This window comes from Eublepharis macularius, chromosome 4 (assembly GCF_028583425.1).
Source record: "Eublepharis macularius isolate TG4126 chromosome 4, MPM_Emac_v1.0, whole genome shotgun sequence".
NCBI classification, from domain to species: domain Eukaryota; kingdom Metazoa; phylum Chordata; class Lepidosauria; order Squamata; family Eublepharidae; genus Eublepharis; species Eublepharis macularius.
In genome coordinates this window covers 22,769,939-22,900,613 of record NC_072793.1, presented here as the reverse complement: position 1 = coordinate 22,900,613, position 130,675 = coordinate 22,769,939, and the positions used below count along the sequence as shown (strand labels likewise).

Sequence of the window (130,675 nt, the reverse complement as noted above, 5' to 3'; positions counted from 1 at the left end):
GGGACACCGTTGCACGTTAGAAAGGGTGAGAGCTAGGGAAGAGCAAGAGTCCAGTAGCGCCCCTAAGGCTAACAACATTTGTGGTAGGGGAAGAGTTTTCGTGAGCCACAGCTCACTTCTTCATGATGGGCAGCCGTGTTTGTCTAGCAGTAGAAAAGACCAAGAATGCAGTAGCACCCATAAAACTAACAACATTTGTGGTAGGGGATGAGCTTTCGTGAGCCACAGCTCACTTCTTTACTCCACTTCTTTACTCCCTTCTGAAGTGAGCTGTGGCTCAAGAAAGCTTATCCCCTACCACAAATGTTGTTAGTCTTGTGGGTGCTGCTGAACTCTTGCTCTTCTCTCACTTCTTCAGATCGGTGCGAAGGCTCAGGTGAATGCAGCAGGGAAAGAGCCCAGGGTGCTGCTGCCAGTGTCTATAGATGACAATGGACCTGTCTTTGTAGAAGTCAGTATCATAAGGAGATTGTTCAATTCAGTGGATAAGAAATGCATTAATGGGGTGAAGAATGAAGGGCTGGCCCAAATAGTTAGCAGTGGCTTAGGAAGGGAAGGTAGGGTTGGCTATAGGGAGTATGTTTGCCAACTCTGGGTTGGAAAATTCCTGGAGATTTGGGGGTGGAACCTGGAGTTGGCAGCGTTTTTTGGGGGGGGGGGACCTCAGCAGGGTATAATGTATAATGCCAGAGTTCACCCTCCAAAGCAGCCGTTTTCTCCAGGGAAATTGATATGTGTAGTCTGGAACTCAGTTGTAATTCTGAGAGATCGCTAGGCCCCTCCTGGAGGTTGGCAACCATGATTTAGGGAGCTTTCTCTTGGCACCTGGGGGGAAGAAAGCAGCCGGGAGATCATTACAAGCACCAGTTACTATGGAAAGCTGGAACCTACATGGCTAAAAGCACTTTACCTCTAAATTTCAGTTGCTGGAGACAAGCTGTAGCACAGGACCGATATCACCTGTATAAGCTGCCCTCCCCACAAGACATCTCTCGAATCTCTCTTGGAGATAAGGTACTGGACTCAGTAGACCTTTCAGCTGGATCACGTAACGCTTCAACCCTTTAATCGTTAGGGTAAATCTCCGTCATATTTTAATAGTGCCGTAAGCACAGTTCAAGCGGCATCAGGCTGTGTAGACAGGTGGCTTACAAAACGCACTGATTCTTTGTTGTGTGAAAAAGCAAAAGCAAAGGGTGTTATAATGCAGCAGAGCCAGTAGATGGCATCACTGCCAGCAGTAGCTCGGTGCTGTCCTCGGAGCTGGAGATAAAAGTGAAAGGGGAGAGAAAAACCGAGATGGATTTCATCCAAGTGGTTCTAATCAGAGGGAGAGGGGAAAACCAGCAGGTGGGGGCCCGGGAGGGAGCTGGGTTTCTCCGCTCAGATCATCTCCTATCACTGCAGGCCCCAGTCACTAGCTTCCCCCATCCTTTATCCACCGATGGGTCTCATTATTCCCGACACAACAAGCCCGTTTTTGTCTCAATAACAATGTTCGATCAAAAGAAGTAGAAAAGAGCAAGAGCCCAGTAGTAGCACCTGAAGAAGTATCTGAAGAAGTGAGCTGTGGCTCACGAAAGCTCCTACCCTACCACTAATTTTGGTAGTCCTTCTAGGTGCTACTGGACTCTTGCTCTTTTCCCCTGCTACAAACGAACACGGCTACCCATCTTGATCAAAAGCAGAAATTCAAAATATTCCTATTCTCTAACAGTACAGTTAAAATAATTTGCAGGTTATAATGCACGCAGTTGTGGAACTTGTAAACTGGATTTTTAAAAGGGAGAGTTGGTATGAGGAGAGAAAATATTCCCCGTTTTGCCATGGAAACTGGCTTAATGACCTTGGGCCAGTCACACTCATGCAGCCTAACCTACCACTCAGGGTTATTGTGAGGATAAAATGGAGACCAATGCAAACCACCTTGGGTCCCCATTGGAAAGGTGGGGTATAGATGAAGTAAATAATGGCTCGGTGCTGAGGACCACGGACTGCAAAGGTGCCAGGGATGCTGCCCACTGCCTGGGAACTACCTAGTCTCTGCAGTTGGCTTAGTACTCTACTTCTAAATAACAGATCAAAGATAGCTACTTCTCAGATCATGGAGAACGCTGCCCAGTTAACTACTACCAACTTTTCATTCTGGTTAAGTTTATTTACTTTGGGAGGGAGCAAGGCATTTGGGCCAGTGTAGTATAGCGGCTGGGTAAATGGAAGGGCTGTATTATAGGGATGGGGTCTCGGATGTTGTTAATGAGTTAGGGACCATAGACCTCACCACTATGTTGCCTTACGTATTATCTGTTCCTTTAAACATGTACTCCTATATACTACCTGTGCTTCATGTTGTCTAACGTCAGTCCTAGAATTGATTATGTTTTGTTTCAGCATTTCTTCAACTCTGTATTGGATCCTTGCTAATGCTATGTCTTTGTAAACTTGTATTTATTTACTCTATGGCATGGTTTATGGAAATGTCCTTGATACTATATGGAAATGTCCTTGATATTGATTGTACTAATCTCATACTGTGTAATCCACCTTGAGTCTCAGTGAGAAAGGTGGACTATAAACGACGTAACTAAAATAAAGGTAAAGGTAGTCCCCTGTGCAAACACCGAGTCATCATTGACGTATAGGAGGATGTCACATCATGATATTTTCTTGGCAGACTCTGTTATGGGGTGGTTTGCCATTGCCTTCCCCAGTCATCTACACTTTACCCCCAGGAAACTGGGTACTCATTTTACCGACCTCAAAAGGACAGAAGGCCGAGTCAACCTTGAGCTGGCTATTTGAACTTGACTTCCGCCGGGATCGAACTCAGGTCATGAGCAGAGCTTGGGCTGCAGTACTGCAGCTTACCACTCTGCACCACGGGGCTCTTAGTAGCTAGAATAATAATAATAATTGCACTTATATATCACTCATCTAGACAGATTAGTGCCTCACCCAGAGCGGTGAACAAGTTAGTGTTATTATTATTTCCACAATGCAGCTGGGGAGCTGGGGCTGAGGTGAGTGGCTTACCCAAGGCCACCTACTGAGCTCATGGCAGTAGTGGGATTCGAACCAGTAAAGTGCTGATTGGCAACCAAACCGCTTAACCACTGTGCTACAGTAGAGTGACAGACTAGGCTCTGAGCAACCCAGGTTTGATTCCTTGCTCTGCCATGAAAGTTCACTGGGTGACTTTGGGCTAGTCATATACCCATAGCCTAACCTACCTCACAGGCAGGGCCAGCGCCACCGGTGAGGCGGGGGCCGTGGGTGCTGCCGGGCTGGAGGGGGTGCTGGAGGGGGTGTCAGGGGTAGAGGCGCGCACCCTGCGCCGCCGCCAGCCAGCCCCATGCCGCCACTGCCTGCCCCCGGGCAGGCGCAGCAGCCGTGGGCCAGGGATGGCAGGCAGCCAGTGCTGCGTGCAGCGCACGGGCAGCCTCCTTGCGCTGCCCACTGGCGGCGCTGCATGACGACGTCATCACATGATGACGTCATCACGCAGACCGGGGGGTGTGCGCTGCACGTGCGCACAATTGGCCTCCAGCACCAGGAACCCTGGCACCGGGGCTGCTCACAGGGTTGTTGCGAGGAAAGAATAGTGGAGAGAAGAATGATGTAAATCGCTTCGGGTCCCCATTGGGGAGGAAGGCAGGGCATAAATGGAGTAAAATAAAAATAAAATTTGGCTCTATAAGAAGGGGCAGACTAAAATAAAAAGGACACACCAGCAAGAAGCCCCTTCTAGAGGTATGATGCTGTCCAGCACCCAGCTTCAAAAATGTGTCATGGCTACAGGTCAGAAGGGACCCTATTTGGGTCACAAGCATTAAATAATAAGTATTTAAAACACATTCCTTAGGTCACCCCCCGCCCCCACCTGCACACTGCAGAGATAGCCAAGAACAAACATTATTACAGTCCTGATCGGGGCAGAAAAGTGGGGTAATAAAATACACATTGCTAACACTGCTCTTAGAATCATTAAAAGACTCCATCTCCCCACATGCACACTCACCAGTCTGGATCTTCCACTCCTCCAAACAAAATGCAAAACCATACCATACAGGTAAGCACGGGAGGGAGATCCCCCTGCCTCAAGCTTTGAGTGCTGCAGATGTCTCCACTTCTGCAAAATGTGCCTTTTGTGTACTAGCTAAACAGTCCTCCCCTTACTTACTCAGCAGTTGCTAGCAGCATCTGCCTGACAGGGACCACAGGATGAGTATGCACAGTGCCAAAAGGGGTGGGTGGGCTTTGGACGTATGTTGGCAGTACCGGTCAGGGGTTTTGCTTTTGGGATATAAGCAGCTTGCAGGTCTAGACAAACTACTGGATTTTTTAAAATTAGGGACTGGAGTTCAGGGGTACAGCACCTGCTTTGCTTGCAGAAGGTACCTGGTTCAATCACCAGCATCTCTAGTTAAAAGGATAGTAAGTGATGTGAAAGATCTCTGCTTAAGACCCTGGAGACCCTCTGTTACTCAGAAGACAGGGCAATGGTCAGTATACCACTTCAGTGTTGCCACAATGTCATGCTGGTGTAACGCCGCATGTGAGTGGGAGAAAAGAGGCAACACAGCCACAACACTCAGCCGTTCCAATCATTGCTACTGCAGGCTAAACAGTCACGGTCCCTTTTGCCTTACAGGATCAAAGCCCCTTGAAGCAGCTGAAAGTGCAGTCTGTTCTAGTACAACTTAAGGACAGACAAGAATCTGTCAGTTATGGGTTCAGGTGGGTAGCTGTGTTGGTCTGTAATAGAAGAGCAAGATTCGAGTCCAGCAGCACCTTAAAGACCAACTAGGCTTCCAGGGTATGCGCTTTCAAGAGCAACTCTTGACTCTCAAAAGCTCATACCCTGGAAGTCGAGTTTGTCTTTACGGTGCTCCTTGACTACATGCCCCTCAACACGTAAATTGCAGTGTGGAAACCCCCAAGGGGAGGAAGGGCGTATAGGAACTCAAAGAGCATCTAAGTGGTACCACTCTCGGAAATCTGCTGCTCATATTATATGCAGAGCGCTTGATCCTTATATGCAGACTGCTGGTCCTTATGGGATGTTATGGCCGTTGTGTTTCTTTTGGCCGTTTGCCGGCACCCGTCCAGCAGAGGTAGAGACAAGAATGGAACCCATTCCACAGTGCAAGGCTACCGTGACCCAAATGCATCTAGCTGCAGTTCTGTGCAGTTACCACCTCTCTTGTTGTAGACTGGCTCCTGTACAGTTACAAGCTGCTTAACAGATAAGTTGGATCAGCACAGTGGAGCTCTACCCATGATTCTACAGTCTGTGGGTGCAGCTTTCAACAGCACAGAAGCCATGCTGGAACAAAAATGTTTGGAAAAACTGCCTTCTTTTTGACTTATAATAATAATAATATTAGATTTATATACTGCCCTTCAGGATGACTTAACACTCACTCAGAGTGGTTTACAAAGTATGTTATCATTACCCCCTCAACAAAACACCCTGTGAGGTGGGTGGGGCTGAGAGAGCTCCAGAGAACCGTGACTAGCCCAAGGTCACCCAGCTGGCTTCAAGTGGAGGAGTGGGGAATCAAACCCTGCTCTTCAGGTTAGAGTCCCGTGCTCTTAACCACTACACCAAACTGGATCTTCTGACTTGCCTTCATAACTCCATGCCTGGCGCTGTTCAGTACATCTTTGGACAGTTCACAGCTCTGACTGTTTTAATGGGGTGTGGGTAAACAGGATCTGTACCCTTGGCTGTCTTCAAGGAGGGAGCTGAGAAAATCCTCCAGTATAGGAACAGTTGTGCTCCAGCAAGAAGGGAAGAGGGGAAGCGGCTTCACATAAAGCTTTGACCCATTTTCTTAGATTTAAACTCGCTTGCCAATCAAAACACAGTTAATGTTGAATTAGTACTTTGCCTTGGTGTGGGATTCCAACAGCAAAAACCAGCAAGATAACTGCTACTTGAGCGGATCAGTCTGTTGACCTGTCTTTATTTTTTGTGCCACTGAAAAGATAACAAAATATGTTTTTTTTCCTGATTACAGCTAAAGGGATGTCATCTCAGATTACCAAAAGGTTCCTTGTAAGTGCAGCTAAAGGCAAATTGCGCATATATATTTTGTTTGCAGCCGCTGAATTTGAGTATTCATGAAAGCTGTACCTTCCCGCTAAGCAAGCCCTTCTTGCTAGTTGTCAAGAAGAGACGTATGCAGAATGTGAGACCTGATCCGCCAAGCCCTACTACAGCTGAGCTGTTGCCCAAGTGGCAGAAAACGATTTGCCACGTAGGCAAAAGACTGGCAATAAAAAAGTAAAGATCTTTGCAAAGTCGCAGTTCAATAAAAGTGAGAAATAGTTGTAGTCAGAGTTGGAGGACATACATTTCTAAAGAGCCCCTTGAAGTATCAAGTGTGCTTGGCACCCTACTAAACTTATCCTGATGTTAAGCAACAGCTAAATTTCTTACAGGTCGGTCTTTAGGTTTCAGGTTCCTATGAAGGTGCTTCCGGACTGTAGCTGAAGGTTAGGCAGTGTCTAGCAGAAAAATCACAAATAACATTCTAACGCTACTGCTCAAAATCCTTTTTCTTGTGATCCAGAGGAGTTAGCCATGTTAGTCTGTAGTAGCAAAATCGAAAAGAGTCCAGTAGCACCTTTAAGACTAACCAAGTTTACTGTAGCATAAGCTTTCGAGAATCACAGTTCTCTTTGCCAGATGTGTCTGACGAAGAGAACTGTGATTCTCGAAAGCTTATGCTAAAGTAAAGTTGGTTAGTCTTAAAGGTGCTACTGGACTCTTTTCGATTTTTCTTGTGATTACTTCATCCACCTCTGCTCCAGCTTAATACTCCAGCTACTACCTGGATAGACCTTTAGAAACTCTGCCATCTATGCTGATTGATTATCCAAACAGAGAAAAGCATGGTTAATAACCCTAGAAGCAAAAAAACCCCTCCGCTTAAACTTACTAACAATCCTATTATGCCAAATATAACACACCTCTATAGAATATTTTAATCACAATTCATCAATCCTTTTATATCACGGTAAGACCTTCAAGAATACAACAGACCCTACAGCATTCAATAAATATTAAACATAAAGTCCCCCACGAATGGGATACGTAGTGCTGATGACCCTTGTATATCATATTTAAAGGACTTACGTTTCTATGGTGCTAACTATGCACTTGCACTTTAGGATGAATGTGCAATAATACATATTTCTATAATAGCACTTTAGCACCAGCACTCTAATATTTATTAAATGCTGTAGGGTCGGTTGTATTGTAGCACTTGTATGAATTGCCATTCCGACTGTGATTTGGAGTACTTAGATTCTTTCAATGTATTCTTGAAGGTCTTGCTGTGCCTATAAAGGATGTATGAATTGTGATTAAAATATTCTATAGACGTGTGTTACATTTGGTATAATAGGTTTGTTAGTAACTTTACACGGGGGTGGGGGCGGTTTGCATCTATGGTGATCGGATATAACATCGGAATGCTATCCACTCTAGTTGCAGCCAGGTTGGAGTTTGCCATAGTTCTATGGCTTAAGGGCACGGGCCAGATTTACTTAGTGCATTTGACACAACAACTTTGTCCCTGAAATTAATTTAAAACTGCTAGGCCAATGGGAAAAATTGCAGCACTTCAGGTTTCCCCTCACTAAAAGGCTGGTGTTTTGGTCTTATGATAGGGGCTAGTAGCCAAGATTTACACACAACTATACAGAGTCTCAGGAAAGAGGAATGACTATTAACTCCCAGGGGATGGGAAGTATTATATAAAACCTCATTACTCATTAATTGGATCAAGCTCATCTGTGATACTTGGCGAAGTGGCACTTTGGCTTGACCTCTCCCAGTTCCAAGAAAGGGCCTTGGCTTGCATAGCCAAGTGTGTGGAAATAATGAAGATCCTTTCCCCTTGTAACTCGCTCTACTTGCTCGCTCATGATATGGGGGGAGGTGGGATTTTTTAAAAAAAAGTATTTCTAGACGCCAAGGCAAATTCGTCACCACATCGTAACCAAGGAAGTCAAAAGTAACAATTCAAGATGTGGAATTCCACTCTGGCATTGACTTACGTTTCCATCCAAGCTATCATTTAAATTCACAAGGGTTGAGATGAAGCTGTTTATATTTGGCATATACTTTCAGTTTACTCGTCATTCTAAGAAGCTTTTACCTATATAAAGTAGAATCTATGTTGGTTAAGTGTTCCAGGAAGCTTGAGATTCCTTTTTGTTTATCAAGGACAAAGGCAAAGAGACTGAGAAATCAATTCTGATTCTACTTTCATTGTTAACGGATTCTGCAGTACCTCTCTGGTCAATTCCATTACCATTTAGCTACTACCCTAGTTTGCTTCTGCTGGCATGTTGGACGGGGTAAAAGTATAGCGATAATTCTTCTCTCTGAGATAGCTAGCTTCAAGCGCATTACTTTTTTTAAGAGCCAGTATGTTTTAATAATTTAATGATGTTCTCTGTCATGATATCTAAGAGATGCATTGGCATACAGCTTGCATGTTGAGAATCTATACATTTCTACTTCCTACAGTAGAAATGTGCGGATTGTCCGGTGCCAGGAACAGATTCCCGTACATTTTGTTAGATACTTTTGCATTAATGCTTAAGTACAATATCTACATGACCTAGACAGTGTAGCCAGTACAATTGGCTTCTTGGCATGTTTGGAGAAACACTAGAATTTTGCAAAGAACAAGATGGTGGCCCACCTGATTCTGCTATTACTGAGGCCGTGTGCCTGATTCTCTGGAAGCAAACCTTCATTTCCACAAAGACCTCAAGCTGTGCAGGAGTATTTTAAGGAACAGGTCCTGTTAAGTCTAACTGCCCTCGTGCACTAATGATACTCTTAGCCAGGGCTCATTTCGAGGGGGAACGCGCAGGAACACAGTTCCAGCAGTTCCCCAAAGAGGTCACATGTCAGGTGGCCCCGCCCACCTGACTCGGCCATTTTGGGCCCGTTTTAGCCTGGATTGAGGCCAAAACAGCCTGGATCGGGCCTCTGACGGGTGATGGATCACTCTCCCACTCAGCAGCAGCCCAATCCTGACCATTTTGGGCCCCTTTTTGGCCATTTTGGGCCCAATTTTGGCCCTGAATGGCCAGGATTGGGTCCAAAACAGTCAGGATAGGTGATGTCAGGGGGTGTGGCACATGCAAATCAGTTATGCTAATGACACACTTCCGGTGATGGCAAGGGGCGTGGCATATGCGGATGAGTTATGCTAATGAGTTATGCTAACGAGTTCCTCTAGCTCTTTTTCTTCGAAATGTCCTCTGCTCTTAGCAATGCATCCATTTCAGTGGAACCATGCTGCCAAATTCCACAATCCCTGGAATCTATCTGAATTCATCCAGATGGCAGCTTTGCAACTAGTGTGGATTTCTTCCCCCATGGTAGCCACAGACTAAGGCAAAGCGATAGCTCCTATCTACGTCTTCTGCAGAGTCATCTTCTACGGGGGGGGGGGGGGGGCGTGGACTGCTATGCTCAGCTTCTAGAACAATTGGGAAGGCCTGCAGTGCACTTGAATTGACAGAGAGTACTCCTATTGCTTAGTCTAATTCCGCCAGAGGCTCCATCGGCTTCCTCCCATTCCGGATCAGGACTCTCCGCCGTTTGGCTGGCAAGGGAACAGCCTCTGGTTGGGTAAGCCTGACGGGAGTCTTCGCAGGAGTCTGGCCCCGGCCTTTATTCATCTCATCCACAAAAGACTCCACTCCCTCAAAACGCGTAGACAGTTCTCCAAGCCGTTCCTTGAGGGCATTGAATTCTTTGTAAAGGTCATCAAGGGCATCAGAGAGGGATTTGATCCTAAAAAGAGGCAGGATGACAAATCAGGGATCTAAAAAGAACCTTAAGGATTCCATAGCAGGCGTACACAGTCAGGCTTTGCTAACAGTATCATTTTATTTCAACCAATACTGACTAAGGGAGAAGAATTCTGGCCAACGTCTTCCCAGTCATCCGTAGAAGTCCAGTTAGGACCCAAACAATGCTTGCACAAACTTGTCGGTGGACCACCGAAAATTAGATACCCGGTTGTTCATTGGAAACAGGGCTTTAGACACAGTGCAGTGTGTGCTGATCAGGACAGCTTTCATCTGGCTTATGACTTTAAACTAGACCTGTACAACTTGTCTCTCTCAAGGCTGAACTCAGTCCACAAACCTTTGTACGGTGGCCAGTAACATGCTCAACCTTTTTTGCTTTTTGAGCCCCAACAGGCAACAGCAGACATGGGTTTATAAAGCCCCTGGTAGGCTCCCCTACATGAGCGGCAAGTCATAAATTTTGCCAGGCTTAGCAGGTTGTGTACAGTTAAGTTCCACTAACACAAAAAGTTTTTGTGCATCTGATGAAGTGGAATCCAACCGCACAAAAGCTGTTAGAAGGTGCTGCAAGATTCCTTTCTGGTTTTGCTGTTGCTTTAAATATGCACTCCTATGTACCATCTGTGCTTCATGTTATCAAATGTCAGCCCTAGAACTGTTTCAGCATTTCTTCAACTCTGTATTGGATCCTTGCGAATGCTATGTCTTTGTAAACTTGTATTTATTTACCCTATCGCATTGTTTATGGAAATGTCCTGGACACTGTATGGAAATGTCCTTGATACTGATTGTACTAATCTCAGAGTATGTAATCCACCTTGAGCCTCAGTGAGAAAGGCAGATTATAAATGACAAATAAAATCAGTCAATCAATCTAAAAACAGGTCACACCAGCAGACCACTAGCCACTAACTCACCTTCCATAGTCAGGCAACACAGTCTGGTGATCGTAAAGGAGGAGATTCTTGATTTGCGTCATGATAGCAAATTTCCAGTTATCCAGGACAACAGTCAGATTGGCACATCCCTTCATGCTGACCTTTTCAGCTGGAAAACATAGGATATAAAACCAAGGAGTGACATTAAACCGCAAGAACATCAGAACAGCCCAGCCAGATCAGACCAGTAGGTCCATCTAGTCCAGCCTCCTATCTCACACTGTGGCCAACCAGTTACTATGGAGGACTAACAAGGGGGCATCTGTTGCCTGTCAGCTTCATTGGATGTGCTCCAGTTCTAGTCTTTTGGGAGAGGAAGAAGAAGTTCTCTCCCCACTTGCTCCATCCCATGCATATTTTACACATTTCTATCATGTACTCACTCATCTCTCTTCTAAACTGAAAAGATCCAGACTTTTTAGCCTTTCCATCTACGAAAGATGTTCCAACTGCCTAATCATCTTGGTTGCCTGCATCTGTACTTTTTCCTTTTTGAGACACAATGTCCTTTTTGAGACACAGTGACCAGACCTTCACACAGTAGCCCAACTGAGGCTGCACCATAGATGTATAGAGTGGCATTATAATATTGGCTGGGTTTTTTTCAATCCTTTTCCTGATAGCATAGAATCTGCCCTTTTCATTCCAGTGACATATTGGGTTGATACTTCCATTGCGCTATCCACTATACCCCCAAGTTCTCTTTCCCTGTCAGTCTCAGCAATTTTTGGACCCCATTAGTATATACTTGAAGTTGGGGCGCTTTTTTTTGTTCCAGTGTGCATCACCTTACACTTACCTCGGGAACGCGGTGGAACGGAGTTCCGGCACCTCTTAAAAATGGTCACATGGCTGGTGACCCCGCCCCCTGATCTCCAGACAGAGGGGAGTTGAGATTGCCAAGCGGCGCAGAGGGAAATCTAAACACCCCTCTGTCTGGAGATCAGGGGGCGGGGTCACCAGCCATGTGACCATTTTCGCCAAGGGCAATTTAAACTTTAAAAAACTCCCCCCTTGTTCCAGCTGACCCAAAGTGACGTCATTGTGCAGTCTTGAGTTCCACCACTGAGTTCCGCCACCTCTTTCCCAGAAAAAAAAGCCCTGCTTACCTGCATTGACTTTCATTTGCCACATTGTTGTCCACTCACCTGATTTGTAGAGATCCTTCTGGAGCTCTTGACAGCCAGATTTTTCCCCTACTATCCTGATTATTTTCCAGATCATTTATGAACAAATTAAATAGCATTGGCCCCAATCAGGGATTTTTTTCTGGCACGGAGGGCAATCTAAACTCCCTTCTGTCTGGAGATCAGGGGGCGGGCCACTGGCCATGTGACCATTTTCAAGAGGTGCCGGAACTCCGTTCCATCGCGTTCCAGCTGAAAAAAAGCCCCGGCCCCAATACAGATCTTTGTGGGACTCCACTGCTTACTTCCCTCCATTGCAGGAACCATCCATTTGTTTCCAGCTGTTTAATCAATTTTCAGTCCATAAGAGGTCCTATCCTCTTATCCCATGATCACCAAGCTTACTCAGGAATCTTTGGTGAGGTACACCCCCTTTCCCTGAACTATAGATTCATTTCTAAACTTGGACTCTTTCCCACCATTTACATTAGATCAGAATTGGAATTGGAATGAATCAAGCAAGAGAGCACATTTATGAAATTCTTTTCTAAAGCAAATGAAATCAAAATAAACAAGGCTTATAAAGTAGATGTTGAAGATCTGTGGCCCATGCTAGTCAACTGGATGCAGGGTGAGTAAAAAGCTTATAAGAATAAAATTACAATGTTGTTCCAAATATATGCATTTGGAAAATTCAATAACAAAAGCATAGTTTTCATGGCAAAATTTTGTTTTGAAAAAGGGGGGGGGGCAATGAAGATTATTCAGATCAACCGTACTCTAAACATTTCTAAGTTATTATCCACAAAATGGGATGCTTGGCCTTCTGGAAATATATTGTGGAAACTTTGTTACACATCACAAGGATGGATAAATTCAGAGGCACACAGCTTTCTGTTCACAGTTATGTGAAGTTACTATTTTGGACGTGTGCAGTTAAGATGCCTGACGTCACCAGCCCTTGTAAAAAGTGGCCACTTGCTTAATGTGAAAGGTAAGCTTATCCTTTTGACGGGCAGATGCTGCAGAGTTAAGGATGGGTTTTACAGAGCTGCCTTAATTCTGCAGCTGCCTTACAGAGTCAGTCCATTAGTCTAGCAAGGTCAGTATTGTCTCCTATGACTAGCAGTGGCTCTCCAGTGTCTCAGGCTGAAGTTTTCCACCTCACCAACTACCAGAGCCTTTTAATTGGAGATGCAGGGGATTGAACCTGAGACCTTCCGGGGGCAAAAGCCATGCTCTGCCACTGAGCCACACGAATCCTGAGAGTTTAGCCAAGGTGAGAAGATCTGAACGATATGATCTAATCTGGCCAGCTGCCTTCTAGCACTCTGTTTTCTTCCCCCCCCCTCCCCTAAAAACTTCCTGCATTGCTTAGATCACTTTCTAGAGGGTCATAAGCAGTTTGTGGCAAAACGATGCGGCTCGACCGTTATCAGGAGCGAGCAGGAGCATCCCTGTCATGGACCAACCTGGCCCAGTGGAGCAGAGAGACTCAGAGGACTCTTCTGAGGAAGAGGCAGCTGGTGAACCTGACCCAGATCCACAGCCAGTGGCAGAGGCACTGCAGGAGGAGGCAGGCTCTGAAGGCTCAGATACTGATCCACAGCCAGGTCCCAGCACATCGGTTCCTCAGCTTCCCAGCCCTGGGCTGGCAACAGAAAGCCAGGGGCAGGCCAGCTCTCCCCCTTCATCACCAGAGCCTCGGGAGCGCTGCCAGAGGAGGGCTAGAAGAGCCCTCCAAGCCAGAAGGCGCAGTGCCAGGCTAGCAGCACAGCACCGGCCCAGCATCATTAGTGATGATGAGTGCTCGCAGGAGCAGGACTGAGATAGCTGGCAGGTGCTGAGCACTGTGAGGCTTAAAAGCAGCCGAAGAGGGAGTGGCTGCGTGGAAGCAATGAGTCCGCTCGCTACTGACCTTGCTGCTGTGTTTGGAATTGATTCTCTTGTCCCTGACCTTGGCCTGTTCCTGTGGATGTGTTTTTGGAATCCCCCTTTGGACTTGAAGCCGTGCCTGAACCTTGGAACTGGGTGCTGCCCTGCTCGGACAACTTGGGAGTTTTCCCTTGCATGCTGCCAGTGTGAGTCTGTATCGGGACAATCTCCTCCCATCCTGCAGTCACTCCATTGGATACTCATTAGTTACCATTGTTACTTTTTCTAGGGTAGACTTTGCCTTTAATCTTCCCCTTACACCCTCTGGGTAGATTGCTGCCTCCAGGCATATTATATTCCAAGATATTTTATTTAAGTTTTCCCTTTAGTAACGTGCCCAAGCGTCAGGCTCCTTCGTGGTTCTATGTGGCCCTGAGGATAGGAATGGGCAGGGCTTTTTTTTCAGCTGGAACGTGGTAGAACAGAGTTCCGGAACCTCTTGAAAATGGTCACATGGCTGGTGGCCCCGCCCCCTGATCTCCAGACAGAGGGGAGTTTAGATGGCCCTCTGCGCCGCTCAGCGGCGTGGAGGGCAATCTGAATGCCCCTCTGTCTGGAGATCAGGGGGCGGGGCCCCAGCCATGTGACCATTTTCTTCGAGGGCAACCCACTGAGTTCCACCACTTCTTTTCCCAGAAAAAAAGCCCTGGGAATGGGATATATCAATGACAGCTACTCTGGGATATAACAAAACAAAATAAACTTTTATTTTTTTCCAAGAAGCGTATTGGTTTCATAAAAGTAGTTCTCTGTTCTTAAAGTTACTTCATTTAAACTCATTCACACAGATCTCTTCTAAGGCTTCACACACAGCCTCTTTCTCTGACTCGATATTTCTCACAGACGTGCTTAAAGTTACTCAGGCTGCACACAGCTTGCCTGCTTTCTTCTGACTTTTTTCTCCACTCTCAGTCTCAACTGCATTCACTCTACCCACACTCTCAGTCATCAACCAATCGTATCACTCACTCATCCCTCTCTTCCACCCCACTCTTCACCTATATCACACCAAGCATTTAAAGATACATGCACACATGTACTTGAAATCATTACAACCATGCTCAGTTCAAAGTATTGGTTATCACTTACAAAGCTCTTCACGGCCTTGATCGGCATACCTACAGGACCACCTCCCTCCCTATGATCCTCCACTGCAGCTTCGTTCTTCCAAAGAGGGTCTTCTGCAGGTGCCACCCTGCACATGGGCGAAATCAACAGCAGCCCGTACATGGGCTTTCTCTGTGGTGGCCCCTGCCCTGTGGAATGACCTGCCTGAGGAGGTCAGGAGAGCCCCCACTCTCCTGCCTTTCCGCAAACGACGCAAAACTTAATGATTCACAAAAAGCTTTTAACTCAGGCAGGAGGGTTGCATTGTAGGGAGGGGATCTCAGATGCTCCGCTAATGAGTTAGGAACCATAGACTTCACCATTATTTTGTACTGGATTACTACTAATTCTGTGTCTTTGTGAACTTGTATCTATTTACCCTATGGCGTGGTTTATGGAAATGTTCCTGATACGGACTGTAGTAATCTCAGCCTGTATAATCTGCCTTGAGTTTCAGTGAGAAAGGTGGACGATAAATGACATAAATAAATAAAATACCTTCAGATCTGTAGTCCCATTCAGAGGTGGTCTGCTGCCGCTTTGGTTTGACAGAGCAGCTGAGTGCCACGAGGAACAGCAGGGAGAGGATCTGCCTCATGGTGCCTTTATGGGATGATAAGAAAGTTATTTAGAAGAGGCTTCCCTCTCCCAGGACACTCTCCGCAATGCAGCAGGAAGCACAGTCTCTGGTGTCTCCTAGCCCCCTCCCCTGACAGTGCCAAACGGCTGGGAAGGTCACAAGTGCTTCATATAAAGCCCTATGCGGACTGGGACCAGCGTATCTGCGGGACCGCCTCTCCCTACATGAGCCCCAGAGGACGTTCTGATCCAGCGACAAACAGCTGTTAATGGTCCCTGGCCCCAGGGAGGCCCGCCTAGCGTCAACCAGGGCCTTTTCAGTCCTGGCTGCAACCTGGTGGAACGTTCTGTCTAAAGAGACTAGGGCCCGGCTGGATTTGTTATCCTTCCACCAGGCCTGCAAAATGGAGCTGTTCCGCCAGGCGTATGGTTGACGCTGGTTGGGCCTCCCCACCGGCCGACTAGAGGAAAACATACCCCCCCCCACCCACCCACCCAGCCTGTTAAATACTTTGGAGATGGTTGGGTGGTGGTTATTGGAGAAGTTTGCTGCTGTGTGTTTTAAATATTTATGTGGTTTTAAAGTTATATGTATTTTAAATTACTATACCGATTGTAATCTGCCCTGAGCCTGCTGATGCGGGGAGGGCGGCATATAAATTGAATTAATAAATATCACAATGGAATAGAAAAAAGGCCTCTCGGGTTCTGGGCTACAGAATTCCAGCCACAGCCCTTAAAGTATCCCATTTCAAGGTGCCCCTGCTCAGGACAAATCCCAGCAAGTCTCTGCATAGCAGGAATTGTCTGAACGACCAACACAGGAACCTGGGTCCTGCTGCCTAATACAGGCTCCGCTTTAGATTAGCGCCTTGTCTCAATTAAAAAAAAAAATCAGTATGTAACCACAGAACGGTATTAAACCTTTTGATATAGTGGGGGGAGTGAAGCATTTACAGCTGAAACAGCTGCTGGGAAGGACTTGTAGCAGGCAGGAAACATGGGACATAACAATTCCTGTATCTATAAACAGGCAGTTACAATTTTTAAAAAATCAAAGGAGATTAGCCAGATGGGCAATCTGGATGTGCCAGAAACGGGCCGGTCTAACTTATGAGTTGTTGATTAGTCTACAGCAAACTTTCTTCATCTTTGGATTATGCACTGAAATCACTCGTGCATCGCGTATTCTGCTTGGACCTAGTACTTTAACCAGAGCATGGACCCATGCCTACCATTTCTTTTGGAGTTAAGTGTGACCCAGTATCACCCTCAAATAGAAACAGAATGTGCATTCCTTAGGATGGGAGATATGAATCTTCTCAACAGTCAGCTCTGTTCTTGCCCGTAATTTCATGGTATAGATGAGGGGATAAACAGCGCTAATTCAGCAGCTCCTTTCAAGCTCTTGTGGCTCGGGACCTGTGCAAAATGTTTCCATCCCTCGTCCCAGCTTTGTGCTCCTCTATTTGTTCTCTCTTGTAGATCCATTCCTCTCACTGAGGTATTTTTCCCTGGCTGGAGGAGACCTTACATTGATGCAGGAGTCTCTTCCACAGGTAGAAGAACCTCATGTGTCAGGGGAAACTTCCTTGAACCAGGAGAAAGCACCACTGCTAGGGGGGTGCCTCTGTGGGATCCAACACCTCAGAGCCCCAGGAAACAAGAAAATGGGGGCCCCAACAGCACCCAGAAGACACAGTTAAAGATGAGAACCCATTTTTGAAGAGGAGCTACAGATTTGTTAATAGAATCTCTGCAGAGCCTTGATTTCACAAACATTGCAACAACTTTGAAAATGAACTTTTCTGCACCCCAAACCTATTCTAGATTCAACGATGCTAAGAACAAGGCTCCGTGACTGCAAAGAAGAGGGTTTTCTTTAAAAGAAAGAAGCCAAAACCACAATTTTCCTACCTGCTGAGTAGAAATCCTGGGGTGGTGGCGGGATGCAACAGTTGTTCTTTCAAGTCTCGGCTTTTCCCCACTTTCTGGCCAGGATCGGCTTCTCTTCTTCGCCTTATAACATGCCGCCCTGGAACTCCGCCAAGCCACACGGCAGCTTTCTAATTGCAAACAGATCTCTTTGGCCTGCAGAGAGGTCTCCAGACGGTGGCTTATATGGCTCTTAAAGAACAACAGAAACACACTAAAAAACGGCTGCCTGCGGGACAGCAAGGCACCTCCCTGAGAAGGGAAAAGTACTGTTTGGGTCACAGGCACTTGGCCAAGAAAGAGGGTCCTCTTTCCCGGTTCAAACTGCTTTTGGCTGGTAAGAGAGCGTTGCGATCCAATCTAGCTTACATAACTTGGGTCTGGAGCCCCCAGTCATTGTTTACGTTAAGGGCTAGAAAAAGAAAAGTGCTTTCCTTTGGAGGGGACTAAGATTTATTAGTGGAGCAGAAGCTCTAACCTACCTCGGCTGTCTGCCTTGTTGGGGTGGGGAACCCACCCACTGGGGTGGGCCCTTCATGTTTCCATACAACGGGTTTTTCAAGACCTAGGAGTTGATTTGTACAGGGTCCTTTTTTGCCAACCCTTGCCCATTCAAGGACTAGCACGATCGACATGAATGGCACAAAACCCACATACTAGCCAGATTTTTTCTTGTAGCACCTGTCCTCCAGTGCTAAATCAGCTGTGGAGAAAACTGGAGACGACTTTTAAGCATGTGGAAAGTTTGCATTCAAGATAAAGCTCCCAAACAGGAAATTAGTGGCAAGAATGAACATGAATTTAACAGGAATCAGTAGATTGGTGTGTGGCTTGTTGGATCTTACATAGGCATGTGGGGGGGTAGGGGTAGAGAGAAGGCCACTGGTTTGGTTTAGATTTTGTGGGATGTGAAGAGATACGAACTACCATTATATGACTACTCAATAACACCACTATCCTGTTTCACCCTGCAACAAAAATAGATTTTCTCTAAAGTTTATCTTTTGTTGGGCGTTTCAGATCCCAAATGTATGCAGAGGTTAGAGCTAAGTTCCTTGCTAACTTGTTAGCGGGGCATAACTTTACCTCTGATATTGACAAATTAGTTTTTTTGTTATCTCATACCGATTCATCTGTCACTAGCAGAGTATCCCTGTTTGCCTTAGCTGCAAAAAAGGATCAGGGCCAAGATTGTTTCCTCAGAAACCTAACTTTTCTCATAACTATCTGGTATTTATTAAGGTCCCATTTTAATTGTCTTTTATTTTTATTATTTTAATAACTGTATTTTATGCTTGTAAGATAGATTTCTATTTTTACTGTTTTTTAACTTTGTATTGTGACGGCCTTTGGCCATATACAATTAAACCTACTACTATTAGATCCCAATTGCCACCTCGGTTGCTGGATTCCTCTTGTGATCTTGACAGAATTCTTACTGACTAGAGTAGGCCTAGTCACAAGTGTTCTTCGAAAGTGAGTTCTGCATACTGAAAAACGGCATGCCGGTGCTTTATTGAGGTAGGGGGAATGGATTATTACAGGAAAAGAAGCTCAAAGTAGAGATTTCCCTCAAAGCTAGTGGAGACAGCTACAGCAAGAAAAACAACTCTCAAATTCGTAAGGGCTTGGGATGAAGTCATCCATGTTATAAGGGCACTGACATTTTACAGAAATCCTAAAAATGTTTGGTTATGTAATTCTTTTCCACTTCAGTCATCTTAGTACGGTTTCCAGATCCATAACAACTGAGGTGGGGATGGAGTCAAACTGGATCTCAAACTCCACTTAATTACCATTGCAATTTTATGGAGTTTTTAGCAATCTTCTGCCTCACAATTCACACAAAAACTAGATTTACAAGAGGCAGAATCGGGACCTGGGGACAGCAGAAGTTTCTCAGCATTGACGAGTGTAAGCCCAGCACTCGCAATTCTTTATTGACTTGATTTAAAAATAACCACCAACATGGCTCACTGGCATTCGCTCTTTTAAATATAAGCTTTGTAAATCCACTCTGGCCCTTGTCATCGTTCTACTCTCAAAACGTAACACAAAGTCACAACCTGCTCATTTTGCCTTCCTGTCCAAATGACAGATTATAAACCCAGATCACATTTGCCTTTGCCCATTTCCATCATAGGGTTCTCTTTATATCTAAAGAACACCATAACCAGAAGCCACAGTGGCAACTGCCATTTAAAAAAAAAATCAAGTAGTGATAGTTTGGCTTTGATTGAAATCACTGGAACTAAAACGGTCCAAAAGCACGCAAGCGCTATCTTGTTTAGGAAACACAGTTTAGTCACTCAGCTTTCACAACTGTGCGAGTGTCAGTTCAGCAAAAGCTGTGATGCTTTTCTAGGCTGTACCCTTTCCGGTTGCCCACAAAGTGTTGCACATTTAAATTTTCATGAGAGCGTGTGTGTGCAGGGGTGGGGGGACACTCCCATCAGTGTGTCAGAAAGCTATACTGAACATTTCCCTGTTATGCCAGTTTTATATGTACAGGCAGAGTTGTTTTAAATGACAGATCGTTCAAACATGCAATTGTCTTCCACTTGTGACAAGAAGTGGTGCAGCTCGAGAGCTAAAACCTGATTCATAACGGCTGATTCCGCACACGCTGGATAATGCACTTCCAATGCACTTTATCAATCGTTTGAGGTGGCCTGTTTTGTTCCGCACACAAAAAAATCCGTTCCAAATGATCTATAAAGAGGATTGGAAGTGGATTATCCAACGTGTGCGGAATCAGCCAATGTTTTGTTTCCGCTTTGTGTGTGGGCAGTTAACCTAAAACTTACCTTGGTCACTATTTCATCCAAGACCTGTTAGGGTACTATTACAGTGAGCTCTCCAGCATCAGTTCATCTATTGCAGCTTCACACACAGACAGACATGGCCTGAGTAAAGCCGGTTTTCCCCACTTGGCAGAACTCCAAGGGGGAGATGGGATATCAAAACTTGGCCTGAGATGACCAGCTCTTTCTCTAGGCAAAGTTTCATCTTCTGCTAATGGTGCTGCTGGAGGGGGGGGGGGAGTATCACACAATTTGCTCCCTTCTGTACCTGCCAATAGACACAACAATCATTTCAAGAGTTCTGTATTGGTGTTTCAAGTGAATCAAGAGAATCTCACCAGATGCAGCGCTGTTAGTTGTAAGGCTACGAAAACTCTGTTCGCAAGTTCAAAATGGACGACACAAGGGTCAGGAGAAGGAAATAACAACCAAAAGAGTAGGTGGTTTCCATTTCAAATGATTTTAATAGTTTTTTTTTTATTTGCAGGGCTGTTATTCAGTTAACTCCAGTCCAAACCAAACATATACCTCTGCAACCCATAGAACGAAGAGGAATAGCGAGAGCAGCTATGGCCCAGAGAGCTCAAGAAATCTAGTCAAACGCAAACCCGGGAAAGGAGAGAGAGTCACATGCCCTGTCAGCACTAACAAGGGCCAGATGACCCATCACTTGATTGAAACGCTCGAAGGTCAAAGCCCCCAATATTTCTGCCACAGAAGGCAGAGACCACGTCAGTCACGGCAGCTGTCTGGGAGCCAGGCCTACATGCCCATAAAGGAAACAGGTAGCTGGGGTAGAGGCACATTTTTTTTTTTGCTGTGCTGAGAATCTAAAAAGGTAAAAATTTGGAAAGTGTGAAAAAGAATGCCTTCTGTCCACATAACCCAACAGATAAAAATGAACGTCTTCTTTCCCTGTGATGAAGTTGACTGATGTGCTGCAGTGACAACAGGCCGGTTGTGCAGGAAATATTGCTGCAGAAAGAACCAAACTGTGCCCGGATCTATAACGCTGTGGGCAGAGATGCTGGGAATTTCAGGATGGGGAAAACATCCACCTGCACAACTGGGAAAGGAAGAGGAACTTGGGAACTCTATGGTTATGGGAACAGCAGGCAGATTCATGTTCTTGAGACAAGAGAACCTCAGCTGTACCACGTCAAAGACATGTAACGAAGATTAAACAAAACTCCTTCCAATATGCCAATAGAGGCCCCATTTATACTTTGTCCTGCTAGGATGCTATTCAAGTTAATAACAGGCATGAGGAAGGAACTTAACACGTTTTCCTGCTCACAGCTACAAATACCAAGAAAGAGCTTTAAATGCAAAGGGACGCATGAACATCGAGGGCAAGTAACTGCTTGTGGACTGTAGCCTGCCCAACTCCGACACAGCCAGGACGGTGTTGCAAAGATGCTGTCTGCTTCCTGAGCAGGGAGCCAGCTGGCCCCTACTGCCAAAGTTGGCAAGGAAGAGTGCTCTCTGTTGCCGAGCCATAAGTGAGGAACAGCTGCCAACTGATCAACTGAACTCGCTGTCATCATGGCAGGAGGTGCACAAGAACCGGGTCAGCAGGCAAGTAGAGAGACCCTTATGAAGCTGAGAAGGCTGTTGTCTCCATTCTCCGATGCCAAGGGGCTTAGATGGGAGCTCTGAACTACAATATGTTCTGCCACCACAGGCCGCTAAATTTGGAAGCTATAATTAGAGGGCAGTCTGAAATGAGTCAGGCACCAGTGACCCAGCGACTCCGCGGCTGAATGCAAAGCATGTCAAGAGAGCGATGTTAGGCAAGCTAGCCCCGGGAGACCAAGCCATCCCTCTTCACACGGCTGCCTGGCCTTGCTCACTGGCTTAAGGCTGGGGAAAGCTCGTGGCATGCAAGCCAACAGGGTGGGCGTGGCCCCTCACTGCCATGCGCCTGCAGAGCTGATGAGCCATCCGTGCGAATGCAGCTCAAGGGGGAACGTGACCTCTGGCATTCTACAATACTGAGAGCAAAGAAAAGACAAGGCAGCAGCACAGGCAGAGGGGTCATATTTAGTTCCCCCACGGAGACATCCAGTTCCAACTGCAAGCTACAACCCTCTGAATGGCACCGGGTACCCATGATAAGGGTCAGGTTCCCCCCACCCTCGCCCGCTCTGCCCTGCCCCTCACGGTGCAACATCTCAGGAGGAAGTACAATCCTGCCTGGCTAAGGGTTTGCCTCTGTATTTCTGCCAGTTGGCCTGTAATGGCTGCCCTGAACGCCAAGCCAGATGAGGCTTAGCTACGTGGGAGGCTGCACATCTCGCAGTGATCCGTGCCTGGCTGGTTCATGAAGGTGCAATGCTGACAGGCCCACATGGAAGAGGTTGCGGCGTGGGTTGTGCCGCCCATGGCACCGTATTCTTGGAGTCCTGGCAGCTGGACGCCAACTGTGCCTGCAAAAACAACACACAACAAAGATGAGAGATTAAAAAGGAAGTCGCAGCTTTGACAAGTAGGGGATTCTGACTGAGAATCACTAGAGAATGTTTCCGCAGTTACTGCGGGGCCTTTTCTCCCTACCCACAACAATCCCCTTCCTTTGCAGAGTCTCTATGCCGCTGTGGGCAACCCCACAAATTTACTCACGGCCCTCATTTGTGCAGTACCTTCACTTTATTTTCTGCACTAGATCAGCCCACTTCGATGCCCCTCAATTAGTTCAACACGCTACTAGAGTGCTTCAGAAATGTTTTATTTTTATTTCACAGACTGCCGTTTCCAGGACCGTGTCCACTTAGAAAACCACGTTGGTCTGTTACAGCCTGAACAAAAAGGAGTCCCGTGTCACCTTAAAGCTTAACAGATATATTGCATCATAAGCTTTCATGGCCTAGAGCCCACTTCAGGAGGGTCAGGTCCCCCCCCCCACCCTTGCTTGCCTGCAAGCCCACAAGAGCACAGACCACAATAAATGTGTCAGACTTCAAGGTGCCACAGCTCTTTTTTGTTTTGGGAAAGTATGTATGTAATCCCAAGTATGTGAGGGAGGTTAGAAGCCAGATTATAACACCAGGCTAATCTCATGTAGACGAGTTAAAGCTCGCCATCTTTTCTGCAGCGTGACGGTAAAATCCCAGTATCAAAGAAGGGAGTGGGGAAACACACAAGACATACTGCAAAGCTGCTCAATGGTGGCCCACTGCTCAGATTTTTTCCAGGTCTGTGCAAGCTCTTCATTCCGGGTCCTCACGGCTTCGAGCAACAAGCTGATGCTATCCTGAAAGACAGAAGATGGGATTCATTATGGTGTGAGAGACAGCGGGGCCATATTCTAGAACAGTATCTTTTTTCCAAAACTGCTCCTACTTAATACTAAGTTGGTAATAATAAATGCCCAGCCTTTTCACCTGGCTCTGCCCTGCAACAAACACTATCCCAAGTTTTTTTTAAAAACCCACCAAAAATGGCCCCACAATCTCAAATTACAACACGGTGTCATGTCATATGCTCCCACGCTCTTAGCTTTCCGCAAACAATGCAAAACTGAATTATTCATAAAGGCTGTTTTACTCCGATAGGAGGGTGGTATTGTAGGGAGGGGTCCTCGGATGTTTCACTAATAGGAGGGCGGTATTGTAGGGAGGGGTCCTCGGATGTTTCACTAATAGGAGGGTGGTATTGTAGGGAGGGGTCCTCGGATGTTTCACTAATAGGAGGGTGGTATTGTAGGGAGGGGTCCTCGGATGTTTCACTAATAGGAGGGTGGTATTGTAGGGAGGGGTCCTCGGATGTTTCACTAATAGGAGGGCGGTATTGTAGGGAGGGGTCCTCGGATGTTTCACTAATAGGAGGGCGGTATTGTAGGGAGGGGTCCTCGGATGTTTCACTAATAGGAGGGCGGTATTGTAGGGAGGGGTCCTCGGATGTTTCACTAATAGGAGGGCGGTATTGTAGGGAGGGGTCCTCGGATGTTTCACTAATAGGAGGGCGGTATTGTAGGGAGGGGTCCTCGGATGTTTCACTAATAGGAGGGCGGTATTGTAGGGAGGGGTCCTCGGATGTTTCACTAATAGGAGGGTGGTATTGTAGGGAGGGGTCCTCGGATGTTTCACTAATAGGAGGGTGGTATTGTAGGGAGGGGTCCTCGGATGTTTCACTAATAGGAGGGCGGTATTGTAGGGAGGGGTCCTCGGATGTTTCACTAATAGGAGGGTGGTATTGTAGGGAGGGGTCCTCGGATGTTTCACTAATAGGAGGGTGGTATTGTAGGGAGGGGTCCTCGGATGTTTCACTAATAGGAGGGCGGTATTGTAGGGAGGGGTCCTCGGATGTTTCACTAATAGGAGGGCGGTATTGTAGGGAGGGGTCCTCGGATGTTTCACTAATAGGAGGGTGGTATTGTAGGGAGGGGTCCTCGGATGTTTCACTAATAGGAGGGCGGTATTGTAGGGAGGGGTCCTCGGATGTTTCACTAATAGGAGGGCGGTATTGTAGGGAGGAGGTCTCAGATGTTTCACTAATAGGAGGGCGGTATTGTAGGGAGGGGTCCTCGGATGTTTCACTAATAGGAGGGCGGTATTGTAGGGAGGGGTCTTGGATGTTTCACTAATAGGAGGGCGGTATTGTAGGGAGGAGGTCTCAGATGTTTCACTAATAGGAGGGCGGTATTGTAGGGAGGGGTCTTGGATGTTTCACTAATAGGAGGGCGGTATTGTAGGGAGGAGGTCTCAGATGTTTCACTAATAGGAGGGCGGTATTGTAGGGAGGAGGTCTCAGATGTTTCACTAATAGGAGGGCGGTATTGTAGGGAGGAGGTCTCAGATGTTTCACTAATAGGAGGGTGGTATTGTAGGGAGGAGGTCTCAGATGTTTCACTAATAGGAGGGTGGTATTGTAGGGAGGGGTCCTCGGATGTTTCACTAATAGGAGGGTGGTATTGTAGGGAGGGGTCCTCGGATGTTTCACTAATAGGAGGGCGGTATTGTAGGGAGGGGTCTTGGATGTTTCACTAATAGGAGGGCGGTATTGTAGGGAGGGGTCTTGGATGTTTCACTAATAGGAGGGCGGTATTGTAGGGAGGAGGTCTCAGATGTTTCACTAATAGGAGGGCGGTATTGTAGGGAGGAGGTCTCAGATGTTTCACTAATAGGAGGGCGGTATTGTAGGGAGGGGTCTTGGATGTTTCACTAATAGGAGGGCGGTATTGTAGGGAGGAGGTCTCAGATGTTTCACTAATAGGAGGGCGGTATTGTAGGGAGGAGGTCTCAGATGTTTCACTAATAGGAGGGCGGTATTGTAGGGAGGAGGTCTCAGATGTTTCACTAATAGGAGGGCGGTATTGTAGGGAGGGGTCCTCGGATGTTTCACTAATAGGAGGGTGGTATTGTAGGGAGGGGTCCTCGGATGTTTCACTAATAGGAGGGTGGTATTGTAGGGAGGGGTCCTCGGATGTTTCACTAATAGGAGGGCGGTATTGTAGGGAGGGGTCCTCGGATGTTTCACTAATAGGAGGGTGGTATTGTAGGGAGGGGTCCTCGGATGTTTCACTAATAGGAGGGCGGTATTGTAGGGAGGGGTCCTCGGATGTTTCACTAATAGGAGGGCGGTATTGTAGGGAGGGGTCCTCGGATGTTTCACTAATAGGAGGGTGGTATTGTAGGGAGGGGTCCTCGGATGTTTCACTAATAGGAGGGCGGTATTGTAGGGAGGGGTCCTCGGATGTTTCACTAATAGGAGGGTGGTATTGTAGGGAGGGGTCCTCGGATGTTTCACTAATAGGAGGGTGGTATTGTAGGGAGGGGTCCTCGGATGTTTCACTAATAGGAGGGCGGTATTGTAGGGAGGGGTCCTCGGATGTTTCACTAATAGGAGGGTGGTATTGTAGGGAGGGGTCCTCGGATGTTTCACTAATAGGAGGGTGGTATTGTAGGGAGGGGTCCTCGGATGTTTCACTAATAGGAGGGCGGTATTGTAGGGAGGGGTCCTCGGATGTTTCACTAATAGGAGGGCGGTATTGTAGGGAGGGGTCCTCGGATGTTTCACTAATAGGAGGGTGGTATTGTAGGGAGGGGTCCTCGGATGTTTCACTAATAGGAGGGCGGTATTGTAGGGAGGGGTCCTCGGATGTTTCACTAATAGGAGGGCGGTATTGTAGGGAGGGGTCCTCGGATGTTTCACTAATAGGAGGGTGGTATTGTAGGGAGGGGTCCTCGGATGTTTCACTAATAGGAGGGCGGTATTGTAGGGAGGGGTCTTGGATGTTTCACTAATAGGAGGGCGGTATTGTAGGGAGGAGGTCTCAGATGTTTCACTAATAGGAGGGCGGTATTGTAGGGAGGAGGTCTCAGATGTTTCACTAATAGGAGGGCGGTATTGTAGGGAGGGGTCTTGGATGTTTCACTAATAGGAGGGCGGTATTGTAGGGAGGAGGTCTCAGATGTTTCACTAATAGGAGGGCGGTATTGTAGGGAGGAGGTCTCAGATGTTTCACTAATAGGAGGGCGGTATTGTAGGGAGGAGGTCTCAGATGTTTCACTAATAGGAGGGTGGTATTGTAGGGAGGAGGTCTCAGATGTTTCACTAATAGGAGGGTGGTATTGTAGGGAGGGGTCCTCGGATGTTTCACTAATAGGAGGGTGGTATTGTAGGGAGGGGTCCTCGGATGTTTCACTAATAGGAGGGCGGTATTGTAGGGAGGGGTCTTGGATGTTTCACTAATAGGAGGGCGGTATTGTAGGGAGGGGTCTTGGATGTTTCACTAATAGGAGGGCGGTATTGTAGGGAGGAGGTCTCAGATGTTTCACTAATAGGAGGGCGGTATTGTAGGGAGGAGGTCTCAGATGTTTCACTAATAGGAGGGCGGTATTGTAGGGAGGGGTCTTGGATGTTTCACTAATAGGAGGGCGGTATTGTAGGGAGGAGGTCTCAGATGTTTCACTAATAGGAGGGCGGTATTGTAGGGAGGAGGTCTCAGATGTTTCACTAATAGGAGGGCGGTATTGTAGGGAGGAGGTCTCAGATGTTTCACTAATAGGAGGGCGGTATTGTAGGGAGGAGGTCTCAGATGTTTCACTAATAGGAGGGTGGTATTGTAGGGAGGGGTCCTCGGATGTTTCACTAATAGGAGGGTGGTATTGTAGGGAGGGGTCCTCGGATGTTTCACTAATAGGAGGGCGGTATTGTAGGGAGGGGTCCTCGGATGTTTCACTAATAGGAGGGCGGTATTGTAGGGAGGGGTCTTGGATGTTTCACTAATAGGAGGGCGGTATTGTAGGGAGGGGTCTTGGATGTTTCACTAATAGGAGGGCGGTATTGTAGGGAGGAGGTCTCAGATGTTTCACTAATAGGAGGGCGGTATTGTAGGGAGGAGGTCTCAGATGTTTCACTAATAGGAGGGCGGTATTGTAGGGAGGGGGTCTCAGATGTTTCACTAATAGGAGGGCGGTATTGTAGGGAGGGGGTCTCAGATGTTTCGCCAATGGGTTGGGAACCATGGGTTCCACCATTATGTTGCTTTACATGTTATCTGTTGCTTTGAATACATACTCATATATACTGCTTGTGCTTCATGTTGTCTATGTATGTTCTGTTTCAGCAATCCTTCAACCCTGTATTGGATCCTTGCTACGTCTCTATAAACTTGTATTCATCTACCCTGTGACATTGTTTATGGAAATGTCCTTGACCCTGTATGGAAATGCCTGCCCTTGTCCTTGCTACTGATTGTACTGATCTCACACTATGTAAACCGCCTTGAGTCTCAGTGAGAAAGGCGGACTATAAATGAATGAATGAATGAATGAATGAATTGCATTCTGTCTCCCTTCTGGCTTCAATGGCCAGTAACCCTACAAAACATGACAACATGCATCCAGCCACCGGACATAGCTATTTTCCAACAGTGAAATACTCTCTAGTGCTGTGATGGCTGCAAGTAAGACACTCTCTTGTCCCAGCTGCCTTAAGAGTCTAATGGCCAAAATCCCATGCCTACGATCAACATGTATTTCTGTGCAGGGAACGGGCAGCCTGAACGCCTTCAAATAGCCAGAACAAGCACTCACAACAGCTGTGGGATTAAGTGGCTAGCTGGCAGCTGATAGGAGGCTGCAACTGTACCCTCCCAGCCCATTGACTTATCTAAGCTCACTGGGAGGTAACACTTCCCAGAGATAAGTGGCAAATGGCATGGCTAGTAGCGGCTATCACTGAAACGGTTCTGCTGAAGGCAGAAACTTGTACTCCAAACAGCAGAGGGTGCTAGAGGCTAATTTTGCATTATACTGGATGGAAACTTGCATAAAGCTTGGGGCACATGTATGTATGTGTCCAATCATCTCTTACACTTCTGATTTAAAAAACTGCAAACTGACCTTTAAAAAAAAAACCCCAAAAGCACAATCATGGGAACTGCCTGACCTTTCACTCCATAACTGTTCCTTCTACTCTACCCTCCTTTTTTTGCAACAAACTTAAACTTGGGGGGAAGATGAATGGACAAAACAAGCAACAGAGCTGCATACAGCAAATCTGATTGGCCCTAACCTCCAGCTGCTCACTGGCCACCCAGCTGTTCAGCACATGCTTGACACGTGCAGTTTTTGAAAGCGTCTGGAAAACACATGGCCTGAGGTTCTTTTTCCCCCTTGCCCTTTTTTTTAAAAAATGGGAAAAATACAGATGTTATAATCAGAGTCTCGTGTACAGCCAAGCCAATAAAAAGGGGTGGGTGAAAGTGAGAGGGAAGATGCAAACACAGGAAGTCTTTGGCCCTAGCAAGACTGGGTGACTGATCTTGCAGTCATTTACAACAGGAATTTGTGATTCAGAGAATTTTAAAACCTTTCCAGTTGTTGATGCAGCATCCAAGTTGGCTCCAGCCAGTTTGGGAATAAACTGATGCAAATATTACTTCATTCACTGTTCCAAACTAAGCAAAAGCTGAGCTTGCCAACTCTCGACACCATTCAGCATCTTTACTATCAAACCTGAAGATGAACATCAAAGACAGGGCTGCCTCTGATGACGGAGACAAGGCTTTGGACGAAACTAACTGAAAGTGGGCGCAGGCTGGAACATGTACAGCCTTCCCCCAAGCAGGCAGGAGGCGCTGTTTCCAAGCCAGGGAACTCTGGCACCTTGCAAGCCCTCGTCTCTGCTCCAGAATAGCTTCCTTCTTATTACTTACCCTTAAAGGCATGACTTCATTGGTGACCAGGAAGAGGAGCAGGTGGAAATCAGAGATGACATCAAGGAACACAGAGGACGTGTTCTGGGTCAAATATGTAGCCAGACTGTGAAAATCCTGTAAAGGTTGTAAAGAGGAGACATTTTAAACATATCAAAGCAAATTCCATCACAAAATTCGTCATTCCAAGAACTATAGTAGTGAAAATTTTTCTAGAAATTTATCATAACCCATACAATCACTTCTATGAAACAGGATAGTTTTGATTATCTGGCTGTCATCCAGATACAAGTCAGCCAGAGATCAACAAGATGTCTTTCGATTTCCAGAGAGCAACTATGCACAGTCCATTTCTTTGTCTATAGGATCAACATTATCTTTAAAATAGCACAGAAAAATAAGTCTTAGGATCTTAAGGAATATTGTATCCTCTTAATTCCAAAACCTAACTCCAGAGTGACCTGTATCCAACGGCATGACCAGAAAATATACATCTGCCTGTTGAAAATTCCATCTCCAACATACATCTAAAACCACAGGATAAATACTTGCCAAGCTATCTGTTGCCAAGTACCAACAGGACACAATCTTGAAAACATTCTCCTTCAGATCAGATGGATTCAAGCTCAATGGAACATCTACTCAAATTCAGTTTCACACATTTAACAATATTTCTGCATTTACAATTGTTCAAGTTTTTAATGAAATTCAGACATAGTTTTTCTCTCTCTAAAAACTGAGCATAGAAATGGACCATGCTATCTTTCATAGTACCTTGCACAATAACATAAGTGTGTTTTACTACTGCACCCTTCCTATTTCTGAAATCAATTTAGATTAAAAGTGCTTGATCTGAAAATATTGAAAAGAGGATAATCTAAAACCATTCATTAGCTGAACATTGTTACTGCTCCGTATTCTTATGGTTTCTAGAAAGGCCACGACACTCACATTTGCCAAGCCCCAGCAACCGTTGACCTTTGTCCTCAACAGTATGACTAGATTGTAGTGACCTCAGGTCACTACAATCAATGAAGTTATCTCAGAAAACTATTCATCACTCTTTCCTTTATTGCATATGTTACATGGCCACATTTTCACTGCAAACAGCAATGCCAAGTATTCGGTTACAGTGAGCTCTGCTTTTCAGGGTGGGGTGGGGGGGAACAGAGTGTAACTGAAGGGATATGAAAAAACATCAGAATTGTTAGTGAGGCAATGATTTTGGAGATGGGGAAGAGTCGCACAGCGCCCCCTGGCGTCCCCTTGCCGCCTGGCTGGAGGAGCATTGTGGGTAAGGAGGAGGATCTCGACCTCCCCACGTGTGAACCGGACCGACACACCAACATGGCTGCTGGGTGAGATTCTGCCCCCATCTGGACCTGCCGGGCACGTTGCTGCGAGCCTGGGAGAGGTGAAGAATTGTTAGTGCAGAAGACTGTGCCGCCGAGTCATAACTGATCCATGGCGACTCCGTCCATGGAGCACCCCAGGCAAAAGACGAGCAGAGGTGTCTTCCTCACAGCAACCTCAGTCACCCTTTGTGGCCTCCAACTACTAACCATGGTGGACCTTGCTTAACTTCCAAGCTCTACAAGCTTTGGCTATGGAGGGCTATTTGGGTTTCTTTTTTTAGTGTAAGCAGAAAATAAATGATCAGCATTGTCGGACTTATGCTAGCCAGCAATATCAATTCAGGACAAGCTTACAGAGTTGGGAGGGGAAAGCACACTCACTTTCCCCATACTTCTACTACAGCCTCAGCGTAGCCAGGGCAGAGTTGTGTTTTCTTTTTGTAAACAGGCCATACTCTTTAGGTTTGATAGTGATCGGCAAAAGGGAAGTACAAAACACCTGAGAAAGTCTGCACCAGGCTTGCTTTTGTGGGTACTTAGCTCAGCATTCCAGCAACAGATGCTTTAGGAGAGGCGATAAGTACAATTATGGACAGAACTACCACTTATCACTTGCTTAGTTTCTGACCTGCAGTTTAAGGACACCCCAAGCACAAACTGTATCTCTAGGTGTTTTTTTTTCTGGCTTGCATGAGTTGCCGGGGTAACTAGAGTGAAAAGCAGAGCTGGGATAAATGGCTGCTAAACCAAGAAGCTCATCCAACCTCCCCTCAGGCACACAAAGCAGAAGCTCAAATCCAAGAGCAGGGAACAGAGAAGGAAACTAGACCTGGCGTTCACACTGCACGCTCTCCACCTTCGCAACCGTCCATATCATCTTCAGTCATATTTTAATTCGATATACCAGTGGTAACGCAAGTGTAAACTGAAGACACGTGCACGAACACGCGTAGGCATTGGGAAGGGATATTAGTGGGATACACACAGGCAGAAATCTAAATATTTTCCATTTAAATTCAAATAAGAGCATCTACACCAGTTCTACTTAGATGATTATGCACAGATTCTTTCTACTGAACCACTCCCAGCCAACAAATTCAGCAACAAAAAAACTCAAAAGGGGGGGGGGGGAGGGTCAAAGGTTAAGAGAGACTCTTAGCTTTTTGACTGTCTCTTTTTTGGGGTACAATTTCCTATATATCTGAAGGAAAAGTCAGTTCTATCGTTAGCTCCCTCCCTCCAATCTCTTACCTGTGTTTCTCCCAGCGCATCACGATTCCCAATCGGGAATGGATTTTGAGAAATAGAAAATGTATAAACTGGATCCTTGGGGAATGTGGTGGTGATCTTTAAAAAAAGAAGAAAGAAAGAATTGCCAGATGACTATTCAAAGCACAATCCATAAAGTGTTAAGAAACCAATGCCAGGTATATCGAAGACACAGACTTCAGTCAGGTGCCTTCAATCGCTGAGACCTAGAGACCCAGCTGGGAAGGTCAGGAGGAGACCAAAAAGTGATGCTTCTTAAAGTGTAGGGGTTAAGAGCGGCGGGTCTCTAATCTGGAGAACTGAGTTTGATTCCCCACTCCTGCGCTTGAAGCCAGCTGGGTGACCTGGGGTCAGTCACAGCTCTTCCAGAGCTCTCTCAGCCCCACCCACCTCACAGGGTGATTGCTGTGGGGATAATAATGACATACTTTGTAAACCGCTCTGAGTGTTAAGTTGTCCTGAAGGGTAGTATACAGATTGAATGTTATTATTATTATTTACACACATCTGATCCCCAATCTCTTTTCCCAAAGCGATGCTTCAGCATGCATTGGTTAAAAAATGGATTGTAACAGGGAATTCTATTTCACACAGCAAGGATTATTCAGGACCGTATAGGCTTCCACAGGACAGTCAAGAACAGGCCTCCCTTAGACAAATACTGCCATGATTACTGGAGGAGTTCAAACTCCAAGGCCCTTCCACCCCCCCAAATGATCCTGCAGGTTCTGAAAAAAACATGACTACAGATTGAAATTCAGGCACCCAGCCAGCTTTCTCCTGGGCAGTTAGAGTGCTCTGCTGACACGAGACAGCTACACATTTTGTACTCCTGCCCCTTCTCAATGGGGAGAACGCCACACTTGCTGATCCCACACAAGTCGTTCAAGGCAGACTAATATTATAGGCTGTTGCATTTTGCAGAGAAACGCTGTCATATACCAGATGCGATTCTATCAAGCTGGAAGCCTTGCTAACAAAGGGCTTTTCAACCAGGGATTGGCACAATTTGTAATGGACACCAAAGGTGCAGAAATAGCTCAAGTAATAATAGAATAATAAAAAAGGTGAAACATTGTAAAGAGAGGCCGCAGAAATTCAATTTTTAATCTCTTTTTCAACTCCTCCTAACTACACGCTCTGTCAATCTGTTTTCATCTTAATTATACCCCAGGTAGTCCAAAAACAGATGCCTATGCTACTTGAGTAATAAATATGTTTCAGGGCTGTCAACTGAAATAGAACGTCTGCAGGCTCCACACAATGGCCACCATCATTGCGAAAGGCAAAATATCTCACGGCATGAATCAGACATTAAATGCTTTCAGCCCAGAGCAACAATGCTTGCAATTTAAGTGAATACATGGATAAGGAGGCAGAACCAGAGGAAGTCTGTAGCCCGCATTACAGGCTGCTGCACTGGATCACTTTGAATTCAATTATTTTAGACGAGTGTAACTACTCTCGCTACCTGTTCTTCTGTGAGCAAAGCACCTCTGTTATTTTCTTACATCCTGGAACATTGCTTTGCTCCTTCACTAGCTTTTTAACAGACATGTTTATATTTACTAAGTTTTTATTAACAGAGGTAAAATTGTCAAAATTCGGAGAGGGACCATACTCCATCTTTCATGCTGGAAATGAGCCCGTTTCCCGGTGGAAGGGAGCCTGCCAATGTACTGCTGATGAGCTATTTCACCCAAGCTGTAGACTCTGCTAGCTGATGGCAGTGGAGATGCCAAAGATATTCAAGCCCCGTCTGGCTCGGTCACCATAAGAAGCAGGCTACTTAATCGCTCCTCTGAAAGGCACAGTAGACATTTACTAACAAGCTCCTGGTGATGTAATCGCCAGCCTCTCCGTGGGGGTGACAGTTTCTACTCATCTAATGGATGTCATTTCATAAAAGCTGCTGAGGGATGCTCCAAGCAGCGCCTAACAAGAAAGTTAAATGTTTCCCTTCAGGTTTCATACCGCCACTACCCCAAAGGAAAACTGCAAACAAGAAGTCAAGAGCTGCTTGCTAATGGAGGAAAGAGGGGCACGGTGAGGAGGACTAAGGTGAGAGTGCCACTTTTAGCTTTGGGATGAATTTTGCCCCATTTCTATTTTTCCTCTGCGAAAGAAACAGACGAGCACAGCACATACTTACGTCAATGATTAAGTACTCGACAGGGAGTGGACGGGCTAGCTGAGTGATCTCATTGCCAAACTTGTCTATATCCTGAAATGAACAGCAGGCTATTGGTTAGACAGAACATTAATGCACAACCACTAAGAAACAGCCGATCAGAGTGGGGAAAAGATAGACTGTGACCTGTCTACGGATGAAAAGTGTCAGTGGACCGCCTATTGCCCACCAGATGCTACTATTCTCACAAAGTACTAGGGTGAACCTGGACCTGATCCTGCAAGGCATGTTGGCTTTTCAACAAAAGGGCACACTCTGGTTTCCTTAAAACACATTAGTTATGCTTTAACTAATGAAAAGTCCCAAGAAGAGATGGTAACGAACCGGAAAAAAAACAAACTGTGCGGTTCGTGATTTGCCATATTTCACGAACCACGAACCTTCACGAACCTGCCCCAGTTTGCAAACCAGTTTGTTTGGTTTGTGAAAACATCACATCCAGGTCAGCAAATTGTCACTTCCGGGCCAGCAGACGGTCTGCAGGAAGTCCATCCCGTTGCCTAGGAAACTGATTGATCGGAGCCAGGCTGTCTGCAGTGATGAACCAAAAAAATGAACCAAACGAACCAGCCTATTCGGTTCGTGCCCATCTCTAGTTCCAAGTATTCATTCTTGCTTTGTAAATTTGATACACATCATTGGGATTTTCTTTTTTAAAAAAAAATAGATCAGGCAAAATTGAAGTCATCCCACCTGTGCAGTTTCAGAATTCTATTAAATTCTATGAAAAACTTTTTCCTATTTTAACTAAATATACTTTTTACCAACAACAAACCCTAACTCAAAAACAGGAGCAGTAAACCTGACCCCATACAGAGCCGCACAGTTGACTCATCTAGCATAGTAACCTGCTTGACGTTGGCTGGCCCAGAAGTCAGCAAATGGCATTAAGTATCAGCTTCCCTTAGGGGTATTTTCAGACATGCAAATAAAGTTTGGAGTTTTTTTTTTACTTTCCACCTAACACCTCCAGTGTACAAGACTGCATGGAAATTTTTCAGCATTAACAGGATTGTATAATTCTGCAACCATTTCCACTACTGCAGCAGTCCTAAACACTTGAATGTGCCCGATACTGATGGACTGAGCTTGTTTTATGAAGCTCAGCATTGTGTACTCTCACTCGCAGAAGCTCTCTTGGGTCTCACATCACCTGCTACGTGACCCTCAGTTAAAGGATGCCAGGGACCGAACCTGTGAACTTCTGCATGCAAAGTGGGTTACTCTGCCACTGAGCCACAGCCCCACCCCATTCTTGCACCCTCCCATATAAGGGAACGATTGCTTGGGGAGGAAGGGGAGAGAGAAAAGGCTACTGGTTCACATGCATGAACTGATCTTTAGGGATTCATTCTATATTACACATTCCAATTGACTGTAGTTACTATTGAATGTACATACTATTTTCATCCTGGAATTTATCCCCCTTCCCCAGTATTCTAGTCCCTACCTGCAACTTTAACTGCTACATGCTCCTTTACAGATCAAACTAGAAATACAGTGGTTATGTTTTTTGTTCATATGCCCCGTTCACAGTGAAATGTGTCTTAAAATGGAAAGGGGGGCTTTAAAGGGTGGAGGGATGTTTTAAAAAGCCATGCTGTCTTCACACCCTATTGCTTCAGGCTCTTCTATGCAGCTCAGCTCCAACACAAAGTCAGCTGGGCTAAGAGAAAAGAATGGGAGGTGCAGTTCCCTTCATGTACATGTCTCGTTTCCCGTAAAATAAAACATGGCTGCCCCTGCCACATCTAGTTTGAACCTAAACCAAAAGTCAGTCAGATACCGCCTGGAGGATGTTTACAAGGCCTTCTTATGAAGAATATGCGGGTTACTTAATCTTCTACAAGGCTTACAGCACTGGTACTCACTCCAAAGTTCATGGAGTGTCGCATTCACAATTCTCATTGACAAAAAGGGCCACATGACTAGTGCATGCCCTATGTGCCTCCCCAAACACACATACATTAATATAAGACAGAACTATTAGTAGTAAACACATAACCTTTTTCATTATTGCAGTCCCCTACGTGCTCGCATGTAAGGTTGTCTCTTCCCAGCACTGCTGAAACTTAGCCAGCTCTTGTGTAATGGGAGTGATGGGAAGAGAGCAAGAAGGCAGAGATAGAAGTAAGGGCTGCTTAGACTTCCCACTACAAGAGGAGGAAGTGGGCAGCCGCCCTGCCCTGCCAGGTGCTCGGATGTTAGGATGAGAGCACAGAGGCTGCAAAGAAGGGTAGGGGGATTGTTGGAAAGGGGAAGCACTTTACTTCCATCCCTGCCACGAAATTTGTACCTCAGGGAGGATTGCAGCTTACCTGTCCTCCAGTCCCTCTGATGGTGGCAGTTTTGAGGTGGGAATGAACTGCCCACCACAAGCCCACGTGGCTCAGTGTCCTGAAACATGGGGTGGGTGTTTGAATGGTTCTGAGAAGAATCTCAAGTGGCATGTCAAAGCACCACAGGTGGCTCCTGAGCCACTGAATATCACTGGTCTAGAAAAGCTAAGCAAGAAGCCCAAGGCCACGGATGGAGTAAGTAGCAAGGAGGAGACAATATCCAATATAAGTGTGTTGCTTTTGTATCAACACAGCTCAGCGATGCAGTCACTTTGAGAGTTTGCCACGTCTCCAGTCAGATCTAACTTTGTCTAGCTGCTGGCACAGTCAAAAAGGGAAAAACCAAAGTGATTCTGCTTTCTTTTCTAGGAGACACACAGAACCCGCCAAAGCCTAAACTTGTTTCACTTTGTCTGATGAATTGAATGCAAGTTCAATTATGGGGAAAAAATGGCTAGCATATGTTCATTAATCACAAAGTGACAATTAGACCTGATTTATGTCAAACATGCCAAGCTCAAACATTGCTTCAGAAATAAATTCATAAGAACAGACACTTTTCATTAAAGATTCTGCAAGTGGGGGCTGTATTTTCCACCTAAATCTCTACTTAACAGGATATAAATCATTCACTCATACCTATATAAATTATACTTTTGTAATTTCCAATCAGAGACCTTACATAAAAGTTTACATTCACTAAGCTTTCAAAAGCATATGTGGTTATGAGGCAGATCCCAAGGACAAGTACTTGGACACTGCTGTCAATCTCTGTGTTCGATTTACTGCTTGGAGAAGGGCGTGCACGCACACACTCCTCTGCATCACAAATTGTAGAAGGCAAAGACGGACACCTGATTAATCATGTCAATTAGCACTCTAAAGAGATATACCCATGCAATTCAGCCATGACTACAATCCTGAGGGCTGTAGGTTCAGAGCTGAAATTCGACTCTCATCTATGGCTGTTGCCATCTTTCACAGAAAAACGAGAAAAACGCAGGTCATGTTAATTCATTTCAATTTATTCACTGTCTCCAATGTAGAGAATGGTTCTGATGTTCTACAAGAGGTAAGGCCAAGAGCAACTTGCAACTATACAGGGACTCCAAACGCCATCTTCATTTCCTTCGGCTGCAAAAATGTGGCCAGGATCTTTACAGGCAGGACATTCTGATGGGATTGCTGCCCACAATCACTCATGCGTTGTCAGCAAAAGGCCACAATAATTGCAACGGGGCTGGGGCGGACAACTCACAACGGACTTTTATCACTGCCACCAAACTACACTCTCAAGATACCCTGGACTCTGAAAGCGTTTCAAGATCATTCCAAAATGCATATAATATGATAGCATCTTGAATTCCCACATCAGGGCTAGTTTTCTTTTTAGCATTTTTTTTTAAATAGAGGAAGAATTAACTTCAGATGTGGAAGAATCAAGCCCCCGGCAAATTAGTATTCTCTGGTGTTGAAAGGTGTCTTTCTCTCATGCAAATGTTGATGACATTTTGCCTGTGAGGGGAGACGGTAAGATCTCCAACTTCTAGATACCTTCTCAGATTCACTATTGATGGCCTTGATGTGAAACTTGGTGAAAGCCTGCTAAGACCAGCCAAGCTCCAAAACAGAGGAGGGCGTCGGCCTTTCTCAAAGATTCAAGGGTATTAGAACGTTTTATTCCATCTGCCAAAGAACTATAAATATGTCAAAAATCATTCTGGCTTGTATGGAAGATAACTAGTATATAATCCTTGCTCTCCATAAGTAAGCAGCAGCTATTGATAAATAACTGGAAGCAGACAACATAATAGTCTTAATGAAATTTCCCTTAGTCGGAAAAGCCATGGCATGTCCTTTCAGACACCTGGCCAAAACATGATACGCCCCCCAACCGTATCATTTTAAAGATGCCTCTAGGCAATCCTGTGCCTCTAGGATCAGGGTTTCCCAACCTGTGGGTCCAGACCAAAAGGTGGTTCATGAAGCCTGTAGAAGTGGGTCCCAAGCTTTTGCATTTGATTTGTGTGCTCTTTAAAAAAAAAAAAAGTACATCACCATACCAAATAAATTTGGACTTGTGAAACACCATACTAAAGGTTGGGAACCACTGTATGAAGACCTCTGAATTTTTCCTGCTCAGTAAGAGCAGTGAATGCCAGTAGAGATAGCCTGGCTTCTAAGGCACTAGATTCATATCTTGCGGTTTCCGCTGGAACCTAGGATGAACTATTTTATTAGGCAATTGTATGTTTACAGGCCTTAGCAAACATTAAAGTTGGGAGAATGCAAGGGCCTTCAATGCCAGTGATCACGATCTTTGCACGTGTGGCTGCGGTATTGTCGTTTTGGATTCTCACAAATAGGAAATGCCATCTGGTTTGCTGACTAGTGGCAGCTCCCTAAAGAGTTAAAATCGACATCTATCTGAATACTGCAGAACTACTCAAGCTGCAAAGACTGGCACTGAAACGCATTAAATCAGCACCCGCCATTCAATTAGTGTGTTCTTTAAAACACTGTCTGAACTGCAGGTAGAAGCCCTTGTGGCTCCAAGCTGGGGCGTGATTATCCCTCACACCAGAGCAAAGTCTGAATATGAGACTGCAGACGCTTTTGTTTGGTTGCTCAAGTCCACTGAATTTATATTGAGGCCAGATATTGTACTTCCTTAAAGCTGAGGTGAACTAAACTGTGCAACAGGTTGCCATGTCAAACCAGCAAGACTGTCATCTATTCCTCAGGCTAGGTTTTCTGTGTACTGACGGTCTGCTACATATAGTTGCACAGGGAGCCAGAGTAATCTACACAGCATCTTGCGATTCCTCTCAATTTGCTTCTCATTTTCTGCTCCCCCCCCCCTCCTATAAAGAGCCAGCACCAAATTAGATTTAAAAAAAACTTGTCTGCGATTCAGGTGGGCAGAAACCTTGTACTGAGTTTTTCCTGACTATTGTTCTGTTCTTCTTCCTCCCTCCGCTACTGCAGTCTTTAATTTATGGTGCATTTGTACCATTACATTCTTGCACCCAGCCTCCCCTTGGTCATTTCAGCAACAATTCAACCTGGTTACTTCACAATGCCATTGATGGCTCTCGTCCCCCCGTCCCCTCCCCCCGGAAAACTGGATCACACGTACTAGGAACAGGGTTCTACAAGTACGTCTCTATTAAATGCAGGCTTAATAAACTCAAAACTACCATTTTGGTAGGATGAAATGCTTGTGTGTTAGGAACATGCAAAAAAATTCATTCTGGGATATCAAGGGATTAGGCAACACAAATGAAGCGAGGTTAGAATATATGTCCCAAAATACCCTTGTTTTAAAAGGAAGCCAATTTTACTTTCTGAGACCATACCACCTATACGGGAGAACCTTCCATATAATCACATCCCCCCCCCCCTTGTTGTTTCTACACAGAGAAGGATCGTCTTTCGATCATGCATTAGTCTTTCCCAACCAACATCGTAATAGTTTTGCAAGACAAGAGTCTTGCCATTCTGGTATCAGAAAGACCTCTGGGATCACATTCAGTGGTTAGCCGTGGTTCACACTTCTGCCTCTTAAAAGGGGTTCCTAGCTTTGTCATGGGAATAAAACAAGTCTAATAATGAAGGAAATAGAGCAGGTAAGTAGAGAGGCCTTCTCCCAACCTTAGTTTGACACTAACGCAAGTACTTGAATCTGTTGCCTCCATTTAGGTAGAAGACTGTGGGGTGCACTAAACAAAGGCAAGCAAAGCTAGAAATGTGCTGTTTAAAACGTCTGTTTTCAGGAGTCTGCAAATGCACGGATTCTTTTGATCACACGTCCCCTTCTGATTATTTACCGGGAGCCAAACTATGTATGCAGAACTAGTCATTATTTTCAATATATAACAATTGCTACTATGCGGCTGCTGGCATATTTGAAAAAAAGGGGGGGGCGGTATACGACAACACTAGACTGCTGCTGCTGCAGAATATTCACCCAACAAAACAAAAAGTCTCTGTATAGTCAAGATGAATAGGCGTGTGAAACCTTTAGCAAACTGTAGAAATAGCTCTAATGGGGGGAAATCTCTTTGCAATGTAAGAGTTAGAGAGTAAATGGATGGCAACAGCTCTTTGAGTTATTTAACACTTTTCATCCCACGCTTCCTGCAGAAACCTCAAAGTACCATGCATCATTCCCCCTTGCCTGCTTATTTTCAGCCTAACCTTCATCAGAGGGTAGCTGTGACAGAAACAGATGGCCTATGGCGATCCCATGAGTTTAATGTCAGAATCTGACTTTAATCTGAATTAATGTCTCTCGGGTCCGGCTGATCCTAGGTGAACTACTACACCACACCAGCTCTAGATGGAAAGAAACCCTGCATTATGAAGCAGCCCAGTGGACCATCTACGGAAAACCAAAATCTCTCCATAAACTCACAAGCAGGGTTATGATGATGGCGAAAGCAGCCATTTGCCCTCAGCCTCTGAAAAAGGCTCAGCGATCCTTAACTTTGGATGGGAAGTCACATGCTACTGCCATCTTCTGGGCATGGAGTAAGGGTCACCGTGGCGGGGGGGGGGGGAGGTATTTGTGAATGTCCTGCATCGGGCAGGGGGTTGGACTAGATGACCCTAGAGGTCCCTTCCAACCCTGTGAGTCTATGATACTGCTCTTGGTACTTTCTTAGTAACGTTACATATTATTCTTTTACAAATGCTACATTTAAGAGCCCTTGGGAAAATACCTTCTGCATCCGGTCACCTGTTGATTCTGTCAACTAGACCCAGAATTTCATTTTGGCACCTCTCTGACTCCATTCTTCAGACACCCTCCAGAAAACATGGTCCTCGCATGGACGGATAACCACCTCGCGTCTTCCATCGCGAAGACTAACACAAAATTTGTTCAGCATCTCTGCAAACGCCGTGCCTTCCTTCAGCAGTCCTCTCTCTCTTTTGTTATTTAATTGCTGAAGCTACTTCCTAGCAGCTTTCACACTCCCAATATATTTAAAGAAATTGCCTTAGTGTTTTTAGCAGTATGCCGATTCCTGAAAACTTCATTTTGTTTGCCTTACTATCAACTTACATTTGTCTTATTGTACTTAAATAATTCTCTCTCGCACACACACACACACACAAAGAGACCAAACGGCCATGTTCTATCTGTCTAACCAGCAATAAGTATAAAGCCATTTTCAAGTTTCCTTATTTAAAAATACAGGAAAACTAGAACAGTAAAGATTTTACAACTTGGTCAGGAAAGAGAAGGAGAGGTGGAGAAGATGGCAAAGAGAAATAACCCTCTGGAGTCTGAAAGAAGTTAGCTGAAGCCAGAAAGTAGAAAATGTTTCAGAACCAATCGTGTCGATAGTCACCACTCAACATGGCAAAGAGTAATTGAGGGGAAACTCCAGGAGCATGGCCTTTCTCCCCACACCTTATTGCACATTTCAACGCTTTACCTTCAGCTGCCCTGGAAGGCAGATACCATTGTGTTCCACTTCCTCAACCGCTCTGCCCATTCCATACAGGGAAAGTAGAGTCTATCGAACACGTTCTACTCTACTACCCGTTCTACAATAACATCCAATCTCACGATATAGCCCCCGTCTTGTCAACTTTACCAGGAAGATCGGAACAACACTGTGTCTCCCTCTTCCTTGCAGACTCTTCCCAGGAGATAGCTAACAAAGCGGCTGACTGAGCCCCAATAACTTACTTCCTTGTCGGAGGAGCGTATCATCTCCCCGCCCCCCCACAACCTATGCCCACAGTTCTGTGCTTGTCACAATACATGTGCCCACCCTATTCTCATTTTTATTATCTTTTGTTCTATTCTATTCTATTCCTCTCCGGAGCTTATTCTGTATTGAAATAAATAAATTGATTTGATTGGTTTCAGAACCAAAAGGAAAAGTGGACACTGAAAAAGCCCCTGAGAAGTTTCAGAGAAGGCTTTATGAAAAAACCGAATACACATCTCTCAGTGACAGTTATGAGTGCCCGTGTTGCTGAGGGAAGGTGGTCGAGAAATCTTTTAAATAAACAAAATACTTATTTATGTCTTTTATAGCCGGCCTTTCTCACTTAAGACTCACAGCAGATTACACATTCTGAGTCAGTATAGTCAATTTCAAAGACATTTCAATAAACTATGCAATAAGACAAACTTGGAAAGGTTTAAAAGCAGCAGAAATCCAATAGAGAGTTGTAGAAATGTTGAAACAGGGCATAAGTAATTCTAAGACTGACACATTAAACAACACAGAAACCACCCAGTAAGATCATGCTTACAGCATACTAGTAAAGTCTATAGTCCCTATTTTCTTTGAGACCAGTTCCTTACACTACAGTACTTCAATCTGAGTAAAAAGCCCACTTGTATAAGTCATTTTTGCATCGTTTGTGGACAAACAGGAGAGTGGGAGCTTTCCTGACCTCTTCAGGTGGGCTGTTCCATAAGGCGGCGGTCACCAGAGAATGCACGTGTACATTCTACACATACAGCTGCTCATTTTGCCCATGTGCAGGGTGGCGCTTGCAGAAAGCCCTGTTCAGATGCGTGAAGTTGCCATGGTGGAACAGAGAGAGAGGGGCAGTCCTGGAAATATGATGGACCAAGGCCATGAAGAACTTTGTATGTGATAGCCAAAACCTTGAATTGAGCCTGGGAACTGACAGGTAGTCAATGGAGCGACTGCAGAATGGGAGTAATATCCATGCTCCTGCTAGCACCTGAACTGAGCTGCAGCATTCTGTACCAACTGGTGTCTCTGAGTTAACTTAATGGAGACATCTTTGTACAGTACATTACAGTAGTCAAGTTTCAATGTTACCACGGCCTGGATCCAGGTGGCCAGATCGGCCATGTCAAGGTAGAGGACCATCTTCTAGGATAGACTGAGTTTGTAGAAAGCATTTTTTTTGCAGCTGTATTAATTTGCAGGGCAGAGCTGGGCTTCTGTTACAGCATTTGCTGGACTATAATGATCTTAAGCGTTCAAAAATCCATGATCTTAGCAATGAGGAAACTTTCTATTTGGCATTTCACCTCCCTGCCCCTGGGAAAGATAATCAGGATCCTCATTTCCCAACCAAACTGAATAAAACAAGCTTACATATATTAAACACTTAACTTTTCAATGTCCATGAATATTATTAGTTCAGGAGAAGAGGATGTTAGTAATTCCAACTGTGCCAGCAACTGCATTGCCACTGGAATGACTTCACAGAATCGATCGATCGATCGATCGATCGATCGATCAATCAATCAATCAATCAATCAGACCTGGCGCTGAAACAGAGCAGATGGCAATTCTTCAAACCAACATAGCGTAGGAAGCTAAAGCAAGAGGCAAAATGCAAAAACCTTACCCAGTTACCCTCCTAGGCAAAGGGCAAAGGTCCTTTTGCAACACTAGTATCCTCAAGGAAGCCTTTAATCTTTTACCATCCCCAAGCAATTTCCTGGACATTAGAACATCAATAAAAATATAACTCGCTGCAAAAAGATGACATTTTCCATTGGTGCTAAGATCATAGGTATTTTTTCTACAGTCAACAAGGGAACAGAGTCCTGCAAAAGCACTAAACTTCAGCTATTTTGAATGCTTCAAAGGAGCCATAAAATCCATTCCCCCTTTGGATTCTTTTCTGGTGTGCTACATTTGATGGAATGTTGAGACGTCCATGAAATAAGTCTAGAGTCGGAGTCCCGCAGTGCAGCAACCAACTTCAAGTGCATACCGCAGCCTGGAGCTCACAGGGGTGCCCAGTAATATGACAGCTAGATAATGGAAAGTCAGACTTGGCAGACTAGCTAGATACGGCTTCAGGAAGAAGAGGAGGTGTTTTTAACACCTAAAAAATGCAAAACTGCAGAACCGTTCGCCATAAGCACAAGTGATAAATTTACACACAGGCCAAATATTACGAAAGTGCAGTACTTGTATGGTTTCTTTCAGTGATTTCATCTGACTACGGCACCTCAGCTACTGCCAATACATTGCTAGAAGGGATAGCTCGAATTCTTACCTGTCGCAGGGCTTTTCTTTTTTTCCATCTAGTCTAGGAGGCTAGATATGAACACAGGGCCTGATCAAGTATAGGAATTCTCTTTCAGAAACAATCAGCTTCAAAAGGGCAAAATACATTTCAGATTTAAAAGAAGGAATTCGCAAAAGCTGCTTGAAATGCAAAGGAAAGGTTTCTTAACGTGTCTCCCAAATTTCTTCATTCTAGAAACAAGGAAATTAATTGTCTCTCCGTTTTAAATGTTAACGATGTTGTTGAGTGTGGTGCTAGATGGAATCACATAACGTTTTGCTTGCACGCAGACATCTGAAAAGAGGGAGGCTGTCGTAAAATTTGCTTAGAGGTGGGTGTCAGCTGCATGAAACTGAGCCAGGCGGTAGTATTAATTTAATTTAATTTACTGGATTTATACTCCGCCCTCCCCACATCAGCGGGCTCAGGGCGGATTACAACCACCATCAGGCCTCTCCAACCAGGCAATGCATTCAGACTAGAGGTACTTCCCTGTTCAACTGGCTATGGTGAGAAGTAGTATAAAAGCAGAATACTTTGGTTCTGCATGCTCTTTTTTCACATGGATTGAGCAAACATGGATCGAGCATCCAGCTGGAGCTAGGAGCCTTGCTGCCAGCACTGACTTGCCCTTTAAAAGGCCAAGATAAAGAGAGTGGTAAAGACATAAAAGAACTGCAGTGCCAGAGGCCTCAGAAAAACGCCTGGCTACTGGAAGTCGGGGCAAACCAGACCTGTTGGTTTTCTTGTTTTTGTGATATTTAAGACATAGATGAGTCACACTTGCTCTCATGGGAACCAGCAATGTCAGAAACAGGCTGTTATGGGTACATCAGCCTCTGGTCCTGTCTCACAATACACAGTGATGCACACCACACAAAGATGGCTCAAGGGAGAAGAAGCCTTAAAAAAAAAAACTTTTAAGCACTTCTTCACTGACTGAGCCCATACAGCCAGCAACTGCTGTCAGCCATTTTTCACAGCTGAGCGGCTTTGCGCTCAATACCAAGCTTCTGTTTGCACAGCAATACTAATTCAGACAAACTTCTGAAACTGTTTTCCAAGAGTAAAAGGAACAACATATTAGGGGCCATGTACCTTATGCAACGAGCAGGCTTTTGTACAGACACTGATTCAAGCCCCTCTAATTTCACATACATCACCTTTTCTCTGTCTGCAGGAGCTTAAAGAGCATCTGTTCTCCTACTCAGCTAGACGACACAGGGGTTCAATAGCTTCTGCTGTATTTAAACTGCTGCTAACCTTGAGAGATGAATGTACTCCACATTACACAAACATTGGCTTTTGGGGGTCATAACCAACATTTCTAAAAGCCCTTTCATCCAAGCACTTACCAACATACAACTTTTCTCCAAACCCCTCCAATACAGATCATTTCTTATTTGGGAGTAAAGCAGCCAGGCTAGTTGTAGTAGCAAGTTGCCAAAAGGGCTATTAACATTTTAAGAGACCAAACTGTGAACGCCTTTGCTCCAATAAGTCATCTAATCTAAGTAATCCATTCTCTTTGGCCACTTCTGGACATAATAAGAATGCACCCTGCATGGCAACAGTTTCCCCTATCTAAAACTCTTACTTAGATTTCATAACCAGTTTCTAAAGCCAGGTGTTTCATATTTACTGAGGCACGAATGGTTGTTAAAACCACTGACTTTCTAAGGCCATAACAACAAAGGGAGGATTGGAAGAAAGCCTGAAATGCATAGGATGGATAAATGTGCCACAAAAAAAAAAAGACTATGACTGGCAAGCAGCACAATTGCAAGTACTGAGTTATAAACACATCTGAACTAGACTGAAACTTGACCTGGTCAAGTCACACTTTGCTGCTTATTCATAACGGGCCCCAAAACTGTTCAGAGAAATGGAAACATGGGTAACAGCAGTGATTCTCCACTGGGACCTAAGTCTTGGTGCATAGCATGATGGGATTTAGTGGTTTGCATGGGAAAGAAATTATTGCAGCTATTAAACTACCTGGCTCGATGGCATTCCACACCTTTTAGCAACGTGTCAAATGAGAAACATTGAGAAACAAAAGAGAACAGCAAAATGCTGCATTCCCATAATACATTCCACCCCCAACGCACCAGAAAAACTCTGTTAGAAGAATGTAGTAACTGCAAGGTTTACCCCTGTCACTCAGGATGAACCAAAGCAGTATTGCCTGGAAAGACAGCGACTGTAGCAAAAACAACATCAAGGGGGCCAGGTATAAGATGACTGGATGATCAATTCAAGTGGTGGCAAGTTACATTAGCAGGCTTTCCTTATATTCAAAAATGGAGGCCTTCTGAGAAACAATGTCATTTTGGGCTACAAGCCACAGCTGAAAACTCATATGGACAGTCACAAGAACGGAAAGCTGCAGAAACACGCAGTCACAATAAGACACATACCATGTGTAAACACGCTTCTATTATATTACTGCGTACACTCAGGATGGCTGCATCCCATACAAGTACATGCAAACGAGACTGACAGTCGAAACATCTGCTGATTCCCCTTCTGGAAGTTAACTCCCTCAGCTGTTGATAAGCGGCACTGAGTCTTAGCTATCCAAAGGCAGAGTAAGATGCCAGCAGCACGTACTAACTACTGCAGGTAAAACATCACTTTAACTATATATCTGAAATACCTGTTCCCTGGGCTCGCCGTTAAAATAACTGGAGTGAATTGTTGTGGAAGAAAAACAAATTTTGCCCGAGGAAAAGATAGCAGTGGCAACTGAGCAGCATAGGGCAGGGGACTGCACAATCTCCACCCCCCCTGCACCCCAATGCCAAAGACCAACCTACTCTTGGAACAGCCAAGTCCATCAAGAAATTGATACATGGATACCCATAGACCCAGAGACTCTCTCTCTTAAAAGGAAAAGATCTCAGCCTCCTACCCCCCCAAAAGGGTAGTAAAATTCCAATCAGACATACTTAATAGTCATTTTCCTCATTGTAGCCTGTTTATAATTCTAACTTTTCTGCATATAAGCCTCTGTATATATTCTAACAAATAGTGTTCTAGTTTACTAATTAAGGTTTGGGGGGGTGGGAAAAGTTAAAGCATTATGTTATTTCAGGTTCAGCTCCAGGAAGTATTACGGCTCTTCTACCTTGGTAAGTGATACCAAGTACCTGAGTGGGGTATATACCCACAAGGTATAGAGAGCTGTTTAAATAACATGATCAAGTGATTTAAGTTTAACTGTAATTCTTCTTTTTTTGTTTAGTGCATAACACTTGATTAGTGAATCTAGCAATTTGTATTTCTCTTTGTAGGGGTAGGGGGAGGTTAGGGAGGGAATGTTTGTTAAGGATGGAGGGAGGGGGTGGGCAATTTCAGCAGGAGGGAGGGTAGACGACTGTTTACGTAAACGTTAAGGCATGCTGGTAACATTTTCCAAATTATTATTTTTCATAGCTCTAACTATAATTGCTTTTAGATGTAGAATCCTTGTGATAATGTAACGCTAAAAAATTTTGTACAATATTTTATTTTGCTATTGAATATCTTCCCTTTTGTTGTTATTGAAAAAGTTAAAATTTTTTAAAAAATCTAAAAAATAAATTGATACACGGACTTGGAACTGCTACCTGTCCCTAAACTAGGTTTGGAAGTGACATCAGGGCCTGGAGAGGAATGGCCCCAGATGGGCTATAAGACCTGTCCCAGCAGCAGAGGCTGTTATAAGAAGAAATGCGTGTAGGGTTTTGGGGGAAGGAGACCCTCAGGCAAAAAGGTGAGGGTGGGCTGAAAGCTCATCAGAGCTCAATAGGAACCAACCTGGAGAAAAATTGGCTTGATCCGGCTGTATATGGTTTACTGGCCATGTCTTTGGTGTGCCTCGGGGAGTTTATTACGGTCTTTGAGATAGCATTATTCTTCTTCGAATTTGAATGGCTATATTTTTATTCCTGCTTTGGGCTAGATGTTTAATTGTAAGCTGCCTTAAAAGCATTCGTAGGAAAGATGGCATAGAACTCTCTCAAATAAGGGACGTTTTACTTTTGCTGTTTCAAAATGGCCTAGTTTAAGAAGCTTAAAAAGTTGAACATTGGAGATTTCACCCCTCCATTTTCATTTCCGCAAACCATAACGTACAAGGCATACAACCTGAAAGTTTTCAATAACAAGAAAAATGCTGATAGTAACAGAGAACTCACTCCTCACTGAAATCTGGATATATTGATGCCTTTTCTTGCATATTTTGCTCTTACAACCTCTCTTCTCCTTGCCAGCCCCCCCCCCCCCCGGGGGCTGACTTAATCCTTGATTTCCATTTTGTTGTTGCTTTATATTCTGTAGCAATTGACGCTGCTCACCAGGCATCTTTATAAGCATATTCCACACAACAAAAGCGATTCTCACTGGCTGTCAGAAACCTGCAGCTTTTATTACTGCATCATTTTGCTTCACTGAACATCTCACCTAAACATAATTGGGCCAAAGAAACATGAGACATTAGCTAGGGAGTAAAAGTCAACTGAGGGGTGGCAGCCACAGCCAAACACAAGTCGTATTGCTAATTTAGAAGGCTTGCTAGAAGGCGCAGAGCAGCACACCACAGATCTCACACTGTGGCTGAGCGAGGCCTGGAGACTGATAGGAGCATTTTGGGGAAAGGGGAAACGGAGTTTATGCAATAACTAATGAACATTTTGTTTGCATACATATTACTGTTGCTAGGATTGGTACCCAAGAATTCACACTCCAGGCAGCTTTCTCCTATGATCCTCTTATGACCCCCTTAATCTTGAGGTGCTTGGAGGGGTTTTTTTGGAATACCTGAGAGAAATGCCGGAAAAACTACAGAAGAGAGACTGCATCTGTGGGGAATCCCAGTTTGAGTGACACGCCATAACTAACTCAAAAGCAAACCTTCAAGAACAATGCAGACTAACTGCTTCGTTGTATACACAGGATATAGGTCAACGATGACCTATTACTCTTGTGCACTCTAAGTCACACCGATAACTTTCCAAAGCCAGCAAGAGGAGGGAAGTGGTCAGAGCTTACTGTGCTGAGATCAGAAAGGGGATAACGATAGTTGTAGTAGGAAACCTACTCTAGAGCTCCCCAAAATGACACCTTCCTCTATGGGAAAAGCAATTGTTAGTCCTTCAGAACTGGGTAAAGGCTACCCCCACGGCTTGCAACAGATGTATCATTCCCTGTGAGAAGTGGCCCATTTTCATATGACTGCCATTTCCAGAGAGGGATAAGGCCAGGTGCCAACACAGACAGGATTTATGAATACTTACCTTATAGAACACATCAGGCACATATTGCTCACTGCTGGATTCTTTTGCATAACCAAGCTCCGGGGCATCACGGCACGGCAGCAAGCACTCATCGCGTACTAGGGCCATGCACTGATTGGATACTTGGTAGCCCTCAAAGTGGACTTGGTTGTCAGGACCACCTGAAAAATAAGTTATCTTTCAGCGACCCAAAAGGGGGAAAGGCAGATGTATACAACTCGTAGGATGCTCCGAACAGCAATGATAATATGTCACGATGCTTACAAAGTAAGAACAGATCGTTTTACCAAGAATCTCGACATCAAACACAGGGCTTCTAGCTCAGATGCAGCAGACTCTTCACCAGACTGTGTCTTGGCTTTCAAAACTTCAAATGGTGGCAACAACAGTACTTTCCTAAGGGGATATTTAAGATAGGCTCTTTGTTTTAGCTTCATCAGTCCCAGGTTATATAATGCACTGGCCAGATGTAATTTCTCTCTTATGTGGTTTTAGAGCGGCTGATTGTGTTCCTCCATTCACGCATCACTGAGCAGTAGCTCTCAAACTGCTTCCTTGTTGATTTTTATATCGAGGTCTAGTACAAGCAATTAAAAACATACTTAGGACAGCCTAATAAGAGCATTTCTGTAGGTATGTAAAGTGCCGGGATTCTTTTAATAGACTGTTCATTTTTAAAAACAAAATGATATACCTTCTTAGTAAGGCTGAGTCTCAACTACATTTCAGCCGTCCTTGTCTTGCCTAATAAGGCCACTGAATAGTATGTTAAAAGATCTCGTCCACAGAGGCATTTGAAAAGTTTGGATCAAAAAACCTGCTTTGCTTAATTTTGTCTTTAAATCCAAGTACAGGGCTGGAAGACTGTGATCCATGGACAAAAAGGGATCACCGATCTATCCCGTGTTCCCCTCCCCCACAGAAGCCCTTGCCAACCCAGGGAAGCTTACCCCAGGGCCACAGGACCCGTGTAGTTTAATAGCCACACAAGTTGGGAGGCTGCAGTGGGATGGGGATGAAACCGCCTGCTTCTCCCTCTTCCGTCAGTGGGGCTGCACTGGTGGAAAGCACGGGCGATGGGGACGCGGGAAAGATATGCGACCATCAGCACATTCCACTGATGTGTACAAGTGGTTCAGCGGCAACACACACACAAGAAGAGTTCACAAACCCAACACCCATTTAAAATTCGCTGTGCATTTAACTCATTGCACCAAGCAGGAAGATCACGTTTACTATCCCAAATTTGTTTCATTTAAGCTAGTCTAGTAACAGGGTCAGCTACATGTAAATTATATAAAATCTCTGTCAGCAATGGATAGACAGGGACAAGCACGGCACCAATTATAAGTGACTATCGGCAGCTGGCTCTTTGCTTGGGTGACACAATCGCGGTGCTTTCAATTTGAGCAATTTAAGCATCGGCCAGTTAAACATGAGACGGAGACATGATGTCAAAGAAAACTGAGCATATGTAAATAGGAAAAGGGGGTGGCATTTTCAAAGACTGGAGCTGATGAGATACACGTATGAAAATTTAATACTACAAATCAGGCATATACATTTAGTTTACAGACATCGTGGAGCCCAAATGTTTGGTCCTGGTTTAAATGGGGGGGGGGCGTTATCTGTAACAGATGTTCCAAAAAGCAGCTTCCATTCTCAGCTACACACAACTCAACAAAAGCACACAAAATTTCACACACTCAATCAAACCACTATCTTCTCTGTGTGCTGAACAATTGAACAACTGTATCTTTTGGTCTAATTTTTAAGGTATTTAGGAGGAAACTATAGGGTGCCACCATTCACACAATTCATATATATATAATTATATATTTTAATACGTTTAAGAACGTGTCTGTATGTTGATGTTCCCAGGGTAAGAAAGCCATAAAACAGAGGGATTACAAATTTTATATAAAATACTACACATTCATATTTTATTCCTTGTTCTAATAGACCCCTAAACCAGAGAAAGCAGTTTCTCAGGAACACAGTTTGAGATTAAGGTATGCTTCCACAGCCTATATTTATGAGCTCATGTGTGTGCCATGTGTAGCAATATTCTACCTGATACTCTCAGCAATAGAAGCTCCCTGAAGAGGAGGAGAAAGAAAAGCTCTTTTGGTTACCCAAACTACTGATAAAGGGATGTATTTACTTGATCCTTTGCATTATTTCTTGGAGCAATTCACATGACATACTTTTAAGGGCAGAATGTGGGTGATACAATTAATGAAACCATAGCACAACGGTTGCCTGAGAAGCGGAGGGTTTTTTCCCTCTTAGTTACTGGCAGATCAGCAATCTAGTGACCCAATTTGGCACGGGTTCAGACAGTGCATTATGTAACCCTCATTTCCTCGTGAACAGGAGTCTGTGGATTGGATAGAACTGGAAAATGTGTGTTATGAGTGCTTTCTGCACAAGCAAGAACCCCTTTACAGTTCCCGCAGTCCACTGTGGACTGACTTCCAACACACAAAGCGAGGGGAACACTTACAGAGAAAAGGGAGCAGGGGAGGCTCCAGCAGGGATAAGCAGAAGGCAACAAGGAAGGAAGGGGAAAGGACACTTCCTTCCTCGGCCCTGCTCTTCCTTCTCCTTGAACTGTTACCAGATCTCTACTTTCTGTGCCATCTCTCTCATCCCCAACACACCCATTTAGGCAGACAGCGTGACCTAAGGTTGAGAGGTAGCAGTGGGGAAGGGAAAGGAGATGAAGTCTCCTTGTATTTTCAATCAGCAGAGCTCACTGGCAGAAGAGAGGACAATTTCACTCCCTTCGCACACACACTCCACTGCAGCCTCTTGACCTACATGACATTTAGACCACTTGGATCCTGCAACTCCAGGAATAAACTTTTCCCCTACTCGGGGGGAGACAGCTGTACAAGAGTCAGCGCCTTCCGTCAATGGACTGTGGAATTCAGCCTACTTATTACAGGGGGATGCTCAGTTTTTTGGTTTACTGTTCTGATTTTTTTTTCTCAACTATACTAATGATGGAATTTTACCTTCATTCAGGCTACACATTTTCTCTAGCTGCTGACCTGACACTAGCTGCAGAACCTTTGTAGCTTCTGATCACTGGTTATCACTTACAAGCACTGATAACAAACGTGCAACCATCTGGCACATCTAGTGAAACCAGACTGTAAGCAGTTGAAGACAGAGGCTGTTAAAGTTTCAGATATGTGTTTTCCACTTCTTTACCTTTTCTAGACTCAACTCAGTTATTGCATTACCAATCCTTCCATTCATTGTTTGTAGAAATGGGATTAGGCCATGGGCTCACATACCCTTCACCCTCCTCTGACATGTGGTGTCTTCCTTCCTGGTTGGGTTTGCATAACCATAATTTGCCATGACATCCAAATAAACCATGATTTACAAACCCACTTCAAACCAAGGTTTCCAATATGGTTTGGAGGCACTTCTTGGTTTACACATAGTTTACATGATTCATACATCACTGCAGATTATGGTAACTTAGAGTAGGAAAAAGACTGGAAGAATCACGCCCAAGGCACACTTCTGACTTCCAAACTATGGTTTGGAGGCTGGAGAACGCTAGGTCCGAAAGAAGGCATTGATTTTAGAGTGATATTTTTGATACATTCAAAAAGCAATCAGAACAGTCAGCAAAAGGTAACCTACTTTACTTGACTGATCTGAAAGGACCTGAAAAACCTTGCTGCTTTATTTCTAGATAAAATAACAGCTCTTCATGCAATTAAAAAATAGGTTGTACATTTTTTTTTACCTGTTGCCACAACAGTTACAAACTTGGATCCAAAGTGACCATCTGGAGACAGGCGGCATATGTTTGGGTGCTGGTTCTGAAAATGCCCAGCTGTGATACACTCCTCTGCACTAAGGAAATAAGCGTCCTTTAAAAAAAAGGGTGGGGGGAGAGATAAGAATAGAAGGCAAAATGATGGACTGTACCATGGGAGACCAGCACCACTAATTGGCTTCATTTCAGAAAGTAACTTCACAATTCACCACCACGCTGGGAAATCATCATAGCATAGAGGCACAGAAAATCTGTATGTCTCAATTACGTTTTCACAATCAGCTGGTGTGCGGCATCTTTGTCTTACGGAACAGTGGAAGCAACAGTTTCAGGGGGACTCTGGAGGCCTTTAGTGTCATGAGATGTACACCTGTGTTTTGTGTAGAGCTTTCGTTTCAGGAAGCAATGCCTTGCATGCCAGAAAAACATGGTTCAGAAATGAGATTTTAAGAGACAGAAACAAATCCAAGCTTCTCTATTCAGTTACTGAACTTTCAGGCTTATGATCTCTCTCCAAAGCCATGACAACTGGTAGTGTATTGATTTGAATTTTTATGAAAGCTTTGAATGCCTGGGATCTAGCAAGAATCTACCTTGGAGAGCGCTCAGATCAGTAGGAAAACTTCTGCTGGTGGTCCCTGGTCCCAGGGAGGCTTGGCTGGCCTTGACTAGAGCCAGGGCCTTTTCAGTCCTGGCCCCAACCTGGTGGAACTCTGAGCGGGACCACAAGTGACGCCTGACACAGGTTGGACACTTGCCAGCTTCCCTCAAGTTTTGATGGGAAATGTAGGCAGCTTGGCGGAATGTTGGACAAGTGACAGTTGAAAAGTCCATTGGACAGCAGTCAGAGAGTCAAGCTGCAAGACCAGGATGCCTACATTTCCCATCAAAACTTGAGGGAAGCTGACTAGTGTCCAACCTGTGTCAGGCGTCACTTGTGGTCCCGCTCTCTCTGTCAAAGGATACTCGGGCCCTCCAAGATCTTGTATCTTTTTGGCGGGCCTGTAAGACAGAGATGTTCCACCAGGTGTGTGGCTGAGGCCAGACTAAGCTTTCTTAGAAATCCCTCCCTACCAGTCTCCCGTCAAAGCGGGAGGGGCTCTATAGCCATATGCCCCCTCATATGTGAAGTCACAGTGGCAACACCAATTTGTACCCCTCTCCCCCCTTGTTTATATTCTGGTTGGGAAAGAGTAGAAGGGGCTGCCGTTTGGGATTTTGACTGTGTGTGTGTATATATAGATGATTCTAGTTTTAATGTATCTAAATGTCTATTTCTATATTATTATATTGTTGTAACCCACCCTGAGCCTGCTTGCAGGGCAGGCAGGCTATACATCAAATAAATAACAATGATAATAATTGGGGGAAAGGGTCTTGAATATTACATATGGTGCAGGGCTGCATGCTTGCTCATATCAGGCAGGTGTTAAGAATGGAAGATGCCAAAAAGAGCTGCAGAAGAACCCAACCAAATAACGACTTCCAAAGAAAAAGTTAATTTAACCAGTGGGTTTGTCATTGGTACATACATACAAGCTGATGCTTGGACATCACACACATAGTGCCTTTGGGGGTTTTTTTTGCTTGTTTGATGTTCAGGCAGGCTCTATTAATTTCATTACAATAGAAGTGGGCGAAGGAACAAATCAATTTATACTATTCATTTTTGGCAACAAAATAGTGACTACCTGGAGACCACAATAAAGCCATAGATGGCTATAGTGTAACAAATATAAGGCATGTGAGGAAAGGGGAAGGGGGGGGAGAAGCTAGATTAGAATATCCTCCAAAAGGCAGGGAGAAACATGGTGAGATGCTGCTACGTGTCACATGGAAACCAGCTGCATGCAGAATAACAGCCTAATTTCTGTGACCATAAGGGAAGACTAGGCTTCACCTGAAAGGGCAACATATGGAAGTGCTGTATGATATGTTCAGCTGGACAGTAAAACAAGTTACGAAGATGTAATAGTATTTCCACTGCTGGACACTTTAAAAAAGACCCCAGAAAGACATTAAGGACATTCTGTTTAAGGAAAGGGAAATTGATGTAAATGACTTTGTAATGCCCCTTTGCCATGCATCTAAATGTCTAGACTGATTTCAAACCATCCCACATTCCACTTATACACAAGTAAATCACAGTCCCTCTAAATTCCCCATGGACTCATTAATTATTTCAGTTACAATAATAGGACCCCATCGTCCACAATATGGCTTTGCTTCATTCACTATTCTCTCTAGAAAGTTTTTGTTTGGCAAAACCAGCATGTTTGATGGAATATAAATAAACTGAAAAAGGATCAAAACTGTTTGCTTCTCACCTTGTTCCGACTGTACCGGACAGTCCCCTTTCGTGTGTCCTCAGAGACCAGATCTGTAAATATCCAGCCCACCTTAAAGAGAGAGATTACTTTCTCAGTTTTGCTTAATTTTTTTTTAAAGGTACCCTTCCCCCACAAGTACAAAATGTTCTTGGCTAGCTGAATCTCTTTGAGACAGCCTGCTCAATAGCAGCCTGAAGGAAATTACTCTCCCAGCTGTGCACAGCTCATTTGAATACAATTTACACATTTGCAATGCCAGTTGGTAAGGCCTGCAGCTTTTATGTCTCCTCACGGAAAAATCTGGAGATTACAAGACTCCCTCCTTTGCCCCCTACCCACAAAAACGATGCTTGCTTTTTAAGCATGCACACTGCAGGAATAGTTTATAAAACTGCTCTCAAGATCGTATGTTTCTAAGCCAGTTAATCTAAAAGGGAACACACACCCCTTCACAAATCTCAACTTTCCTGAATCCCACTTGGCCCTACTGAAATCATTCTCCCAAGGCTTTCTGAAACGCAACTATGTACTCAACTATTCCTTCACAGCTCATCCTTCCAACATTCAGTACTTGTCCAAGGAATACTGCTGTTCAGGGCTTTTTTTCTGGGAAAAGAGGTGGTGGAACTCGATGGGTTGCCCTCAGAGAAAATGGTCACATGGCTGGTGGCCCCGCCCCCTGATCTCCAGACAGAGGGGAGTTTAGATTGCCCTCCACACCGCTGAGCAGCACGGAGGGCAATCTAAACTCCCCTCTGTCCGGAGATCAGGGGGCAGGGCCACCAGCCATGTGACCATTTTCGAGAGGTTCCGGAATTCCGTTCCCCCGCGTTCCCCCTGAAAAAAAGCCCTGCTGCTGTTATATGTGCAGCTAATGTTATGCGCTAAACCAGGCGGGCTTTGCAGATATGAAGTGCTCAGTGGTCATTATGGATAGCCAAACTTTCTCACAGTTTATATTTCACAGCAGTTCTAGTTCTGTTGTGCCACCTTGTATGTTGCTCTTACAAGGAGTGGAATCCTTCCTTAGTGCACATGGATGGTGTGCATTTTCCAAAAAAGTAACATGCAGCTAACTATTCACATTAGTTCAGAACTAAGAGCAATGTAGTTCAAATCTTTAAAAATTCCATGTGCAGGTTACTTTGAAACTAGTCTATTGTAATGCAATCTGTAGGGACCTGCCCTTAAAGGCAATGCAAAACATCCAGTTGGTACAGTTGGTCAGTAACTGCAGTCTGGTTACTATTGGGTTTTAGGGTAAAGCATGTTTGTCACACCCATTCTGCAGTCACTCTATTGGTTACCGTTCAGTTACTAGGTTCAATGTGAGGTACTGGTTATTACCTTCAAAGCCCTTAATGGCCTTGGACCTACATACTTGCAAGTCCACCTCTCCTGTGCTATACCACAACAGCTTTGCTCATTCGAGCAAAGCCTTCTGAAGGTGCCACCTTGCAAATGGGCAAAATCAGCAATTGCTGGTTATGTGGAGGTTCACACCTTGTGGAATGGCCCTGCCTGAGGAAGTTGAGAAGGCTCCCACTCTTCTATCATTCTGCAGAATGTGCAAACCGGAAATATTCAGAAGGGCCCTTTTATAAAGGGATTAGTACAGCAGTATAATGGAACAGCCCAGGAAGGCATCTTTATAATGAAAGAGGATTGTAGCCCAATGATTATTGTAGGCATCATCTTGCTTTTACTACATTTGTCTTCTACCTTTGTAATTCCATTTTCTGCATTGTTTATAGTATACCTCGCGTCAGCCAGTTTGTTGTTCACACTGTATTCTAATTAAGGGTGTGCCATTTGGTTCGGAATTCGGATTAAAATACCAAATTTTGGCTGATTCGGTAAAATCTGGGTATACCAAATCAAAAAACATATCCTGAATTTTTAACCAATTTTCAAAAAAAAAAAAATTGGTAAAATGTGGCCATTGTTTTCAATGGGAAAATCACTCTGGGAGATATCTGGTGGGCTGGAGGGGTCATTTTTCAAGCAAACATCACCAAATTTGGAGGGAAACTGCTTCTCTAAAGATGCTCCAAGTTTCATGAAGATTGGACCCCAGGGGCCAATTTTATGGGCCACGAAAGAAGGTGCCCACACCCATTCACCATTATTCCCTACAGGGAAAAATAGCTGGGAGCTATCTGGGAGGGTGGGGGTGGCATTTTCATGAAAACTCCACCAAATTTTCAGAGAACCTATTCCTGATTATCCTCTAATGACCCCACCCCCCAGGTTTCAGGAACATTGGACTCTGGGGAAGTTTGGTGAAAAATGACCTCTCCAGCCCACTGGATATCTCCCAGAGCAATTTCCCCAAAGAAAACAATGACTGAATTTTTCAGAAATACCCAAACCAAATTAGAGAATCAATTCAGAATTTGGGGAATCACAATTTTTTTCTCAGATTTGGTAAATAAATATCAGATTTACCTAATTTTTTTGGTGCACACCCTTAATTCTAATACTGTATTCCTATTGCATTGTCTACGGAATTTCTGACAGTACATTGTTTTATATTCTGTAATCTGCCCTGAGTCACAGTGAAAAATACCATATAAATGAAGTAAAATAAAATAAACACAAATTTATTTTGCCATCTGCACTAAGAACCTATTGATACACACATCTTTATTAATTTGATCAGGCTTCTCAGGTGTTTAGTGTAGGACTAAGTGAAACAAGATTCCACAACTTGTAGAGGTCTAGTGAGCACTTCAAATACAGCTTAGAGATGTTCTTTTCTGATATTATTGGGATGGCACTAGTTTCAACACTAAGGTCTTGTTTTTTCTTTGTCTGCAAACTGTCATTGATACTTATGCATGTCATGATCTACTGTTTCCCATTCAGCGTAGCTACATTAGTATGCCCGACATCATCATGACATGCATGATGCATGCAACAGATATAATCACAGGAATTGGAATTAACAAGCTACTCTTGTTAATTCCAATTCCTGTGACTGTATCTGTTGTTACAGTGTTGCAAGTGAAACATTCTAGTTTTATTCAGATGTGTTTCAGATCCATACTTGCCATCAATACAGGCAAAGTTGTTGCCTGCATTGCCAAAATGACGATTTAGCAAGACTCTTTTCCTTTTAAAGGCTGACTGTTTTCAAGCCAATGCTGTACTGGTTGGTGAAGCCCGTACAGAAAAAAAATATTCATTCATTTGGGGTTTCGTAGATGTCTTTGTGTATATTTTGTTTCTTTCTAAGAAATGGAACGCCTCGATTTTGTTGGAAACCCGTTCTCCTGTTAAATCTTGCTAGGCCTGAAAACAAGTTTTGCCTTCCATATTCTGAGGTGCTTCGAAGAAATTTAAAGACTTGCCCATTTTAGTCTATTAGTCTTCCAGGCAATGGTTACATAGCATAGAATGCCATCAAGTTCTCCACTGGTTTAGGATTAAGTAATACAACAACCAGAAAACTATACAGGCCACTTAACCTCCAGTCTCACATAAATGCCCTAAAGCCAGGCTACTATTTATTAGCTTCCAACAAACAGAACAGTGAACTCCTAAGTAGAGTGACAACCTTCTATTGAAGTCGATTGGTTTAGAAAAGTCTAAATATGTTTAGGACTAAGTTGTAGATTACAAACCGTGTTAACGGTTAAAGAACAATTGTGCCAAAGAAGAGATCTTCTAACCTAACATGTAAGATTCTCCCAAATACATCTACCCAAACATATTTTGTTACCTTTCTTAGGCCAAGCTTGGCAGCAATCTCATCCACAATCTCAGCCTTGGAGTCTTCCAGAAGCTCTAGACTGTTCTGCGTCCCAATCTGAAAAGAGGAACATATTAAATGGACCAATTCACAAAGAATATTTAGCATCCTAATAAAAAACAGAATATATCTTACTTTAAACACTGTAAGAACAGACAATATTAAAGAAATGGGGACTAATAAGCTGCTGTGCCCCATTCACTGTAGCTTCATTAGCATGTACAACACCAGAAAAAGGTGATTTACTATTTCTTGTAGGTAATGCTTATTGAGAACCAAAAATGAGCCAGAATCAGTTGCATCCCACCCACTACTTTCAAGGACTTATGCTTTGCTCTAGTAGTGGAACAAATGAGGCATCTTTAACAAAATCCATTACAAATTGAGTTCAGTATTTGAAACGTCAAATTAGAGTCACGGTTGCCAGGCACAGGGAACCCAGGAACGGTTTTATATGTGAACTTGGATCTACGGCAAGTTTAACAAAGTGACGCTCCAACCTACAGTTCTTTTGCCTGTAATTTACTGGCTTCCTAAGTTATTAAGAAACCAGCCACAGGTTTACAGAAAGAGGCCAAGGTGACAGAGAGCATGCGCACTTTGCATGCAGATCTTCCCAGATGCAACGCCCAGGGGCTGCAAGTTAAAAAAAAAAACAGCTAAGAAAAATGGCTGTCTTAGAACAAGCAGCCAGTCACATACTGAGATTGCAGCAATGCCCTGACTCTGGAAAGCATGGAAGAATGCTCAAAGCTGAATTCCAGGATTGCTCAGGCTTCTCTCTAGATCACAGTCAGTAAAGTAAGTGTACCAAAGAGGCAGAATTTCTCTCTGTGCATTCTAAGTGGAAAAAAAGAAGATCAATTGTCTCACTTGCTAGGCCTGATCTATAAATACACCAGAATGAGGTGATACAATCTGGAGGAGGAAGAAAGGACTGTGTTGCTACTAGTGGAGAATGGAAAAACTCCCTGAAAATAAAGAATTAGCTTATCAAGGAGAAAGGTAATAATGCAGCACACTCCTTGGTTGCTGGCTTTAAGCTTCCAGGGAATTTTTACAAAGGAAAATAACTGTATGATCCGCATCTGTAGTCTGATTTAGAACTGTTCATTCTACCACCTCAGAATTCCACCACTTGATTTAAGGCATTTCTATCCCACATTCTTAACTGAGGGATTAAAGAAGGCTAACACCAGGCTTTTGTGATCACCTGACTAAACAACTTCTGGTATTACACCACAACTAATGGGTCTCCACACGCCTTCCTTCAACTTCGTGGGGACCCTTCACTACTTTGCGGCTCCTGATCTTGATTCTCTACCAGTTTACCACTTGGAGCCAGAAGGCAGAGGGCAGCACCGTGGGCTTCTGTTCCCCATTGCCAGTCTCTCAACACCCCCTCCTGGCAAGCAAGTGGCCAGTGGAGGCAGGGATTGATGAAGGATGCCGGCAGCCGTCCAATAAGAAAGAGGCATTTCCTAGCCACTGTTCAGGATGGTGGGTGAGCAAGTAGCAGCAGGTGGTGCTGATGTCTGCCATAGTCTCCTGATCTCCTTCCTCCATGATCGGGGACAGAGGGTGGCGCTGGGAGAGAGGGTGTCATCTCATAGGCCACTGGTATGTGGTGTGCCGCAGGGAGCGATACTCTCCCCATTATTATTTAATGTTTATATGCGCCCCCTCGCCCAGCTGGTGCGGAGTTTCAGGCTGGGGTGTCACCAATATGTGGATGACACCCAGCTTTATCTGCTGTTGGACGGATGGCCTGGATCGTCCCCTTATGTCCTGGAGCGTGTTTTTGAGGCTGTGGCTGGTTGGCTGAGACAAAGTCGGCTGAAATTGAATCCCACGAAGACGGAGATCCTGTATGTGGGTCGTGGGGAGATGGCTTCGGGACCCCGGCTTCCTACACTTGATGGGGCAGCACTTACACTGGCCCCGAGAGTTAGGAGCCTGGGAGTGATTCTGGATTCCTCCTTGAAGATGGAGGACCAGATCGCTGCAGTTGCCAGGTCTTCCTTTTATTATCTTCGGCAGGCCAGGCAGCTTGCCCCTTATTTGTCCCCCCGCGACCTGACTACAGTGGTCCAAGCAATGGTCACCTCTAGGCTGGACTACTGTAATGCGCTCTACGCTGGGGTTCCCATGGGCCTGATCCGGTGGTTACAGCTGATACAGAATGCAGTGGCACGGGTTATTACTGGAGCACCGGTGTGGGAGCATATTATGCCGGTGTTATGCCAGCTGCATTGGTTACCAGTGGAATACCGAATCAGGTTCAAGGTTTGGTGTTAACCTATAAAGCCCTACGCGGACTGTGACCGACGTATCTGCAGGACTGTCTCTCACCGTATGAGCCCCGGAGGACTCTTCGATCAGGTGGAAAACATCTTTTAAGGGTCCCTGGCCCTAGGGAGGCCCGCCTGGCGTTGACCAGAGCCAGAGCCTTTTCGGTCCTGGCCCCAGACTGGTAGAATGCTCTCCATTACGAGATTAGGGCCCGTCAAGATTTTCTTGCATTTCGCCGGGCCTGTAAGACGGAGCTATTCCGCCAGGCATATGGCTGACGCTGGGCGGTGCATCCCACCCCCCATGGGGGGGTGGTTAATCCGTTGCCCCTATGTGAATTCAGATGCTGTTTCCCACACCTACTCTGCACTACTACATGTATTTGCTCTGGAAGAACCGCTGTGTGGAATATCAAATTTATATTATGTGTTGCTTTTAATTATTTATATGTAAATATATGATATTTTTATATTTGCACAGTTGTAAGTTAATTGATTAGATGTAGTGTTTTTAAATGTTTTAAATGGTATGCGATGTTTGTATTTCTGTTATCCGCCCTGAGCCTGCGAAAGCGGGGAGGGCGGAATACAAATGTAATAAATTAAATTAAATAGTGCGGGGAAGCTAAAGTGCGAAGTGGTGATCAACGACGACCTCACTGCCTGCCTTCCTGGGTTGCATCTGCTCATCTACTGCCCAGGGAAGATGGTGTGATCAACTGCAGCAGCCTCCACTGCAACCCTTGTTCACCCTGGGTGTTGCTTCTGCTGTGGGCAGTCACCTGCCCACTGTCCTCAATAATGATGCACCTTTGGCATGGAAGAGGATCAGATGCTGTTTGGGAGAATTGGCAGCTGATGGAAGGTCCAGATCTGTTTAACTCTGTCCTTGGGGGAGGCCACAGGCCCTGCTGTTGCCGGGGCGACAGTGAGGCAACCTCACCCCCCACTTCCCAATGCAGGAGGATTACTGGTCACCGCCTAAAGATCTTATGGTTCCAGTGACAGGGTTAGGATAAATAAAACCCGCTTTGCCATCTCAAAATCTTAAGGGCAGCTTTAGACATTACCAATCTATTTTAGATCAAGCTTCAGAGTAGCTCTGATAGATCACGTAACAGCAAAGAAACCTGGGGACGGCCCCTCACCCCATCCCAGTATGGCTGCAGGGCCATTTCTATGTACCACGTCATGATGTAATACCAACACACACTGAAACTGACAAAAGATCAAAGGCCTCCACACTTAACTTCCTGCTGTGCACAGGGCTTACGGGGGCTGATGTAAGTTTACTTTGCAACTTAACAGAAAGTCATGAATTTCACCACTGAACAGATCCCCAGTGTGTGTTATAATGAAATATTTCTGCCTATATATCTCAAATTGCCCGACGTGCATACATTATATATAAAGCAAGCAGCGGCTAACTAGTGGCTAAACATATTGGGCAAAACCTACAAGAATCTGTCTCCCATGTCTGTCAGCAGGAGCTGCCCATCAACACTGTAAAAGGCCACAGGAGGGCAAGGCTGGAATTTAAGACAAAAAGGGACACCAGGGTACTAGAATCAAATTAAGAAGGATCCCAGCTTCAGACACTAATAATCCGTTTGAAAAAAACTCGTGGACTACAGTTTAGTACTCTTAGCCATTACTTTCCTATCAGTAAAACTGCAACGGGGAAACGAACCATATAATCTGAAATTAAAAGGGGCAAATATACTTTTGAAAACCTAATGTTTTTAACAGCAAGGGTGGTCACCAAAACTCTGCACTTTCAGCCCTTAAAATCAAAACAAGATGACCTTATAAAGCAGATGATTTAACTAAATACTATTCAGTTTGAAGAGATCAGGCCTTGACAAGACTTTTTTGGTGCTGGAACCAGCCAAATGATTTAAGAGCCAGATTCATTTTTCAGCCTCGGAAGTTTTGTACATTAATGACCATTTTTTCTTTTTATTGCTGCCACAAAATCTAATCCTAACTCCTTTTCTCATCGTTTTAGAAACACTATGACAAAAGTGTTGAAGTATATAAATAAATACAAGATGATCTCTAGTTGTCATCAACGTAACAAAAAGTTAACTTCTAACCCAGATACAAAAACATCCATTTTTGAAGAACGGTAGAAATAAAATATCCAGTAGAACCTGAGGGTTAACTTAGAAACACGTCCAAGGGGCCATTAGGGTCTCAATGAAGCCATTCTTAAGCTTCACCTTCCATTATTTATGGAGCACTAATGCAATGCGAATGTTACATTATGCTTTTTCATGCGATGAATATCTTCCCTGGAAATACCGCCTCCCATCAGGACAACATGGACCTTTCCTAAATTTAGCTGAATCCCCCTTTGACTATGGCTGGACTAAGAGACAAAAGTTTGGATCCCGTGGAAGGTATCTGCAAATGGAAAGAAAGGTCAATTTTTTGCTGATTCCTCCTTTCTACTGTGGATCTCCAGCTCCCCCCATGTTTTCTCTGAGGATCCTCTGAGGGTCCCCTATTCCCTAGGAAGACGCGAGGAAGCCCACCCCACAGATAGAAACTCCTTCCATCAACAGAAATGTTCTGCAGGATCCAAGCTATTGGTGATTTGTCTCTTAACTTGGCTGCTGCTGCTCTCAACAGCTCTTGTCCACTCCTTTCCTCAGCAGTAATTACATAATAATAAAACAACAACAACACATTCAATTTATATTCCGCCCTTCAGGACAACTTAACACCCATGCAGAACAGTTTACAAAGTATGTTATTATTATCCCCACAACAAAACACCCTGTGAGGTGGGTGAGACCGAGAGAGCTCTGAGAAGCTGTGTCTGACCCAAGATCACCCAGCTGGCTTCAAGTGGAGGAGTGAGGAATCAAACCCGGTTCTCCAGATTAGAGACCCATGCTCTTAACCACTACACCAAACTGGCTCTCTGCTAGCTTCAGAAAACTCCAGTCCACTCTCATTGTTACAGGAGCAGCAGCTAATTGAATCTCTCCAAGTACAACCAAGGAGATAGAATAAAGAAGAGCTATCAGCAACAGTGGCAGCCAAGTAAAGAGGTAAAGGGTTCCCCCTTTGTCATAAATTCCAGGCACCAAAATGAATATTTTAACCACCACATTTTTTTTTAAACCACCATAATGACCTGTACCTGGGACTTGCTGAGCCCTGGGCTAGATGCAGTACTCATTAGAAGGAATTAATTAGTCCAAGATAAAAGAGGGAATTAATGAGTTTGAACTACAAGGACATCTCACTAGACAGCCTTCCTTGACCTGCATTTAAGGTCTTCCCATTGTTCTAATTGTTGAGAAATTCAGCATTGTAATTTTTCTGAACGTTCACTTCAACTATGAACGAAAACTTCAGTTTTATCTTGCAGACAAGGGGACTCAGTGACTGGTGCCACCTAGCGACTTAAAATGCTCTTGCATTCTGTAAAGAATTCCAGTCCATTCTCATTTATAAGAATTAGATAAAGGCTTCTTTCTGCATTGCGTACTCTAGGTGCCGTATACATCTGAAAATGTGACACAGGTTTTAAAGGCACATGCATCACACAGTCCCGCTCGTCAGAGAGTGTGGGGGACAGCTCGGCATATTCTTGGCCGCAAACCTGGGCTTGCTCTGGCATAGCATGTTAGTTGCTTGCTTTGCTTAATAATCTCTTAGCATTTACAGAGTGCATTTTCAACAGTTTGGGTCACTTCACATATATTGTGTCAGGGTTTTTTTACAACTAGACTGTACGGTAGGCTAGGCCAGTTTTCTCCCTTCAGTAGTGAAAGTGGGGAGACTCAGGCCAAGACACTTGCTTCAGCTCCCAACACATTTTTGGCTGATGGTACTCTTAAACTCTTTAACTGCTGTACTATGAGTATATTATCTAGGTACACAGTGGGAAGTTGGGCATGGCAGGAGAGGGTCCCAACCACCCCCACTTTTGCAGAATAGTTAAAATGACACCCATCACCATTTCCAAAACTGCAAAGGTTGCAATGCATGCTTCCCTCATGCCACCAGGGATCATTCCCCGAAGTATTCTGGAACAGGGAGCTTTAGTAGCTGTCATGAAATCATTTGCTCTCCCGCTTCCTACTAGAATCTCTCAGGTAACTAGTTCCAGGACACAAGAGAGCTGAACATGCTAACCTGCTAACCAAAGCCAGGGGTTTGCTTGGGCCTAGAGTAAGAACGCTTTCTGGCACTCTCCCTTTAAGCCTACTACATCCCCATTTCAGGGGCGGGGGCACACTGAGCACTGAAGCTGTTGAGAGGTAGGAAGACTGGGCTCGAAGGAAACTTGGGAGGCCAAAGGGGCCAAGTGTTCCCAGGCAGCTGGAGGAGAGGGCAAGTTAAAAACTATTTATTCCCCAGCCTGCCTCCCTTCCTCCTACCCGTCAAATTCCCAGGATATTTCCAGTATCACCGGGAGCTGAGTTTGGTCAGGTGAAAAAGGCACTTTAACATAGAATCATTCCTTTGCATGGTATGACAACTGAACACAAAATACAGTCATCTATTAATCCCAATATTCCAAGAGCGGCTAGCGCTGGATTTTTTTTTTTTTAAAAGCCTAAGCAGCAAAATGAATTCTCCATGTCTGATTCACTCCCAGGATTCAGCAGGGTAAAGCTTCAGGCAATAGTATCTACTGTGGGGACTATATAAAAATTCCTGCTTTAAGGGCATTGACAGAAGTTTCAGACATTCCATACAAGCGACAACAGAGGATACACAAGGGACATTTGCTTCTGCTTTCCTTAGTTCCTGGATAACTTTGCAATGTAGAAACTTGTGCTCTTTCCCTCATGGTGAGGCGCTCAACCGCTTGCATTGCAAGCTAGACAGCATGCACAAAATGAGGAAGACAGATCATTCATATCTCCTGGGTCATCATTTTTTGCAATCCCTAAAGCTTATATGAGGCGGTCATGCTTTATCTTAGCAATCAGTGGCAAAGTATCAAGTTCAAAAGCACATGGCAGAAGGGAGGTTGTTCAAATAAAAGTCTGACAGTGCATGACCAAAAGACTTTTACTGTTTGAGTCATACACTCCCAGTGCTCCTGTCAACAGCTGCATTAAAATCACAACTGACTAGAGACCTGAATCTAAGTTTTTGGCTGGTAAAATTCTCAAGTGCCTCCTCCTTACTATCATATTTACTTGGAAGTGAGTCCCACGAATTAACTGTGCACAGCATCTCAGCTTAAGGATGGCCTGAGCTTCCACTGCTTTGCACTCTGTCCAGCAGGGAAAAGGAGAAGCCGTTACTGAGCTCTCCACCATCTTCGACCCTTCTAGTCCTCAGTCACTGCAGCTCAGCCAGTCAATTTTGCAAAGTCATTTTGCACTGTTACTAGATCACCTGAGAGAGGTTGCTGCCAGGGCAAACAACCAGCCACCCACAAACACTGATAACCAGATAAAATAATATCAGTGGGAAGAAGGGAGGGGGCTGCTGAAAGTTTTTCTCCTCATTCCTGGAGCATGAAATAGGTAAATGTCGTGATCCAATACAGAGTTACACAAAGAGAGTAAAGCTCCCTAAATTCAGTAGAATGTACCTGCATAGGATCATGCTATAATGAAGTTCCCAACCTGCCTCTCTATGGCCGTACTGACAGGTGCACACGTACAGCTTCACTGCCACAGGAGCAATTCAATATAAAATTACGGTAATGCCAGTTTCCGCTTCAAGATCAGCAACTGCAAATTAACATTAAGCTTCTCCAGTGAAATTCTTAAACGAGAAAGCTTCCTAGACGAGAGAAACCATTACCTGGGGTGGTTCGTAGATGGCAGCAACCTCGGCTCGAATACCTAGAGGGATGTCTTTGTGTTCGGTGTACCGCCCGTACAAGTATCCAAAATGCTGGTTTCCCGTTTTTCTCCAGAAGTCTAAAAAACGATCTGCAATTGTATGGTTCTCAAACATGATGTTATCCACATGTCTGTATTTCTGCCACGTGAAAAAAATGCAACAGTGTATCAAGCCAAGATGAAAGTCAATGAAATTTAAACACAATTATATATGGGTTTTAGCTAGTTGCCTTCTATGAGTCATTCTATCCTGCAGGCATGTATGCCTTTTCTCCCTCTGCAGGTGTGTGTGAATACACGACTGATCAGATTCAGAAGAGAAAAGAATGGGAACTGGTTTGCTCCCTGCAGTGTTTTTGTTGTTCCTGCCTTGGATGTGTGTGACAGCTCCTCCTTATGTTACCTTAAACTTTTACCTCAGGAGGGCCCTTGTCACAACCAACTCTCCTTTTCTCCACCCACTCCCCACAGAACCTAAGGAGTTCTCTATTTTACCGAGGCTTTTTTTAACCTTGAGAACACCTTCCCTTTGGGTTTAATCCCACTACTAACACCACCTGTGGCATTTTGGCCTGTGTATGTGTCCTATATATTGGCGCCTCCCTGACTTCCTCAGTCTTCCCCAAAAGCTTTCACTGCCGCCAAAGGCTTTCATTTAGATCTCCTCAGTTTAAGTGGTATTATAGATAGGCTTGGTTATAGACAGTAGTATGACAGAACTGTCAGCCCGTGAGGATGACTGTGAAGAAAAAAAAGGGATCCTATATTCCAGATGAAACAGGCACTTTTCCAATCAGGAGCAGAATTTATTTATAACTACACAGGCATGATGGTTGCAGAGTACTGCTAAGCATGGTCTAACTAAACGTGCAGATTTTGAAAGAGTTGGGTCTAGGTTCCCCAGTCCCAACTCAGGTACCCCGCAGCCACACAGCAGCTGTGGGGAACGGCTTTTAAAAAATAAAGGAGAGTCCAAATGGCCTCGGAATGCCACCTTGGGGTGAGGAAGGGCTCCTGCCTCCCCCCCCCAAGCCATTAACCTGTGTCAAAATAGCAATGTGGGGGGGGGGGAATATTTCCGTGTTTTTACTTCTCCACATGCACAGATCACTCCACGCGGAGCAGCAAAACCACAGACACCAGCCACTCGCTGGAAAACAGCTGGAAGGGGGGGGGGGAGGAAGCAGGAGCCCTTCGCTAACTGCTAATTTGTCCTTCATCCCAATTTCAATCCTCCCCAAATTTCTGAGCATATTACACCAATTTGCGCAGGTGCGCTCAGGTCCCAAGCAGGTGTCCTCTTATACACAATGGAACTGTTGAATGAGTGTACTTCACGTTCTCTATGTATGAAACTTTAACAGTCATTTACCAAGTCTCTGCCCAAGAGATAACCCTACCGAATCCCAACTAGCCACTTGCTTTCAAAAAGACAGTGAAGGAATGAGTGGCTGATATTGATCTCACCTGTCTGTTGAGTGTTATGGCGCTGGGCTGGCACTTGGTACAAATGCCTTCTGGCCACGGGGGATGACCCTCACACCCAGATTTAATCTTGCAGCTAATGTTTTCAAGGGCAACAAACTTCCCTCTAAAATAAAGGGGGAAAAGATTATGCCAAATACTACATGCTTTCTTTAAAAAAAAGGAAAAAAAAGATTCTTCTACTGCAGTGCAGGACAGACATCAGATCAGAGTATAAAGTTAGGAGCAAAACCGTAAATGGATTTTGGGTAGGAACCTGCTTATATCCTCTATGAATGCTGGTGTTTACAAAAACAGCAGACATGCAATAACAATTCTATCAGTCTCAGCACAGAAACGGTAGCTGATGTTGATGAGGGAAAAGATCAACAACATGGTTATTTGGCAGGTGACTAACTTTCATCCATCTTTTCCCCCCACGTCAAAGGCCTTGCAATAGGAAAGTGCTAATAAAAGGTACCTTCATGTATGAAAGAGTGTTCTCTGCACTCCTACTCATGCAATGAAAGGGAAGGATTATGCTTCCAAGCTAGTGAGTTAAAGGAGAGGCTTTCAGTTTTGCAATATTGATGAGATGACAAATCCTTGACTTATATAAATGCTCCCCTCATCACTAATGCTGCTATGCATCAGCCTGAGACCCTAGCTTGGGGAGAAAAGGGGGGATTAAGACCTGCCGATTAAGTGAAGGAGATAAACCATGAAGTTTCTCACTCTCCCCACCCATCTGCAAAATGGGTTTGTAAGTTATGAGCTTGCCACTATTTGAAGCAAAATTTGAGTTTTGCCCTATAAATATCCCTCCAGTTTTTCCACATTTTGTTGCCATCTGTAATGAGATTCTCCCGAAGAAATGGAGTAAGTTTCTTACTTGTCTGCGCCTCCGGTCAGTTTCCTGATGTAAGCATGGAATGACATATGCTTCACAGGAGGTTCCAGATGGTTTAAATAATCTTCATCAAAAGGCTGCCAAAAGACCCACATACACAAAGGAAAACCAGGTCAGACACCTGCTTGATAATACATTGATCACTGAACAAATGGATGTTTTCGTATGAACTCTCCGTTGGCATTCAATGTGGAAACAATTAGGGAGCTTTGTGCTCTTTCCCACAGCAGTTACTACTTTCACAGTAACAGAGACGCTTTTCTTCTTTTTTGCGCAGTATGGAGTTTGTAAGCCGTGCTCAAAACGGCTTCAGAAACCCAACCTGCCTCGTGGGTATTATAATAGCCTTAAAAAAAAAAAAGATGGCAGAGCTGAAGGCTAGGTGATCAAATATAATGGGAAAACTCTGGCACAGGTTAAAAAAATAGGAATCACACACAACTGAAAAGCCTTTCAGAGGATCCTTACTGCACAAAACCATTTTTTTAAAGAAGTTCAAAATATAAAAATACACAACAATGGCTCTCAGGTGCAGCTCTAAAGGGGAGGGAGAGCCACAATGAAAGTGGGTGGTACAAGATGCATATACACAGCTCTGCTTTTAGACGTATATCCTGTTAAATCCATTACTGCAGGAAGAGTCTAGAAGCCTGATGCTGCAGACAGATATCTAAAATATATCTAATTTAGCCTCTTTATCCACTGTTTCAGTAGCATCTTCATAACTGCTAACAAAACAGCCTTTCGTTTAATTCTTTACCTCTAATGGTACACAATGCACGCATTTACCCAACGGGCCATGCCGACATCTGTGTCAAGAGAAACAATAATTAGTACTTGGTAAAATTTATACAATTTTACACTGCTCAGGAATTTGGCACAAACAGAAGTAACAAGAAAAAAAACCTGTTAGCAAAGTACCACCAATCAGATTTTTAAAACACGCAGATCAGACACTAGTGCATCTGTCAATGAAGCCGACACTTCTCACCTAGCTTTAAACTTGCCCACAGATATTTGAAACCTTAATTATATATGGTGCTGAATTAAGATACAATGGTTCTTTGCAATGCATACATAGGTTGGCTCCTTTTAAAAGAACAAACCAACGCCACATCGTTCCCCTAGCAGTTGCTTAAAAATAATAAAGAACATGTTATCTAATATGATGAAGCTGTAATAACCAACATCTGCTTGCAATAACCCCTCCTAGGTTCACTTCACATGTTACAGTAACTGGGCAAAGATTTATAAAGCCTCATTTCTACCCTGCAACGTAACTATCCCTCTGTGTTTTTTTAAAAAAAATCCATTATTGGTTCCTTTCTTCTTTCAAAAATATTAGCATGCCATTCTCCCCAGCAGTAACAAAGAAGTCAGCTGGGTTACAGGCACCAAAAGTTACTGTTCCTAACAAAGCAGCAATGAGTTTTGTTTTTGACAACTTCAAAAGGGCAATTTTTAATTACTGAATTTCTTTTTTGAAAAGTCTAGATAATACTTCGGTATCTAAAGGCTCCCATTTTCTGATCTTCCTCTTTACCAAGGCGATTTTTCACATGCATGGAAAAGCCATATAAAGGAGCAAGACAGAGCGATTAAATTTTAAGATGAACAGTGTATTTTTAAAAGCTTAAATCAGACTCTTTGGGGAACACTTCCAGTAGCAGTACTCTCAAAACTGACTGTTAAAATGAACACCAGGCGGTTACAATGCCCCTTCAACAGACACATGACAAACCCTAGGACTTCTTCATTATACCGTAGAGATTTGTCCCTTTGAAATTTCTTTAAACCTTTCAGGAAGGAAATGCATGCTTAACAAGAGCAATCCAGAGCTGGAGTCACAACGTAACTGACAAACACTAAACCTTGTGATGTCCTTGCCATTCTAGCTCACGAAAGGACAAGGAGAGGCACAAAGAATAGCAACACAAAAAACCAGGCCTAGAATCCATAATCACCAGTGCTTAATTTACAAGATTTCACTTCCATACTGTCTTTGACACAACCCTTCCACTATTCTTGGGAATAAACACACACAGAACTCTCTCTGTGTGATTGTGTTTGTTTCTCTTCTACTTCAGACCGCATCAAATTTGGATGGCCCGGGCCAGCCTGACCGCATCAGAACTCAGAAGCTAAGCAGGGGCAGCCCTGGTTAGTACTCAGATGGGAGATCACCAAGAAAGTACAAGGTGGTTACGCAGAGGCAGACAATGGCAAACCACCCCTGAATGTCTCTCGCCTTGTAGACCCAGCAGGGTTGTTCTAAATTGATTGTGACTTGACAGCATTTTCTACCTCCACCACCACCTCAAGACTACCAGCAAGCCCAGCCAACCTACTATACCCCAAAATACAAATACCTTTTGGATAAGGCCGCCTGGCAATAGAAGTTTTATTTGAATTATAGGAGAACTGTCAATATTACTTTAAAGCCTTGCATTGGGAATAAAATCCATCAATTAATATAACACATCAAAATTTTAGGACCTCCCAGGAATAATATAGAAGATAATTAAAAACACAGGGATTAGCAGTTTGGAGGGACATTGGATATGTGGGGAAATGTCACTGTACAAGGGGAAAATCAAGCCTGCACTCTGTTACCTGCCATCCCTTACATCTAGCTGTAGGACTGATTAAAAAGAAGTTGAAAACTCAGAACTTGCCATCTTTATTTATGCCTGTTACACGTAGAGCAGCAGTCTTTAACTTTTCCAGACCCAGGACCTACTATTACCGCATAAGCACCAGCATGCAACCCACTCAGCTGCAAGCATGTAACATTGCAATTATGTGATGGGAATATGGGCAGCCAGAGTTATGACCTTGCTGGTATCAGGACCAAGAGAGCTGGGGACATGAAGGACAAGACAATCATCAAGGAGTATACCATACTGAGGAATAAGCCAAGGGTTAAAAACAAAGGAAGAATCCTCTCTGCCACTAAGTGACTTCACTTGCCATCCTGCTATTCCTCTAAGTTTTCATGCTAAGAAAGGCAGTAGCTATGGTGCCCTCACTGCTCCCCCCTCCCCGCCCAGTAGCAGGTCCTTCCCAAAATCAGGAGGAAATGGTGGCTTTATACAGGGTCACGACCTAATAGGTGGAGCTCTGTAACCTACCGGAGGGTCCTGACCTATGAGTTGAAGACCACTGCTCTAGAGGACATGAGCATAAAGACATATGGCAAGGAGTTGCGTCAAGAGACCACATGGGTAACTAAAGTCATAAGGAACAAGCATATTTCACAATAAACATTATAGTGGATAAAACATTTCAAGATATCATGTCCATCTACAAAGCCATAAATAATCTGGGGACAAAAATAAGGCTCACAATTGCCAAGGCTAATCAGACAATTCTCTTCAGAAGGAGGTCCCCTTGGCTGAAAAAAAATACTTTTTAATATGCCTAGAATTGCAAACCCCATCTGAGACTGCTTTCTTGTGAGAATTTCAGGACAGCAGTTCCAGTTACTGACCGCGCAACCCCATGCACAGTTACTCCTGACCACATCCACTGAAATCAATGTCCTCAGCTGGAGTAACTCTGCTTAGGATTGCACTGTGTTTTACAGGATCACTAGTTAACATAGTTTCTGTGGCATAAGTTACAATTTTGGATGTCCCCCACACAGGAACTCTAATTCATGCCATGCATCCAGCCCCCCCCCCCCAATACTGGTCATATGATTAATTCCCCCCTTGGACAAGGAAAAGAGTACTGCCCAGGGAATCACGTCATCCGGTACATTTGGGTAACCACAGAGTATGCGAGTAGGCACAAGCTGCAAACCTGCCCGTGTAAATAAAAAACATGAAACTTTGAAAGCTCCTGTTCCATAAAGTCCAGAGAGCAAAACACAATGGTATTTACAGTTGCTGGTCCCTGTTCCGGTAAATCTTCCCATCCTGTTTTATTAGGTACTGGTCAATGTCATCTTCTACCACTTGAGGAACACCTATGTGGCGTGTTCCTTGGGATACGGAGATATCCATGTTCTCAGAGGAAGAACCAGCTGGGCTTGAAGGAAAGAGGAACAGCATATCCCCATGTCTACAAGAGGAGACAAAAATGTGACAGAAGAACTCTTACAGAACGAATGCCGTTTTCATTCTGAGATATCACAACCTCCAAGTGTTTTAATGAACCCCCGTCACCCCTCTGTAAAATGGTGCAGCATTATCATTGTATGTTATGTTAGCAATGCAGACTTAATATCTGGTTCTTTGCAATTCTTTCTACCTTGAAGCAATCAACACTAGTGCTTTTTAAAGAAGTTTCTCTCTCCGGCAAATCCATTCCCAGGATAAACCAGTATGGTGATGTCACTGAAATGCTGTCCTCAGTATGGTCTTTTTCAAAAAGAGGGCAAAATGCTATACAGAAAAAAATGAGCTGAACATTATAAGGAAATTAAAAGGCCAGTTGGAAACTTTCCTATATTAGCAGTCATACACTTTTTGAAAGTGATTTTGACAGCACTAGGGAATGATCAGCAAATTAGTATTACCAGTGAAAGCTGCTCTTGCTACAGTTGCTTACACAGAACTTCATTCTAGGACTACTTGCCTCTTATAACCAGTGCACACACTAAACAAAAACATTTCAAGCTATTTTGAAGGAATTGGCATTTCTATTAGCTATGAAATGGCAAGTTAAATTAGAAGTTTTGCACTCTCACACAGTGGATGGAAAAGGGAAGGAATTTTCTGTGGCCAATAAGGACTGAAAATGTATTTCCTATAGCGCAACACAAGACTACTGAACAATAGCTGGCATTTCTGACAGTGTAAGTCTCACCTGCAGCCTTAGGCATAAAGGGGAAAGCTGACACCACGTAAGGAATATTACAGCACACATTTCTGTCCCGTTATCAGATGGACACGGATCAGAAATGTGAGACAGGCTTGCCAAAACAGCAGCAGAACCGACTGTAGGTGAACAGCAGCTTCTTGTCTTTTACCAAATACTTACTTGATTTTTAATAAGTTGAGGGACTTGTTAGGAGACGCTGTGATCTCACCGGTCCTATTTCTATTGATGTACACAGAAAACCCATTATTCCTGAAGCCAAATTCTTTTGCAACCTAAAAAAGAAGAATGAGAGAAGATAACATCTTGAATGTATGCTGCAGGGACACATACCAAGATACAATACCACTTCTGCTGTGAATGTTTTATCTAAATATAGTTATTAATTATGGGAAAGTGACAACAGGGGATCTGAAATATATCATCTATAGGACAGTATATATGAACAAACAAGATCTTGTACAGGTACATTTTCAAATTATGCAGGAACTATTAATTAAGCTTGAAATCAATGGGCTTAGACTGGAGTAATTCTGCTTAGGATTTCACTGTTAGTTCAGGGGGACAGACTGCATTCCAGAATGGCAGGGATAGGAAGGCCCATAAAATCCCACAACTTGCTCTCAGATGTTTAACCATGAGCAAGCAGAAGTTGCATCAGTTAAAAACGACTAAGAAACAAATACAATAGAAAGAAAATATGACTTAGTTTTCAATGGTGATATCCAAAATAGGCAAAAGTTACAGTGGGATCATCAGCTGCCAAGTAGCTGCATATGAAGTTTCTTGATTTTTATGGAATATGACCCCAAGAAAGTTTCAGGTGGGTAGCCAAGTTGGTCTGTAGTAGATGAGCAAGATTTGGGTCCAATAGTACCTTAAAGTCCAACTAGATTTCCAGGGAATGAGCATTTGAAAGGTAGAGCTCCCTTCATCTAGCTGGAGCTCTAGCTGGTCTTTAAGGTGCTATTGGACCCAGATCCTGATCCCAAGAGTCACCTACCCACTTGCCTTACCAGTTGTTGCTGCCAGGTGAAGATCTTGCCCTACTGGAAGGATTTCCCCATGGTTTGATGAAATCTGTTGTGGGGGACTGAATCACTGCTTTTCTTTTCAGTCTCTGTTACATCAAGATGAGGCTCATATTGAATATTAATTTCTGTAGCTATTGTTATTTGTATCTTATGATTTACATGTTATGTTTTACATCACTTTAGTACAATGTAAGTAGAAAGGGAGTCAATAAATATGACTAATGCAGATCACAACATAGTCCAACCCCAAATAATGTCTGCCCGGTAGCAAGGCCCACTGAATTTAACAGCAATCAGTTCCTTGAAAATATGAGAAGGCGGCCCTTGGCAATGTAACGACAGCTATATTGTTTCTCACAAGGTTACAAATTTAGAAGTGAGGGAAGAAAAGTAACCGTACACACTACAGACATATTTTTGGACTACGCCCCACCCACGCTCCCATGCCAATCTTACTCATCTCCCAGCTAGAACCAATCAGTATGGAGAGATCGACGCTCCCTGTGCAGTTTGTAGTTTTCAGGTGTACTGAACCAGCTTGTCAGGCCTTCTCTTATAGAAAGTTTTTCCCTGATAGGAAACACCACCTGTGACATGTCAAGATGAGTTAGGTTAGGCTTGGATGAGGGTGGCAATTGTGGGTTTAAGACAAAAGGAAGTTGCAGTTTAATTTTGAAGAGATTAGCATGCTGTTGCTCAATGTCAAATTGTACAGCCAATCAGCAATCCCCATTCCCTTCTAATTATATTAAATTATCATCACAGAAAGCTGGTGTAAATCCAACCAAATCCTACTGAGCAGTGCACGGACCACCTGTGTTCTGAGTGAACTGCAGGAGAGAAACCTTGACCACTGTCCTAGAAGAACTCTGAAGCAAGCATGCCTTTTTCAGAATACCTTTTTCAGAAACGTTGCAGCAGTTTCCCGTTTTGTGGCTGTGATACGTTTCACTCCCTCTGGTGACTGGACACGGATTATCTGTTAAGAAGTAAAAACAGGGATAGACAACAGAACAGAGCCCATCAGGTTGAGGCTTCTGAGACAAAAAGTAGTCTAGACAAAAAAGACTGGCTTTTGAAACAAGACTGGTATATGACTCAAAATTAATTTTATTATTACTGAAGTTACTGTAAGTACCTGAATAATTGATGGGTGGGGGTGGAGTTAAGTGTCAGGTAAACTCACCATTTTCACATGATCTTTTTTTGTTTTCAAATGGAAGATGCACAGTAGTGGCAATACTAGGAAGATTATAGCATGAGAGTGCCTTTCAATTCAGAAATCAAAATTAGCAGGATTTATATGCAGGTTCATCAGGAAAATTAATCAGACTTCAGATTTCGTGTCCTTTGTTAAACATTTTATCAGACTGCATTATCAATTGCCAGCATCTCTTTATTTTAACTGACAACAGCCATCTACCTCTAGTAAAGTGAATCACAACACTCTAGCTCTGTAGGATATACAGAGCAAGAAGGCAGCTATTTATTCTGGAAAACAGCAGCCTAGGACAAGAAATATGAGGTTGATTTTGAATCAGTAAAATCAAAAAGAGTCCAGTAGCACCTTTAAGACTAACAATTTTATTGTAGCATAAGCTTTCGAGAATCAAGTTCTCTTTGTCAGATGCCTGATACAGTCTCTGTATCAGGCATCTGACGAAGAGAACTTGATTCTCGAAAGCTTATGCTACAATAAAATTGGTTAGTCTTAAAGGTGCTACTGGACTCTTTTTGATTTTGCTACCACAGACTAACACGGCTAACTCCTCTGCATCTTTGAATCAGTAGTTTGCTTCTCACGCATGTAAAACTGTCCAGCACTTTAAAGCGACTACTGCAACATATACACCAGCTGGATAACAAGAAGAGAAGTACAACAGAAAGTGCTAAAATTGCATATAAACACACACCAGATTTGACATACAGTAACACGTGGCTGCCAATGTATCTAAAAGGACTAACTTAAAAGTTATTTCTCTCCTTGCTGTGATGCTCTGCATTAACTAATACACTAGAGTGGAATGTGATCTCTTTATTAGCAAGTGCTATTATTCTACAAGTCCGGTAGCCCGATCTCATCACATCTCAGAAGCTAAGCAGGATCAATTATGGTCAGTATTTGGACCAAAGACCACCAAGGAAGGCCATGGTTGCTTCGCATAGGCAGGCAATGGCAAACCACCTCTGAACGTCTCTTGCCTTGAAAACCTTCTGGAGCCACCATACGTCAGCTGCGACTTGATGACACACGTTATTTTACACAGTTCTGTGTCATCGTATGTGGCAAAGTACATAATTCCACTTTAAACACATACAAGTCAGTGTTGTTACTTGTTTTGCTTGTTTAAAATGAAAAAAAGTACAGCACCTTGCATATCGAGATGTGATACTGAAAACGTGAGTGAATAGCTGTCCCCATGAGATTTGCCCTAGAGAAGTTGCGTAATTAGTGGGTGACAAGTTCAGTACTATGCAAGGGCCAGGGTTTATGGAGTTTTCACGAGTCGATGGTAAGAATGGAATTGTATCTTGTTTCATTTTTGCCCTTTGAGAAATCCAACAATGGGGGTGCCATCAAGAACTGAAGGATGATCCCATTTGATTTACTACATTCACACAACATCCCCCAGGTCTGCAGTACAGGCTGGTTTGAAACACAAATTTGACAACACAGTTTCTCAGTCTTTGATGTTTCTTAACCAAATGCAACAGACCAAGAAGGACAACTTTGTTGAGTAATTCTTATGCTCACTACCTCCTTCCAGCTCCCTGCTGTATTCCACCCTGGAATGGCAGCGGAATAATCCTAGAGTCAAGTCTACTACTAAGCCTAAGTACAATACCTTGAATTTCATTATGCTTTATAGCAGGTCTATGAGGATCACCTTCAAATTGGATCTCTGACATTTCCTACTGTCTCCATAGTGATAAACAAGATTAACTAGGAGACTTTTAAAAGACAAACACAAACACATCATCAACCTGGAGGGCTGTCCAGTTAGGTATTAGATGAAAGCCGGAATTTTGCCTATGCAATGGGGACATATGTGCAACCTTTACAAATTGGGACGTCACCCTGTATTCAGAACAGGCATTTTCTGACAGTTTTGAGAGGAGAAACTAAACAATAGCATCTCCCCAAAATTTCATCAGTAGTTCTGGAAATTTATACTCCCATGCAGAAAACCATTTTTACCCATCTCTACAGAAAAAAATGCTTAATAATTAAAGTAGTCATTGTTGTCAAAGGAGGCATGTAATGGCCAGAAAGAGTATCAATTGGATAGCTTACCTTTAAAGTAAGGAAAACAGTAGTGCTTAACTTTTGTTTAACCCTGTTCGAAACTGCCAATCCAACTCAACCAGAAACAGGTTTAGCTAGAATTACTTTAAAGTCACACCATAGCCTAGATTCAAAGATTGAAGGCTCTGAATGTATGTCAAAAGTGTATGCTAAACAACACCATACCTTTTATTGGTATAGCCAACCAGAATTGCTATCAATGAGTCACTCCAGATACAGCTAGTCAATACTGTCACAAAGACCCCACCAACTATTTGTTAACAATAGCATTCAAACCAGTGCTAGCTAACATGAATATTATTACGACTATATGTTGCCCAATCCTATGCATTTATCAACATTCTTAACTCTGCTAAAGAAAACAGAAATTGGAGAATTAATGACCTAACAATCCAATTATCAGCATTTCAGGTTAGTGTTTACCTGTTTTTTTTCTTTTTAACAGGTGTGTATATTTATACACCTAGCCATTTTGGCCATTTTATAGAAAAAATAAAACTATTTTTAGCCACACACACAATAGTAATCATTATAAAACGACAAGATTTTAGTGAAGGACACATTCTCACTTAATGTAATTCAGCCTTCAGATAAAAGTTAATTATGGCTCAAGAGGCATGTTCAAATAGTCTTTAAAAAAAACTTCCATGAGAGATTGTTTCGAAACTGTTCTTTTGCCAATGCCTCAAACCACAAACACCAGTTTTCTTCCATGGTCCATAGAACCCTTTAACCTCAACTTTCTCACATATATGAAGGGCAAGGAAGAATTTCCTGCTCCTGTAATCTGGATGTGGGGGAAAAAAGTGTGAACACTTCTTCACACGAGCCACTTAATGGAAAGATTCTGCTCAAGCATTTATTTATTCTGTCATGGAAAATTCTATGCATGTTTTCATTAAAGTAAGATCCAGTGAGCTCAACTAGGGATTTCTGCACTAGCAAAAGTGCACAGGACTGACACTTAAGCTTTTCTCGTTCATTTAGTAGCATTAGTCTTTACTTTCTGCAACTGGAGCTGAGCCAAGAATGTACATGAAGCTTCTAGAGTTATACCCACAGGCATTCTTCTGCCTAACCTATCTGGACACTGGCACATAAACTTTCAGTATCTCCAAGGTTTGAAGTGGAAAATAACTCAGTTGCTAGATCACAGTACCCTGAGGGGTGGCAGTGGAGAGTGCCCTAAAGTCATAGTTGAATTATGGCAACCCCTAGTGGGGTTTTCTTGGCAAGAGACTAACAGAGGTGGTTTGCCATTGCCTGTCTCTGCAGCCCTCGTCTTTGTTGGAGGTCTCCCATCCAATTATTAACCAAGGCCAACCCTGCTTAGCTTCTGAGATCTGACAAGATCAGGCTCACCTGGGCCATCCGGGTCAGGGCACCTTAAGGGGTACTGATCTCATAATGCAATGAATGACAATGAGTCTCTCCTCTGTACTCAATTGCAGAAAGGACCAATATAATTCTGTACAGGGATTGCCATAAGTCAACGCCAACTTGAGGGCACTCCTCACCAAACAGGGTTAAGGCTTCAATGCATCTTTCTACACATGCTGTACTTATTTAACACACGATGGCCTGTGAGCAAATAGCCCAATGTCCCAACAACCATCTTGAAGCGTTACCAAAAAAAAGTACCAACACTGAACCTAGAGATAAAACAATGACTAAACTGAACGGGGAGGGAAGACGACGCAGCGGGCGTTGAATTCTGGGAATTGTAGTCTGGTGAGGGTGCTGGTCTCTCTTATCAGACAACACGCAGAATCGTCTCACGAACTACAATTCCCAGTGTTCCCAGGGGGGGGATGACTATTTAACAAGTCTGAGGTGTAGGTATGTCCTCTGCCTTTTGGGCAAAGGCAACATTCCTCAGACTGGGGAAAGTAGCAGAGGGAAGCGATACTTGAACCGGGGAAGGAGAACGGGGTCCGAGACACCTGGCGTGTCAAATCCCACTCCGCCCCTACAGAGGCAAACACGGGACTGACCCTAAAAATCTTGCCCGATACTGTAGAGAGACGGGAAAGGAGGCCGGCGCCTCCCTCTTACCTGTGGGCAAAGGAGGCCAGTGCCTCCCTCGTACCTGTGGGCAAAGGTGTGTCAGGAACAGGGCGAAGAAGGTAGAAGGGCTGAGGGAAGGGGAAGACCAAGAAGGGCACCGAACTCGCGAAGCAAAGGGGCGCAGTTCAGACCCCCCCCCTTCCCTCGGCTTCCCTCCTCACAACGAAGGCGGGACCCCCCCCTTTTCCTACTCCCCCCCCCTCGCCCCCACTTACAATGGTCTCCGCCATGTCCTCTCAGCCGCTCCCGACTCGCTTCCTGCCCCGGCTCCGACGGCGCCGCCTCCCGCCCGCCCCTCTCGCAGCGCTCGTGCGCCGCCAGGACCGCCGCGTCGCCGTCACCCTCCCCTCCGGCTCACGCAGCCGCCGCCAACTTGGTTCCGGGGAGAAACGGTCCGCCTCGTCAGAGGGGGGTGGGATTTGTTTCTTCCCCTCCTCTTGTGTGGAGACTCTTTCCGGGGAGGCTGGGAAAAGAGGGAGGAGTTCTTCTCACCCACCCCTTTATAATGCAGAGGCATTAGCCGTGTTAGTCTGTAGTAGCGCAACAGTAAAGAGTCCAGTAGTACCTGGCAGACTAACCTACTTTATTGTAGCATAAGCTTTCGAGAGCCACAGTTTCTTCGTCAGATGCAGCTTTGACCCCGTTACCCCCCCCTTTTTTCTGTACCCCTCTTTATTCTGAAAAAATAAAATAAAAAATTATAAAAAGAAAGCTTATGCTACGATAAAGTGGGTTAGTCGTAAAGGTGCTACTGGACTCATTGTCCTTTATAATGGGCTCCTCTAGGGTTGCCAGCTCCAAGTTGGGAAATTCCTGGCGATCTGGGGGGAGAAACCTGGAGAAAGTGGGTTTAGGGGAGTGAAATGACTTTGGTATGGCATAATTCCATAAAGTCCATGCCCCAAAGTAGCCATTTTCTCCAGGTGAATTGATCTCTGTGGCTTGGAGACCAGTTGTAATTCCGGGAGATCTCCAGCCACTACCTGGAGGCTGGCAACCCTAGGCTCCTCCCTCCCCAGGAAAGAACAAGCCAGTTAATTTTAAAGATAGTTGCCTTCCCTGCTGAACTTGTCCAAAAACTTATCCCAAGGGAAAAGCTCAAGATGGGTTTGTCTGTAGCAGTAGAAAAGAGCAAGAGTCCAGTAGCATCTAGAAGACTAACAAGATTTGTGGTAGGGTATGAGCTTTCATGAGCAACAGCTCACTTCTTCAGATACAGCTAGAATGGGAGTCTATCTGTCCTTAAATCTTGGAGAGTAGAGTGATTGCAGAAACCAAATGATAATAGCTGGTGAATGACAAAGGCAAGGATGATTGAATAGGGTGGGATATGCAGAAGGGTAGTGGTGTGGAAAAATTAGCATTGGTAATGAGACAAGAAGTCCAAGTCTTGATTCAGTCCAGGTGGATGCATTGTCTTGAGCTTTGTTATCAATTGCAATTCAGCAATCTCTAATCTCCCTTTGAAATTCCTCTGCAGGATAAGTGAAAAGTGTTTTCCAGAAGCAGCAGATTAAGTTTACCTCTGAACATTGCTCAGCCAGTGAAACGCTTTTGACAGAAATAGCAAAACGTTTTCAGTTTTCCAAGATGAATGAATGAGTGGCCCGGATGGAATTGTTTTCAAATTCTCCCCCCTCCCTTCCCAAAAGATGTACCTCTCAATACAGAATTAGATGTTTTGTAGCAGTGAATCTGCTACACGGAATTTCAGCCATTTTGATGCATCCCCTACTCTATACTTTTAAAAAAGACATTTTTTAAACATTTATTTATAGCATTTGTATCTTGCCTTTCTCCTAAAACAGGACTCAAGATGCCTCAATTCCAGAGTCTACCACAGCAAAAGTCAACAAATTACAATCAATAAACGTTTAAAATCCATATTAAAACAAATATAAAAACAATAGCCAAATGTCCACAAATGCTCAGCCTTCCGTAACTTTCTGAAGTCAACCGCATGGAGGCCTTGCTCATAATAAAGCCAGGAGGGCCATTCTACAGTGTAGGTGCCACCACAGAAAAAGTATGGATATGAACTGTGGCCAACCTCACCAGCTTGTAAAAAGAGACAAGAAGCTCCAAGAGTGAAGGAAAACGGAGCCAGTGGTTAAGAGCGGCAGGACTGTAATCTGGAGAGCCAGGTTTGATTCCCCACTCCTCTGCTTGAAGCCAGCTGGGTGACCTTGGGTCAGCCACAGCTCTCCAGAGCTCTCTCACCCCCACCCACCTCACAGGGTGATTGTTGTGGGGATAATAATAACATACTTTGTAAACCGCTCTGAGTGGATGTTAAGTTGTCCTGAAGGGCTGTATAAAAAAATCAAATATTATTATTAGCCTGTAGTATATTCCTGGATTGCCACTATGACATCCGAATTAAGCTATAGAAAATGATGTGCCTCCTACTAATGTTTACTATTTGATATTGATAGGCACTTTATTAAATGACACCTGCATTATAATCCTAATGTAGAGCTTTGGAAATGTAGGCTGTTGGGTGGAGTGAAGCAAGGCCTTAATATGCATGCTGAGAAGAGGTCTGTGTCATGGGCTCTGATTGGGAGACGGGGGACAGAGTATTCCAAGCTCCTCAGGAGTCAGGCGTGTGGAGGAACCACAGGGAGTGGAACAGCAGGAGCCCTTGCCAGAGCAGGCTGAGGAATCCAGGGCAGAATCAAGAGACAGAAGCTGTTCCCTTACCTGCACCAGCAGTTGAGACCAGGGACCAACATCCCCACCCAGCTCCCCTGAACCTGATAAGCAGCGTAGGGTGCGGCAGCGTCTCGTTATACAGGACAGGAGACGAAGTGCAAGGCTCCAGGCACTGAAACGGTGTAGTGACCTTGAGTCCTAGCAGGATGAAGCACTGCCTTGGAGGCGATTGCTCTTAAGCCAGGACGCACTTCCCCTGGTTGCAGAAGCACTTGCTCAAAGACCCATCTGGCTCTATGTTCTGCGTGGTCCCCCTCAAAATGAGCCCTGCTCTTATTCAGGAGGACCTTGTTGCTGAGTTTATTTCTTTTTGAGCATGCTCTCCCTTAAAAAAACATCGGCCACCCACACTATCTCTATATTAACTTATTGCTTCTGGTGTAGGCCCTCCTAGCCCCTAATGGTTGGAATATATTCTTGTGAGGAAGATGGCCCTGAGTTTTATTCTTCATTGGTGATCTGGAACTCAGAGTCTCTCTATACAAAATGCTGGAGCACAGGTGCGACAAGTGTCAGGAGATGCAACGTTAGCCAGGAAGCGTAGTTTTGAAAGACAGAGCCGGTGGAGATCACTCTGGAAGGGACAGATTCTCTCACAGCCCTCTGCTGCCTCTGGCATGCTGGACTGTCTCCTCTTCTGGAGCTTTTACTCATCGGCTTAGCTGCTTAAAACTTTGAATTAACTGCACCTCAGCAGGGCAAAGACTCCAGAAGGAGAGACATCAGAGGCAGTGGAAAGCTGTGAGAGAATATGTCCCCTCTGGAGTGATCGCTGCAGGCTCTGTCATTTAAAACTACGTTTCCCGTCTAACATTGTGTCTCCCAATACATGAAGAACATGTGTCAAAAGTATTGTGTAGAGAGACTCTCAGAACTGTGGTGCACTACCAGATTCTGCAAGAAGACGGTGCTTCTAGGACACCAGCAACCCCAGACATTAGCTAAGAGCTGCACTCTTAGTGGACCATCAGTAAGGCCTGGCTTGATAGGCCAGCATTCATCTTGGGTCTTTGAGCTTTTGGTTTGGGAAGGGAAAGGAATTTGGGGGGTGGGGAGGACCATATCTAACATTACGAGTTCTATTTATCTCTCTGTCACGATAAATACAGTTTTGCTTATACCAGGATGTGTAAGTAGAAAGTGCAGAGCTTTAAGAAGTGCAGTGTGTAAGTAGAAAATGCAGTGCTTCATTACAACACCTGGGTTACACTAAGGGAAAAAATACAAAAAGAAAAAAAGAGGGGGGAGAGCAGTCATGATTTAATTGATAATTTTCCATACATTTAATTGATAATGAAATTCTCCATACATTTCATTGATAATGAAATGACTCTCCAGGCTTTTTTCTCATCTAGGAGGGTGGTGTTGTAGGAAAGGGGTCCCAGATAGACTTCACCATTATGTTGCCTTATATATTATATGTTGCTTTAAATATGTACTCCTATATATTACCTGTGATTCATGTTGTTTAATGTAAGTTCTAGATGGTTGTTGTGGGTTTTCCGGGCTGTATTGCCGTGGTCTTGGCATTGTAGTTCCTGATGTTTCGCCAGCAGCTGTGGCTGGCATCTTCAGAGATGTAGCACCAAAAGAAAGAGATCTCTCAGTGTCACAGTGTGGAAAAGATGTTGGCAGGTCATTTTTATCTACTCAGGAGGGGTGGGGTTGAGCTGAGTCATCCTGTAAGAGTTTCCCAGGGTGTGGAATGCTAATGGCGGGAGGCTTCACTGTATCCTGAGGAGGTTCTTTTGCATATGGATTGGTGCTTGATGTGCTAATCTTCTCTGCAGGGCTATTGTCGAGTATAGAGTGTTTTGTTAGCCTGGTGTTTTTCAGAACTGGAAACCATGCTCTGTTCATTCTTAAGGTTTCTTCTTTCCTGTTGAAGTTTTGCTTATGCTTGTGAATTTCAATGGCTTCCCTGTGCAGTCTGACAAAGTAGTTGGAAGTGTTGTCCAGTATTTTGGTGTCCTGGAATAAGATACTGTGCCCTGTTTGAGTTAGGCTATGTTCAGCCACTGCTGATTTTTCAGGTTGTCCAAGTCTGCAGTGTCTTTCATGTTCTTTTATTCTTGTCTGGATGCTACGCTTTGTGGTCCCGATGTAAACTTGTCCACAGCTGCAGGGTATACGGTATACTCCTGCAGAGGTGAGGGGGTCTCTACTGTCTTTTGCTGATTGTAGCATCTGTTGTATTTTTCGGGTGGGTCTGAATACTGCTTGAAGGTTATGCTTTTTCATAAGCTTTCCCATCTGATCAGTAATTCCTTTGATATATGGCAAAAACACTTTTCCTGTAGGAGACTGTTTTTCCTTGGTTGTTTGATTCATCCTGGGTTTGATTGCTCTTCGGATTTCATTTCTGGAGTAGCCATTTGCCTGAAGTGCGTGGTTTAGATGATTAATTTCCTCATTGAGAAAGTGCGGCTCACATATCCGTCTTGCGCGATCCACTAATGTTTTCATTATGCCTCTTTTCTGTCGGGGGTGGTGATTGGAGTTTTTGTGTAAGTACCGATCAGTGTGAGTTGGTTTCCTGTAGACCTTGTGACCTAACTGAAAGTTTGCTTTGCGGATGACCAAGGTATCCAGAAATGGGAGTTTTCCCTCGATTTCTTTCTCCATTGTGAATTGTATGTTCCGGTGGATGTTGTTGAGATGATTCAAAAACCCCATCAATTCTTCCTCCCCATGGCTCCAAATGATAAATGTATCATCCACAAACCGGAACCATACACTAGGTTTGTGGGGTGCTGATTCTAGAGCTGTTTTTTCAAAATGTTCCATGTAGAAGTTTGCTATAACTGGGCTGAGAGGGCTCCCCATGGCCACCCCATCCATCTGTTCATAGAATTCGTTATCCCATTGGAAGTAACTGGTTGTCAGACAATGATGGAATAAGGCTGTTACATCCTCTGGGAAAATCTGATTAATAAGTGCAATAGTGTCTTTTACTGGAACCTTGGTAAACAGGGATACAACATCAAAACTGACAAGTATGTCTTGTGGATTGAGTTTCAGAGAACTGATTTTGTTGATGAAATCTGCTGAATCTTTGATGCAAGACGAGGTTTTCCCAATGTGGTCCTGCAGGAGATCGGCCAGATGTCTAGCTAATTCATATGTCGGTGAACCAATGGCACTCACAATGGGTCGGAGTGGGACTGAATCCTTATGTATTTTAGGGAGTCCATATCACCAGGCTAACAAATGCGCTGATCAAGAATTCCTCACTACATCCTGACACGCACAGAAAACTATGCAAGACAGAAGCACAGCCACCCAGACTATATGGACTCCCTAAAATACATAAGGATTCAGTCCCACTACAATGCTACAATGCCAAGACCACGGCAATACAGCCCGGAAAACCCACAACAACCATCGTTCTCCAGCCGTGAAAGCCTTCGACGATAAGTTCTAGAATTGATTATGTTTTGTTCCAGCAATTCTTCAACCCCGTATTGGATCCTTGCTAATGCTATCTCTTTGTATTCATTTACCCCATGACATTGTTTATGGAAATGTTCTTGACACTGTATGGAGATGCCTGCCCTTGTCCTTGCCACTGATTGTACTAATCTCACACTATGTAATCTGCCTTGAGTCCCAGTGAGAAAGGTGGAATATAAATAAATAAATAAATAAATAAATAAATATGATGTGTCTAACTGTTCAACAAATTCCCTTGTTGAAGATCAGTGAAATGTGTTAAGATTTATCTGTTAAAAATTACTACTGCATCTTACGAAGTTTGACTTTTGTATTTTTCTGGTTTTCATGGCAACATATTTCTCATCTTTGGTTATGGCAATCCTAAACACATTTACTAATTAGTAAGTCCCTTTGGCATCAATAGCATTCACTTATAAATAAATATGCTTAGGTTCGCAGCTTCAGTATTTTAGATTTCTTTACGCAGTTCCTGGATATACTCTTTCTCGAAGGTTCTGGAAAGAAATCTAAAATACTGAAGCCTTTGACATGTCTACAGATGCTTTTTGAAGTCTCTTGGTACATATCCAAGAAGCCACTACTAGTGCTTAACATACCAGAATAAGGCTAGCCAATCAGGATGCACCATATCCATTGCTTCACAGTCTCGTGGATTGTCTGGTCGTACTGTTACCTGAAGTGGTCTCCTTGCATTAAATATTATTTATTGGGCGGGAATTAGCTAGCAAGGACGACGGCTATGTGAGAGGCAGTAACTGGAATCGAATCACCTGTGTCTATGGGGTCCCAATCCCAATAAACCAAGCGAGTCTGGTGCTTCAAATCAATCAATAACCTTTATTAAAGAACAGAGCCTTATGCACATACATACCAATTACTGGGGGAAAATAATTACACACACACAAAGAGAGAGAGTCCTGGGAAATATAGCCAGAGGTATGGGAATAGAGCAAGAGGCAGTAATTTTATCTACCTATCCTGGAGAAGGGGTCCAGTCCGTAGGAGAGAAGCTTCAAATGTCCTGTGTCGTCAGCCCAGAGAGAGTTGTGGAAAACCTCTTGTGGATCCAGGAAAGTAAGCAAGCCTGAACAGTTTGAATGGGGTTGGGGCTCAACCTTTATAGGTGAAATGTGCCCTGAGGCAGAGGAGAGTCCTCCTAGCAGTTAGGACAAAGACTCCAATGGTTAGTTCCTGGGTTGGACAACAGGCTTGATTGCATTACATGCTTTTGGCTAGAGCGTGTGAATGGGAAGGCAAACCTGGCCAGTTAGCTGGAAGAATACACCGGCGCTAGGTTGATAGTTTTAGGTGGGGAGTACAATATCCCAGGAACGGCTGTATATACTTACAAATGCTACTTGATTAACTCCTTGATCACGGACAGGGGTCTCATCACGGGAGGAGGGACAGGAATGTGCTAAGTGGGGGTGACTCAGCGAGACCTTTATTGCTCTGGGCCTTCCGGAGCATGGGTGGTTAGTGAGTCCAGTCGCATCACAATACCTCTGCATTCCAATGTGGCATTCCTTACATGCCTGGTTCTCCAGGGCAGGATCTGGCAATGACAGGGGCTCTCTGGTGGCTCTGATGCAGCCATCTAAAACTCCAGAGGCTTGTATACTTTTAATATCATGAGCAACCATATAAAAACGGCGGAGGCCAGGCTGGCTGCTCACAGTACATGCAGAATATTTTTGTGGTGATCAGTTCCAATGATCAGTTAACAGTTGAATTATCACAAATCTAGAACTTTTTATCGCAAGGAATGTTTTGCACAACACTTACCTCATAATAGCCCTGTATGGGAAATAATTAATATTTCAATTTTTACAGATGGGAAAACTGAATATAATGACTTGCTTTCAACCATGCAGCAAGCTCATGGCATGGGAGACCAGCGTTCCAAATCAAGCCCTTGATCACTGACTGGCAGTTTGGTGTGTGTGTTATGTGCCATCAAGTCACCTCCGACCTATGGCAACCCTGTGAATGAAAGACCTCCAAAACATCCTATCGTTAATAAACTTGCTCAAATCCTGCAAACTGGAGGATGTGGCTTCTTTTATTGAGTTTTGACTTTTCCAGAGATTCTTGTCTTCTCATGATGTGACCAAAGTACGATAATCTCAGTTTTGTCATTTTAGCTCTTAGGGAAAATTCAGGTTTGATTTGATCTAATACCCACTTATTTGTCTTTTTGGCTGTCCATGGTATCTGCAAAACTCTCCTCCAGCACCACATTTCAAATGAATCAATTTTCTCCCTGTCAGCTCTCTTCATTGTCCAACTTTCACATCCATAAATAGTAATGGAGAATACCATTGTTTGTATTGTCTTGATCTTGGTCCCCAGAGAGACACCTTTATCTTTAAGGATCTTTTCTAGTTCCTTCACAGCTGCTCTTCCAAGTCTCAACCTTCTTCTGACTTCTTTGGTTGTTGATTGAGCCAAGGAATAGGAAATCTTGATGTTCAACTGTAATCTTGCTTTGGTGCTTCTCCTTTAACCTTCAACAGTAGTAGTTTCAAGTCTTTACTATTTTCTGCCAGTAACGTGGAGTCATCTGCATATCTCAGATTGTTAATATTCCTTCCTCCGATTTTCACGTCATACTTCTTCTAGATCTAATCCAGCTTTCCTTGTTAATATTCCTTCCACCAATTTTCACTTATTCTAGATCTAATCCATCTTTCCTTATGATACACTTTGCATAGTGAGCCAGTTTGGTGTAGTGGTTAAGAGCGACAGGATTCTAATCTGATAGTTGGTGCACTTTTTGCATCCCCTTTTTTGGAATTGGAATGTAGACTGGGTGTTTCCAGTTTGTGGGCCATGGTTTTGTCGAAGGCTTTCACGGCCGGAGAACGATGGTTGTTGTGGGTTTTCCGGGCTGTATTGCCGTGGTCTTGGCATTGTAGTTCCTGACGTTCCTGACGTTTCGCCAGCAGCTGTGGCTGGCATCTTCAGAGGTGTAGCACCAAAAGACAGAGATCTCTCAGTGTCACAGTGTGACACTGAGAGATCTCTGTCTTTTGGTGCTACACCTCTGAAGATGCCAGCCACAGCTGCTGGCGAAACGTCAGGAACTACAATGCCAAGACCACGGCAATACAGCCCGGAAAACCCACAACGGCCATGGTTTTGTTTTCCATATTTGTGGACAGATTCTTGTTAAGGTTTTGATGGACTCAGTTTCTGTAGCTTGAACTAGCTCTATGGGTATTCCATCTACTCCAAGTGCTTTGTTTCCCTGATTGCTTTGAGGATTTACTTCACTTTATAAGATTACTGGTTCTTCATCAAAAGATTCTTCTTCAAAGATATGTCATCCTGGACCCCACTGATCTATCCAGTTACCACCCAGTCTCAAACCTCCCATTTCTGGGTAAGGTGATTGAGCGAGCAGTGGTGGAGCAGCTGCAGGGTTTCCTGGAAGATGCATCGGTCCTGGACCGATTCCAGTCTGGTTTCCGCCTGGGTCACGGGACTGAGACAGTGTTGGTCGCCCTCACAGACGATCTCCGTAGGCATCTGGATCAAGGTGGGTCAGCGCTGCTGGCATTGCTAGATCTCTCAAGCAGCATTCGACACAGTTGACCATGAATTGTTGACCCACCGCCTTGCTGATGTGGGGATCCGAGGGACTGCCTTGCAGTGGTTTGTCTCTTTTCTCCATGGTTGGGGATAGGGAGTGGAGCTGGGGGAAAGGTTATCAGTGCGCCAATCCTTGGTGTGTAGCATCCCGCAGGGGGCGTTCCTCTCCCCATTGTTGTTTAATCTCTACATGCGTCCTCTTGCCCAGCTGGCACAGAGTTTTGGACTGGGTTGCCATCAATATGCGGATTACACCCAGTTGTACCTATTGATGGTACAGAGCCTGGCTCTGCTCCTGATTAGAGCATTGGGGGCTGTGTTTGGATGGGTGAAGCAGAGCAGACTGAAGTTGAACCCCAAGAAGACGGAGGTCCTGTACCTGGGCCATGGGGGGGAGGGTAGATATAGAGATTTAGCTCCCAGCCTTTGAGGGGGCACCAGTTGTGCCTGTCTCATTGATCAGGAGCCTTGGTGTGACGCTGGACTCCTCCTTGTCAATGGAGGCTCAGGTAAAGGCAGCTGCCAGAACTGCCTTTTTCCATCTTCGGCAGGCCAGGCAGCTTGCCCCCTTATCTCTCAACCCATGACCTAGCGACAGTGATCCATGCAATGGTCACCTCCAGATTAACTAAAGGTCTTAAAGGTGCTACTGGAACTCTCTGTTGGAAGACACTCAGGCCCGCCAAGATCTTGTATCTTTTCGGTGGGCCTGTAAGACGGAGATGTTCCGCCAGGCATATGGTTGAGGCCAGCACTGGATCCATCTAATTTACCTCCCTGCCGGTCTCCTGCCAGTGAGGAGGATCATATGGTCCATCTGCCTCTCCATGCCTGAGGAGTTAGAGTTTCACCAACCCACACCTCCACCCTTTTCTTCCCTTGTGTATGGTGGGCAGGGAAAGGGGGAAGAGTGCACCATCTGGAATGCTGAAATCTATGTTGGTACTGAGATGTATTTTATTGGTTTTATTTATTGTAATTTATTTATGATTGTAACCCGCCCTGAGCCTGCTTGTGGAGAGGGCGGGCGAAAAATTGAATCAATCAATCAATGTAGAAGTTCTGCGCAACTGCAAGATGCCTTTCCAATGCTCAGTGGGCCTCCTGTTAAAACAACACAGCTAGATTTCAGCCCAAACGGCCAGCACTTAGGCTGGCGTAAATTTTATTCCAGCGTTCTTAATTTATCTGGTATAGAAGGCCCTAGTACAGCAACACCTCTCATCTTTGTAAGTATGGAAGGCGTTCAGTTGTGTGACGTGATCATGTAGCCTCTAACTATCTACTGGATACTGCGCCAAGGCAAGCAAAATAGATCCAGTCTCTTTAAGCCAGAAAATGTGATTCCTCACATGATACAAGCATGACTGGGGCCTGCCGTGCAGCTCCCCTCCTCTGTGTCGCGTGTGATTGGCATAACATTCTTGCTTGGCTAGCCAGGAGAACTGCAGAAGGCTTTCCCATTTAGTCACACTACAGCTTGGGAAATATGAGAGAGAAACGCCTAACGGTTTTCAGCCCTTTCCGGGGAAGAGAGATTGGAGGGGATGAAACCAGTGCTTTGCTACCTAAGGTAAAAATTTGGATTTATAGTACGTGCTGCCTTTTTGCCTTAACATTTGAGACTTTATGTCTTTCTTCCCTGGACATGCTGTTGCTTTATCGTGGGGTGGGGTTCATGATTTGTCTCTGCAGGAGGACAAATAAACTTTCCAATGGTATGTGCATGTGTGTAGGAGAAGCTGTGGCTGATTCTGAGGATTCTTCCTATCCTACTGCACCTTTTCTGACAGTGACTAGCAAGAAAAAAGGCAAAGAGTCCAGTAGCAACTTTAAGACTAACCAACTTTACTGAAGCATAAGCTTTCGAGAACCACAGCTCTCTTCGTCAGATGCATCCTGGAAGTTCTGATGAAGAGAACTGTGGTTCTCGAAAGCTTATGCTACAGTAAAGTTGGTTAGTCTTAAAGGTGCTACTGGACTCTTTGCCATTTTGCCACTATAGACTTAACACTGCTAACTCCTCTGGATCTATGACTAGTAAGAATAATCTTGGATTAAATCTGAGTTCACTTGAATGTACATCCAAATGAATGATGTGAGGATGACAAAACATGAGAATTCTTTCAAAATAAGTCTCGGTATTTGCTAACTAGATTGATCTTTTTTAAAACATTTCACATGCAAGAAGCAATATCACTTTTACAATAGCCTTCATCTATTACACTTTTAGGTGGTGGCAAGGCCAAAGACAGCTTTCCTTTTCCCTTCATTTGCCCCTTGCCATCTTTAATGGAGAGTGCTGCTTTTTATAATGGACTAGCTTGATACCCGTGCTTCGCTATGGTATTTAACTACTTTAAATCCAGTTATTTTCCCTCATGACACAGTCAATGACTCCCAGTAGTAAATGCATACTGTTTAGAATGTGGGGGGTGAAGACTAATCAGTCCACATAAGCAAATGACCTCCGCGCTCCAACTTTCTCTGAGGGGGGGATGAGGTGTGGGATGTTGTGAGCCCCAATCAGTCTGCATATGCAAATGACCTTGAAAAGCTTGCCCAATCAGGGAAGAGTGGCCGAGCTGGCAGTGGATGGGGGCACAAGCCTACTAGCCACACAGGGAAGCTGTATCCCTAAGGGAAAACACATTTGACTGCTTTTTACCCTCTTACGGGGCGAATTTCTTAAAATTTCTTCTAATGCGTGTTTACATCAAGAAAGGAATGTTCTTCCCAAATTTCATGTTTCTAGGTCCAGGGGTTTGGGCTGGGCGACGATGAGTCAGTCGGGGCACTTGTCTTTATAGAAAATCTATGGTCATCCCCACACACATACATTCCTTGCATCTGGCTCCTCCAGCTTGCTTGAAGTGGAGTCATGGGGAAAGGCTGGTTGTTATTGTAGTAGCCCAGCCACATCCTAAGAGGAACTTCCTTAAAGGATTTTAGAATCTCCCTTCTGTCCTATTTAATATTCTCTGCCCTATGCAGAGTTTTCAGCAGTACATCGGGGCTGAAATAATATATACTGTACTCAGGGGGGCGTTTTTCTGGAAAAAGAGGTGGTGGAACTCTCAAGAGGGAAATGAGGAAGAAACACACGGGATTCTTTGAAATAATATTATTTTCACGCACTATTGCCAAGTATTTTCAAGAGGTACCGGAACGCCATTCCGTCGCGTTCCTGCTGAAAAAAAGCCCTAACTGTACTCTTTGTCCCCCATCTGTCTGTACTCTCTGCTTCTCTCCTCCTCATTTATTTTGTCCATCTAATGTACAGGGCTTGTCACCAAATCCTACTGGAGAAGAAGAAATGGGCTGGCCTAGGAAGCAGGCAAGACATTGGCACCCCCTCCAGACTGCTTATCACTCTCTGGACTCCTTTAGTAGCTGTGTGAAATACTTGAGCTTCTTTTGGAACTTGGTTTTCTTCGTGGCAGGGTTGCTCATTTTGGCCATAGGGATCTGGGGTCTTTTTCACAAGGAGTCCCTGGCAAGTGAGCGGATAACCTATTTGGGCAGCGACCCGATGCTCTTCTTCGTATTAGCAGGTCTAGTAGCCAGCACAATGTCTCTGCTGGGCTGTCTGGGGGCCCTCTTTGAAAACACCTGCTTTCTGAAGCTTTTGTGTGGAGGAATCATCACCTTTATGATCATGGAAGTCTTGGGTGCAATCATATTCTTTTCTCTGAGACATCAGATTAAGGCCTCCTTGCAAGATTCCCTCACGGCAGCAGTGCTACGGTACCAGGACGACGCAGATCTCCAATTTATTATGAATGAAATTCAGGCGGGTCTGCAGTGCTGTGGTGTGGAGTCTTACCAAGACTGGAAGACAAATTTGTGAGTATAAAACTATTTGGTATTTTCTTGCCCTGTTCTGTCAGGAACTAGGTAGGTAGAGGAAACACAGGTAGAACTTATTCAGTAATGGTTTTCCCCGTTTGGAACTGCTTAGTCCATCTTACCAAACTCTTCAATGACTATTATTATTATTATTATTATTATTATTATTATTATTATTATTGATGGTGACAATGATAATAATGATAATAATAATAATAATAAATATTACTCTTCAATAACTTTCTCAGACTCTTAAATAACTGCTGAATTAGAATTTATCAAGAAGTTTGACACCATCTCCTCCTGCCCAAGGCTAAACAAGGACTTGAGATTTCTTAGTCACTATAGGTATTAAGGGGCTTTGCAGATCCTGGGGCTTCCTATCCATTACAGGTTAATTGGTTAATCATCAATAGAGAATGCTCTCTGTATCTTTCTTGGCCATTTCCACATGACTTACCAGCCTCCGGAGTGTTGCGTAAAACACGCAGGAAGACGTGATGTCACGCAAAACTCCCGGATGATAGCATCTTCCTGGTGTGATTTCGTGCGAGAAGATGCTATCTTCTGCATGTTTTGTGCAACACTCCAGAGGCTGGTAAGTTGTGTGGAAACGGCCCTTGATTAGATATGAATTTTATATAATTGCATATCACTCTGTACTGCCTGCATCTGATGTTTCCTTGACCTGTTCATTTTTCATACCTCCTGTATACAAAATCTGTCTGATAAGACTCCAGTACACACAAATAAATGGGCTGAGACTGGAGTAACTCTGCTTAGGATTTCACTATCAGAATTACAATTTTGTTTCTTTAAAGTGCCCCCAGGCTCCTCTTTATTTTTGCTGCGACAGACAATGACTACCCTCTGGAATTAAATAACAGAAAATAACCTAGTACTGAGGTTTGTAAAAACCAGGTATCAGTTTGTTATGTATTAAACTTGAAGATGCTGCCACATTATACAATATTGAAATAGTTAAATGATCAGATATAGGTTTCCTGTTATAGGAGCAATCCATTATAATGACTACTAAGCCTTATGAATACAGTCGAGTTTACATGTTAATCTTGGTTTCAGGTGGGTAGCCCTGTTGGTATGCAGTTGAAGAACAAGATCTGGGTCCAATAGCACCTGAAAGGCTAGCTAGATTTCCAAGATATGAGCTTTTATCAGACTTTCTTGGTCTTAAAGGTTCTGTTGGACCCAGATGTTGATCCTGCTTTCTCTAGTTATAGATTTGGTGTCATTCAGCTGTTAAAGCCTACTTGATTTCATTGCCTACAGGAATCCTGATGAGAGAGTCTCTAATCCAGAAAAAGTTAGGCACTCATAAATTCCATATTGAAATTAACGGAGAACACTATTTGTCATTTATTTATGCATGATTCGTGTTCTCTGGATTGGGGCCAAAGGCTGTAAAGAAGCTCTACTACTACTGTACCAAAACATGTCTGATGTCTGTTCTGCAATATTGGTCTCCAGAATAATTTTATTTCCTTATAACAATATACTCTGAAGTATTACTATCTTTACTTCCAAGAAGTCTGAGAGGTTTTCTCATATGTTTTGTTATTATATTCTCATCTTTTGTTCACTGGTAGGGAAAACAGTGCTTAAGAGTCTTCTATAGGAAACAGACTTGCGTGCGTACATATCCTCTGTACAGATAATTGCCATAGACACTGTTAACCAGGGCTTTTTTTCAGCTGTAACGTGGTGGAGCGGAGTTCCGGAACCTCTTGAAAATGGTCACATGGCTGGTGGCCCCATCCCCTGATCTACAGACAGAGGGGAGTTGAGATTGCCCTCTGCGCTGCTTGGCGGTGCAGAGGGGAATCTAAATCCCCTCTGTCTGGAGATCAGGGGGTGGGGCCACCGGCCATGTGACCATTTTCGCTGAGGGAAACACACTGAGTTCCACCACCTCTTTTCCAAGAAAAAAAGCACTGCTGTTAACAGTGGCAATTGACTGTTCAATGGCAAAAGGCGGGACTGGATTTCTCCCCATACAGCCCCATAGCCCACCCCACAGTGACTGGATCTGTCAGATCTGGTTCCCGTTAAACTGGACGCAAGGTAGTGCACGGCCATCTCAACAAGAAGAACTCTTTTCTGCTCAGACCAGTAAGCGAGCTTGATCGGGAAGCTCTTATACAGGTCATGAAATACTTTGGCTTGGTGCCGTCAAGAGGCTTGCTTGGCAACCATGAGTGCTTTTCTCCACAATCCCTCTTTTGTTTAGAGTTGGTTCACACAAAACAGAATCTTCATGTGCTAAGCTCCAGGGCTTGCTGAAAGCTTGCATTCTGAAAGGTATTATCAAAGTTAGCCACGCCATCTCTCCAGTCCAGATTCATACATTACATTCTCATTGGCATATGACATCAGGTACTGGATGAGGTGTAAGAGCCCCGTGGCGCAGAGTGGTAAGCGGCAGTACTGCAGCCCAAGCTCTGCTCATGATCTGAGTCCAATCCTGGCAGAAGCCAGGTTCAGGCAGGGCCGGCGGCACCGTTGAGGTGGTGAGGCGGGGGCCATGGGCACTTGGGGCCAGAAGGGGCACCAGAGGGGGTGCCGGGGGCGGAGGCGCGTGCCCCGTGCCACTGCCAGCCAGCTCCACGCCGCCACCACTGCAGCCACCCACCCCTGGGCAGGCGCAGCCGCCATGGGCCAGGGACGACAGGTGGCTGGGGTGGCGTGCAGCGCACGGGCAACCTCCTCGGTCCGCCCCAGCCACCCGCCAGTGGCACTGTGTGATGACATCATCACGGGATGACGTCATCACGCAGTCCAGGGTGCGCACACGAGGCTGCCCTCTGGTGCCAGAAACCCTGGCACCGGGGCTGGGTTCAGGTAGCTGGCTCAAGGCTGATTCAGCCTTCCATCCTTCCCAGATTGGTAAAATGCGTACCCAGCTTCCTGGGGTAAAGTGTAGATGACTGGGAAAAGCAATGGCAAACCACCCCGTAACATCGTGATGCAACGTCCCCCCATGGGTCAGTAATGACTCGGTGCTTGCACAGGGTGCTTACACAGTAATGACTCGGTGCTTGCCTTTACCTTTACCTCCTGGATGAGGGGTTTTCCTTTTTATAGAGCCCTTTGGCCTGCACTGTCTTGATCCATTCAGTGATTGCTCTTGCTGCTTGTGGTATCTATTTTTGTCTGGCTGTCTTCTGTATGTATGTACAGAAAAGCAAGTGCAGATCGTGAGATAGTCCCTCTCTGTATTGGGACTGGCAACCGGAGTGACTTTTCCTCTTCTTAACTTGCAGGTATTTTAACTGCAGCTCTCCGGGTGTGCAAGCCTGTGGCGTTCCATCTTCTTGCTGCCTGGATCCCCTGGAAAATGGCACCATCCTAAATTCCCAGTGTGGCTTTGGTACCCTGGGCCTGGAGGAGTTTGCAGCTCAGAGCATCATCTATCTCGGGGGCTGCGTGCCCCAGCTGAGCAGATGGCTTGATGATCATACTGGAGCAATCAGCTCCTATTTTGTGTTTCTAATTGTGATTGAAATAGGAAGCTTATTACTAGCCACTAAGCTCCAGGCAGACTTTGCATTTGCTAAGACTCGGTGTTAGAACTTCATGGACAGAACGTATTTGGTTCAGTGACAAAGGGGATTTTTCTCCTGACCTCCTGGGAGCTACAGAAACAAAACAGAACCCTGATTATTTTTATACCAGTTAACTAACTGTGAGTAGAGATGGGCACGAACAGAAAAAAAACCCGAACGTGATGATCGTTGTTCATTGCCATCCACCAACAGGGACTCACGAACACTTACGAGCATGACCTGTTCATGAACATGTTCGTGGTCAGATGTTCGTGGGGGTCAGTAAGCTCTCCTCCAGCCATCATCCAAGTTTGGTCAAGATCCCTACTGCACCACTCCCAGAAACCTGACCTGAGCAGGCAGCAGGAAAGGTACCAGTAATAAATAATAGTTTTGTCCCAGAGCTTGGCAGCAGCCCTGGAACTTGAAGGGGTAGATCTCGATCCCACCACACACAAAGAAAATTCAAGCTCCAATGCATGCTCTCTATCAAAATGCCAACAGCAGCTGTCTCTCTCCCTCTCCACTGTCTGCAAAGCCAGAGCTGGAAGCCCCCCTCCCCCCTGGTCTTTGCTCCCTTGTAACAAATTTGGAGCTCCACACTTGAAAGGAAGACCTGCCTATCAAGCGAAATTGGGCTTAGATTGGGGTTTCCAGGGCAACAGCAGGAGTTCAGACAGAGTTCAGACAATCCCTGCCTAAGCTGCCAAGGGAATTGATTGCAGGTGCCAGACTGTCGGGCTTGACGAACAGCAACGAACGAGGCTTGCAATGACCACCTGTTTGTTTAGAATGGGGCCTCACAAATAGCTTGATCGTGAACAGCAGATTGGGCAGTTTGTGGCTTTTTTTTGTTCGTATTGCTGTTCGTGCCCATCTCTACCTGTGAGATGTCACAGGCAAGGTAGGAGTTTGTGTTGTGTTGTGGGGGAAGAGGTCTTTTGACCCTTACATTTTTTCTTGCTGTTCCCTTCTCCCATATTCATCAAGAGGACTGGAGCCCTATCTCTATCCTGTTCCATTAGTACCATTTTTTCCTTCTTTACCCTGTCCCTCATGGTCCCAGGCATACTACAGAGTTACCAAACAGCCTATTGGGATATAACTATTTCCTTCATCTCTAGTGGAAAGCTCCCCCACTATTCTGTAGTCTGATTCCCAAAGATCTTTCCCAAAGGCAGTTTCTGAGCTGGCACGTACCCTACCTCTGACCCACAACCTGCCTGCAAGAAAAAATAGGGAAAGACCCTTCCATTTACATTCCTCCATTAACTCTAACACAACACTGCAAAAATACAACCGAAAAGTGGATCTTTGGAAATTACATGTTATACATAGATCATTATCTGAGTATATGTGTGATTTGCATGTCACTGTAATGTGACAACCAGAATTCATCCTAACCCAAACATCTCATTTTCCAAATATTTGGGGTATATCTCACTTTGTACTACAAATGCTCTCAGAGGTTTAATGACATAATTTCAAATATATCCATTTACATCGTTTGCATTTAAAATATTCGTTCTGTGGCAATAAAATGGTGACGTTCTATGAAGCACCTCCTGTGTGGCAGGGAATGAGTGAAAAACAAAGGACAGGCTCATATGAAAAAGGAAATCCTTAGGGCAAGATATGCATTTGGATGGACTGTATAATTAAAAACTCCTTGCCTATCATTCCCATGAGGACACATGCAAACTCTGTAAAAGGAAGCACAAAACACCTCTCGTAATACATTATAAACACACTGGATGGGGGAAGAGTGTGTGAAAGAGTTTCGAGAACAAGTAAGCCATAATATCATGGCACCATGTAGATCCTGGCAAGGACACAGGGTACTTGGATCTAGTGAAAAGGGAGTGGAGATAAATAGGGGAAGCATGGAGAGGCTTTCCCTCCTATTTGTGTACTCCATCCAGAGTACACAAATGCTTCACCATCTGCTTGTGCTTACTGTCTTCCGGGAGTGACATCACACACGTGGGGGAAAGGGCCCTCCCCACGCGGGACAACATAAAGTTGACCCTCGGCGGGAAAAAGGTTCCCCACCCCTGCTAAATACAATCTAACTAAAATACTGCAGGCTAACCATCTAGCAATTCTCTGACTTGGTTCCAAGACAGGTTGTTCTTTCCAAGAGTCCATCCATGCCAGCCAACAAAAATTACAAAATACACTTGAATTACCAGTATAATTTGAGTGTAGTTTGTCTTGGATGGTGAGCCTCAAAGTGTGGGAATGCTCCTCTAGCTGGCGGGGCAACGTCACTTCCAGAAGTTATGTCACCATGCCCCCAGGGATAGCTCGCATGGCCTGAGTTCCCTGGGTGCCTGCTGGTGGTGGGCAAACTCCAGGGGCTTGCTACCTCCCACGGATCACTGGGCGATCAGTGGGCAAGGGGGAAATTCCCGGGGAGTTTGCCCGCCACCGGTGGGCACCTGGGAACCCTAATACTGACAAAGTGGCATGGATCTGAGAGGCTCCTCTTCTCCTATAGTCGTAGACAAAAATAGCTGAAAGGTGAAGAATTGAATTTTGTGTAGAGACAATGAAACTTCTTGAGGGCTAAGTCGGTCAGCCCACTAAACCAAGGAACCAATCAGGGCTCAGCCACTTAATCGGCATTACAGCATGAGAAACTATGGGGAGTGCAAACAGATGACTTCAGCTACCAGGCTCCAACCTTCTCAAGGCCACTTTTCTCACAAGAACAAAGAAACCCACAAATGCACCCAATTAGCAGTCCAAGGAACGTCCTTGTAACAGGCCTAGTGCTTGGCCTGCACAAACTACAGCCTGAATCAAAGTTTCAAACTTGCACTTTTAGGAGCCTGTTTAAAGGCATTTTCCTTACAAACCCTTTGTATTGCATGTCGTAATATATAGAGAGTAACTGAGACTCTTAAACTGAACAGAGGAATTTCATCAACACATTGGGATTCCAGGTCCCCCTGTTCCCCCTGCAGGAGGTGGGGGACCCGGCTTCTACTTTTGCCTGTTGTCTGTTGTGTGTGCACTTTGTGCATGTGCGTTCCCAGGAAGTGACATCATCACGCAGCCTACAGCAACTCCCAGGAGCACTCCCGTGCTCTGCGAGGGCCTGGATCAGGCTGCGCTCTGCAGTGGCCCAATTCAGGCCCAAATTGGGCTGATCTGGGCCCAATAGGACCAGATTGGGCTGTTGCAAAGCATGAGGGTGCTCCTGCGCTCTGCAGCAGCCTGATCCATACCCAATCTGGGCTAGACCAGGCCCGTGGGAGTGTACTGCGCCACCCAGGAGGGTGCCTCCGCCGCCGGCCAGGTAAGTGGTGGCAGGGACTGTGTCAGGTCATGCCAGATACGTCCCCCAAGCACTTCACTTCAGACACTAGTGTGTAAAAGTTGCTTTATTAGAGATATATCAGTATCAAGGTAGTCAGACAGGGTCATTGGCAGAAGTGACGCAAGGTGGGTGAGCAGTGTTAATTATAGGGGAACGTTCCCGCCCCTGGGAATGGGAGGCCGTTAGGGTTTTGGCAAGAAGGGTCCAGGCCTGTGGAATGAGGAGGAATGAGTTTACCACAATTCTCAGGGAGGACTGGCGCCATCCGGCACTTCAAGGCCACGTTCTCAAGCCGGCTGGGAAATCGAAAGTAAAACACCTGCAGATAAGTAGCTAACAGCCAAGTAGCAATTAAGTATCCTTTACACATTCTCAGAGGATCAAAGCATTATGCCTAAAACCAACCATGGCAGATATACATGGGTGTATCTGACAGAGTGGAGGGTGGGAGCGGGGGATCCCCTGACCCCAGCAGGGGACTGAGAACCCTACCATCACAGATGGAGAGTTTCTTGATTTAGGAGGCCTTTCAGAATGTTTTCACGTATTAGGGAAATTCTGGTAGCCTGTATGTCTCAGTTGCTACCACCGGTCAAGAACAAGAACGCCAATCTGTTCATCTAAGGCCAGAGGAGCTCCGTCTCTTACTGCTTACCGCTGTCCTGGCGTATGAGGAATGAAGGGAACTGGAGGACAGCCTGTGCTGCAAGTGGGAAGAGGTCTTCCCTTTCATGCATAGTTTTGTCTCCATCTCCTTTTGTGCCTGGAGGCAAGTTGACTGTCAGAAGGGAACTGACTGTTTCCTTTATGCTAAACTCGCCTCAAAGGGAATAAACTAGAACTAAGGCTAATCTGCAGAAGAGAAAGTCACCTTCATTGCCTCTTGGCTTCCTCATTTCTAAACAGCTGAAACAGGCAAGGAAGAGATGGGGGGCTTTTATGGAGATGTTCTCTATGCATTTGGTACACAATTTTATACTCATGGGCTCTTGTTGTATAGGCGGCCCCTAGAGGACAGCAGGGTGCATTGCACCAAAATTCCAGGAGATCTTATGCCAGAAGAGCACCGAAAGTGAGTTTGGATTGGTCAGTTCATGTTGACATGTAAGTAAAGAGGAGGATTTGAGTCTGTAAAGGAGCAACTGTAAATCTTTTTCCCCATACTATGAGGCTAGGTAAAAGTAGGTAAAGGTAGTCCCCTGTGCAAGCACTGAGTCATTATTACTGACCCATGGGGGGACGTCGCACCACAACGTTTTCTTGGCAGACTTTTTACAGGGTGGTTTGCCATTGCCTTCCCCAGTCATCTACACTTTACCCCCAGGAAACTGGGTACTCATTTTACCGACCTCGGAAGGATGGAAGGCTGAGTCAACCTTAAGCCAGCTATCTGAACCCACCTTCTGCCGGGATCAAACTCAGGTCGCGAGCAGAGCTTGGGCTGCAGTACTGCCGCTTACCACTCTGCACCATGAGGTATCCTAAAAAGGTCATCAAGACCACATATCCCTCAGCATGATGCTTAGTGCGGCCTCATTTATGAAAACCTTCCAAACCTAACACAGTCTTTCTGTGGAAATAATTTCCTCTCCTGACTTTATACACCACTGGAGTAATATCTTAAATGATGTGGCTTTCTCTTGCAGCCAGCTGAGCTTTGACATTCCAATCATATCTCCCCCCAAGTTTAAAAAACTCCCTATTGCAACTCCAGTCTCCTAGACCCTTACTCCCTATTCCCCTTTGGTTTAACCTTAACAAGGAGTTTCACAATAGCTTTTATTGTCTGAAAGCATCCATCTCTTTAAACCTCTCCTCTCCAAGGCACAAATAAGAAGGGAAGGAAGGGAACAGCTAAAATAGAGGGAACTGCTACGCATATAAAGATGTTATTTCTCCGGGTTGTAGGCTTGTTTTGCAAATTTTCACTGCAGAGGAAAAAAGTTTCTCATGTTTATGGTTAAGGATGGAAAATTATTGTCACAGGGACTGTAGCATAAATTTGAGCTTTAAACCATGGAGTTTGGGGGTTTATTTTAACTGCATGAATTGCTGAGAGATAAGATTTAACTACTATGGGGATAAAAAAACTAGGGGTATTAATAACTGGGAAGGTCACAGATGCTGCCAGGCCGCTGAAGATCCGCAGCCCCATTTCTGTCCCTCTTCATCTGCTTTGATGATACTCTATTGTGCCAAGTCACGGAGCTTCTGGTGGTTGAAGACTTTCCAGGGGAAGATCACATTGATGTCTGAAAGGAAGCAGCTAAGGTCAGTGCAAACCGGATCCGCTTGTTGCCAAAAGCAGACTTATTAGTGAGCAGAAACTGCAGAAAAGATCTATGTTCTATGGCAGTATAGCAGATGGGTTTGCAAGTTGAGGAGGCCCCTGTGGTGGTAGCCGCCTGGCTGTCACCACTTATGGTTATATATTGTGTGATGCTCTCCCCTCTGAGTTGGCAGCGCCCCTGGGTTTGGGGTCAGCCACTGCCCCTTTAACTGCTGTCTCTTCCTTGTCGCTCCACACTTTTCATCTAACTCCTTACTCTCCACCCCTGCTTGTAGGGAGGGACTCCCCTTTTATGCCTTCACCAATCCCAGCCTTGACCTCCTAGCCCCGCCCCTAACAACCGAGCTGCTGCCTTGGCTGCCTTAGGCAGCCACACCTGTAGCTGCTCTGCTGTTGGCTCTTCCAGGCTACTCCCCGCCTTTTCTAGCCTGTCTGTTGGTTTGCTGTGCTGCTGCACCTCTCCTGCAGGCCTCTGGGTGGCAGTGTGGCCTGGTGCCTCCTTTGCTGCCTTTAGCCTGCTGCTTGAGTTGGTACTGGCTGCCTGTCTCTGCCCTCTGCCTCTTCTCCCCCTGGCTGGGCTGTTGTTCTTCCCCTGGGCTGAGGAAAGAGGCTGCCCTGGAGCCCTGACTGGGTAACTGGCAGTCGTTAGGACCCAGGTGACGTCGCCTAGCCTGCCTTCTGTTGTTGAGACATATTGCAACTGCATGTCTTAGGCTGTTGCAGATTTTATTTGTGGTGCTGCCCAAAAGTGACGGGGACAGGAGAAGGAGGGGGAACTGAGGAGGAGACCTCTGAAGTAAAAAGTTCTTTGGACTGAATGCTATCCTATTACCCCCACATTCTGGCATCTCCACTTTAAACTTCAGCTGCCACAATATCAGTAAAAAGGGGCTTTTACCTAAGCTTTTATTAACTGGATGGTAGCATGTAAGTGTAAAGAGCTCTTATTCATGACCGTAATGATGTGGTACTAAATAGTGAATTAATTAGAAACCCATATTCCACAGCTATTTTGACTTGACAGACATGGCACACATGGAACTGAACGACAACCAAAGGTTTAGTTACAGAAAATAAGGTGTATAAACAAGTTAAGGATTTAATGTGGAATAAACTAAGAAATGTACAACTGGCTCACAACTACACTACCCAGAGGCTGCGCTTTCCCCCCAGTGGGAATTAACTCATTGAATCTTGTCCTAAGTTGACAACACAAACCCTGACTTCCCTTTTCCTCCAGACAGGGTTCCTCAGAATTTAAGGTTCCTTTGTAACGTTTTTACCACAGCTGAAAGGACAACCTTCTGCCAGGGTTCTAGGCTGCTCTTTTAACTCAGAGAGACCCTGGGCTCAAAACCAGTACAAATAAAATCAGATTTTGATGGGCTCTTCACCAGGTGCTTGTTAATTTCCTTAAAACAAGTTTCCTACCCTACCCTGACCCCCTAATTAAAAAGCCTGATTACATCTTAATGCACTGATCCAGAGCTGCAATTTCCCTGTCCAAGGGAAAATGTATCAATGCAGAGGTGACTTAACGCCCATCCAGTGATGTTCCAGAGGCTCTGATTGGCTGGCCGGTCTCTGGGCAGAATCCCCAGGACTGGTTCTGACCCCTGCAGGATAGGTGGAACTTTGCAGCCCCCTTACCCAACATAAGCAGAGTTCTTTCCAAGCGAACTACCAATGGAATAATGTTTAAAGAGGCAGTCACTCAACTGACAACTGGTCTACGAGCCAATGTAAGCGTAGAGCAGAGTTATGGTGTAGCCATATAAGAATGTAGGAGGCCATGGTTGGGTGTTTGGGAGAGGAGGTGAGAAATCAGCTATTGACCCACTGCCTCAAGGGTTCTTCTCCACAGTTACATGGAGCTAGGGTTGTCAATTAACGGAGCCAGGGATGGGTGAGAAATAGCCTGGATGGCTTTTTCGTCTCTAGACTAGTTGGCAGAGGGTGTCTGTAAAAAAAGTAGTATATTTAGTGCACATGCTTAAGGTATTTAGCTGGCATATACTACATTACATACACAAGAATGCCGGGTTGCTGAGCTCAGCCCCAGCGCATTATTTCAGACACTGCTGCATGTAAGAACCCAGGGGATAGACGTGTAGCATGTGAGTCCACACTTGAGATCTCTCCCATCTTGGAGTTATATTTCTTTTGAAAAGCCAGGTTCACAGCTTGCTCGACATAGCAATCACCTTAGAAAAGCAGGTGGCTGCAGTGGTTTGGGGTGCTTTTGCCTGCCTTTAGTTGGTGTGCCAGCTGCACTCATTTCTGGCACAGTCAGATCTAGCCACAGTGATCCATGCTTTAATTACATCTAGACTGGATTACTGCAATGCACTCTGCTTGGGGCTACCCTTGAAGTATGTTCAGAAGTTGCAGCTAGTACAGAATGCAGTGGCTAGACTGCTGGTTGGGGCCAGCTATCGGGATCACACAATCCCAATATTACAGCAATAACACTGGCTACCGATTGACTCCTTTTTTTTTTAGAAAAAATTTTTATTGGGTTAGGATCAATTATTTATACATTACAATCAATTCTCCCATTTTCCATTTCTAACCCCCTCCCTTTCCCCCCCTTTTTTGTTGACTTCCAACAGTTTTCCAACCCTTTGTCCCTTTTCCCTTACTCTTTTTAGATTCCTCTATCTAACAAATATATAATCTCCCATTTATTCTAAGCAATACATTCTTAACTATTTTTAATACTCTATACCCAAACTATGAGTCATTATTTCCATATTGGATAAACAATTTATCCCATTTTCCATAATTCCGGTTTCAAATATTTCTATAAATCATGAACCATGTAAATCATATATTCATTTAAATCAAACAATTTGACTTATGCTCTATATGTTACTCATTCTATCTTCTTCTTTCTATTTTAGTTATATTTAATTACTTTAATATTTCTATTTCCCTTCAATAATAATTCTATATAACTATCATCACATAATCAATCAATTTGACTCATATATATCTTCAAATAAACATATTCAGTTTGGTACATTATACCAGTCTTACCAAAAAGAAAACATTATTAGTTAATCAATCCTTACAATTAGCCCTTATGGTTAATTATTTTCTATCGATATTCTGTTTATTAATCTGTATGTATCCATATATATGTCAATCTATTAATCTAACTGCCTAGAGATTCACGTTTGTCTTTTCTCCCCCCCGGTAAAGTCACCCCCCTCTGCATTTTATTATACTTCAGTAGTTCTTAAACTGCCACAGTTCTCCTCCCACCTCCCATTTCTTCTCCAAATATTGTTTCAGCTTCTCCCAGTCTGTGTTAAACTGCCCTGAGTCCAGATTTCTCAGTTTTCTTGTCATCTTGTCCATTTCTGCCATGTACAGCAATTTGTAGATCCAATCTTCAATAGTTGGCACTTCTTGTACTTTCCATTTTTGCGCGTACAAAAGTCTGGCTGCTGCTGTCATATAAAATATCAACGTCCTATGATGGGCTGGAATTCCCTCCATTCCCAAGTTTAGTAGCAGGAGTTCTGGGTTCTTATTAATTTGAAATTGTAAAATTTCACTCATTTCTCTTATTATTTCCCCCCAGTACTGCCTAGCTACCTCACACGACCACCACATATGATAGAGGGAGCCCTCATGCTTCCTACATTTCCAGCATTTATTAGAAGTGTTCAAATTCCCTAGCGCAATCTTCTTTGGTGTCATGTACCAACGATAGATCATTTTGTAAATGTTCTCTTTAATGCTAGTACATGTCGTTGTCTTCATTGTAGTCTTCCACAAGTATTCCCATGCCTCCATTGTTATTTCTTTATTAAAATTTATAGCCCATTTCACCATTTGTGTTTTTACTATCTCATCCTCAGTATACCATTTCAACAGTACTTGATATACCTTAGATATTCTTTTCTTGTCCTCTTTAAGAAGGGTCTGCTCTAGTTCCGAGTTCTCTATTCGTATACCTCCCTTTACAAAGTCCGAATTATATAAGTCTCTGATCTGTCTGTACTGGAACCAGTCATAATAAGGTGATAGTTCCTCCTGCGTCTTCATTCTGAGTTTGGATGCTTCAGTTCTAGTTATTTCTTTATAAGTTAAACATTGTTGCTCATTATCAACAGCTCTCGGATCTATCACCTCATATGGAACTACCCACAAAGGAGTTCCTTCTTGTAGATAAATTCTGTACTTCTTCCAGATTGTATATAAACTTCTCCGTATATAATGATGCAGGAACATCGAGTTCACCTTTACTTTATCATGCCATAGGTATGCATGCCATCCAAATATTTTTTTATATCCCTCTAGGGCTAGTAATTTCTTGTTCTTTAGCGTCATCCACTCTTTCAGCCACACTAGGCAGATTGCATCGTGGTAAAGTCTCAGGTTGGGCAGTTGCATTCCGCCTCTTTCTTTTGCGTCTTGTAAAACTTTCATTTTCACTCGAGGCTTCTTGCCTGCCCATACAAAATCTGATATTTTCCTCTGCCATTTTTCAAATTGTTTAGAGTCTCTGATGATTGGTATTGTCTGTAGCAAAAACATTACTCTTGGTAACACATTCATCTTAACTGCTGCAATCCTACCCAACCATGACAGATTCAACCTGTTCCATTTAATCAAGTCTCTCTCTATCTGAGTCCATAGTTTCTCATAATTGTTTTTAAATAAATCTATATTCTTTGCAGTCAGTTCAATTCCCAAATATTTCACCTTACTTGTTACTTCACAGTCCGTTATTTCCATTAACAATTGTTGTTTCTGCTTAGTCATATTTTTGCATAGTATCTTTGACTTCTTTTTATTGATATAGAAACCTGCCAAAGCTACCGATTGACTCCTAAGCGCAAATCAAGATGTTGGGTTTTGGCCTTTAAAGACTTACATGATTTGGGACCAGTTTATCTGAAGGACTGTCTTCTCTTACATGTTCCTCCCTAGGAACTAAGATCACAGGGAGAGGCCCTCCTGACTGTTCCATCAGCCAGTTTGGTGTAGTGGTGAAGAACAACGGAACTCTAATCTGGAGAACCAGGTTTGATTTCCCGCTCTTCCACTTGAAGCCAACTGGGTGACCTTGGGCGAGTCACAGCTTCTAGAAGCTCTCTCAGCACCAGCCACGTCACAGGGTGATTGTTGTGGGGATAATAACAACACACTTTGTAAACCACTCTGAGTGGGTGTTAAGTTGTCCTGAAGGGTGGTATATAAATCAAAGGTTATTATTATTGCTATTAATAAAGAAGCTCCCACAGTCCCACAATTATGGAACAAGATCCTTGGGGAGGTGTGCCTGGCCCCCTCCCTTCCAATCATCAAGAGGCAGCTGAAGATGTTTTTATTTTGTTCTGCTTTGGATCAACGGCGTTTTTATGTTTATTAGCAGTCCTAAATGGTGTTTGTTTTATTCACTTTTTGATTATTTTATTTAGCTGCCTTTGAGTTCCTGCAAAACAGAAAAGCAGCTAATAAATAAATAAAATTAAGAAATTTAAATTACTTTCACCCATGCAAACATATAAACAGCCGTTTCTTAATACATGAACGGATCTACACCTAGTGTAGCTTAATCCTATTTGTCAAAGACTTGCTAGCAGTAATTAGTGGAAGGTTCAGCAGCTCCATTAAAGTGCCCTGAGATTAGGCTCTTTGATAATTGCTTTAGAGCAGGGAGTTAGAAAGGTCTTGAAAATGATATTCTCCTGGCAGAGAGATTAAGAGCAAGAGTGACAGCTGGCTTTTCAAGATACTGGAGGAGATGCAAGGTTTTGCACAATTTACGTACGAACTGAAGACTGAATGGATTCCATCAGGTCTTTTTTCTGCGAAAAGTGGTGGTGGAACTCAGTGGGTTGCCCTCGGAGAAAATGGTCACATGGTTGGTGGCCCTGCCCCCTGATCTCCAGACAGAGGGGAGTTTAGATTGCCCTCCGCACCACTCGGCAGCGCAGAGGACAATCTAAACTCCCCTCTGCCCGGAGATCCGGGGGCGGGGGCACTGGCCATGTGACCATTTTCAAGAGGTGCCGGAACTCTGTTCCACCGTGTTCCAGCTGAAAAAAAGCCCTGGGTTCCATGGATTTTACAGATAAGGATATTGTTCGCTAGTTTGGCTTTAATGTATTACACAGATAACTAGAAGTTCTCCCCTTCTGGGCTTCCAACTTTTCACCAACACCTTTAACAGCAACTCAGTGTGCTGATACTAGCAGGTGAAGTGTTTATATTTATGTTGTGAAAAAAAATCACACTTGCAGATTTTGCACAGCAAGCTCGTGTTGAAAGCACAACAGCAGCCTCAGGCAGGCTTGGATTGTTCCCGTGCTCTGTAGACTGTAGTAGGCAGCAGCTGCCTAGACCTCTCCCCACCTTCAAACATCACACTGACAAGGCACCTTCCTAATGATCACTGCACATAAAAATTGCAGTTCAATGTGTCTCTCTTGAGTGCAGCGAGCTTCCTGTGGGAGGAAAGGTGCCTCAAGGCATGCTCTCTCTGTGTGTGTGTATATATATATATATCTTTATATTTATATAGATGTAATTTTAATGATAACATGTAGTAATTTTATAATTTTTAACGATAGCTGAATATGTTTTAAACTGTGTTGTTATCTGCCCTGAGCCCGCTGATGTGGGGAGGGTGGAGCATAAATTTAATAAATTAAATTAAATGTACTTCACATACTAGATCTTAATATATTAGTGAGAGCCCTTCACATCTGTGGGAAAAAATAAAGGAAGTGCAACGGGAGGCACAGTTGAAGGAGATATGAAATTAGGCCCCAAATACTGTTTTTCTTTAACCTCAATAATGTCTTCCAAGAGTAGCCCCTTTACTTTTTCCAGACAGAGGATAATAGAAGTTATCTGCGTCCATAGCTGATCGCTATACACACACACACACACTCTCTCTCTCTCTCTCTCTCTCTCTCTCTCTCTCTCTCTCTGCCAGCAAATTCCACATTTTAATCACTTCCTGTGTAAAGATCTATTTTCTTTTCATCTGTTCTGAATCTACCGCCCATCAGCATCATTGGATGCCCTCAAGTCCTAGAACTTGGAGAGTTGGAGAAAAAGTTCTCTCTGTCAACTGTCTCTACCCTGTGCATCATTCTATAAACCTCTCTCATGCCCCCTTAACTATTTCCTTTCTAACCTGAAAAGTCCCAGACTCTTCAGCCTTTCCTCATAGGAAAGATGCTCCAACCCCATAATCATCTTAGTTCCCCTTTTTGGTACTTTTCCCAGCTTTGTAATGTCCTTTTTGAGATACAGAGACCAGAACTGCAAACAGTATTCTAAAGGAGGCTGTACCACAGAGCTATATGGAGGCAGTAGAATAGTGGCAGTTTTTATTTTCAAACCCTTTCCGAATAATCCCCAAGTACAGAATATGCCTTTTTCACTGCTGCAGCTCACTTTCATTGAGCTATCCACTAGAACCCCGAGGTCTCTTTCCCTTTCAGTCTCAACCATTTCAGACCCCATTAGTATATACTTGGAGTTTATTTGTTTCAATCTACATCACCTTACACTAACCAACATTGTTTATAAAAATGTTCTTGACACTGTATGGAAATGCCTGCCCTTGTCCTTGCCACTGATTGTACTAATCTCACACTATGTAATCTGCCTTGAGTCTCAGTGAGAAAGGCGGAATATAAACAACGTAAATAAAAATAAAATATGCCACATGGCTGCCCACTCATCCAATTTGTTTCAGATAGGCAGCCATGTGGGTCTACAGCATCTGACGAAGGGAGCTTTGACTCTCAAAAGCTCATACCCCGAAAATCTTGTTAGTTTCTAAGGTGCCACTGGACTCTCACTCAATTTGTAGAGATCCTCCTGGAGCTCTTCACAGCCATCTGTGCTTTTCACCCTCCTGAATAATTGTGTCATCTGCAACCTTGGCCACTATGCTGCTCACCCCCCCCCCCCCGGTTCCAGATCATTTATGAACAAATTAAATAGCACCAGCTCCAATACCGATCTTTGTGGGACCCACTACTTACTTCCCTCCATTGCAAGAAATCCTGTTTATTCCTAAGTGTAACCAATTTTAATTGATAAGAGCAGGGCTTTTTTCTGGGGAAAGAGGTGGTGGAACTCAGTGGGTTGCCCTCGGAGAAAATGGTCACATGGCTGGTGGCCCCGCCCCCTGATCTCCAGACAGAGGGGAGTTTAGATTGCCCTCCGCGCTGCTCGGCTCGGTGCTCGGTGGTGCGGAGGGCAATCTCAACTCCCCTCTGTCTGGAGATCAGGGGGCGGGGCCACCAGCCATGTGTCCATTTTCAAGAGGTTCCGGAACTCTGTTCCACCGCATTCCTGCTGAAAAAAAGCCCTGGATAAGAGGAACCCATCCTCTTATCCCATTGACTGCTAAGCTTACTTTGGTGAGGTACCTTCTCAAAAACCTTTTGAAAGTCCAAGTATATAATGTCTACAGGGTCACTGTTATCTGCACGCTTGTACATGCCATCAAGTACTGCAGCATAAGAACCGTACCATTCCAAGCACAAAAATAAATTAATCAGAATATTCTATCAGTGTATCACACCAATGGATTTGAGAACTCACATAATAACATACTTAAGCATTTGTACTTAAAAAGGACTATAAATAGTTAGTATTTCTTCAGAATTTGCTATGTCCGGAGACCCTGGGTGACCCAGGTCACTTCACCCGTTAAAGAACTTCAGTCTTTCTTCATGCGGAATTTTATTTCCATCTTTAAAAGCATCTTTATGCTCTCATCCTCTATGTGTTTCTCGACAGCGGCTAGTGCTTGTTCGCCTCCATCCTGGTAATATTTCAGCAGCTCTTCTGTATATGCAATCCACACACAGTTGTAGCATCCACTCATGCAACAGTTAGTGGGAGGGAGCAGTGTTGGGGGAACGGCAAAAAGGGGCTGTTCGTCTTTTGAAGACCCTGCCACCTCCTCAGAGGTGGACTCTTTCTCATTTTGGGAGGCAGACTTCTGAGAACCATTCCCCTGGGCATGGATATGACGTTTTTCACAATCTGTCAGTATTGCGGGGAGCCTCCGAATATTGACCACCCACTCATGATAGAATCTGTGAAGGAGCAGGGGCCCTGAGATACTGCAATCCTGGAGGTACCGGAACATATATACACACTCCTAATGGGAATAAAAGGACATAATTAAATGCCAGCACTGGTAACATCTTTTTATATTCCCCTCTATTCCACTGCCTCAGTCCAGCCCATGCTCCAAAATAAATTCAGTCCAGGATTTGCCCTGGTATAAGGGTCCTGGATAAAAAAGGCAAATTACATAGTATAAATCAAGATGGGTAGCTGTGTTAGTCTGTCTGTAGCAGTAGGAAAGAGCAAGAGTCCAGTAGCACTTATAAGACTAACAAAATTTGTGGTAGGGGATGAGCTTTTGGAAGTCACAGCTCACTTCTTCAGATACAGCTGTATCTGAAAAAGTGAGCTGTGACTCACGAAAGCTCATCCCCTACCACAAATTTTGTTAGTCTTATAAGTGCTACTGGACTCTTACATAGTATAAGGCAGTAGTAATCTAACAAATTGGTTAATGACCAATTCCAAACTTTCCACTCCAAATTACAACATGTTTTTAATTTAACATATAAGCACAACTAGCTATTATCACTCTTACATACAAAAGAGACCTTGATCAGGATTTCACCAATGGCTCGATGAAAGAATTTTGATTCTGAAAATCCTGGGAGCCCTCATGTGTTAAAAATATGTTCTGCATTACTACGTACTGCACATTAGGAATCCCAGTTCTGAACTGTCCTTCATACAGAAAGCTCCATGCAAACAGAAAACTAGGAGTGCAGGGAGAAAAATTCTACCCTATGTATTTGCTACACTAGCTTTGTAGTTACAGGGTGCTTACAGAAAATTGGAAAATAACCCTGGAAAGAACAAAAGTCCCAAACCAGCAGCCATATCATATCTTTTACTAAGGCCACTCAAAATATCACAATATAGAGAAGCACCCTGACAGGAGGGCTGTATTGTAGGGAGGGGATCTCAGATGATCGGCTAATGAATTAGGAACCATAGACCAGTTACCACTATAGACTTCACCACTCTGTGGTATTGGATTCCTGCGAATGCTATGTCTTCGTGAACTAGGGTTGCCAGCTCCAAGTTGGGAAATTCCTGGAGATCTGGGGGATGAAACTTAGAGAAAGTGGGGTTTGGGGAGGGAAAGGACCTTGGCATGGCATAGTTCCATAGAATCCACCCCCACCCCCAAAGTAGTCATTTTCTCCAGGTGAACTGATCTCTGTGGCCTGGAGACCAGTTGCAATTCCGGGAGATCTCCAGCCACTACCGGGAGGCTGGCAACCCTATTGTGAACTTGTGTCTATTTACCCTATGGCATTGTTTACAGCAATGTTCCTGATATGGTCTGTACTAATTTCACACTGTGTAATCCGCCTTGAGTCTCGGTGAGAAAGGCGGACTATAAATTTAATTAATTAATTGTGATCCTCCACAGGTAGCCCATTCTAGCACTTCATTCCCCTGCACGTGTGAACCAGGCAATTCTTCCAAGCAATTATACCGGGCATCAGGCTGAAAAGGCTCAAGACCTCTGTTTGTTCCCACTGAACCTCTGGCACGCTTTCCTGCCCTACAACTCTCTCCGCCTCACCTTTCCATAGCCGGCAACCACAGGCCCCACCAGCCCTCGACTGCACCGGACAGCGCTCAATAACATCGTCTACTGCAATCCCCCGGTTTCCCCATGCCGGAATTGATATTTCTCTCGTCCAATGGTCCTGCGTTCGTAACTCAATCGTCATAATATCATTCCTAAATGAGCCAATAGAAGAGACGTTCTGGCGGACCCTTTGATAAGACGCCCAATGGAAACCCGAGGAGGGATTGTGACGCAGACTTGTACGAAAGCGCGTAAGCCAATGGAAGCGGAGCGGAAGGTACCGGGATGTAGGGCAGCCGCACGTGCGTAGAGCCTGCCTAAGGAAGCAACATGGGGAAGCAGAGGCAGAAGACCCGTGCCGCGGCAGCAAGCGCCGTTTCCTCCTCCTCGAGAAGGGGAATGACGCCTAGAGATGGGTCGGTATAGTCTATGTTAGTCATAATAATAAGGAATTCACGTGTTCAGGGAATGTCGCTGGATTCAGCCTACATTGCAGGGTTGTTATAAAAGTTAACTGATCCTTACAGCATCCTTGTAAAGTAGACTAGTGTTACGATCATCCTTGCACCGTAGATGCGAGGCTGAGGGCAGTGGTTTGCCTAAGACTAGCTACTGAATGTAAGGTGCAGCCTAGTTCGTGTATGTGTGGATTTTCTCTGGTTTGCTCAGCTCGCAGTTTGCATTCTGAGCCGTGCCTTATACATTCCATCTGTAACCGTATTAAAAGTTGGGGGCACGGCACACCCAATAAAGCTGAGGGGCTGTGGATTCAGGACAGATGCTTTTTCACACAGTGCAGAATTAACTCATGAAGCTTCCCCTTATTTTTTATTTATGTCATTTATATCAAGAACATTTCCATAAACAATGCTATAGGATAAATAGATACAAGTTCACAAAGACATTAGCAGGAATCCGATACAACATAGTGGTGAGGTCTATGGTTCCTAACTCATTAGCGGAGCATCTGAGACCCCTACAATACAGCCCACCTATCTTAAGCAAAAAACGTTTTTGAATAATTTGGTTTTGCATCATTTGTGGAAAGCCAGGAGAGTGGGGGCTGCCCTGACCACCTCAGGCAGGGCGTTCCACAGGGTAGGGCCATCACAGAGAAAGCCCGTCTACGGGCTGCTGCTGATTTCACCCATGTTCAGGATGGCACCTGCAAGAGACTCTGTTTGGAAGAGCGAAGCTGCCATGGAGCAGCATAGGAAGGGAGGCAGTCCTGTAGGTATGCCGGACTAAGGCCATGAAGAGCTTTGCAAGTGATAACCAATACCTTGAACTGAGCACGGTAACTAACAGGCAGCCAATGGAGTGATTGCAGGACTGCAGAATAGCTAGATGGAACCTCTAGATTCAGAAGTAGTGTACCTGGGAGGCAACAGTGGGTAGAGGGAAAGACTTTTGCCTCTGTGCTGTGCTTTGTGTTTGTCACGTGGGACACTGGATTATATGGATGACTGCTCTTACATTCTTAGGTAATTACTTGCTCTCATTGCCTGAATTATTGTCCAGTCCCCCTCCAGTCATGGTACATTCTGGAGGTCTTTATCAGGATTTACATAATGTCCCATTGTAATGATTAAAAAAAAGATAAATTAGAGATTAGTCCACCATCCTATCCCGTAAGTAGTTAGGCCTGACACTTGTTTTTTCCCCATCCGGTAGAAATTCAGTGCGTGCAGCTTTTTCCATTATTGTACTTTGGTGCTGGGAAAAGCTTCACATTCTGAATTTCTGTTTGTCAGGCAGGTTTTAAATGTGCAGGAATTTTGCTGAAAAACACAAGTGGCATCGGCAGGCGTTCTTGCAGTTAACCCTGGGTGAAGCTAGCGTCCCTGAAAAGGCAGTTAATTCAGCTCTGCTTTCCATTTAGTTTGGGGTGCTGTATTTTATTTTTTAAAAGGAATAGCCAAATGCGTTTTCTGTCAAGGGATATCCTACGGTAGATTCAAGAATACAAAAGTTCATGCCATTCATTTGCTTTAGTGTTGAGGAGAATCTGTACGCAAGACCTACAGATTATCCTGCCAGTATATTGGAAAACACTGGGCTGGTAGCTGTTGCTGAACCCTAGATTCTCCACCGTCTGTCATGAAGTTATTGAATTAATCATAATCTTATATTTTCAAATAGAACAACTGATCTAAACTACAGTTTAGACAGTTCATACATGGGAATAGCTGTGTTAATGATTAAGAATAATTATAGTTGCTTCACCTTGGCAAATATCTTATATATATATGGTTTTAAATCTAGACATTTATGGGTGGACCAAGCAGGGGGAAATGAAGTCACTTGTAGTGTGCATGCTTCTTGTGTGAGGGATTCTAGCTTTTCTTCTGTCATAGCAGGTGGTTCTTTGCACAGTGAGGGTTCAGAACGTGCTTATAATATCTATAGACTTAGAGCCTTTGCCAAGACGTCTGTCTCTTTATTAGCCAAAAAAAGAAGAAAATCAACTCAAAACCCAAATGTGTAGATGAGCAAGAAATTCCCTATCGTCTGCGGGAGATCATGAAGAGCTGTGAAGAATTAAAGAACCCCAAGAGCAGGAAGAAAAAGAAAGCAGGTACAGAGTAATCTCTGGTTCTGTTTTCTGTTATGTGTTACCCCTTTAATAGCATATAAGCACGAAGATACACATCTCTCTATTGCTATGGCAGTTGTTTAAATACTAGTTGTTTCAGAAGGAGTAGGATCAGTCTTCTCTTGCCAGGATGATTTTATGTTTGTTGATATTTCCAGTAATCACTTTTGTATGTTTGACTACATTCTTGCAAGACTGTGTACTTCTAGTAGTGCCATTCTGAGCAGAATTACACCCTTTCAAGCTCATTGATTTCAAAGGGCTTAGAAGGGTGTGACTTTGCTCAGGATTGCACTGTCTGTCTGTTAAATTTGCTCTGGGAAAATAAATTGGTCAAGGGGTAACAGAATAGAGCGCATTTGCTCCTATGGAATTCTGTGGTACAACTCCTCCACTTGAAGCCATCTGGGTGACCTTGGGTGAGTCACAGCTTCTAGGAGCTCTCTCAGCCCCACCCACCTCACAGGGTGTTTGTTATGGGGATATTAATAACATATTTTGTAAACTGCTCTGAATGGGTGTTAAGTCATTCTGAAGGGCGGTATATAAATCGAATGTTTTTGTTGTTGTTGTTGTTATTATTATTACATCTAATGGCTGATAAAAACAAGTTTTAGTCTCTGTCATTTATGATAGGACTTACCAAGCACTCTTTGCTCTAAGTAGCTGTGTAGTAAGCATGCACAATACAAATAAAATTTTTCATTTGATATCTCTAGTCTTCCCAGCTATAAAGAGGTTTATGATTTTTGCATCTGGGAAAATCTAGGATGAATAACAACAACTTTCAATTTATATACCACCCTTCAGGATGACTTAACACCCACTCAGAGCAGTTTACAAAGTAGGTTATTATTATCCCTACAACAACAACCCCCGTGAGGTGGGTGTGGCTGAGAGAGCTGTGACTGACCCAAGGGTCACCCAGCTGGCTTCAAGTGGAGGAGTGGGGAACCAAACTCAGTTCTCCAGTTTAGAGTCACACGCTCTTAACCACTACACCAAACTGGCTCTCACATGTGGTGGGAGTTGTAACACTCTTCTGTGTATTTTGAGTTACAGAAACTTGTCTGATGTTTCCCCCCAGCTTGCTTGGCTGTCCAATAAGTGTTGTGTTTGCAGAATTAGGAATGACTTTGTTTGCAGAGAGTCAACTTGAGCATGAGGGATCAGAGGACAAGCGAGTCTCCTTTCTGAATGTTGTTAGGCGCAACGAAATTTTAGTGTTGTGCGTTTTGTCCCAGGAAGCAAGCGGAAGCGTAGGTCAGAGGGCAAAATACCCGTGCCGAGATTCAGGAGGCAGAAGGGAGAATCCGAATCTTCTTACATGAAGCGAATGAACCAGGAAACGCAGCATGTGCTGTTCCTCACCCAGAACCAGCCGCAACAGGAGCCCGAGAAAGAAGAGCCGATCCAAGAAAAGTCCCAGAAGAAAAAGCAGTAAGTGTGAACCTGTGTTTCTTAACAGCACAGAACTCGGTGAATGCTACAGTAAGCGCATTATTTTTTAATACAAAACTTTGCCCTGACAGTGACTTTGACCCAACTGTTTTAACCAATACTGGAAAGAATCATATGATTCTTTTAAATTTTGCTTTGTGGTTATTTTGTGTCCACTGATGAAGACTTTGTTGAAACACTTTTGGGGCTTTGTTTTATTCTAACATAATTTGTACTTTTATTTATTTATTTTGTTGGGTTGTGAACTGTTTATTAAAGTTTGTTTCATTGCTTTTTAAGAATAGATACCTTTTTCAACCTTGGGCTGGGGCTTGTACTTATAGATGCCATAGGGTTAGCAGGCACTAACAGGCAGCATGAGGGATGTGAATTTGAGAATTTTTTTATCTTGTCCTGTTCCTGTTGGACAAAGTAAGTGATGCCTTGATGTGTTGTTGGCAAATAAGCCTGCCTCTGCTTCTCTGCAGTCTATACTTGCAGCCTGCTCATGGACATGTGTTTACTTGGCAGTAAGTCTCACAGACTTCTGTGGCAGTTCCTCCCAAATAGGATTGCAGCATTAATTGGCCAGGGTGCTGTCATGTCCTTTTTCAACAAACTTTGCTCTCCAGATTCCAGCAAAAGAAACTGGATAAAATCCGAAAACAAAAAGAAGAGAAGAAAATAGCAGTGTTGGAGAAGGATTTACTCAGAGGTAAGCAAGCATTTGACCTGGCAGTGGGGATTCTTCCATACTGAGCGGCCTTTGCTTTTCCAGAGCAATATGGCCGTTTTTTTTAGTGAGTCACCATCTGAGATGTACAGAATTGGCACTTACTGCTTGATATGAGGAAGGATTGGACCTGTATATTGATGCCGTTGAGAAAGTTTTATATGAAACGTGTGGTTTGAATAACTGGTCTCCCGTTGGGCAGGGGGTCTATCGTTGGGCAGTGGTCCGTGCCCCCTAGGAATGGGGTCCTACCTGAAGAGAGAAGAAACATTTTTGTTAGTACAGACTCACTCCTTGGATACTAGCTTTCTACTTACCAGGATCTGTGGGATGGATACTCTCAAATTCCTCCACAGCGCACCTAAAAGAAAAAGAACAACAATCAATGCTTCATTTAACATTTATTTTCCTATTGACGGCCGATGCTTTTGACATATGAATTGTGTTTGCCGGATTGACATACATTTATGGAAGGAACTGACTTTTGTATGAATTTTTTGGATGTGGTATATTTAATATTGTAATATATATTTATCACCTTACACTTTACCTACATATATCTAAAAAGCCTTAAGGAAATTACAACTACAGTACTACTTTGATTTATATCATTGGGGAATTTCGCATTGCTGTGTCTCCGGTCATGGTTGTTCCACTTTGGGTTTGTGCTCTCAGTACTGGGGCAGCTTCTTTTTGGTAAAGTACCTGGATAATCAGGATTTCGTGCGAAGGGGAAGGCTGTTGCCACAGTGATCAGGGAATGATGAGACTGATCCGAATCTCAAAAGTGATTGGAAGTTTATCACAGACTCTGGTGAGAAAACAATTCTTCGAATCTTCCTGTGTGCTTAACAAAAAATGCCGCTTATTTTGAGACTGAGTGATTCCGCACACGTTGGATAATGCACTTCCAATCGGATTTTTTTGTGTGCGGAACAAATAATCCACTTTAAATGATTGATAAAGTGCATTGAATGTGCATTATCCAACAAGTGCGGAATCAGCCTGTGTCAGCCAGATTCTTTTGTGTAGAAATAAGGAGTTGCTTTTGCACATTGTTTTTTGACTCACTTAGGTTTAGAAAAATGGAAGGCAGTCCCTTTGCTGTAACCCTCCGGGTTTGATTCCCCACCCCTCCGCTTGAAGCCAGCTGGGAGACCTTGGGCCAGTCACAGCTCTCTCAGAGCTCTCTCAGCCCCACCCACCTCACAGGGTGATTGTTGTGGGGATAAAAATAACATACTTTGTAAACTGCTCTGAGTGGGTGTGAAGTCATCCTGAAGGGCAGTATATAAAGTGAATATGATGACGATGGTTGCCAGTGCAGTAATCTCTTATTCTAACACCCCTGGGTTTCAAGCAGTTGACCTGTACCTATCCAATAGAGGCCAGGGGGTGCTGGCTTCAGCTGCTTTTTCAAAAATTAGTACTGTGGCTTTACAGTCACCTAACTGGGAGGGAAAATTCAGTGCTAGGTACTCAAACTTCTGAATTCTGCGCTGGGGCCTTTGGACTGGAGTTTAGCAGCAGTATTTGTCACAGAAGCCTATGGTGAAGGGCTAAAGAGGACGTTGTATTAGAGTCCTGCCCTCTTCCCCTTCCTGCTGGTTACCATCCAGGATGGAACTGCATTGGTCCTGCGCCTTGTGGCCTTATGACGTGAAAAAAGGAATAGACCCTGTTGGATTCCAGACAGAACTTCATGCTCAAGTCCTTTGCATATGGAAGAAGAGTGTTAAATAGTTTTTAGAACTCTCTCTATCCTGTAAACAACCTGATCTGTAGTTTAACTAATTCCCCCTCCTTGCTTTCAGACTCAGTACAGTTTGGAGAAGTTGCTCTAGCGCCTCCTTCACTTACAGCAAAGCCCAGGAAGAGTGTTGCCAAAGAGAAGGTAATCGCTGCATGCCATTCTAGGGCTGTCTCCTAACTTTGCCGGTGGCCTGTCCCAGTTGTCCAGACGCAAGCATTTTAATTTATCCTGGAGCAGTGCCCAGGGAATCATAGCTCAGAGCATCTGCTTTGTCTACAAAAGGTGCCAGGTTCAATCCCCAGCACCTCCAGTTGAAAGGACTGGGTAGAAGGTGATGTGAAAGATCTCGGCCTGAGACCCTGGAGGTCCACTGCCAGTCTGAGTTGATTAGACAATACTAACTTTGATGGACCAATGATCTGGTTCAGTATACAGCAGCTTCATATGTGTTCACATGAGATTGACAACCTAATATAGCAAGCAAATTGTACCCAGGCGTGGGAGGTATTGGACATCTTAAGGCGAGATCACAGCTTGTGCTCATGTTCTAGGTTTAGTCTGTGCCTTTTCCCTTCACGTGTGCCTAACCCTACGCTGCTTGCATTTTGACGTGTGGGCTCGAGGTGCTGAGATGTAGTGTGCAATTTGAGCTGCCTTTTACGTTTGATGCTGTACCTACATGATTGCTACCAATGTTTTAAACTGTTCTTAATGGTTTTATGTATTTATGATGTAAATCTGCTCTGAGCCCGCTTGCAGGGAGAGTGGACTATAAATTAAATAAATTCATACCACTCCAGCTTCAGGCAAGCTCTTTGGTGTAGTGGTTAAGAGCAGCGGGACTCTAATCTGGAGAACCGGGTTTGATTCCCCACTCCTCCGCCTGAAACCAGTTGGGTGACCTTGGGTCAGTCTCAGCTCTTTCAGAGTTCACTCAGCCCCACCCACCTCACAGGATGATTGTTGTGAAGATAATAATGACATGCTTTGTAAACCACTCTGAGTGGGGGTGGTAAGTTGTCCTGAAGGGTGGTATATAAATTGAATATTATTATTATTATTATGTTCCTATTATTGTGTTCCAGGCTGGCAAGCGGCAGCTTCTGCTGATGTCTCTCTTGGGCTCTGGCGCCGCAGCCTCTACGCATAAAGTTGCCCCTGCATCTCTTGCTCGCCAGAGGATCATACGGGAGGAGAGGGATAGGGTTGTCCAAGCCTACCGGGACTTAAAGAAACGTAAGCAGCAGCAACAGCTGTCAGCCCAGAGCCAACTGGGTATGGAGAAACTAAGGAAGCCAGTCTGAGGTTACATTTCCAGCATTACTGAAAACAGGGAGCTGTTCTCCTGCAAAAATATCTGCCTGCAACCACAACCAGCATCCATTTGAAGTCATTCCTTTTTGAATGAGAGTCAGGCCACCAGGACAAACGCATTTCTAGCCATTGATTTGTGATGGGTAGCATGGAGGTTAACAGCCATCAGTTCTGGAAGAATGAATTGTGTTCTGAAGAATGATTTCTAGAGAATGAATTGTTCAGAAAGCAGCGTTCTCAGTGTTCAACTTTAGAATGGCATGCCCAGCGTGAAGGATTACACCACAATTGTTTTCTGCAGAGGATGTCTGAGGCACAGGCATGAACACTATTTTTTACACACTCATAAACCTGTTTCAGTTTTGGCTGCAAGATGTTTAGGGAATTCTCCTTTTGTTGAATGGGAAATTCGTATGGGTGGAGAGAGGGTGTTTGTGTGTAAAAGATGATAAATTAGTTATCTGAGATTGAAAGAGATTGATCCCTACTTTGCAGTACTCTGTTAACAGCTTTAAAAGAAAAGAATCTGTGATGATTGAACTGGCTACTTTTGTTTTCTGCAAACTTGATCCTATTTTTCTTAGGTTTGTGCCTCCCGTTTTGTAAATATGGTCCTTTTAAATGCATTCTTCAGTCTTTGCTCAGCCTGCTACGTGGGTTTTGGAGTAGAAAGAGTGTCACTTCTAGAATAAATATTTTCTTGACATTTTTCTCATCTTGTCTTGTTCTTGTAACTGCTGAAAATAAGAGAAGCATTCTTCTAGAGCAACTATCAGTCAGGACTTCGTTTTGAGCTGGCCCAACACTGGTGTTTAGATAGCACTATCAGGAGGTCCCTTCACTTGACAGTGAGAAAGTGAGAAAAGTGTCATTCTTGCTTTGCAAATCTTCATTCAAACCTAAAAGCTAGGGACCTTTTCCCACACATGTTATTTACTCCGTATTTGATAGTGATGGCCTGGGCCTAGTGGCTCTGGAGAAGCCTGCACTAAAGTGATTGCAGAGCCTACATTTCCCAGGCTCCCTTTGGCCCCTGTGATTGCGTAAGGGGATTCTGAGGGAAAAAATGCACCAATAGGAAAGTAGGGAAGATGGTGCCTGAGAGAAGGGATAAAAGGCCTTGCCCAGAGTGGGAGGGTATTCACTTCTAGGGAGCAGAGTGAGGGGAGGTTGTTGCAGATGGAGGGATCCCTCAGGTGAGACAGTTGGAAACCAGTCACCTGGAGACAGTTAAGAACAGTCTAGTTGGATACATTAGGATGTGTTAGTTTGTTTATTCATCAACCTGTACTATTTATTTTACAAAGTTTTGAAACCAGTTATTAATAAACTTTTAAAATAAAGTTCTTTATTATTCTGCCTGGGTCCTCATGTCTCATTCGGTCACATAATAAACCTACTGGGAGAGAGTAAACAGAAGGGGGCAGTTGGGTGCTTTGGGCCCTTTTGAGGAAACCTGTACCAGAGTGGTGGCAGCCTACAGAGAGCTTCCCTGGGGGGATGTACTAAAATGAATGACAGGATTGCCCATTGGAAATAATGGGAAACTGGAATGCCCATTGACTTGCATGGGCTCCATTGAAACACATTAGAGCAAAAAAAGAGGTGCAAAGAAAACGTGGAATGGAATTTTGAAGGAAAGTGTCTGGGCTCAGATAACCTGTTCTGGGACTGGATTGACAGGCCCCATGCTGGAATGACGGCCCCTGGGTGTGCCAGAAGGGCTCTGGGACTGGAATGACAGGCCCCTGACTGGAATAACGGCCCCTGGGTGTGCCAGAAGGGCTCTGGGACTGGAATGACAGGCCCCAGACTGGAATGACGGCCCCTGGGTGTGCCAGAAGGGCTCTGGGACTGGAATGACAGGCCCCATGCTGGAATGACGACCCCTGGGTGTGCCAGAAGGGCTCGGGGACTGGAACAACAGGCTCTGTGCTGGAATGACGGCCCCTGGGTGTGCCAGAAGGGCTCTGGGACTGGAATGACAGGCCCCATGCTGGAATGACGACCCCTGGGTGTGCCAGAAGGGCTCGGGGACTGGAACAACAGGCTCTGTGCTGGAATGACGGCCCCTGGGTGTGATAGAAGGGCTCAGGGACTGGAATGACAGGCCCCTGACAGGAATGACGGGCCCTAGGTGTGCCAGAAGGGCTCGGGGACTGGAATGACAGGCCCCTGACTGGAATGACGGCCCCTGGGTGGGCCAGAAGGGCTCTGGGACTGGAATGACAGGCCCCTGACTGGAATGACGACCCCTGGGTGTGACAGATGGGCTCTGGGACTGGAATGACAGGCTCTATGATGGAATGACGGACCCTGGGTGTGACAGAAGGGCTCTGGGACTGGAATGACAGGCCCCTGACTGGAATGACAGACCCTGGGTGTGACAGAAGGGCTCGGGGACTGGAATGACAGGCCCCATGCTGGAATGACAGCTTCTGGGGGTGCCGGAAGGGATCTGGGACTGGAATGACAGGCCCCTGACTGGAATGACGGGCCCTGGGTGTGACAGAAAGGCTCGGGGACTGGAATGACAGGCCCCTGACTGGAATGACGGGCCCTGGGTGTGACAGAAGGGCTTGGGGACTGGAATGACAGGCCCCATGCTGGAATGACGGCCTCTGGGTGTGCCAGAAGGGCTCTGGGACTGGAATGACAGGCCCCTGACTGGAATGACGGGCCCTCGGTGTGCCAGAAGGGCTCTGGGACTGGAATGACAGGGGCCAGACTGGAATGACGACACCTGGGTGTGCCAGAAGGGCTCTGGGACTGGAATGACAGGCCCCTGACTGGAATGACGGGCCCTCGGTGTGCCAGAAGGGGTCGGGGACTGGAATGACAGACCCCTGACTGGAATGACGGCGTCTGGGTGTGCCAGAAGGGCTCGGGGACTGGAATGACAGGCCCCTGCCTGGAACGACGACCCCTGGGTGGGCCAGAAGGGCTCTGGGACTGGAATGACAGGCCCCTGACTGGAATGAAGGGCCCTGGGTGTGACAGAAGGGCTCTGGGACTGGAATGACAGGCTCTATGCTGGAATGACGGACCCTGGGTGTGCCAGAAGGGCTCTGGGACTGGGATAACAGGCCCCTGACTGGAATGACAGCCCGTGGGTGTGATAAATTATGTCTTGGCTCCTTGCTAATGCTATTTCTTTAAACTTGAAAATATTTGCCGTATGGTACTCAATCGTATCAGGACAAGCTTTACTGTATATTACCTCCACTGACCTATCAAAATCTGCACAAAAAAGTTAACTCATTCAGCCCCTACTCCTCATAAAGGAACTAATTCCAGTAAGAAACAGCTGGGCAACAAAATGGAAAGCATTCCAGAGTCAAGAAATTGTTTTTTTCCCCATTTCCTTGCAAGCCGGATAATTGGGGAAGGGGGGAATCAATCCAAACTTTAAAAAAAACCCAGTTTAATATGTCACTAGCAGTTTGTGCTACCCAGCAGTATTGAGGTTCGGGGGGGGGGGACATTTTCTCTTGCTCCCAATAAAGACAGGCCCTTGATTTTGCACTTTTATTCAACAGGCCCAAATGAGTTCACTTTCCACTGGGTCTCTCAGAGGCTGTACATATATCATGTTTTTTGATTTAGCATTTGGTATGAAAATTGCTGTCTTATTAATTTGAGTTCCATAGTTTTTGTTATCAACATTATATTGCCGTTTCAATGGGTGGTGGGTAGGGGGTGAAGTTTTGTTATTTTATACTAGAAACAGAGCCCGTTGTGCAAATAAATACAATGGGCTCTAGAAAGCTGGGGCTGTGGAGGGCTGGTGGGAAGTTGTGGTTAGAAAGGGCTGGCAGGTGGGGGGCAAGGTGGGTCTGGGGAGAGGTGAGAAGCAGGAGGGGTCTGGGGAGGGATGGCAGGTACAGAGGCAATGGAGGTTTGGGGAGGGCTGAGAGGCAGGAGGGGTGTGGAGAGGAATGACAGGTAGGGAGGCAATGAGGTTTTGGGGAGGTCTGAGAGTCAGTTGGGGTGTGGAGAGGAAAGGCAGGTAGGGAGGCAATGGGTGTTTGGGAAGGGGTCAGAGGCAGGTGGGGGTGTGGAGGGGAAAGGCAGGCAGGTAGGCAATGGGGTTTTGGGGAGGGCTGAGAGCCAGGTGAGGTGTGGAGGGGAAAGGCAGGGAGGGAGGCAATGGGGTTTTCGGGAGGGGTCAGAGGCAGGTGGGGTGTGGAAAGGAAAGGCAGGGAGTGAGGCAATGGGGGTTTGGATCGGAGAGCGGAGTGCCGTGGCTCCAGAGGCCTTGCAGGGAGGTGGCACTCCGCTCACGCCGCCTTTCCCCGGGCCCAAGGAGAGTGGAGAACTGCTGCCCTGCGAGGCCCCAGGAACCGTGTGCACTGCTCTCCTCGAACCCGGGTCGAGACACCGCGAGAGGAGCACCGCTGCCATGCAAGGCCCCGGGTCTTTGCAGAGTGGCGTGCCCGGCTCCGGCAGGGTTGACATGGCAGCGGGCGCTTTGCCCTCGTCCTGTCCCTGCCAAAAGCAGCGCTGCGTGGTTCTGGCAGGGGTCAGAGTGCAGCAGGCTTCTCTCCTGCCACGGCTCCCCTGAGGCTTTCTGACACGCTGCCCTTGCTGCCCTTCCTGCGCCACCGCGGGAAGGGCTGAGAGTGCCACCGCCCTCCGAAAGGGCTGTGAAACCCGCGGCATCGAGTGGCACCCTCCAGAAGCGGCCTGCCTGGTGCACTTACTGGTGCATCGGAAACCCGCTAAGGGAATTATAAAGTAGGACTAGCAACAAAGCCCGTTGTGGGGGGAAAAAACCAACAGGCTCTAGAAAGGGCAGGGCAGGCGGGGCAGGCATTTCCTCTTCTGCCCTGTGCTGCGCCCCCTTCGCAGTCGTGCGGTGCCCGCTCGGAGTTCAACACAGGGAGAATCTGCGCATGGATTTGGAGCGACGCGCGTTCTCGGCCTGGGGGAAGCGCAGGCAGCAAGAGCTTCGAAGTGGGCGGGACAGGGTAAAAGATGGAACGAGACGGAACAGGCCGGAATGGGCACAAAAGAAATGCCAGTGCCACAAAAAAGAGGGGGATATGTTAGAGACACTCCAGAGCAATATTATAGAAATGAAAACTCTGGACTGGCACCCTTTAATTAACCCATTCCATGCCAAAAAGCTCCCGGAACAGAACAAAAAAACAGCCCGGAACGGGCACTAAAGAAATGCCAGTGCCACAAAAAACAGTGGGATGTGTTAGAGAAACTCCAGAACAATATTTTAGAAATGAAAACTCCAGACTGCCCCGCTTTTATTAACCCGTTCCATGCCAAAAAGCTCCCGGAACAGCACAAAACAGCCCGGAACGGGCACTAATGAAATGCCAGTGCCACAAAAAACAGTGGGATGTGTTAGAGAAACTCCAGAACAATATTTTAGAAATGAAAACTCCGGACTGCCCTGCTTTTATTAAACCATTCCATGCCAAAAAGTTCCCGGAACAGCACAAAACAGCCCGGAACGGGCACTAAAGAAAGGCCAGTGCCACAAAAAAGAGGGGGATGTGTTAGAGACACTCCAGAGCAATATTTTAAAAATGAAAACTCTGGACTGGCACCCTTTAATTAACCCTTTCCATGCCCAAAAGCTCCCGGAACAGCACAAAACAGCCCGGAACGGGCACTAAATAAATGCCAGTGCTACAAAAAACAGGGGGATGTGTTAGAGACACTCCAGAGCAATATTGTAGAAATGAAAACTCTGGACTGGCACCCTTCAATTAACCCGTTCCATGCCAAAAAGCTCCTGGAACAGCACAAAACAGCCCGGAACGGGCACTAAAGAAATGCCAGTGCTACAAAAAACATTGGGATGTATTAGAGCCAATCCAGAACAATATTTTAGAAATGAAAACTCTGGGCTGCCCTGCTTTTATTAACCCGTTCCATGCCAAAAACCTCCCGGAACAGCACAAAACAGCCCGGAATGGGCACTAACGAAATGCCAGTGCCACAAAAAACAGTGGGATGTATTAGAGCCAATCCAGAACAATATTTTAGAAATGAAAACTCTGGACTGGCACCCTTCAATTAACCCGTTCCATGCCAAAAAGCCCGGAACGGCACTAAAGAAATGCCAGTGCCACAAAAAACAGTGGGATGTGTTAGAGACACTCCAGAACAATATTTTAGAAATGAAAACTCTGGGCTGCCCTGCATTTATTAACCCGTTCCATGCCAAAAACCTCCCGGAACAGCACAAAACAGCCCGGAATGGGCACTAACGAAATGCCAGTGCCACAAAAAACAGTGGGATGTATTAGAGCCAATCCAGAACAATATTTTAGAAATGAAAACTCTGGACTGGCACCCTTCAATTAACCCGTTCCATGCCAAAAAGCCCGGAACGGCACTAAAGAAATGCCAGTGCCACAAAAAACAGTGGGATGTGTTAGAGACACTCCAGAACAATATTTTAGAAATGAAAACTCTGGACTGGCACCCTTTAATTAACCCATTCCATGCCAAAAAGCTCCCGGAACAGCACAAAACAGCCCGGAACAGGCACTAAAGAAATGCCAGTGCCACAAAAACCAGTGGGATGTCTTAGAGACACTCCAGAGCAATATTTTAGAAATGAAAACTCTGGACTGGCACCCTTCAATTAACCCTTTCCATGCCAAAAAGCTCCCGGAACAGCACAAAACAGCCCGGAACGGGCACTAAAGAAATGCCAGTGCTACAAAAAACAGTGGGATGTGTTAGAGACACTCCAGAACAATATTTTAGAAATGAAAACACTGGACTGGCACCCTTTAATTAACTCATATCATGCCAAAAAGCATGATTTATCTGGATTTCAGTAAAGCTTTTGATAAGGTCCCCCATGACATTCTGATGGGCAAACTGGAAGACTGTGGAGTAGTCTATAGGACAGTTTGGTGGATAGGGAACTGGTTGGAGGACCGCACTCAAAGAGTGGTGGTCAACGGCGTTTCATCAGATTGGAGGGAGGTGTCCAGTGGGGTGCCGCAGGGCTCGGTTTTGGGCCCGGTACTTTTCAATATTTTTATCAATGATCTGGATGAAGGAGTGGAAGGGCTGCTCATTAAATTTGCTGATGACACCAAAGTGGGAGGAGTAGCAAACACCCAAGAAGATAGAATTAAAATTCAACAAGACCTGAATACTCTGGAGAAGTGGGCAGCTGTGAATAGGATGCAATTCAACAAAGACAAGTGCACAGTATTACATCTGGGCCACAAAAATGAGAAGCACAAATACTGGGTGGGGGATACACTTCTGGGCAGTAGTATATGTGAAAGGGATCTTGGGGTAAGAGTAGACTGTAAATTGAATATGAGCAGTCAGTGTGATGCGGTGGCAAAAAAGGCTAATTCAATCCTGGGTTGTATCAAAGGGGCCATAGCATCGAAATCGCAGGAGGTCATAGCCCCTCTCTATACTGCCTTGGTCAGGCCTCACCTGGAGTACTGTGTGCAGTTCTGGAGGCCTCACTTCAAAAAGGATGTGGACAAAATCAAGGGGGTGCAGAGGAGAGCGACGAGGATGATCAGGGGTCTGGAGACTGAGCCCTACGAGGAAAGGCTGAGGGCCTTGGGAATGTTTAGTTTGGAGAAAAGGAGGTTGAGGAGGGACATGATTGCTCTCTTTAAATATTTGAAAGGCTGTCATTTGGAGGAGGGCAGGGAGCTGTTCCAGTTGGCAGCAGAGGGTAGGACGCGAAGCAATGGGCTAAAACTACAAAGGTACCGACTGGATATTAGGAAAACTTTTTCACCGTCAGAGTAGTTCAAAAGTGGAATCAGCTGCCTAGGGAGGTGGTGAGCTCCCCCTCACTGGCAGTTTTCAAGAAGAGGCTGGATGAATACTTGTCAGAGATGCTTTAGG

At 44.6% G+C, this 130,675-nt stretch overlaps 4 protein-coding genes across 6 annotated transcripts; 2 read left to right on the top strand and 2 right to left on the bottom strand.

The window, feature by feature from the left end:
• Positions 1–20,718: 20,718 nt before the first annotated feature.
• On the bottom strand, positions 20,719–81,821 carry NPLOC4 (NPL4 homolog, ubiquitin recognition factor). Of its 2 annotated transcripts, XM_054978223.1 has the most exons (17): positions 81,722–81,821; positions 77,031–77,111; positions 75,261–75,373; positions 74,160–74,339; positions 71,035–71,083; positions 70,257–70,351; positions 69,368–69,491; positions 67,860–68,039; positions 59,755–59,841; positions 56,028–56,099; positions 53,668–53,794; positions 49,899–50,059; positions 34,214–34,285; positions 32,044–32,139; positions 29,438–29,554; positions 23,425–23,527; positions 20,719–22,703 (listed from the first exon to the last, which is right to left on the bottom strand). In XM_054978223.1, the coding sequence occupies exons 1-17, from the start codon at positions 81,734–81,736 to the stop codon at positions 22,546–22,548; spliced, it is 1,830 nt and encodes a 609-aa protein (XP_054834198.1). In that variant the 5' UTR covers positions 81,737–81,821; the 3' UTR covers positions 20,719–22,545. The 2 variants fall into 2 exon arrangements, with proteins under 2 accessions (XP_054834198.1, XP_054834199.1); XM_054978224.1 differs by lacking the exons at positions 77,031–77,111; positions 81,722–81,821 and adding an exon at positions 76,115–76,135.
• Positions 81,822–92,760: 10,939 nt separating this feature from the next.
• TSPAN10 (tetraspanin 10) lies at positions 92,761–98,708 on the top strand. The gene is made up of 3 exons (XM_054976298.1): positions 92,761–92,849; positions 94,521–95,117; positions 98,402–98,708. The coding sequence occupies exons 1-3, from the start codon at positions 92,761–92,763 to the stop codon at positions 98,706–98,708; spliced, it is 993 nt and encodes a 330-aa protein (XP_054832273.1).
• Positions 98,709–112,616: 13,908 nt separating this feature from the next.
• On the bottom strand, positions 112,617–115,056 carry OXLD1 (oxidoreductase like domain containing 1). Its single transcript, XM_054978619.1, has 2 exons — positions 114,971–115,056; positions 112,617–113,449 (listed from the first exon to the last, which is right to left on the bottom strand). The coding sequence occupies exons 1-2, from the start codon at positions 115,034–115,036 to the stop codon at positions 113,003–113,005; spliced, it is 513 nt and encodes a 170-aa protein (XP_054834594.1). The 5' UTR covers positions 115,037–115,056; the 3' UTR covers positions 112,617–113,002.
• Positions 115,057–115,265: 209 nt separating this feature from the next.
• Positions 115,266–124,174, top strand: CCDC137 (coiled-coil domain containing 137). Of its 2 annotated transcripts, XM_054977564.1 has the most exons (6): positions 115,266–115,395; positions 117,427–117,557; positions 118,820–119,015; positions 119,648–119,730; positions 121,563–121,642; positions 122,587–124,174. In XM_054977564.1, exons 1-6 carry the CDS (start codon positions 115,310–115,312, stop codon positions 122,803–122,805), a joined length of 795 nt encoding a protein of 264 aa, XP_054833539.1. In that variant the 5' UTR covers positions 115,266–115,309; the 3' UTR covers positions 122,806–124,174. The 2 variants fall into 2 exon arrangements, with proteins under 2 accessions (XP_054833539.1, XP_054833540.1); XM_054977565.1 differs by lacking the exon at positions 117,427–117,557 and having other exon boundaries at positions 118,824–119,015.
• The last annotated feature ends 6,501 nt before the right edge of the window (positions 124,175–130,675 follow it).

What these genes read in the sequence shown, in the direction of transcription:
- NPLOC4 (XM_054978223.1), bottom strand. An exon ending in CTGACCGGAGGCGCAGACAA is followed by an intron (nt 69,492 to 70,256) that starts GTAAGAAACTTA and finishes CCTTTATTTTAG; the next exon opens with AGGGAAGTTTGTTGCCCTTG. An exon ending in TGTAACTGTTGTGGCAACAG is followed by an intron (nt 50,060 to 53,667) that starts GTAAAAAAAAAT and finishes CTTATTTTTCAG; the next exon opens with GTGGTCCTGACAACCAAGTC.
- TSPAN10 (XM_054976298.1), top strand. Translation starts at nt 92,761, where the DNA reads ATGAGAGAGAAACGCCTAACGGTTTTCAGCCCTTTCCGGGGAAGAGAG. An exon ending in GCTTTGCTACCTAAGGTAAA is followed by an intron (nt 92,850 to 94,520) that starts AATTTGGATTTA and finishes TCTCTGCTTCTC; the next exon opens with TCCTCCTCATTTATTTTGTC. An exon ending in CAAGACTGGAAGACAAATTT is followed by an intron (nt 95,118 to 98,401) that starts GTGAGTATAAAA and finishes CTTAACTTGCAG; the next exon opens with GTATTTTAACTGCAGCTCTC.
- OXLD1 (XM_054978619.1), bottom strand. Translation starts at nt 115,036, where the DNA reads ATGTTATTGAGCGCTGTCCGGTGCAGTCGAGGGCTGGTGGGGCCTGTG. An exon ending in TGGTTGCCGGCTATGGAAAG is followed by an intron (nt 113,450 to 114,970) that starts GTGAGGCGGAGA and finishes TATTCCCATTAG; the next exon opens with GAGTGTGTATATATGTTCCG.
- CCDC137 (XM_054977564.1), top strand. Translation starts at nt 115,310, where the DNA reads ATGGGGAAGCAGAGGCAGAAGACCCGTGCCGCGGCAGCAAGCGCCGTT. An exon ending in GGAGAAGGATTTACTCAGAG is followed by an intron (nt 119,731 to 121,562) that starts GTAAGCAAGCAT and finishes CCTTGCTTTCAG; the next exon opens with ACTCAGTACAGTTTGGAGAA. An exon ending in AGAGTGTTGCCAAAGAGAAG is followed by an intron (nt 121,643 to 122,586) that starts GTAATCGCTGCA and finishes ATTGTGTTCCAG; the next exon opens with GCTGGCAAGCGGCAGCTTCT.